General features: G+C 42.7%; 1 protein-coding gene across 1 annotated transcript; it reads left to right on the top strand.

Moving 5' to 3' along the window:
- Positions 1–26,075: 26,075 nt before the first annotated feature.
- On the top strand, positions 26,076–133,508 carry GPC4 (glypican 4). Its single transcript, XM_040266622.1, has 9 exons — positions 26,076–26,605; positions 97,283–97,441; positions 111,468–111,859; positions 123,579–123,744; positions 128,947–129,077; positions 129,162–129,308; positions 130,000–130,136; positions 130,778–130,953; positions 131,058–133,508. The coding sequence occupies exons 1-9, from the start codon at positions 26,446–26,448 to the stop codon at positions 131,258–131,260; spliced, it is 1,671 nt and encodes a 556-aa protein (XP_040122556.1). The 5' UTR covers positions 26,076–26,445; the 3' UTR covers positions 131,261–133,508.
- Positions 133,509–144,179: the final 10,671 nt, after the last annotated feature.

The raw sequence follows: 144,179 nt of genomic DNA, 5'->3' as shown, positions 1-144,179 counted from the left end.
TGGGAGTGGAAGCAAGGTCTTTGACACTCTACTGATTTATTCCATGCACACTTACTTCCCTCTAGCCCATTCTCACCAGTATGTCTTCCAGTGTGTTCCTCTGATCATCATGTCCAAACTCCTAAGGTGCTCAGTGGCCTACCATGACAAGTCCATCACCCAGGTGATGGGTCACCCAACTCCTGCTCACCTCTGCCCTGTGCTGAAGCCACAGCTAACTGCTTTTACTCTTTTCTCCCCTACCCCCACCATCTAAGGCCAGACTTTTCAACACCTCAATGCTTCTCCCTTGAACACCCTACTCTCCACTGTTCTTGGCTGGTGAGTCGCTCCAGTCATGTCCGACTCTGTGCAACCCCATAGATAGCAGCCCACCAGGCTCCCCCGTCCCTGGCATTCTCCAGGCAAGAACAATGGAGTGGGTTGCCATTTCCTTCTCCAATGCAGGAAAGTGAAAGTGAAGTCGCTCAGTTGTATCCAACTCTTCGAGACCCCATGGACTGCAGCCCACCAGGCTCCCCCATCCATGGGATTCTCCAGGCAAGCGGACTGGAGGGGGTGCCATCGCCTTCTCTGAGTGAGCTTCTACTCACCCTTTATTTCTCGTGTCATCTCCAGGAATCTTCTCTTATGTCTGCATTCAGAGTGCAGCGTTCCCTTTCCTGTACTCTCATAGCACCTGCCCACTGACTTGAAATACACTGATTAGATGTCTGTTTCCCCTGTGAAAGTATGATTTTTTGAGGGCAGGGACCAGATCTTGCTCATTTCTGAGTCCTTGGTGCCTAGCACATGAACCTGGTCAGAGTAGCTTGGATCATTTAATGATATCTCAACTTGCCTGAGGAGTTTTAGTGGGTGAGACCTCAGCAAGAGTGCAGTAAGGGTGTTCTCTTTTGGTGTAGGAGGGAAAAGAGTAGCATTTCTGGGGCCTCCCCATCTCCCTATAAGGACAATATTTTTTTTCTTGAAGTGTTAAGATAATAGTCAAATGTCACTGTGCCACTTGGCCCACGGGAACTGAGTTCTCAGACCAAGGATTGAACCTGGGCCACAGCAATGAAAGCCTGGAATCCTAACCATTAGGCCACCGGGGAACTCCCTAAGGCCTAGTTTTCTGTAAGGTGTGAGGGCAATAACTAGCTTTTAAAATCTTATCAGACATTTCAAGATCTGGGATGGGAGACCTCCTCTGTCCTACAAAACCTCTCAGATGGACCAGTTGTCTTATTGAATGATGGGGGAAGCTGGATCTTTCCATGAGTCATGGTCAGTTACTACCTTAAAAGTGGTAAGAGCATAATTTTAGGAAATAAAACCTATTACTTTTGACCAAGTAGTAACAGTAAGAAAGTGTTCCCCAAAGAGGTTAGGTTCCCCTTTTTAAATGAAAAGAAGGACGTAAAGTGAAACAATCAGGTTACCATAAGCAAAGGATACCAAGTAGGTGCTTTCAAGACATTTGGTCTCTTTAGTAGGGCTGGGTACCATTAGCACACATTGGATATGACTTTGACTTTCAACCATATTTTCATAGATGTTCCAAAGCAGCACTATCCAGTAGAACTTTCAGAAATGATGGAAATATTCTATGTTTGTCCAAAATGGCAGTAACTAGTACAAGTGGCTGCTAGGCACTTGAAACGTGGCTGGTGCAACTAAACTGAATTTTAAATTTTTCTTAATTCTAATTAATTTTATTTCTAAATAACTATGCTTCCAGAAAAAAAAAAAAAAAAGAATCTGAGGGAGAGGGAGACGGTGGGATGACTTGGGAGAATGGCATTGAAACATGTATACTATCATGTAAGAAACGAAGTGACCAAAAAAAAAAAACAAAACAAAACTATGCTTAACTAGTGGGTAGCATATTGGACAGTACAATTCCAAAGTAAATCTCAGCCCAATGAAGGCCCCAATCACCTTGCCACCTGTAGATCAAGATCAGTTTGCTTCTGGCAAACTTACTTTTAACAAAGCAATTTTTATTTATTTTTATTGTTTTTGGCTGTGCCACACAGCTTGTGGGATCTTAGTTCCCACAAGGGGTTTAACCTGGGCCCAGGCAGTGAAAGCACTGAGTCCTAACCACTGGACACCAGGGAATTTCCGTAACAAAGCAATTTTTAGAACCATTAATATAAACGCTTTCCTGAAAATTCGGAAAATAAGGAAAAGGGGAAAACTTCTTATCCCTAATCTCAGCATTGTTACAACCACTGATACCTTTTGGTACATATTTTTCCCACTTTGCCCAGCTTGCTCATTAGCACCTTGGGCCTTTTGGTAGTCAGAAGGTGTGCTCTGCAGTGGAACCTAGGGACCCTTGGGGGCAGCCATGACTGGTAGCCTCACACAAGTACTTCAGGAGGGGTGAGCAGAGGGGCCACGGCTGTTGCCTGTGGCAGCAGCAACCATCATGGTGTCCTAGTTTTCACTCTTCAGGTGGAAAGGTCTTCTGTGTGTTCCAGACTCATGTTCTGTCCTATCCAGGTAAACACTGGAATATTGGAGCTTCAAGGTCCCTAGCTAGTCCAATCTACTTGCTGCTGCTGCTAAGTCACTTCAGTCATGTCCGACTCTGGGCGACCCCATAGACGGCAGCCCACCAGGCTCCCCTGTCCCTGGGATTCTCCAGGCAAGAGTACTGGAGTGGGTTGCCATTTCCTTCTCCAATGCATGAAAGTGAAAAGTGGAAGTGAAGTCGCTCAGTCGTGTCTGACCCTCAGCGACCCCATGGACTGCAGCCTTCCAGGCTCCTCCGTCCAGGGGTTTTCCAGGCAACAGTACTGGAGTGGGGTGCCATTGCCTTCTCCGGTTCAACCTATTTAGAGTGTAGATAAAAAAGACACAAGACAGAGACTGAAAGAGATTGGACCCCTGACTCTTGATTCCAGTCCAGTGCTCCTTCCTCTCAATCACCAGTCTTTACAGCAGCTTCCCAAGTCCAGTGACCAGGGCCTCCTCCTCCTCCTCCTGGTACTGCCTTACCACAGCTGCTGAGGAGAAGCAGGAGAAAAACTGAAGTGAGGCACTTGTCTTCTCCCAGATCTCCTCTGTTTTCATTTGCTCAGCAAAGTAGGAGCAAGTGCCTGTAACTACACCTGGCCTCTGTCCTTTGGGTAGCCCCAATCAGATAGCAAGGCCGCCATCACATCTCCAGGTCTGCCGTCATTGCCATCATGAAAAAAAGCCTTGGTCGCCTGTTCCCACCATCCTCTTCTCTCCGGGCCTTCTCAGAATGGCCTGCTTGAAACCTGAGCTCAGTTCGTTCCCACACAGGAAAGAAAGGTTCCCACGATGGAGGCCATATTTTCCAAGACTTCCCTAGCACACCAGAGGGAGGGCCACATTCCTCCAGAAGGCCAGTCCTGGCCTGGGGCGGGTGGGGGGGCGGGGGGGGCGGTGATTTGTCCACACAACTCCTGCCCCTTAGGGGGAGTCCCTGAAGCTAAGGCACACATTCACCACTCTCTCTATGCCCTCAGAGTTTCTCCACGAGCCCTGGCCATCATGCGGCCTCTAGTAGCTTGGAAGTCGGGACCCCATTGCTACCTTCCAAATCCCCTAGCCCCATTTGCTCCCAGTAAATTTAAACAACTGCATGAGTGGGTCTAAACTCCCCTTTGTGCTATAATTAGGCTGGAACAAGGCTCACCCCAGGACAGAAATACTGTATGGGGCAGGTTATAGACTGCTGCTGGTCCCCGCAGTAGGGAAGGAGCGACCTTCTGAATAGGAGGATTAACACATTAGCACATAGATTCCTGCTTCCGGGGAGGGTTGAATTCTAGGATAAGAGCTCCAGTTTGTAGAAAGGGGGAGGGGAAGGGGAAGACAGCACACTACAGACTGTGTGTTTCCTTCTCGGGGTACCTGGGGAGTCGGCTCAGGAATAGGCCGACAGGCACCAGTCAGAGGAGCACAGCCTCCCCATTTCCTCCCCAGTTCGGGGTTGTGCCTGGAAAATGCAGAAACCCAGGAGAGAAAAGTTTCTTCTGCCAGCGAGCCTTTCTCCTTCCCTGTCAGGTAGCGTTGTGGAAGCCGGAAGGCTGCAGAGAAGCTCAGAAAACAGAAGCGCTGAAGCTAGCCACACAGGAGTACCCGGAGGAGCAGCTGTGTGGTCTCCGGCAGGTGCGGCACCCATCTGGGCATCGTTTCTTCATCCACACAAAAGGGGATATTAACATTCATCTCACAAGGTTGTTAGGAAGATTACATGAGATAACATAAGAAAGCACCTAGAAATGAATAAGTAACACCTAGCAGGCCTTCAACAAATGATAAGGGCTCCCTCTCCAACATCCTCTCTGCCACCCACGTGGGCAAGAATTTCCTCAGCAGGTTCCCCACTGAGTCTTCTGTTTGACTCAGTTTTCAGCTATGCCCCAAGACAGTCGTCCCATGCCCGTCCCCTCTCCTTGCCCATGAGTGCACAGGGCAGAGTAGAGGTGGGCGTGTCGACCCTCCTAGCTCTCTTTCAAAGGGCTCAGCCCTGGAACACGGTCAGCCCAAGTTGGTGATAAGCTCTGCCTTGCTTCTCTTCACAAGAACTCATAGAAAGGAAGCTCTTGATGTCTTCAAGGGCCGTAAGGGAGGTGATGGTGGCTGGGAGTGCCCACAGAGTGTCTACAGCCACTCATGACAATACATTGAAGTGGGCTCCAAGCCAGCAACAGACAAAACCAACAATCAAGGAGCCTTAAGAAAAGTAAAATAAAAATTTTTTAATTAAAAATTTTTAAAAAATACAAATAATCAAGGGGTCTAGGTAATAGGTTCATTTAAATGAGAGAGAAGTTGGGACATTACCAGCTTTCCACTTGTGCCTCTTAAGAAAGATGGGGGAAAAAAAAGAGAAAAAAACTTTAAAAAAAAAAAAAGCCCTGAAAAACTTTTGAAAACCAAAGAGAACCTGATAATGAAGTTTTTCTCAAATCTAACAAGAACATCAAAGAAACTCAGCAAAGAAACGCTTGGGTTGTTGAGTTACTAAAACAATGAAAAGCTTTTCCTCTACCTCTAGTGTAAGACTTGAAGGGAGCAAAAGACGTTTCTGTCCCCAGACCTGCTGGACAGCCGCGACTTTGCAGCTTAGATGTGAGGTAGGGTGCAGAACAGCATAAAGGTTGGTAACAAAGCACCACTTGCCTGCAGAAGATTTGCCTTCCCCAGAACAGCACAGGGTTAGTACATTTCCATGGCTTCTGCTTGCCCTGTTTAGCTCAAGACTGAGATGGTTGGATGGCACCACTGACTTGATGGACATGAGTTTGAGCAAGCTCTGGGAGTTGGTGATGGACTGGGAAGCCTGGCGTGCTGCAGTCCGTGGGGTTGCAAAGTGTCGCAAAGAGTCAGACATGACTGAAAGAAACTGACTGGCAGATGAGGCCAGAGAATAACCCACCGAATGTCTGTAAGTCTCGGTTTCCTCATCTGTAACTGAGGCTGGATGACCCTAATCTACCTTCACCCCAGCGGAGCTCTGACATCCAAGTTTTCATCTGAGATCTTAACATTCAGTGAGTGCATATGTTCCTGTGGTAGGCTGAGGCTTTGAAGTCCAAGAAATGAAATGCTTTGTAAACTATAAATTAATACCCACACTCCCCTTCCCCCATAAAGTATCATGATTGAAAGTAGTACTCAAGAGTCTTGAATGCTTTCTTTAAATTTAATATTCATGTAAAGGCTGAATACACTTAAAACTTAGATGGAACTCAATACACGGGCTCTAAATCTGCCTCTCCAAGTGTACATCTCCAGGTTGAGTCTATCAGGCCTGAATGGCTGAATTCTGCCTGTGAAAAACCACTCTTTCAGAGAATGATGATTTGTGTAGGATCAAAGGTCAAGAATGCTAATTTCACGTCTTTTACTCTTAGAGTACCTTTAAGGCATTGGCTTATTTAACTTATATGCAGAGTACATCATGAGAAACGCTGGGCTGGAAGAAACACAAGCTGGAATCAAGATTGCCGGGAGAAATATCAATAACCTCAGATATGCAGATGACACCACCCTTATGGCAGAAAGTGAAGAGGAACTAAAAAGCCTCGTGATGAAAGTGAAAGAGGAAAGTGAAAAAGTTGGCTTAAAGCTCAACATTCAGAAAACGAAGATCATGGCATCAGGTCCCATCACTTCATGGGAAATAGATGGGGAAACAGTGGAAACAGTGTCAGACTTTATTTTTGGGTCTCCAAAATCATGGCAGATGGTGACTGCAGCCATGAAATTAAAAGATGCTTATTCCTTGGAAGAAAAGTTATGACCAACCTAGATAGTATATTCAAAAGCAGAGACATTACTTTGCCAACAAAGGTCCATCTAGTCAAGACTATGGTTTTTCCAGTGGTCATGTATGGATGTGAGAGTTGGACTGTGAAGAAAGCTGAGCGCCGTAGAATTGAAGGTTTTGAACTGTGATGTTGGAGAAGACTCTTGAGAGTCCCTTGGACTGCAAGGAGATCCAACCAGTCCATTCTGAAGGAGATCAGCCCTGGGATTTCTTTGGAAGGAATGATGCTAAAGCTGAAACTCCAGTACTTTGGCCACCTCATGTGAAGAGTTGACTCCTTGGAAAAGACTCTGATGCTGGGAGGGATTGGGGGCAGGAGGAGAAGGGGACGACAGAGGATGAGATGGCTGGATGGCATCACTGACTCGATGGACGTGAAGTCTGAGTGAACTCCGGGAGATGGTGATGGACAGGGAGGCCTGGTGTGCTGTGATTCATGGGGTCGCAAAGAGTCGGACACGACTGAGCGACTGAACTGAACTGAACTGAACTGAAGGCATTGGCAAACTGGTGAAAAATGGTTTGGAGTTTTTAAACGTCTTGTATTTACTTGCCAAGCTTGCTTGGTGGTAGCTCTTCACTGGGACAGAAGAATGGACTTGGCTTGGAGAGCGACTGAACAAGTGAGATGCTAGAGCCAGAGGGCCTGCCTGGTGCCCAGAAAGCTCAATAACAGAAGGAAGGTCCAACACCTGGAGGGCCCAACTCCCTGAGGGTCAAAGCAGGAGCATCTCAACTCACTCCAGGAAGTATTAATACTTGGTCTGGAACCATGCCCCCTACAGGAGACAGACTTGGGGGACCCTATTTACATTTCTAAGGGAAGAAATCCTCATTGTACCAGCTGGCACTGGCATTGGCCCTGGACTCAACAGCCACCAAAGTCAGCATGCCAAGATCTCATCTTTAGTCACTTTGAATCATGGGCAGTTAGGGCTTTGGTTTTGCAAATTTGGGCAAAGAAGCAGGATATGTGGTTAGGAGGACTAAATCAGAAACTCAAACACTTACCCACATGGAGAACTCATTACCGTAGCAGGCAACCCATTTAGATTTTAACAGCTCTAGTGGGTTAGAAATCTCTTCCTTATATAGCATTGAAATCTGCATCCTTGTAACTTCCACCCTTTGTTCCCAGTTTCTCATTCAGAAACCACATGGACTAAATCTGTTCTCTTTCCCCAAGAGGCCTTAAGAACATTGTTCCTTGACTCTCAGATTTGGCTGGGCATTGGCTATAGTGATAGGCAGTTGGTTAGATAGATGCCTTTCCATCCTTATGATTCTATGTGGGAAGGAAATAAGGAAATTGATCCTAAAAGGAGACATGACAGTTCCTCAGTTACAAAATTTCTCAGTGGTTTCACTAGGAATCCTTCCTGACTCCAGGTATGCACTCCTCTACACCCACCCCTCCCCACCCACAATAGCAAGGCTCCCCTAAATTTCCTTTATCAACCAGAATGTCCTGCTCTGGCTAGTATGATCAATGACTCCTTAGCCAACAGAAGCAAATATCACACAAATCCTTTTACTGTGGTGGAAATAGTAGCTGCCAGAAGATATCCGAAGTTTACAGTATTAAACATACCTTAAAAAGTCAGGCTTTTCAATATAGACATCCCAGTCTCGCTACCCCCACCTCCCACCCCTCCTTCCTCTTCCCCACTGCCTTTCACTTTATCACTTTAAAAATTTTTTTTAATTTTCTTTTTAATTAGAGGATAATTACAATATTTTGATGGTTTCCATCATACATCAACAAGAATCAGCCTTAGGTATACAGACTTTTAATAGGCAATTTGGAGACTTCCAAACGGAAGTGGTCCACCAGTTTTAAGACTTGGTGCTTCCACTTCAAAGAGGTACATTTTCTATCTTTGGTTGGGGAACCAAGATCCTGCATGCCACACGGTGTGGACAAAAGTCAAAAATAAATAAATAAAACTTAATTTAAAAAAAAATAGGCAGTTTGCTGTCAAAGACTCAATTCCACAGAAGGGAATCTGGGCTCATGTTGGAGAAGTAAGCAGATACAATCTACTGAAGGAGATGGCTGAGCCATCATGCTGTGCCACACACCGACCCCACCCCCCCTTCCCGCCCATCTGCTCACAGGCTGGCTTTCTGAACCAAACTGCCCTTGGCATGCTTGCACTTTGTGGTTCCTTTTTCCTTGTCTGAGCCAGCCAGGGTCACCAGTGAATGCCACTTAACACTACTTTAGCTGGGGCTTCTAACTAGCGTGTTGATCAAGTCCCCAAAGTCAGATAGTCAGTAACTTCTATTGAGCCTCTGCCCTTTGCTGAGTACAGTTCTAGTCGCCTTGAGAGGGAAACAAAAGAAGTAAAAGCCAGGGCCCTTGTCTCAGATGGATTTGCAGGCCCATTAGCGACTCTCTTGAGAAGAGACTTAAGGACACTTAAAAAACAACATACAAATGGGTATAATAGGGGGAAGAGTGAGCCAAGCAGAGATTCTAAGTTCCTTGAGGGAAGGGCTCTGCCTTTGTGTCCCCCCAGGAAGGGCCTCGTCACTTCCTCATTAACCTTTTGTTTGGAGCAATTAAATAGACCTCAAGGCTGGTCAGCCTCCACTTTCTCTCTGGTCTCAGGCTCAATGATCAAGTTGACAACACTGGGGACTTCATTGACTTCAGACGGGGGTATTTCAATATCTTGGTGAGATGGCTGAATAGGCCTTGGTGTCTTGTATATCCATGTGGAACTCGGCATTCCATCGAGGAGAGGAATGATAAAACTTTCCTCTGGAGTATCTTCCCCTATTGGCTCCTGCTTTATAATAATAATAGCAGCTGCTAATTATTGAATACCTACCCTATGCCACTTTACATATGATATTTCATTTAATACAATAGAAAGGATTATTATTAAGTTTAATGAAAGCAGTACTATCAGTATTTCACTTGTTCAGAAATATTAATCTGCAAAAACAAGAAAGCCTGGGTCCAACCTGGAGTTCTTATGTGGAGTGGTGAAAAATAAATCTGAAGAGGACACAGGAAAAAAAAAAAACCCACAGGAATAAAATATGCTGAGTATACAGATAAGATTCTCCTATAAAATAAGTCATCCCAGCCACATTTCCCTGTAGCAAAGTGCTGGTTAAAACTCTAGGCAGTGGTACATTTATTAAAGTAATATTTAGATCAACAGAAATTGACATAGATCTTTCATGTTGTTTTGAAATGGATTTTTAAAAATCGATATGGCACACTGATGTAGAAAATGAAGGGAACTAATATTTGTCAACTGTGTATTATGTTCAAGATACTTTCAAGCTTCACAACCTTTCTTTGAAGAATGCCTCATTTTTATTCCCATTTTTCAGATGAGAAAACTGAAGCCCAAAAGATTAAATATCTTTCCTGAGATCATGTATGAACAAAATGGCAGAGCAAGGATTCAAACACAAGTTTACCTAATTCCAAAAATATCAATAGGATTCTTACCTCTACATCATGTTGCTTCCTAGCAATGAATGAGTTAACCCAGATAATGAGACAACGGAGGAAAAAACTCAGTTGCATCCATCCAGCCCCAGGCTAAGTGCTAAGTGGCTCTCTGCCTCCCTTTGGTCTAAGGAAGTGCCCCTAGCCCTGAACTGCAGCCAGAGGGATGGCCCATCTCTGAGTCTCACCCCACTGAAAGGCAAGTGAGTGACTGTCCAGGCTTGGGTTGGGGCTGAAAAGGAAGCCAGGAAAGCCATCTGGCTCCTTGTGCCCTCTGTGTGGGCCAGGCCCGCCCTTCCTCCAGGCCTCTGCCCCCTGCAGCCCCTGCCACTAGCCACAGACCAGGGCACGGGGACTCCCTCCTCCCTGTTGGGTCTGGGAAGCACTTCCTTCCTGTCAGGCCAGTTCACCTCTGTGCCAGGTGCCCAGCTGTGCTGGTGGCCTCTCTCTGGACACCTGTTGTCACCTGTCAGGGTGGTCCAGTCCCAGACATGCCTGGCAGCAGGCCCTGGTGGACAGGCAGCCTTCCTGGGATGGAATGGATGGATACGAGCCCAGGAGGCGGTGCTGGAGGATTGGTGCAGGCAGAACAGAGGGGCACCATCTATATTGCATCTCTTTATGCCTAATGGATCATAATTATAATACTTGGAATGTATGTGGGGCCTGCTTTCCAGAAGTGCAAAGCCCAATAGGGTACTTTAGTTTCCCAGTCAGTCTCTCACACACAGAGGCAGGCATGCAAGCACACTTTAAAGAGCAGGCCAAAAAGTTTTATAAATAAAATTCTAGAACATGAGTGGGAGGAATAAACAGGAAAATTTCACTGTAAGAGATGAAAATGCACCAACTACTTGTAGGATGGCTTTGCTCCAACAGCCCACAATTGTGCTGTTAACCAGAAAGTGGGAGAGATCTCTCTTGTTGCTTTGCTCAGGTGTTTTCTCCTTCTCCTTGTCAATACACATTAGAGATGGTGTAAATATCATTGTTTTTCAGGGTTAAGCTAACAGTAAGAAAAAGAAGGCAGTCTTCATTGGCACAGTGACAGAACACAACCTGATGGGTCACACTGACATTACAGAGCATCCTTCCCACCCAGCCAGTATGGGCTCCTGGCTGCCAACCCCATGGGCTTAGCTCACTTGCTCCTCTCCACCTGTATCCACTCTTCCTGCAAGCTGAAATGTCCCTTACAGCCTTCCTTCTGCTCATCCCCAAAGCCTCCACATCCCCTTTGTTCAAGATATTCTGATGATGTGACAAGCCTTCCACCATCTTTCCATCCCTTTAGGGGTCTCCGTGGTGTGGATAACTAAATCCAGCCCCGGAAGGCCCAGCCATCTGACCCCTCCTCTGACCATGAGGACCACAAGCTATCCGGATCAAATACATGGCCTGCTTTGTGAGTTAATAGCTCACCAAAAGTGGATGCTCCCAGAGGCCTGGCCAGGGCTGAGGCTTATAATATATGCTTGACTTTTTTCAAAACTTGAAAACCAGAGAAGTTGTCCAGGGCATGGTCCCTATTTTGATCTCTTTCATCGAAGCATAACTTACTAAATGGCTGCATATATGATTCATAACTCTCCTGAAAATTCCTCTATCAGTTCATTCTTCTCTTACTCACACAACCCCTCCTCTGCCCCAACCCTGGCCTTTGGCTCAGTGGTTGTGATGGGCCAGTAATTCATATTTTTCAGGCCAGGGTAGTATTTTCAAAATAACACAAGAGGCAGCTCCATAGCGCTAGAACTTCTTTCAGTTCTTATATTGTACAAGCCCAGGAAATACACATACAGAGGTTGCTAGGAAGTAAGAGAGAATTTTTTTTTCCTTTGGGCCTCCACAAATTAGAATAAAAGAGCCCATGGGGAAAGACGGGTTCTGGAAGGCTCAGAAGAACTTTTAGAAAGTCTGCTAAATAATATTTCTGTCTGCTGTTTGTAGACGTGACTCGCTTTGAAACCATCTGTCATGCAGTCCCTTGGAGAGAGCTGAGAAGTATTTAAATCTGTGAAAATGAGTATATTTTGGTATATACCAAAGCAGTGTTTTAATGGGTCCCTGCTGCACATTGTCCAGTGCATTCTTTCAAATGTGATTTTTATCCAATTGTCAAGTAACATTTAGAAGAGAGTTGAAAGAAGGGAGAGGGCAAGGAACGGCCAGGTCTCGGGGCAGTCTGTAGCTGTGCTTCTTTGCGGAATGGGCGGAGAGGCTGCCATGCAGGTGGGAGAGCCATATTTCCTCAGGGGTCTGGGGTGGAGCTAGAGAGTTCACCACTTTTCCTTCCCCTTAGGAAAGGCGGAGGGCTGTGGCCAGATGCTCCTCTTTCCTAGTAAAGGGTGAGCTTTGTGCAGCCAGAATGGGGCATGCTGACAGCCCAGCACTTCAACTTTTGTAACATTTATGTTTTCACTGCTGTCATTGGTCCCTCTGGGTAATATCCCAACTTAGCAGTGCCCAAGATGTCTAAATTTCTGGCAGCAGCAGCAGCTGTTGCAATTAAAAAAATATTAATAATTGAAAATCATCAAAAAGGGCTTCATGTTGAGTGGAGAAGGTAGATGGAAATAAAACTCCTTTCTCCCAACACCAGGAAGACTAGTTCTTAGTGTTTCACATATGCTGTGGCCTTGTTTGCCCAGTTAAATTGTAAATTTCTTGAGGGTTAGAATCTTGTTTAGAGCAAAAATCAAGCATCAGAACCAGAAGGAACTCCAGAGCTCACATATCAGAGATGAGAAAATTGAAGTAAAGAAAGTGGGCAGTGGATTTCCCTGGTGGTCCAGTGGCTAAGACTCTGCATTCCCAATGCAGGGGCACAGGTGTGATCCCTGATCAGGGAGCTAGACCCTCATGCCACAACTAAAGATCCTACATGCCACAGTGAAGACCAAAGAGCCCATGTGCCACAACGAAGACCCTGAACAGCCAAATAAATAAATAATTTTTAAAAATGGGGCAAAACTGACATAAAAAAAGAAAGTGGAAAGTAGCAAGTTAGGACTTATCAGAGATGTCCAGATTCACAGTCCAATGGCTTCTTACTAGGGCATCCTCCAAGATCTGCCAAATACAGACTCCTCAACTACTGTGCCACAGAGGGCAGCAGGCTAGAAATTTCTCTTATAATAGCTGGATACAATCCATGATAAAGAAAGTATGTCAATACCCCAAAGAATTGGAAATTGGTACTCAAATACATGTGTGTGCATGTTCATAGCAGAGGATGAATGGATTAACAAATTGCAGTATATATGCACAATAAATACCCTTATAAAAATCTCTTTATACATCTCCCTGCTTATTTATTTAGGACAAATTCCTGGGCATGCAAAAAATGGAAAGCCAAATGTTCATCAATTGATAAACGGATAAATAAAATGTGCATATTCATACAATGGAATATTATTCAGCCATAAAAAGGAATGAAGTACTGACACATGCTACAGTATGCATAAACCTCAAAAAAATTATGCTAAATGAAATGAGCCGATAAAAGAACCAATATTGTATGATCCCACTTATATCAACCGTGGGGGTCACAAAGAGTCACATAGGACTTAGGGACTGAACAACAACTTTTATGAAATGTCCAGAATAGGAAAATTAATAGAGAGAGGGAGGAGATGAGAGGTTATTAGGGCCTAGTAGGAGGGAGAGATAAGGAGTTATTACTTAATGGGTAAAGAGTTTTTGTGGGGTGATGAAAAGGATTGAACCTAATTAGAGGTGGTCCTTGTACAACATTGTGAATGCACCCAATGTCACTCAGCTCTTCGCTTTAAAATGGTTAATTTAGGGCTCCCCTGGTGGTCCAGTGGTAAGAATCTGCCTTGCAATTAAGGTCCACTGATTTGATCCCTGGTCTGGGAAGATCCCATATGCAACTAAGCTCATGTGCTACAACTTCTGAGCCCGAGCTCTAAAGACTGCAAGCCTCAACTACTGACCCACTCACTGCAGCTACTGAAGCCCACGTGCCTAGAGCCTGTGCTCTGCAGTAAGAGAAACCACCACAATGAGAAGTCCACGCACCACAACGAAGAGTAGCCCCTGCTTGCTGCAACTAGAAAAAGTCCACACGCAGCAACAGACCCACCACAGTCAAAAAATAATGATAAACTAAGTAATAAATGGATAATTTTATGTTATGTGAATTCCAAGTCAGTTGAAACAAAAAAGGCGGGGAGAAAAAAGCATGTCAGCATCTTAGCTCATAAGTCTAGGCCATATCTGACTGCTGGCTGCCCCCAGCACCGCACATGGTCTCACTGCTATGTAAATAGTGTTGTAAGGATAGCCTGGCAGTCAAGGGCAGGGCTTTACTATCAGAATCAGGCATAGTTCTCAGCTCTGCCACAGGCCATCTGGGTGCCCTCGGGCAAGTGATTTAATTTCCCTGAGCCTTAGTTTGAAAGTGAAAGTGAAGTCGCTCAGTCCTGTCAGACTCTGTGAGTCCATGGACTGTAGCCTACGAGGCTCCTCCCTCCATGGGATTTTCCAGGCAAGAGTACTGGAGTGAGTTGCCATTTCCTTCTCCAGGGGATCTTCCCGACCCAGGGATCGAACCCAGGTATCCCGCATTCCAGGCAGACGCTTTAACCTCTGAGCCACCAGGGAAGCTGTAAAATGAAGATTCAGAACCTACCTCATGGAGTTGCCACAAAGTCTAAATAACACATAGCAGGTGCTCAAAAGGTGGTAAATTATATTTTTATGGAGGCTTTAGAGATGAGAAGAGTTCAATAAAGAGTAGCTGTTAGCTAGGGTAGGACAGTAACCTCTTCCATCAGCCTGAAAGAAACAACAAAGGAGCCAAATGAGTATTGGATCTTAAAAGTGCAACATCTAACAGTATTCAGCTCAGAGAATGTCACCAACCTAATATATGTATAATATTTTTGAGACTGTAAAAGTCACACATATTTACTGTAAAATACAGAGAAGTTTCCAAAGTTTATGTATACATACACACACACCTCAACCCATCCACTGAAAAAAATTATAGTTGTGGCTTGTATTCCCCTCTTGCATAATGTACACACAGTGCATACATCTGCAATGTATATATAGCCTGATGAATTTTTACATGTGTATACACTCATGTAATCAGCGCATGGATCAAGATATAGAACATTCTGGCACTCCCAGGTATTCTTGAAATCCTTTTTTCATAAATACTGCCTGTGATGCCTGCTCAGTTGCTTCAGTTGTGTCCGACTCTTTGGGACCCTATGGATTGCAGTCCACCAGGTTCCTGTGGCATGAGATTCTCCAGGCAAGAATTCTCTTGGAGTGAGTTGGCATACTCTCCTCCAGGGGATCTTCCTGACCCAGGGATTGAACCCATGTTCCCTGCACCTCCCATGTTGCAGGTGGATTCTTTACTGCTGAGCCACTGGGGCAGGGAAGTCCCAAATATTGCCTAACACCAGCAAATTTTAAAAACCATATCATTTGCATATATGTATTAAAAATAAAAACATGTACAAATCCATCTCCTTGTGAACCATATGTCATGTTTACTTGGACCTGAGGGGGAGAAAACTCCACTAAATGCATTCTATTCTTGTATACATTAAAATATAAACACATGCTCGAACATAAATACACACATATAGTATAGACAGAGGTCCATGTATTTTGAAAGCATGTACTGTCCATCGTTTCTGTTTTATAATAAAAAAAACTTTTAAAATATGAAAAAAAAGACAATGAATCTGTACTTCAAAGGAAGTAAAGTTAGGAGTCAGAGACATGAGAGCATTTATTTTTAAGTAAATTATTTCTTTACTCATCTTTGGCTGTGCTGGGTTTTCATTACTGCGTGTGGGCTTTTCTCTAGTTGAGGCAAGCCGGGGCTACTCTCGAGTTGCAAGGCTCAGGCTTCTCATTATAGTGGCTTCTCTTATTGCAGAGCAACGGCTCTGGACCCACGAGCTTCAGTAGCTGCAGCTCCCAGGCTATAGAGCACAGGCTCAATGGTTGTGGTGCACGGGCTTAGCTGGTCCATGACACGTGGGATCTTCTAGGACCAGGGCTTGAACCCATGTCCCGTGCATTGGCAGGCAGATTCTTAACCACTGGATCACCAGGGAAGTCCCACATGAGAGCATTTAAATTGGAGATTTGACATGAAAATAAATTTCTTTTGATACATTGTGTAGCTGCCTCCTTACCTTGACTCTGAAGAATCAAGGGCAGAAAGGAAAGGTTCTCTTGGAGGCAGTGGGAGTGGAAGAGCAGGGTAGAGCCTCTTTATCATTTCTACCAGTTCCTGTGCATCCTCCCCCGACCCCCACCCACCAAGCCGCATGCATGGCCGGTTGAATTCTGGAAAGTCAGTCTGGGTGAGGGAAGATGTCAGCAGAGAGGGACATGGGAAAGGCCAACCCCCTGTGCTGCCTGTGCAGCCTGGATTCAGCGAGGGGCTCGGAATGTCTGTCCAGGTTTAATGGTTTCCTTGCTCATTTGAATGCGTTATTGTTAGAGCAGCAGCAACAGCAGCCATTCTGTAGACTTTACCCATCACTGGTTAGAAAATGACAAATGTCAAACTATGTCTGACCCTGACTCTCTTCAGCTCTTTTTATCTGTGGTATCTCTTTGGAATAAAAATGCCTGCTCCCTGCTGGGTCTTCTTAAAAATGCACATTGTCTCTTCACATAAAAGCAGGGATGATGGTGCTAGGGAAAAAGAAGAAGAGGAGGAGACAAAAAAAAAAAAAAAGAAAGAAAGAAAAGAAAAGGCATTCATTCAGACTTCTCAGGTTTGAAGTGCAAGTCCAAAAACCTGTTGGGCTAAAGTGACACTTCATTAAGAATTTCCTTCTGTCCCTTTAAAACATTCTGCAGCTTTCTAATGGGGCCTTGGCTTGGTCGCTCAGTGTCCTGATCCTCACAGAGAAGGAACTGGTTTTAGAATGTTCAGGGCCAGCGTTGGGGAGAGTGCCTTCAGCACCAGATGCCTTGTCTGTTTTTCCAAACAAGGTGGAGAATGAATATAAAATGCACTAAGCAGTGTCACATGTTCCTGGGTGTCCTTCGCCACGTTGAGCCACAGTGTTCCCTATACCTAGGAGCCTGTGTTCTCAGGTGAATCCTGAGCAGAAGCACGCAGCTTGGACAAACATCATTACGACCACTGTTCTAGTCAGAACCTATGTTTTTGTGTCTGACAGTCTTTTGCTGGCTTGAAACTTCAAACCAAAAAGGAAAGGTCAAGTTTGAGGTGGATTGACTAAACAAATGCCAAGGTCCCTTCCAGATCTCACAGTCTAGAAGCCTCTGCTGGTCTCCTGCCTCCATGCTACCTTTTTGTCTGTGTAATTTTCTCATCAGCTAGGCGAGATATGGAAGTTATAGAAACAATTTTGAAAAACAAATGTTCCAGAATGCTTTCACAATCTAAGTACCAAACACCGAGTTATTAGTATTTTTATTTAATCGAAGCAATATGAAGAAATAATTTTCTTTCCATGTATGAACCATTTATGTCCAGTGGGTAAGTTAGAGATGGAACTCTCCCAATTATATTAAAATACACATTTTATATCTAAAGCTGTAGGTCAAATCATGGTCAACAAGCTAGAGTAATGAATATCTATGGCAACAATTTTGCCATCACATGGAAATGTACCCACTGAAAAATGTACCCACGTTTCCCCCAGTAATTAGAAATCCTCTTTATAAATTAGACTATAAATAAGAGCTTAGGTGTACAGAACACCAATACCAGAGACCAAAGATCTCTTTCCCATACAACCCCTGGTTTTTGTTCTTCTACAAGTATGAGACATTTGTTGGAATTTATACAGAAGCTACAGACTTTATCAAACTTTTACCCCAGTAATAAAGTATGAGAAAATATCAATACCAGTGAATATGTGATTATTGCCTAAAAATGGCCATGTTACTCTCTGGGGCTCAGTTGTCTCATCAGGAAAATGGGGATAATAAGAAACATCTTGCCTATAGTGAGAGAGTACTGTATGAAAGTAGCTCAGATCCCTCTCTGCTCTACAACTTGTATAATTTATAATTCAATGCTGATTATGGACCAGTGCAGTGGTAATTCGTGTATCCCAATACAAAATTATTAGACCAATTTATTGTCATGCTAAACAACATTCAATGTTGATAGGGCTGGATAGCAAACTGTGAAGCAGATGGAATTTATAATAACCATTGGGCTTCCCAGGTGACTCAGTGGTAAAGAATGTGCCTGCCAATGCAGGAGACACGAGTTCGATGCCTGGGTCAGGAAGGTCCCCTGGAGAAGGAAATGGCAACCCACTCCAATATTCTTGCCTGGGAAATCCCATGGACAGAGGAGCCTATAGGGCGATAGTCCATAGGGTCACAAAGAGTCAGACATGACTGAGTGACTGAGCAAACACATAATAACCATAATAACAACAATATTAGCTCATGTTGATTGAGCCCCAACTTTTAGGCTCCGTGAGAGAAGAGATGTTGTTTTATTCAAAAATATATTCCGAAAGACTTAGTGTTAATCTTCTAAAAACGGGTTGAATGAAGGAATGAGTGGATGGACAAATAAATGAATATTTTATACCAGGCTGTATGCTAAGTGCTTTCTGATTACTTCAATATATTTGTATTTTATCCTCCATGCCTGGAGCTGAGGGCACTAAAAGGAATCTGACATGCTCCAGGCCAAGAGGAATGCTTTTCATATGTTTTGGTGTTTTGGTTTTTTTTTTTTGTACTCATATGTTTTACTGGCTTTATTCATAATCACCAAAACCTGGAAACAATCTAAATGTCAACTAGGGAATAGGTTAACAAACTACACACTGCGGTACATCCACACAAAGGAAGAGTACTCAGCTCTACAAAGGAACACATGATGGTTATGGGCAACTGCATGGAGGCATCCCAAATGCAGTTTCCCGTTGTAATCTTCACGGAGTAGGCGTGACACATGAGAAGAGGGAGCCTTGAACACGGTAAGTTACTTATCTAGGGACACACAGACAGGCGATAGCAGAGCCAGGATTTAGCTCTCGGGCTGCCTGAACCTTTAGCCTTGCCTTCTTCACTGGGCAACATTACCTTTCTTCTGTCTTATATTTATTTTCTGCTCTTCATATCGAATACCCAGGTGAGAATTGTTGGGACTTCATCACTTGGTTGAAAAGACTGCCAGGGCCTAACCTGCCTTTTTTCAGTCCCTTCTATGCCTCCTCACTTCCTCATTTCAGTCTTTTGAATGCACTACTTGCACCTTTTGACTCAACTTATATTATCTTTTCCCAGGGTATTGTGCCGCCATTATCTGGCACTGTATTTCCTGCCAGTCATCCAGATGAGCCTGTACTTGGTCAAAATGTTGTCATCACTAGCCTCAAACCCCCCCCTCCTCTCTGCCTAGTGATTCTTCCCCATCCTTCATGGTCTAAAGGGAGACCTACCTTCTCTATTCATTTGCACATCAGCCTTGCACTGTCTTAGAAGTTTTCCTGGGCATATTTTGGGATTGGGGCATAGTGAGAAGTGACTGTGTCATTGAACTTGGACTCAAACCAAGAGGGCCTTGATTTAATACTCAGAACCAGTTTCCTCACCCATAAATTATGGAAAATAATGCAGGCTTCACAGATAATACATGTAGAAGCAATACCTAAACTCTGCTGCACTAAACAAATGTGTTATTAGCATGAGATTGCCTTCCCATGGAATTCTTTTTTCACCAAAGAGTGTGACACTTGGAAATCATGCTATAGGGAGGTTAGATTTTGTGATAGTTCCTGGATGGATGGAGGGAGGAAGAGGCTGGAGATCTCTTAGGCATTGGCTCTACAGTCCAGACAAGATGTAATGGAACTTGGACAAGAGTTTATGGAGGTTGAGTGGAAAGGAAGACTCAGTTTGGGTTTTTAATGAAGAGAGAAGAAGAGTGGCAACTATGGCCCTGGGATAACAGTAGGCAACACTGGCACAAACAGGGAAGTGTGGCAAGGTACCTGGTGCTGGTGATTAAATCTGTAAACACAAATGAGCTCTCAAAGAGAAGAGAAACTAAGGTGAACTTCAGGCGCTAGAGAAAGAATACCGAAGGGAGGTAAGGAAGGGAATTAGGAGACAGGAACAGAGCACATCCATCGGCTTCTTCAAAGTCACTGATCCTTCTATTGCTGGCACTTCTGTAAATTTGCAGAGGGACCAAGAGGAAGAGTGGCATCCATGGAACAAAAAGCAAATTGGGATGAGTGTCCTAAGGGCTGTGCATTGTCTTGTGTTTTTTTTTTTTTTTTTTGCTAGTGTCTTTCTCCACATGGATATGGATCCTACCTCCCCAAGCAGGGTGCCAGCTTCACAAAGGTCTCTGGTCTTTGGAGTTTCTAGGGCCTTTGCAGAACCAACTTTTGCATACAGGAAGTAGTCAGAATACAGCACTTGGTTGGTTGCTTTCTTTTTTTCTTCAAGTTTTCATTCTTTTTTAAAAGTTAATTTATTTATGACTGTGCCAGTTCTTTGCTGCTGAAGGGGCTCTTCTCTAGTTGTAGCACACGGACTCAGCTGCTCCACAGCACGTGGAGTCTTCTCAGATCAGGGATTGAACCTTTGTGTCTCCTGCATTGCAGGCAGATTCTTTACCACTGAGCCACCTGGGAAGTCCACTTGGTTGCTTGAAAAGGGGCAAGGGAGGAAAGTTTCTTGGTGAGATCTAGGCTGAAGACAGGCTTAACTTGTCTAGTCAACTTTTAAGAGTTCTGAAGTAATCACTAACATTTAAGCAACAGGAGATTTCTGGAAATTCCCTAGTGGGAATCCCTAGTGGTCCAGGGGTTAGGACACTTTCACTGCCGTGGCCCAGGTTCAATCCCTGGTCAGGGAACTGAGATACTGCAAGTTGCACTGTGCACCCAAAAACAAAAAATCAGATTTCAGATACAATTCTAGGTCTTTTCCCCCCCTGGAAGACTGCCCATCAGGCAAGAGGCATTCAAATGAAAAGCCTAAAGATCCTTCGGAGGCTGCTGGGGGTGGGGTCAAAGAATCCTGAGAGAAATCAGGACCTCTGCTAAGGCGCAAGTGTGGTAGTCATTTTGTATAGACAGGGCTCTGGAGGCCTAGAAGCAGGAGCCATCAGCTCTTTTGTGTGGGGGGATGCAGATCCATGAAGGTTTTCCAAGAAGAGGTGCTATCTCAGCTGAGTTCTGTTTTTGTTTTTAAATATTTCTTTGGTTGCACCGGGTCTTAGTTGCTGCATGTGGGATCTTTAGCTGTGGCATGCGAACTCTTAGTTTTGGCATGTGGGATCTAGTTCCCCGACCAGGAACTGAACCTGGACTCCCTGCATTGGGAGTGAGGAGTCTTAGCCACTGGTCCATCAGGGAAGTCCCCTCAGCTGAATTTTTTTTCTTAGCTGAATTTTGATGGAAAAGTATGAACGACTTGTCCAAGGAATGGAGGGGAATAAAAAGTATTCCCAGCAGGGGCAGGGTGAGGATGCAGGCATGATGGAGAATGGTGATGCATTCCTGTGAGGCTAAGCACTAGATACAGGGTAGGGAAGGGCCAGTGAGAAAGCTGGTAATGGAGACTCTGTCCCAATAGCAAAAATCCAGAGCTGTCGAGTGACTTGGCAATTGATCTGGAAAGCAATACGGTACAATGAGGGGAAAGGGGCAGGGTTAAGCAGGGAGGGACATTGTTCAAGTGATGTGAAAGGCTCACTGTCATGGCTGTGGGATGGCCGGGTATGGTAGAGGAGAGACTGGAGGGCTGCAAGGCAGACTGGAGGGCTGCAAGGCAATCAAGTATTAAGGAAGGAAACCACATCCTATTCCTCATCCACATATTTGGCAACCAAAGCAGCTCCTCGGCGGGCCATCTCTTGGCCATCTCATCCCAAAGCTGAGACAGTGAACAGGGCTTGAGTAGTTTCTGGCTTGGAAGCCAGCAGCGTGAGTATATACTTTGTTCTCTCCGCCTGCCAGCGAGCGACCCCAGTGCCACCTCAGGAGAAATGCCTCATCTGGAAAAACCAACTCTACCAAATACAAGCCAAATACATTTTGGCTTGTATATCTCTCTTCCCTCTCAGGCTGGGTAGCATCTGGCATGTAGTAGGTGCTCAATGAACATTTATTAATCTGGAATAGGGACATTCATGTGGGATTTGGGCTTCCCAGGTGACGCTAGTGGGAAAAAAACCCATCTGCCAACACAGGGGACATAAGAGATAAGGGTTCAATCCCTGGGTCGAGAAGATACCCTGGAGGAGGGAATGGCACCCCACTCCAGTACCCTTGCCTGGAGAATCCCAAGGACAGAGGAGCCTGGTGGGCTACTGTCCATAGGGTCACAAAGAGTCAGACATGACTGAAGCGACTTAGCACACACGCATGCATATGACTATAAAAGCTGGCTTAAAACTCAACATTAAAAAAACTAAGATCATGGAATCCGGTCCCACCACTTCATGGCAAATAGATGGGGAAACAGTGGAAACAGTGGCAGACTTTATTTTGGGGGGCTCCGAAATCACTGCAGATGGTGACTGCAGCCATGAAATTAAAAGATGCTTGCTCCTTGGAAGAAAAGCTATGAACCACCTGGACAGCATGTTAAAAAGCAGAGACATTACTTTGCTGACAAAAGTCCGTCTAGTCAAAGCTATGGTTTTTCCAGTAGTCATGTATGGATGTGAGAGTTGGACTGTAAAGAAAGCTGAGCACTGAAGAATTGATGTTTTGAACTGTGGTATTGGAGAAGACTCTTGAGTCCCTTGGACAGTGAGGAGATCAAACCAATCAATCCTAAAGAAAATCAGCCCTGAATTTTCATTGGAAGGACTGATGCTGAAGCTCCAATACTTGTGGCCACCTGATGCGAAGAACTGCCTCATTGGAAAAGATCCTGATGCTAGGAAAGACTGAACGCAGGAGAAGGGGACGACAGAGGATGAGATGGCTGGATGGCATCACTGACTTGATGGACATGAGTTTGAGCCAGGAGTTGATGATGATCCGGGAGTTGATGATGGACAGGGAAGCCTGGCATGTTCATGGGGTCGCAAAGAGTCAGACACAGCTGAGCAACTGAACTGAACACATATGGGATTCAGTCAAAGGTCTTACATTTTTTTCAGTCTTGGTTCAGCTACTTAAGAGCTCTGTGGCTGTGGATAAGCCACATAACTTCAGTGAGACTCAGTTTGCTGATCTATTTTCAAAATCACTAAAATTTTCTATTAGAGTGTGCCTAGAAGCACTTTGCAAACTCTAAAGTACTCTATGACCCAACGTGGTATATCCATAAAATGGGATACTATCCATCCACAAAAAGGAAATGCTGACACATGCCCCTACATGGGTGGATCTTTAAAAAAAAAAAAACATGATGCTAGACACAAAAGGCCACATATGATATGATTCCTTTTATGCAAAATGTCCAGAATTGGCAAATCTATAGAGACAGAAAGAAGATGAGTGGTTGTTAGGCGCTAGGGGAAAAAGGGAATGGACTTTAATTGTTTAATGTGTTTTCTTTTGAGATGATGAAAATATTCTGGAACTAGTTAGTGGTGATGGCTGCACACCATGGTGAATGAATTAAATGCCACCAAATTGTACACTTTATTTTTGGCCACACTAGGTGACTTGCAGGATCATATTTGCCTGACCTGGGATGGAACCCAGCCCCATGAGTAAAAGCGAAAGTCCTAATCACTGGACCACCAGGCAATTCCTGGTTAGTGTATTTTATCTCAATTTAAAAACCAAATCCAAAAGGCAATATGAAAGTTGATCATCCTGAGAAGTTGTTGATTCCTGCACTCTACCTGTCAGCCCCCAGTCCAATTTTTTGGCATTCAGAGAACTTACAGAGTTGGTGCATCTCCACTATGGAGTTCAGAAAAACTGGAATGGGAGTGAGGGGGATGGGGAGGAGGAGAGCTACAGGCCATCAGAAAAGGGAAGCTAGATGGTATTTGTTTCGCAGATTGCCAGTTGTTCACCCTGTTTGTATTTAAATGAAAGGAGGCTTTGAAGTGGGAGCTGCCTCTGAGCAGGGTTTGGGGTTCCTACTTCGTGTGGTAAAGTTCAGACTTGTCCAGATTCGTTTCTAGCCAGAGGTTATTGTTTCTGGTGGAAAAGGCTCAGGTTTTGGTTAATAATATATGAACAGGAAGGGCTGGAGTAAAATGGGGGACAAGGAATGAGTTCACCCTGTACTTGATGTGAAAGGAAGTTTTCTATGATTTGGGCTGCATAATTTGGGAGTATCTTTTTCTCATTTAAGGAGGTTGGGTTTCATTTATTATTAACGTTGGTCCCATCTCAGATCGTATTCTCTTTGGGAAAGAACATCTTTAAGCAAATGCATCAGTGAATGAAAGTTACAATTGTTGGGCTAAGTTCTAGAAATGCGTTAAGGACCTGATGATTATCAGTTTAAGGAAAACCTGGACCATTTGAAAGTCCCTCGAAAATGGGAGAAAATTCATTTGTACTGGAGTTTGCATGTTTAGAAAGAGTCCTCTCACAGTTGCAGAGTTAACCATTCTGCCAACCCACAGAAACTGGAAGTCCCACTTACAGATGGGTCACAATCTGTCTGTTTATGCTGATGATCTCCAAGAGTTAATAAAATATAGAAGAGTCTATAGTGAGCTTTCAAAACAACAGCAAGCTACTTTCTACAGCTCCTCACAGCCAACCACATCAACCAGGTTTACAAACAACAGTGTGTGTGTGTGTGTGGCGGGGGGAGTCTCAACAAACCCTACGAGGGTGATAATTGTAATGATGGTTCATATCTTCACCCTATGTAATTTTATGGGAATTGAGAGTCTAGCCAAATAATAAGTTCCAGCCCCTTTTATCTGCCCAGTTCCCAGCACACTCCCGAGGTGTCTGAGGCACTTCTCACCCTAACCTCTTACAGCAGATTGTAACAATAACAAGGGTAATGACAAGTTCCCAATCTGCACAGTTCCCTTCATTAAGGAGCCCTGGGAGCTTCAAAAACATTCATTAATGGAATCTGACGAAGCTTAGAAGGTGGGAAGACTCACCCATTTCCAGTTTTCAGGTGGAGATGGGGTCCTAGAGAGGTCTGAGTTTCTGTCAAGAGGCTTAAGGGCAGAGGGGAACTCGGGGGTCCTTGGCTACTTTTATTCCATGTGACCTGGGAGTCATCTCTGGATCTGGGGGCACCCCCCAGCCGTATGCCAAGTGACTTTCCTTCTCTGGGCCTCAGTTTCCCTTCGTACAGAAGGAGATTTGGGGCCAGAAAGTGAGTTTGGGCCAGAAGGTTTCCAAGGTCAACCCTGAATCTGCCAGCACGGACCCCCCACCCCACCCCGCCCTCGCGGCAGTTGGGGGTGTGGGGGTCCAGAACCTCCCGGTTTAGGGTTTGATTAGACTTGTAGCAGAACCAGCTTGGGGGTGGGGCGGGGGTGTGTGGGTGGGCTGACAATGCCTGCCAGGTTTCCAAACAGGTCGGCACCGTTTGATGGAAAGCAGGTCTGAGGAGGCCAGGTGAGGCTCTAGGGCCAGCTCGTAGTCACAAGTCCCTAGGCTGCCTGCAGCAAACAATGAGATTAATGCCAGCGTTTTCCATTCCCAGCACAGGAGCTGGGTGGTGAGGAGCGTCCTCCTGGCTGCGGGGCGGCAGCGGGGGGGGGGGGGGGGGGGGGAAGGATGGCGGGGGGTAGGTATCGAGACCAGAGGGCTCAGTCCGGCTTTGGCCCGCGGGCAGCGGGTCAGGGGGCCGCGGGCAGAAGGCCTAGGACTCGGACGTGGGTTTCAAGTCCCAGGCCCTCGGCCCGGTCCCCAGGGACTTGGGCCTTTCGACATGGAGAAGTTAGCCAGTCCTCTCCGGCTGGGGGGCGGCGGGCAGGCTCCCCGCCTCCCGGGAGGAGGGGAGGAGGGAGGAGTCCGGCGGGGCGTGTCGCGCGAGGGAGCGCCGCGCGCCCGGTGCGGCCCCCTAGGAAGTGGATTTGGTTGCTCCGGATCCAACCCCGCTTCCAGGTTTTCTGCCATCCCGGCCCTGCGTGCTCCCGCCCGTCTCCGACACCCCCCCCCAACCGCCGCCCGCCCCCTCCCCCTGAGTGCCGCCCGCTGGGCCAAGTTTGTCGAGCGTCGCCGCGCACGCCGGCCAGTCAATCAGCGGTAAAGCTGAAGAGGGCACAGCCGCGCGGCCGAGGGCAGAGCGAGCCGAGCCGAGTCGAGCCAGCGGAGCGGACCAGCGCCGGGCAGCCCGAGCCGCGCGCCGCGAGCGCCCGCCGCCGCCCACGCCCTCCTCGGCCCCCGCGGCGCCTGCCACCTTCCCTTCCTTCCCCGCGCCCCTGTCCCGCCGCCGACCAGCTCGCCCCGGTCGCTGTCCCCGCGGAGCCCGGAGGTCACCGGCCCGCGCCTCCGCTCCCTCTGGGCCGCGCAGCGCCTCCACGAATTCCTCCTCCTCCTGCTCCCCGGGCCGGGCGCCTGGCACCGGGGACCGTTGCCTGACGCGCGAGGCCCAGCTCCACTTTTCGCCCCGCGTCTCCTCCTCCTGCTCTCCTTCTCCAACTCCTCCAACTCCCTCGCCCTTTGACTCCGCTCTCGAACCCCTGTATCCGAGCCCGCCCGCCCGCCACTTTCTGTCCGGTCCCAAAGGTGGGAGCGCGTCCGCCCCAGCCCGCACCATGGCACGGTTCGGCTTCCCCGCGCTGTTCTGCACCCTGGCCGCGCTCAGCGCCGCGCTGCTGGCTGCCGAGCCCAAGTCGAAAAGTTGCTCGGAAGTGCGACGTCTCTACGTGTCCAAAGGCTTCGACAAGAACGATGCCCCCATGCACGAGATCAACGGTAGGTGGGAGCCCCCGGGAGGCGAGCTCCGAGACGGGCACCCCGGTGAAGGGGCCGCGGCAGCCCCCTTGCCCCTCCGGTCTCCGCGCCGCGGGACGCAGGTAGTCGAGACGGAGAAATGGACGGGCGCGCTGGAGCGAGCCCCGGGGCGCGGCGGCTCCCGGTGCGCCGCGGGCGGAGAGGCATCCTGGAGTTGCCCGGTGTCACTCTCCCACTCTGCTTTCATCCCCCAACCCCCTCCCACGGTCTCCCGGGTCCCAGGAAGCCCCAGAGGACTCTGGCCCGCAAAGTGCGTGTCACCGGCTCCCTCGCCTTTTCCGGGTTGAACTCCTTACTGGGCTCCCCGCTTTGTTGTCAGGGTGACTAGAGGTCGGGTGGGGGTGGGGGCCGCCAGTGAGGGGGGTTTCTAGAGCTTGCCAGATTCCCGGGGGCGCGAAACATGGAATTTGAGTTGATGTTTCATTGATTTTCTTTAAAATCTCCCCGCCTCTCTCCACTCCCCGCCTCTCCCACCCCTGACATGGATTAGGACTTTTAGTAGCTCCAGCGGCTTTAGAAGTGGCCTTTAAAAAGAAAAACGACTCTCCAGCCCTCCAAACCCTGACTTTTGGGAACTCTCCTGCTTTCCGGAAGGTGTTGGACGAGAAGGGTATCCCCCTCTTTCTTTTTTTCTCACCTCATTTTAAGGGTTAATTGCACTTTCAATTACAAACCTTTGAAAGGACTGATTACAGGAAACCTGAATCTCAGTTTGGAGATGGTTATGCAAATAGAGACGGGTTAGCCAGTGAAAAAGTTACCCGGATTTCGGCGCTGGGGATGCGTGGGTTGTCTGTGAAAGCCCTTCTCCGAGCGCCGGGGAGACAGGTTTGCGTCGGGTGTCCTTCGGCCCTCCTCTCCAGGCGGGCGGCGGTGGCCGGGCCGGTCCCCTCTGGGTGGCACTCAAGCATTCGCAGAGAGGCCAACTGTTCCACGCAGCCCCGCGGGCTGCGCCGGGGCAGGTAGCCTGTTCGCCCTGAGGGTTCAGAAAGAATCTCGAATCTAGCTGGCCGATGGCCAGCTTAACCTAACGGAGAAGTGAGCGATTCGAGCCCCGGGGGCCAAGCTCCATTCCGAACCTTTCATGGAAGTGAGCAGAGCGCGCCTTTGCCTCGCGGTGTTGGTCACCCGGGTGGGGCGGGCAGGGGGGCGGCAGCTCCAGAGGAAATACTGTAATTTCAACCAGGCGCTTCCAAAGGCTTAGAGGAAGACTTGGGGGTCATTTTTTGGAAAGGGCTATTAATACCCTTGGAGATTAAGTGCAGTCATCAATTACACATAAATTACAAAGGTAATTGAGGGAAGTGGCTGGGCACTTTTAAGAGTGTGACCGGCATCTATCTAGAAATAGAACCCAAGAAATCGGTGGAGCAGCCTAGGATCCCATGGCACCTGGGCAGTTATCAAGTAACTCGCACATTACTGATTAGAGAATGTTTGCCCTTGAGCTGCTTGTCTTTTGGGGAACTCAAGTCTGTCTTCTCAGCGGCACGAGTTTATTGGCTGGAGAGCCCTAAAAAAGCCTTCTTTCTTTCCCCTCTCCCTCCCGCCCCTCCTGAAAAAGTAAAGTTAAGCCAGCAGCCACTGAAGCTTGGAGGCTTCACAGGTCAGACCTAGGGTCTTTGTGCCCTGAACGGTTTGGGCCCCGGGGCCCAGCGGAGATGATTGGCGTGAAGGTTACAGTTGTCATTCCCACGTTTTGAAGGGATAGATGCAGCGATGCACTTAATGGGGATGTGACAAGTTTTCATCTTCTGCCCATGCAAAACAGTATGTGCCTTTGAGGTGCACTGGAGGCGTTGGGGGAGTGGGTGCTGAAATTGCCTTCCCCACCTTCTCCAGCTTTGCTCTGTGCAGCCTTGCCAGGGAGGGACATCTTTCCCAGCCAGCATCTCAGGAAAAAGGAAGTTTGCAGGATGCTCAAGGACAGTGCTAGGTGTTCCCTTCGATTGTCATGGTCCCCAGAAAACACCTGAGGAATACTTTTGCATAGATGTTTCTCTGGACATACCCCCCAAAAGATAGGAGTGTTATTAGTGACCAGGAGCAGGAAATGGAAGCTAATGTGCTCACACCCAAAACATTTTATTCTTTTTGTCTTGTCCTTCATCTCCCTCCCAGGGCTGCTGCTTTTATTTCCCCTTTTGAATGACCTACTGGACTGCATTCTCCCAAGGAACAAAGGAAGTGCCTTTTTAGCTGGAATCCTTGGAAGACCACCAAGGACTTTAGCTCATGCAGTGCAATTTCGCACCACTTTCAACAATAACAAAAATGCATGACTGAATGGCTCAAAAATGTGGAGTGTTAGAGGCATTCATTTGAGTCTAGGACACTGTCACAACACAGACAAACCCAAGTAAATACCTTTAGATGGTCAGTATAGAAACAGGGGTAATCTTTACTATCACCCTGCCCTCTCCAGATGCCTACATTGTCCTTGTCTCCCCTATGGTCCACTCAGATAATTTTGGTCATTTGGGAGACCATAGTCAATGGGGTGATTTGAATGAATTAACTGCCAGGCACTTCCTTGGTTGAGGAGGGAGGTGTGTGTATTTTCTTAAGTGCAAAAAGTCCGCGATTGTTTTCAAGGCAAAGGGTCATGGCGTCTGAGTGCCTAGCCCCAGGCTTAGCCCAAGTTGAAGGTTTGATTCCCAACGGCCTTGCACTTGCCTTCTAGAGGTTTGAACAGGCTTTGAGACTACTCCACGTTCTTAAGGACTCTCAGTCTTTTAAGATCATAATTAAGATAATTTGATGTGCTCTCAAGGGTGTCAGGGAACACATCAGGCTGACAGGGCCTCCAACCTAGGTCTTTCTTGCATTGCCTATCCACTTGACCCCTGTACTTACCAAATAATGGGCAGCTCAGATACCATGATCAAAGGGGATCTTTAACACAAAATATAGATTTTTATTCAGCTTTCAAAGGGCATACCTTCTGGAGCACATACTATGTGCGATTTTCCGTGGAGGCACTCAGCATTGTGGAGGCAGCAAAGAGGACAGGAGGGCTCTGCCACTAGGACCTTCAGAGGTAATAGGGAGATAAGCTGTGTATACACATGATGAGAATACAACATGGTGTGTACCATATGAGTGGTGCAGGTGAGGAGAAAGGAGGATCTGGGGAGTTCAATAGTTAAAGAAAATTATGGTGAAAAATTGTAAAATCTTAGCATTCTCATTGTGCCTCCCCTCTATACGGACAAGATAAAGGATATGAAACAGTTGACATTTTATTACTCATCTAATCTTTGCTTGAAATTATCTTGAGGAGTGAGCCAGTTTGGTTAGAAACCTTAAGCTTGCCAAGTTGAGATCGAAGGCTACCAAGGAGAACTTGGCATCATAGTTGTGATTTGGGAGTTTTTGTTTCCCTGTTCCCATTTTCGTTTATGACCAGTGCACCTGTGAGTGCTCGCACGCTCATGTGTATATCTCCAAGGGAATCGCATAAGCTATGCTAGGATTGTGTGGGAGAATGTGTGTTGGAGAAGTAGGAATACTTTCTGCTATTGCATTGATTATTACATGTAAGACACACAGCATGTCTTCAAGGTTGTAATACCTCTTAAATACTTAAACTCTGTGGGTTAGATTTTGTTGAGAACTTGTGATTTTTCTCACCTGTCAGTACAGAAATTATCCCAAGTTTCTTGGACATGCTCAGAAAAGAATTTAGGAAAAGTTCTAGCTTACACGTTAGAACGTACAAATATAAAATGTTTGATTCAGCATAATTACTATTTTCCTTTTTGATTTGACTCACATTGGGTTGCATGCAATTTCAGGATTAGCTGGAGACTAGACTGAGGAATGAAAAAGGCAGTTTTCTTTTGTTGTCTCAACAAGGGAAACAGCATCAGTGTTCATCTAAGTCAGTTGGCTCCTGAATAACATCATCTGTTTTAGCACTGAGTTGGTTGCAATATATGTTTTCCAAAAATGCATTTTGGTCTCAGTGAAAAGATGGGTGGCTATTAAGTGCTTTCTCTGGGCCTGGTCCTAAACATGATCGTCCCAACTCCCATAGAGGGCTGGTTTTGAAAACATAGGCTATGAGAGAACCTATACTTGTGCACTCTCTGCGACCCCATGGGCTATAGCCCACTAGGCTCCTCTGTCCATGGGATTATCCCAGCAAGAATACTGAAGTGGGTTGCCATGCCCCCCTCCAGGAGATCTCCCTGATCCAGGGATCAAACCTGTGTCTTCTGAATTGGCAGGCAGATTCTTTACCACTGAACCACCTGGGAAGCCCATGAAAGAACCAGTAACTAACTAGTTAAAGATCATCATCACAGCACTATGCTGATGCTGTACCCTAATGGAGACAATCTAATGTTAACTGTAAATTGTATTTCCTGGGCCATGGGGAGCCAAAGATAGCTTCTGAGGAGGGGAATGTTATTAGTCACACTGTTTCTGGAAGATAACTAGTGGCACTGGGAGTTCAGGGTTGGTGAGGCAAGGGGGATAAAGGTAGGGAGGCTGTTTTAAATAGTTCTTAACTGGTCTACCTGCCTCTTGTCTGTCCCCCTCCCCCATTCCATCCTTAGTATCACCAGCTTCCTTTGCCTTCAGCAGTGCTGTGAGTGGAGTCATTCCTCTGCTTTGAGCTTCCCTGGCTTCAAGCATCTCAAATGATTGTTTCATTGAGTCACTCCTGAACCCCCCCCAGGGTTATGTGCCTTCTTCTGAAACCCTGGCTTGAATCGGATCCATGGTCTTTGCACCCCAGCTGTCTTGTATCCTAGTTCATCGTGTGCGCAGGCACATGTGTGTCTTCTTGCCTCAGCTGTAAGTAAACCGAGGGCACATGGCAGCTCCTGGTGTTTTGTGTGCCCAGCGGTCCCAGGTACAGGAGTGCAGAGAAGTATTTGTTAAACAGGTGTGTGTATGGTGGGAGCGGGGAGGGAGTCACATAGACAATTAGATCGTGTGGTCTGGCAGGACACCAGGGCTATCATCAGATTATGCTGCCTTGATAATAGATCGTCATCCCATGTTCTCTTGCTCTCCTGGGAAACTTTTAGGTCTAAACATTCTGAAAAGCAGTAAATTTAGAGTAAACCTCCTAGAAATGTTATTATAACTTGGAGACTGTTTTTATTTTTTGATGGGACTACTCATCTTTACCACTTCATTAATAACTGAGTGTCATACGGATTTTTCAGAAGGATTCAGAATTCTGATTTTCTTCCTGGCTTCTTTAAGAAACAGTTGAGACTTGTGATTAGACAATTTAAAGCAAATGGAGAAGAGTAATTAAACACCTTAGATTCAGCATATATAGCTGTTTGATGCACATCAGTGACCTTTTAAAAAAATCTTGTTTGTTGTCTTTACCAAGGTGAACAACACAGGCTTCAGAATATCGATAGTTTATATAAGCAGGGACTTCCCTGGCGGGCCAGTGGTTAGGACTCCATGTTTTCATTGCCAAGGGCCTGGGTTCAATCCCTGGTCAGGGCACTAAGATCCCACAAGCAATGCAGTGTGACCAAAAAAAAAAAAAAAAAAGTTTTTTAATACAAGCAGACACACTAAAATGTGAACAGGTAAAAACTAGCATTTTCAATTCCACTTGGTTAAACATCTGTTTCTTACTATAGAGAACATGAAAGTGCAGAAAATTCATGAAGTGATTCCATGCTGGAGGTAATTTGAAATATTATATTTAATTTCTGATGCATTTAATTCAGCAATCTGGTGGGAGAGAAAAATCAAAGAGATCCATCAGCCAGGTATTCAACTTTTGAAAAAGAAACTCTAACAAATGTTAGAAATTAGGGAAAAAATTGAATGGAAGAGTTAAAAAAAAAAAAAGTCAATAACCTCCAGGAAGCCTGGAAACTATGTAAAAACATCTTATTGGAAGCCCAGATAAATGTGTGCCAAACATCAAAAAGACCAGCTGCTTAGGGGAAGAAAAAAAGAACCCGGCATGACTAACTGGCAGAGTAAAAGAGGCTGCTTCAGGGAAAAAGGCATCTTTCACAAAATGGGAAGAGTTTAGGAAGTCCATGAGGTATAGCAGGGCAGGTACAAACTAGAAATTAAGTGAGCCGAAAGAGAATCAGAGGTGAGCCTTGCCAGGGACTTGAAAGAGGGCCCAGGTGATGATAATGGTGAAAAGGGTGGGCTAAGTGAGTCCAGCCTCTCAGAGGAAAAGCAATATGGCTTCTTTAAGGACAGCCATGCCTGATTAACCTCCCAGAGTTCTTTGAGAGGAAAGAACCAAGTGCATACAGGGAAACAGACCTAGTTTAGACTGTCAAGAATTAAGCAATGGGATTCCAAGGCAGAGTATATTCAGGGAATTCATTTACTTTGGGATAGGTGAGAATGTTTGTTTCTTGAAAAAAGGAAAAGGGAAGGGAGGGGGAGAGGGAAGAAACCCCACTGTCCTAGGTAGAGTAGTTTACATGGAAAGACCATGGTTTCTTAGAAAGAGCAGGTCTAGTCCAGCTCTGTGTCAAATTAGTTATTTGATCCCTTTGGTCAGGTTCTTTCACCTCCATTTGAAAAATTGATGTGGGGTTGTTAGAAGAATGGATTACATCAGGGATTCTCAACCCTGGCCATGCTTTAGAACCACTTGGAGAGCTTTTAAAGTCTACTAGTGCCTGGGCACTACCCCCAGGCCAATTAAATCATACTTTTTGGCAGTAGGGCTAGGTAAGTTTTCAATTTTTCCTTTCTTTTTTTCTTTTGGCCATGCTGCCCAGCACGTGGGATCTTAGTTCCCCTAGCAGGGCTTGAACCCTCACCCCCTGCATTTGAAGCTCCTTGTAATTTTTTCAAAGCTCCTCAGTGGTTCTCATGAGCAGCCATGGTTGAGAAACAGTGCCCTAGATGATCTGAGGTCCCTTTCACCTCAGATTCTGTGATTTTGAATAAATAAATTCCATCACAAACTTTGAAGAGCGCTTTGATTGAGATCCAATGCATGCTTGTTTTGATTTTGGTTAACTTGGTTTTAAGAGAAGGATCTGTTAAACTTGGGAAAAATATTTTGTAGTCAAGATGCAAGTACATGCCATCACCAGTGATGCTTTGCTGATGGTTGAGAAATAAAGACTAGGACATTGAAAGTACTTGGGAGAGATTTAGACAAGAATCCAGCCTTGCTGTTGTTTATTGGTTAAGTGTCAGTGTGCTGGGTGATACTTCTTCCCTTTATCTTTATTGGTAAAATAAAAAAAATCTCTTTATCCCTTACTTTAATGTCCTCTTTGCCATGTGTTTATTCTCTTCAAGTATCTTATCAAGAAATAGAAGTACAGTAAATCCCTAGGCTTCTGGCCTGCATAGTCATCCAGAACGCAGCTGGGAATGTGGAAGTAAGCAGAAAAGCTAAATGATGGAAACAGCTGTCATAAAGCCCATGCATTCTACTTGGAGAAAAGGCCTTCGGAAATTTATCATCCCCAATCATTGATTGAATGCCTTTTGTATCGAGCAGAATGCTAGGTGCTGGGGATTCAAAGATTTTGTTTAAAACCAGAATCCAGCTTTTTGGAGGCACTTATATTCAAATTTGGTAGATAGGGTTTATAGGTAAGATAAAAAGCTTAAGTTACCTTGTTTCCCAGTCCAAAACTGATTAAGAGTAGGTATAGGAGAAGCCAGTAGTGCCGGTTGGAGAGTGGATGGGTCAGAGGAACGGGTAGGTTTAGAGGCTTGACATCTGGGAGGACTGAGAGATGACAGTGTGAAACAGGTTGGGTGGCCAGAGGCTGAATAGTAGACCCAGAAATTGCTGATCCTTGGCAGTTGGAGCCCTGTTAGGATGGGTGAATACTCAGAGACACCTCTCTAACCATTGAGTGCACTGGTATATTTCAGGGCAGTATTAAATAATTGTGTTTGGAATATTCTGATTTAAAACTTAAGAAAGTGTGTATGTGTGTGTGTATGTTTGACTATACCGCATAGCTTATGGAATCTTAGTTCCCTGACCAGGGATTGAACCCACATCTCCCTGCAATAGAAGCACAGTCTTAATCACTGGACTGCCAGGAAAGTCCCAGAAATTATATTTTAGAAAAAGTGGATGCCTTCAAAATACAGAAATTGCCCTTGAAAGCATATTGCCTTTTTAGAGCACCTTGTTTCCCCACAGTGCTGGGTCAATAAGGAGTCAATTCTGTGTGTCACTTTGTCATTTTCTAGGGGAAAAAAAAAAGTTCAAGGCTGTGTATCTTTCTGACCCAGGAATCAAACCTGGGTCTCCTGCATTGCACACAGATTCTTTGCCATCTCAGCCACCAGGGAAGCCCATTAATAATTCAGGGTTTACTCACGGTCAGAACTTTTGGTTGGTGATTTTGTTGTTCTGAACTTTGTCTTCTAAGCCCCCTAGAACGTCCCAGGTAGATTTTGTTCTTATACTCTCTCCACCTGCTAAACTCACCTTGGGACACTGACATTCTGACCTGAAGTCATCAAAGGCAAGGGTTGGTTTTGAGTTAGAGGTGACAGGTATTTTTTTTTTTTTTAGTTTAATTGAGTGTAGATATTCCTTTTTCATCAGCCAGCTTTTCCTTCTTTCTTTTTAAAAATTTATTCTTATTTATTTATTTTTGGCTGCGCTGGGTCTTCACTGCTGCACAGACTTTCTGTAGTTGGGGCGATCGGGGGCTCCTCTCTAGTTGTGCTGTTTAGGCTCTAGGGCACATAGGCTTCACTAGTGGTGACACACCAGGTTAGTTGCCCCATGGTATATAAGATCTTCCCAGACCGGGGATTGAACTCATGTCCCCTGCATTGGCAGGTGGATTCTTAACCACTGGACCACCAAGGAAACCCATGACAGGTTTAAATATGTGTATGTTGGTTTCCCTTGTAAACATTTACCAAGCTAAGTAAATAGATAATCATATATAAAGAAACAGTAGAAATTAAGGACAGGGGTACTATATTAAAGGTGAGGACACATTGGAGGGTTCCCATCTCTGATGAGGTGGCTGTTTGAACCTTTAAAGAAAAAGAAGCCATTCCTGATGGATCACACATGCTCTGAGAGGCTGTGTAGCTCCAGGTTCTGTCACACTGCCTGGCACATGATAGGTGTTACAGAAATGTTTGTGGTTGATGAATAAGTTCAAGCATGATTTGTGACTTTGGTAAATTCCTTCGAGGAATGAATATTTCTATTCATCCATCCCTTTTAATTCAATTAATTTTAACTATTTTAAAATTTCGAATACATTCAGTACTAGATGCCTAAGTGAGAAAAAGAAATAACCTTTTTTTAAAAAAACAAAAACCAACTTGTAGTGTTTATTTTTCAGTTTGTCCAGAGATGGGAGCTAAGTATTTCATGTGCTTTGTTTTCATCCTGGTGGACAAATGGTTGCTGCTTTTTACATTGTCTTTTCCAGACATTAACAGGAGCTCCACGGTACCTGTCGAGGTGCTTCTAGAGAAAAAGAACCATTGCTCCTGTTCCTTGCTTTGGCTTCTCAGCCTGGTGTTCATGTCCTTCCCCTTCTTCAGGCAGCTCAGGTTGGGCCCCAGGCAGGATTGCCTGTCTTTGTCTAGTCTAGCTCAAGGTCACCTGGTTCCCGCCAACCCCCAGGCCATTGTCTTCATGCCAGTCCTTTCTCCTCCCAGCTACTTTGTCCGTTGGCTTTTGCAAGCCTCTTTAAGCCTGGCTGCTTCTTGATGTTGGGCTTCTGTCTACAGGAGAAGCCTGGGAAGTGGTTTCTCTTGGACTGCAGAGGTTTCCTTAGTTCTCCAAACCCTTGACGTCGGCATCCCAGCAAGCATCAAGCCACAGGAAAAATTTTTTCCCTTTAGTTATTGTTTCTATTCCACCACCCGGGTTTGTCTCCATTGAGTTTTCAGTCTGGTGTTTGGTTAGAGATGAAAACAAAGCACTGTGTCCTTGCAAACTGCAGTGTGAAGCATGTGGTTAACAGTTACTACTTGCAATGGTCCAGCCTGAGTGGGAGTATCATTTTTCTTGGCAGTCACTTCACAGAAAGTCCTGCCTCTTTGGTGCCAGAATAAGCAGTCATTACATTCCTGACAATTTATAGTCAAATTATTATCTACTATTGTTAAAATTGCCTTAATTATAGAATATTTCCCCATGCGAAGATTTTAAAAAGCAATGCAAGACAACTTTTCACTGGTGTACTTCAGAAATGGTCCTTAAAAATCGCTTGCTGACTAGAATGTCAGAAGCTATGATGAGGAATAGTTTTTTTGTGTGTGTTTATGGGGAGACTTTCTTTTTTTAAGGGGATGTGTTTGGTGGGTTCACTTTAAACTGAATCTGAGCTAAATGCCCCCAGCTGGCTGGTTCGTTAATATTCTGCCTTGTTTATCCTCAGTGTGGAACTAATTTTTTTTTCCCCTGCCCCTTCAGGTCCCATGGACCTGGATACATTCTGGGAAGAAGGCTCTGCTAGTGGGAGGTGGATTGATCATTAAGCCGTGTGGCGATGGGAGAAGATGGTCTTGTAACTTTCAGTTCGGAGGGCAAATGAAGAAACCAGAACCTTCCAAAATAAGAGAGTGTCCATTTCCTTGTGATCAGCACACAGATTGAGATGACTGTGGGAAATGTTTCTGTTTAGATTCTTTCAGAATCTCTGCCTTTGGGCTCTGCTTTCAAGATGTATCCAAGAATCTGTCTTCCTCTTTACCACCCCGATAACTACAGTCCTGATCTCATCCCCCATCACTTCTTCCCTGGATTATCACAGTTGGCTCTGACACATCTCTGCTCTGGCTCTCACTCCCTCCTCCTCCCCATCAGTCTATTCCCAGCACATCAGCCAGTGTGATACTATTCTGTTAAACCTCACTGGGATCTTATCACTTTTGCTCAAAGAGCTCCAGTGACTCCCCTTGCCACCCACACGGAAAGCCAGAGCTTAGGGAGCCTTACAGGGTCTGCCTCTTGCCCCCTCCCATGCCAGATGGTACTGTCTTCTTTGTGTTTTTTATTATTGTCTCCACATGCTGGTCTATCTTCCTTCTGGGTTTTGCTTACCTGTGACCTTCATGGGGAAGTCTTTCCTGACTTCTGTCAGGAACTAGAATGCCCACCTCCACATAAACTTTGTCTCTCTCCCTCACTGCTCTATTCAGATCTCACAATCTGACCCGAGGGCAGGGACTTTGCCTCTTTAGTCACTGTCCTATCTACACCTGGTGTCTAGCACATTGCCTGGTACTCGGGTATTCACTGAATGAATGAATGCATGAGTGAGTACTCTGGCAAGTAGCATGCGGTTTACCCTCCAAAAGCCTTTTCCTAAGAACATCCTACTTGTGAGTGTGAGGCTACTACATACCTTACCCTCCCTCTGGAACCTAGGCTGAAGGTTTATTTAACAACTGTTTACCAAGTGCCTCTGAGTTGAGGGGCATCATTCTGGGCACTGGAGGTAAGGCAGCCACTAGTGCCTTATACAGGCCTGGCCTCACACGCATGGGGCTCACGGTCTCAATGAGGAGACTGATATTGACTTGACAAATTTCCAAATCAGTATCTAGTGACAGCTGTGATAACTTCTTCCAAGGAGAAGCCCTCGGGCTTGGGTGAATGATGATCAGAGTGAAGCAGAGTGTTTTGGGACTTTAGAACCTGCACTTAGGCCCATAGGGCTCTTCTCACTTCCTGGGAGGTGTGTGTTTTACACCATCACCCCCCCGACACACACACACACATACACTTGAATGGCAGGGTCTTGAAATGTAAGTCTGCAGCACTTGGGACAGCACGGAGGAGATGGGCCTGCATTAGCACTCTTCTCTGGTTTTGTCCCTTGGCCATCACTTGAGAGTCAGGGTTTCCGTGGCACCGGGAAATGCAGAGAACTCTGTGTCACTTTGCACCATTGTCTTCTGTCCTCAGCGTGCTCTGCAGAGGAACCACTAGACACTCTTGAGTACTGAACCCTCCAGGTTTCTGTGAAAGCTCAATGTCCATTCTTAATCCTGTAGAGACCACAGAAGTGCAAGTTAAAAACATTTATCGAAGTATAGTTGATTTACAATGTTGTATTTAATTTCTGTTGTGCAGCAAAGTGACTCAGCTATACATATTCTTTTCCAGTATGGATTATCACAGGATGTTGAATATAGTTCCCTGTGCTATACAGTAGGACCTTGTTGTTTATCCATCCTATATATAATAGTTTGCATTCTTGTTTTTGTTGTTCAGTCTCTCAGTTGTGTCTGACTCTGTGACTCCATGGACTGCTGCACACCAGGCTTCCCTGTCCTTCACCATCACTCAGAGTTTGCTCAAACTCATGTCCATTTAGTCAGTGATGGTATCTAACCACCTCATCCTCTGTCGTCCCTTTCTCCTCCTGCCTTCAATCTTTCCCAGCATCAGGGTCTTTCCCAATAAGTCAGCTCTTCGCATCAGGTGGCCAAAGTATTGGAGCTTCAGCCTCAGTCTTTCTAATGAATATTCAGGGTTGGCTTCTTTTAAGATTGACTGGTTTGATATTATCTAAGCTTTTTTGACATTATCTGTGTCTCATTGTGCCTCCGTCACGTCTGACTCTTTGCGACCCTGTGGACTGCAGCTTGCCAGGCTTCCCTGTCCTTCACTATCTCTCAGTTTTCTCAGATTCATGTCCATTGAGTCAATGATGCCATCCAACCATCTGCCAATCCCAAAGTCCCAATTCTTCCCTCAGAAACCCCTCCCCCTTGACAAGTCCATTTTCTATATTTGTGTTTGTTTTTGTTTTGTATATATGTTTGTTTATGTTGTATTTTAGATTCAAATACAAGTGATAGCTTATGGTATTTGTCTGGCTTATCTCAGTATGATAACCTCTAGGTCCATCCATGTTGCTCCCAATGGCATTATTTCATTCTTTTTAATGGTTGAGTAATATTCTGTGTGTGTGTGTGTGTGTGTGGGTGGAGGCGGGGGCTTCCCTGGTGGTTCAGTTGGTAAAGAATCCATCTGCCAAGCAGGAGATGTAGGTTTGATCCCTGGGTCAGGAAGATCCCCTGGAGAAAGAAATGGCAATCCACTCCAGTATTCTTGCCTGGGAAATTCCATGGACAGAGGAGCCTGGTGGGCTACAGTCCATGGGGTTGCAAAAGAGTTGGACATGACTTAACAACTAAAGCAACAACAAGTGTGTGTGTGTGTGTGTGTGTGTGCGTGCACATACATGTATGTGTATACAGCACATCTTCTTTATCCATTCATCTGTTGATGGACGTTTAGGTTGGTTAGATATCTTGGCTATTGTAAATGGTGCTGCAGTGAATATAGGGGTGCATGTATCTTTTCAAATTAGTATACTGTTGTCTGGGTATATGCCCAGGCATGGCATTATAGGGTTATATGGCAACTCTGGGGCTTCCCTGGTAGCTTAGATGGTAAAGAACCTGCCTACAGTGTGAGAGACCCAGGTTTCGATCCCTGGGTCGGGAAGATCTCCTGGAGAAGAAAATGGCAGCCCACTCCAGTATTCTCACCTGAAGAATCCCATGGACTGACCATGGGATCGCAAAGTTAGACACCACTGAGCGACTAACACTTTTCACCTTTTCATGTCAACTACTAGTTTAAGGAACCTCCAGACTGTTTTTCCATAGGGGCTGCACCAGTTTACATTCTAATTTACATTCCAGTCAACAGTGTATGTGGGTTCCCTTTTTTGCACACCCTCTCTAGTATTTATTATTTGTAGACTTTGAAATGATGGCCATTCTAACTGGTGTGAGGTGGTGCCTCATTTTAGTTTTGAATTGCCTTTCTGTAATAATTGAAATGCTAGGGGTTTTTTTGACCAAGTGGCTCAGAACAAAGCCCCCTGGCCCCATGGTGACCGTTCCAGTAGAATTCTGGTTCAGCAGAAATGGATCTGATGCTCCTGCCAGTCGGCAGCAGGATTCCTTACCTCTCCAGGCCTTTATGAATGGCAACCAAGTGTGCGTGTCTCCCTGGCTGTGTGTGTGCGTGTGGGGGGGTGGTGAGTGTGGAGGCTGGCCAGGAAGATAGGATTGTAAGCAAATGCAGTCTGAGTGATAAGTGTTCCCCGCAGTTATCAAGGGAACAGAATGGGAAAGAGCCTTTCCTGCCATACACTGTGCCCCTCAGAACAGGGTTGACTCCATTTCAGAGTTTGATACTATTTTATTTTTTTTTTAATTGAAATAGGATTGATAGTTTTCAGAATTTTGGATGAGTGCTCTGGATAAAAATAGGGCCTTATTTTTGTTAGTATGTTCAGAAATTCCAGGTTCTGATGAGGGACCCTGAGGCTGAATTATGCATAGGCACCACCTTGCATGCTTGGCAGTCTCATGTACTGGTATACAAGTAGTCATGAGATCCCAGTATTACCAGTGTTTTGCAGTGTTGAAGGCTGAAGTCCCAAGTTCTTGATTTAATGCAGTGAACTGACTGATCTCTAGTAAATAGGTTGTATGCAAGGACCAAATCTTGTTTAGATATGCAGATTTACGTGTACCCTATTTTATATATGGATTAAAATATGAAGCTTTTGGTATATGTCCTATTCTAAATAATATAGGCTTGCACTGTCACTATATAAGGATAAGTTGCCTGATTAAAAATAGACATAAGCATTCTGTTTCTTGTTGTCCAAGCAAGAAGATGGTTCAAATGCTATGAAGTACTCATGGTGTGGACTAAGATACGTAGGTTCATGCTGAGGCAAACCAATCATTAGCTCTCTAAGCATAGCTTTACCTTTAGGGAGAAGTGATTAATTGTCTCTGCTTTTATTTTAAAACAGACACAGCATGGACCGTTTTCGCCAATAACCTAGTGTTTCTCTTGGAGCCCGGAGATTTTCTCTTGGTTCCTTCTAAGTTTTAGAATGAGAGATTCTGGGATGAAGGAAGCTGAGGCTGAGCTTGTTTATCTCTGCTGGGTCTGTAATAAAAGGGTTTGCTAAGTTAATGAATAAGAACATTAGGAGATGTTTGACACCTGCATAGGGGAAGGGAGTTATCACCAAACACCTCAAGGACAGCCATTTTCATTGAGATCATTGTGTTCATTACAAATATGTCTCTTTATTGAAGTAGGTCTCTAAGTTGCTTTAAAACTTTGGCAGGGTTGGGGTGGAGAGAAGTCACTTTGTGTTTAAAAAGTGATAAGTCTGTGTTTCTTTAAGATATTGTATAATTCAACCCATATTCCCTCCAATTAGTCAAACTTATAGAAGGCATTTCTATAATTGACCATAGCAACATGAGTGACTAATGGCAGTTCTGCTGTTAGGGTAGGATATTTGTTTTCTTTCTTGAAATCCCAGCAGCTGTTGTATCCTCAGAGTTTGCAGAAGGGAAAAACAGCCCCCCAAATTGAGATGTGTTTTTCATGTGAGAGGAATGCAAGCTGATCACTAAGAATAAAGGGAAATGATTGCATTGGCATAGTTATTAATTTCAGAAATGTCTTTGAATCTGTGCTATATGCTGGAGTGTTATGCCAGTGCTTTGTGGCTTCCTGGGGTGACATTTAAGAAGTGTAAGACTTAGATTGTGTATTTTGCCAAATATAAATTGCCTCTAATATTAAGTGTTTTTCTTAACAAAAATTGGTTGTAAAGGAATTTTTCACCATTTTCAATTTATTTGATGTGTGATCAAACCCTCAATTTTTATCATAGTGTATATTTAGTAGTGGACACTCTTGTGGGAGAAAGAATGCCAACTGTAGACAGCTTCCTTAAGGTATGTCACTTATGATAGTCATTCTTGGAAATGAGGGACAATCTTGATCGTTAATTTTAAAAAGGAAGAATAGGGACTGCCCTGGTGGTCCAGTGATTAGGACTTTGCTTCTGCTGCAGGGGGCGTGGATTCAATCCCTGGTTGGAAAACTAAGATCCTGCAATGCTGCACAGAGTGGCCAAATCAATAAATAAAAACTTTAAAAAAAGGAAGTATAGGGCATTTTACTCCAGCTAAATGTAAAATGCTGGCAATTTCTTTAAATAGCACATCACTCTAGTATGTTTCTTGGTTATATTGAATTCTGTCCACTGAAGCAGTTGACTTTGTGCTTTTGTTCCTTTTTAAACAATTTATTGTAACCTTGATGGGACCTTTCTGACCTCCTTTCTCTTCTCTTCCTTTCCTAATATTTGTTTTGTTTAATCAGTCAATATTGATATATTTTTCCCATTAAAAAAAAGAAAACAGCCGAGAAGAGGCTAACATGATTTCATCAGCTTTCTAATTGCTTTACTAATGGGAATCTGTTGGTCCCTTCAACATCAAGGGTGCAATTTTAAAAGGAGCTGGTGACCGATTTTTCAGCCATATGCCTTTAATTTTTAAAAATCTGGCAGGGCCTGAAATTTTGAGAAGTCATGTCATTTTCTTCCAAGGCTTTAAAATTTTAATTGTAAAATAAATCCTACCTACTTAAGATCATTTAATCTATATTCAGTAAGATTCCTACAAGCATAGTGATCATTATTATTTTAGTTACAATAGATAGCATATACAGAGTACTCGCCTTGGGTCTTTTTAGAAAGCATTATGTAGATTAACCCATTTTATATAAATAAAATAAAAAGACACATGATGGAAGGAGAGGGGAATGAGGAATTCTAAAAGAGAGGCTTATGCCAGTGAATGGGCAAGCTGGTAGGCTTTCTAGGTAGCTTTTTTTTTTCTTAAATTTTTATTTTTACTTTATTTTACTTTACAATACTGTCTAGATAGCTTTTATCAGCCAGTGGGAATTTGCTGTATGACTCAGGGAGCTGAAATCGGGGCTCTGTGACAACTTAGAGGAGTGGGATGGGGTGGGAGGTGGGCAGGAGATTCAAGAGGGAGGGGACAGATGTATACCTATGTTGATGTATGGCAGAAACCAACACAATATTGTAAAGCGATTGTCCTTCAATTAAAAATAAAGACAAGAAAAAAAAATCACATTGGAAAAAAGAAACCTGACAGTTCTTAAGGAAGACATTTCCTTGTTACTAAACCTAGAAAGAATTTATTATATAGGTTCTTAAGTAAAAAGACATCAAACAGTGTCATCAACATGATTTCATTTCTTGCACTGATCTCCCATAAAACCCCAAGAAACAACATTTGAGAAATTCAGTCTGGCTTTTGATCCATGGGATTATCTTTAGTCGAAAGAATTCAACTCTTCTATCATTCTAGATAACTGCTTCCTTTTCGTGTATGAATTCATATCTCTTGGTTTCTGAGTCAGAGCCCTCCTGTAATGGCCCCCTGATAGCAGCCATTACAACCACCTGAAATGTTCAGAAAACCAGGAAGAGTTACACACCAAGGGAAGTGAGAGCCTGTGGGCTGAAGCCACTTTAGATCTAGGGATTGAAACCATTTGAGGGAAGGTGGACAGCATCTTTGATTCTTCAGCCATTTTCCTTCTCCCTGTCCTGATTGACTCTGCTCTCAGGACTTTGTACCTGGCCCTCAGAATTGTCACAGTGTCATTTGATCTCCAGAAGTGAAAGTGTTAGTCACTCAGACATGACTGACTCTTTGTGACACCATGGACTGTAGCCCGCCAGGCTTCCCCTGTCCATAGGCTTCTCCAGGCAAGAATATTGGAGTGGGTTGCCATGCCCTCCTCCTCCAGGGAATCTTCCCAACCCAGAGATCGAACCCAGGTCTCCCTCATTGCGGGCAGATTCTTTACTGTCTGAACCACCATGGAAGCCCATTGGTCTCCAGAGATACTGTTTATAGTAGGCTAAATTTTTTCCAATTGAAAAGATGATATGACAATAAAGAGTAACTTTTATGTCCTTTTCACATCATAGTTCAAACCCTATTCACATGAACACGTTTTTATGTGATTGAAATTATAGTGCTTGGTGTATCTGCTGTTTTTCTTCCAGTTTTATTGAGGTATCGTTGACATACAGCATAATGATGTTATTTACATATACCATGAAGTGATTATCACAAGTTTAGTGAACATTCATCATCTCATGTAGATATAACATTAAAGAAATAGAAAAGAACTTTTTCTTATAATGAGAACACTTAGGATTTAGTCTTTTAACAACTTTTATATATAACATACAGCTATCATGCTGTACATTACATCTTTAGTACTTACCTTATAACTGGACATTTGTACATTTTGACCACCTTCATCCAATTCGTCCTGTATCTGCTACTTGAAACAGAACATGGAAAGTGCTTCTGTAGCTCTATACAGTGCAGATTTGCTAATGGCCACGTAGATGTCTGTGGAGTTGATGCACCTGAATCTATTTTACCTACGCCATACAACTGTGTAGTTATTTTTGGTGGTTTGTAGATGCACGTGTTTATGTATGTTGGGTATTACATTGAACGCAACAGTGATCATCTACATACCTATGTGTTTGGCTTCTGTTGAAGAACTTTCTTCAGTTAAATTTTATGTAAATCTGTTTTTTTAAAAAAACTTTCAGAAAGCTTGGAGGAAAAAACCCCAACACATTCCTCTGGTGTTTAAAGCCTGTTGGCGGCACACACCAGACTCCTCTGTTTCAGGTGTGCAGGGAAGAGAGGAGAGAGGAAATCTGAGGTTTAACCTAGGGACTTGGTCATTACTGACACTTGGTCAGCTCTAAGAGTTCAGTTTATTCCAGCATTTCCCAGATGCGCTTTCTCTCAGCTCTTGTCAGGAACCTACATGTACTTTGCTTCCTAAAAACGTAGTTCAGCAATATTTCGAGAAACAGCTCAAATGTTGGCTGGTCGGGGGATGGCGATTAAACCTGAAGGAGAGTATGGATGTTTTGCTTGCAGGGCATTTTTCTGTGGTTCTTACGCTCTTTGGAGGAAAGTTTCCCACATGTTTGTGCGTGATATTTTTTAAAAAAAGGTGTTTGGGGGGGAACCCAAACAAAACCCGTCCTAAAAACATTTGTCATCTAAACAGAACTTCCTAGAAAGCAGTGCCATTGTTTCTCAAAAGAGGGGCTCGTAATAACCCTCCTTCTCACTCCTCTCCCAGTTTTTGACAATGAAAAGATTTTATGACTATTAGTTGTGAAATGGCTTAATTCAGCTTCTTATTCTTTATGGAAAATAACTTTGCTATGCCTAGTGTCTGTCTCTGGTCAAAGGGCGTTTCCTCTGTCATTGGCTTCCACGGTTTGTCTGCTTTCAGCTTTGTGATTGGGAGGGTACAGTCTCGCCTTTTAAATTGTCCGCTTCATCTTTTATCTTTCAGCAGGTCCTGGAAGAAAAGTCATCCAACGGCTTCTTTCCAGGGTCAGTTTTTGAAAGATCCAGGGCTTGCTTTATTTTGACAGGTGGCTGGTGAAAGAGGCACTTATAGGGTGGGGTAAAGAAGAAGGGACATCTAAGTGCAGGAAGAGAATGGTTGGCTGTTGCTTCTGAGGCTTTCTGGCACAACGGCGAGTAATTATGATGCTCTTTCTCCTCAATGGGGCGTTGAAGGAGGAGTTTGCCAACAAGTCCTCCAGTTGGAAGACAGCTGTACCCTTTTCAGAACCATTTTGGGGTCTTTGGGAACAGAATTAGGATCTGTAGAAGATGCAACTGTGTAGATTAATTGGCTGCAATGATGCACAGGAGTGATGAATCATTCAAAAGGTGTCCTTCTCCCGAGGACCCGTCACTTACGATCAGTCCCAGAGGCCAGGCCAGCATGGTATCTCAGGTGGTCTCAACGACCCTGGTGTTTGGGGATATCTTCCAGTAGTCCTGACTTGCTTTAGCCACGCTTGCTTTAGTTTATAGCACCCCTGGGGATGGCTAATTACTGACTGCCTACTGGATAAGGTAGTGCCTCTCTGTTACAACTGAAGCAACTCCCCAGGTCATTTAAATTTGGGTTATTTGTAGCTTCCAGAGATTGCCACTTATAGGGTTCATGGGTCTTTGTGATGTTTGAGATGTTAGAACAACATGTGGATTCCTTACATCTTCTCTCCTGTACCAGACTGCCCTCACCCCTCTTCCCACTCTACATCCGACTCTTATCACTTCAGCTTCTCTTTCCTGAGCCATCAGTTTAGTTTATGTTTTGTTTCATTTGCACAACTCAGAATTATACAATAATATTTCAGGTGGTTGGAGGAAAAGGAGGAGAGTATTTTCTTTTTTGATTCCTACAGCCTCCTTAGGTTCAGGAACAGTTTTATTTTTGGTGTTTTCGACTACATTTAACAGATTAAGTCCTGTTAATAATTAAGAACAAGATGTAAGATGTAAACTGGTCTAAAAAATTAACTAGTAAAACAAGTGAAGCTCAGACAGTTCAGAACTGAAAGGATTCGAGATCCAGGAGGTGCTTTTTCAGACCCTCTTTTCTTGCTCTAGGCCAGTTCAGGCTTCGAAGTGACTTCGTGGGAGGATACAGAGTGATCAGTTAGGGTGAAAGCAGGGAGCAGAAGATGGTCCATGTTGCCTTTTTGTACTAGAATACTGTGATAACAAAGGCCTCTTGGAAAGAGGGCCATCTGCTGAGGCAGCATAAGCCTTCTATCATGAAGGAGGAAGCTTGTTACCTGGGGTTTTAGGAATTCACTGTAAAGAGTCTTGATATTAAAGAAGATGGCTCAGTTTCCTAAGTGAAGGCAGGTGCTGGCAACAACAGTAATAATAAATTTTTTTATGGAGGGGTTTCAAGAAACTTGACAGTATGCTTTTAATGGCTTTTAATTCCTTTGCTGACCTTTCTGGAAGTTCTAAGTTATTATGCTATTCGATTTCAATATTTACATTAGACTTTAAGCCAATTTGTTTGGTTTGGTTTTTCCCCTAAGTGGGCACAAACTATAACATAAGCACAGAAATATAGCACTGCCAGGCAGGAGACAGCCTTCCTTGGACCATGTGTGACTCAGGAAGCCTGGGTCCTGTGCCCTGTTTGGCCCCTGACCAGCAAGGTGATGGACATTCAATAACTCATCATATCAGGGCCTTGTTTGTCCCTGGGGTTCATTAAAGGAGGGCATTTAACTAGATGATCCCTAAGATCCTTTCCAGCTCTGATACTCTATATTTCACTGCAAATGTGTTGAGAGCTGATGAGATGATCTGGAAAGATGAGAGGAATATGAGGAAAGCCCTTTCCTCATTGCATATGTATTCTTGAGTACAATAAAACCTTGAAATGAGCAGTTCTGGGTAACTGAGCTTTCTGAATGGTTTTTGTCTCCTTGCTCGCTGTCAGCTGTCATTCTGTACCGCTGTCAGCATGGCCGCTTTTAGCAACTCCTGTCCGTCCGCCACCCCCCCACCCCGCCCCAACCCCCGTCTTGGCTGCTTCCCTTGTGGTCTTAGGAACCGTAGCATTACGCTCATCAGGACTCTGTGCCAAGTAAGCATACAGAAACCATGGGGGGAGGGCCTCTCCTATGACCCTAGCCCACGGACTTTGGCCGATCAGAGCCTTTGGAGGCTTATTTTTAGGTTCCAGATAGGCTGTGTGTCACTCTATCCCTGTTTGTCTCAGGCTAGACATTAGTGTAGTTAATAATCACATTTCTTCTCTAAGCTAACTAGTAAGAGTAGGTGGATGAGAGGAGGCTAGGATGCACTGAGACTGGAAAGGGGCTGGGAAGGCATTGTGTATCCCAGGGCCTAGCCAGACGGCTCATCTTGTAAAAGATCAAAAAAGTGGTTTGGAGAGTGAAGTAAGTCACAAAGAGAAAAACAAATTGTGTATATAAACATATATGGAATCTAGAAAAATAGTACTGATAAACCTGTTTACAGGGCAGGAATAGAGACGCAGACGTCAAGAACTGACTTGTGGCAAGACACACAGCAGGGAAAGGAGAGGGTGGGACGAACTGAGAGATTAGCAGTGATATATATACACTACCATGTGTAAAATAGGTAGCTGGTTGGAAGCTGCTGTACAGTGCTCTGATGACCTGGGGTGGGGTGCGATGGAGAGGTAGGAAGGAGGCTCAAGAGGGAGGATATATATGTATGCATGAGTGCGTGCTAAGTTGCTTCAGTCGTGTCTACCTCTGTGACCCTATGGACTGTAGCCCGCCAGGCTCCACTGTCCATGGATATTCGCCAGGCAAGAATACTGGAGTGGGTTGCCGTACTCTCCTCCAGGGGACCTTCCTGACCCAGGGATCGAACACTGTGTCTCTTGTAGCTCCTGCATTGCAGGCAGATTCTTTACTGCTGATTCACTGGGAAGCCCTGTAAAGTAATTACCCTCCAATTAAAACCTTAAAAAAATTTTTTTTTAAAGACAAAGTGGTTTGGGGTGAAGAGCTAGGCTAAGGAGCTATTTGAGAAACTTGGAGTCACGTAGCTTGGATGCTTGGATTCTAAAGAGAAACGTGCCCCAGGCGTGCCTCTCTGCTTGAAGCAGGATGCTGGCAAGCGCAGGCTGCCCCAGCAAATGTGTGTATGTTCAGGGTTTGCTTGTCTGGCTGGTGCCTGGAATGTTTCATGCGAGCTTCTGAAAGGCCACAGACATCTTGCTCCCTGTGACTCAGGGCGGAGTCCCAGAGTGGGAGTTTGAATCAAGTTAACCCTTCAGCAAGTTCAGCGACTAGGCATTAACATCCTGATATGCTTCCTTATTCTGAAGTCAAGGATTCATTATTATGGCACAGTAGCATACATAACCCACAGTCGAGGGCGCTAGCCACACAGTGTATTTTGTGGTCACTGTTTCTGCCCAATGAAGTCTCTGCATCTCTCTCAGACCTTTGCATCCTTTTTCTCTGATACCCACAGTTGGACAGCTCTTGTGCTTACCCATAGCATTTTGCGAGGAAGGAATAGAAGGACGAATGAGTGGATATTAGAATAATGAATATTCACTTATTCTGTAAGTGTTTATGGAACATCGTCTATGTGCCCAACTAAGTGGCAGTTACTAGGAATATAAAAAGACCGCATCTCAGTCCTCAAGGAAATAATCCTCACCTATTAAAAGTGGCTATCAGTTTTATTACTTCTTCAGGTCTGGAAGCTCCTTGAAGTCAGGCACCCTGTCTTGCTCAGTTCTATAATCCCCCCATCTTGCCTTGCACACAGTACTGGGGCTCCATAAGTGTTTATTAGCTTGATCTGAAAAACACCCAACTTTTTGCCCATGAAAAAAAAAAAAAAACAAAAAAACGGGCTTACATTCCCAGAAGCTTTTTCCAGACCATCGTCTTTGGCTTGATGCTTTCTTTGATCTAACAACAGCAGGCATGTTAGTCTTTGAAGCACACACTGCCCTCGACATCAAGTGGACTGAAAACACTGGTCACTGTCAGCCAGGTACCGAAAGGGTCTTCTTTTTATTGTGAAGCCTTCAAAGTAAGGACTTCTGCCCATTCGTACTCCTGGATAAGTGCACATTCCAGCCCACCACCAATCTTGTTATGCCCAGAGTTCCTAAAGTGCTTTAGCTACAAACATGTGCATCTATTGAAAAGATTTGATGCCATCTACTCAGCTGTAGGAAAGCCCAGCAGAAGAATTGTCCCAGGAAGAATAAGGCTTTTAGACCACACAGCAGTGTTGGAAAAAACGTCTAATCATCTAGTTCTTGAGCTTAAGTCTAGCGTGAAAATAATATAGCTAGGGATAATTTACGCTGAGGGTAAATGGGTGTTCAGAGTTAGCAACTGAAGAACTTACTGGGGGAATTCAGTTCAAGCATTGGAGCCCTTTAATTCAAGCATAAGTGCTGCATGGAACTTGAAGGGCTGCTACCTCGCAGGTCACATGATTAATAATCAGCAAGCCTTTCGAAGTACAATGATAAAATTAAATCCAGCTCTCATTTACAGGAAACGCTGCCTCTAGTACAGATTATAGACTTATTAGGTTTATCTGGCAAGGCCTGTCCTTTAAGTGCTATATAATTATTCCTAAACCTTTCAGGAAAGAATTTGAGAAATAATATTTGAAACCCATAAGCTATAATTTACTAACAAGGTGGAAATTTCATTTAGTCGTCTGTGCTTGCTTGCTTATTTATTTATTTTATTGTTCAAAAATTAACCTTTACTCACCAGAATTGCTTCCAGTTCTCTGCTGTTTCCATTCTGGCAGACAACTATAAATAACACAGAATTAATATCACTACAAAATGGTTATTCGCAGCATATAATTGAAACCCACTGCTGTTTGCACAGGGCATGACTGCAATAACAGGAAATGCTGGGAGACCAAAGGAGACACTCTCAGCCCACCCCAAGGATAACTGGAGGCCTTCTCCCATAAAACTGCTCGTCCCTCGTGAATGGAGGCCGGTGTGTTTTGGCCAAGGATGATTTAGCGGACATCTGTGCAAACAGGCTCCTGTCAGGACACAGTTGGTCAGAAGTCACACAGCAGACTTGAACAGCCCTTTGGCCAGCCGCACAGGTATCTGCCTTTATGGGCTGCAGGTCCCAACCTCTGCTACCACTAGCAGGCCGGGGTGCATGAAATTTCTTGATTGAGCCCTCAGAGGGAGGTGCTGGGGGCTTCTGGCTGCTGTCCCCCTTCAAGGCTTACAATAGAATCTGCTGTCTAATCGCCATGAGAATTAGCTTGGGGTCCAGAAGCACCGGGTGTGAGTTCTTTCTTCCTAAAATCAAATTTCTGCATAAAACGAGCCGTCTCTGAAACACATAAACTAAACGGAGTAGAAACTGGGCGAGGGATGGGGGATGTCCTTTGTACTCAGAGAATAGGTACTTTTACTTCAAATGTGTCAGCGTGAATTAGCACTATTAATGCTTTCACAACTCAGCTAGTTATTGAGCCGGCCCTTAAAACAAGGGAGGCGAGGGGGATTTGAATAGACAGATCTCTGACTTAATAGCCACTTCTCAGGTTGTTCTTTAGGCTCTGAGCATGTGCACCTGCCTCCCATTTCCATTAACGTCATTAAGAGCTGCGTATCGTGTGTAATACAGGACCATCAGGGTTCTTTATGGCTGTTCTTTGAAAGGGAATAAAATCATGTTCTTTTCATTCTCCCTAAAACATGACGTGTTAAAATTAAGAGCCGTGGTGCTTTTGCCCAATTACTTTTGCAGATAAAGTTTCTTGATAATTGGCTAGAAGTGAATTTTAATTTAAACAAGCAAATTGTGTATTCTTTGTTTAAACATTTTCCAGTTCCATTTGTGTCCCTGGTAGAATCCTCTGAAAGAACTGCTGAGATTTAGAAAAAAAAAAAAAATTAAAGAACACCCCTCCACCACCAAACACAAGTAAAATGGATGCCAGTGCCCTTACTGCTATTTCACAGCCCACTACCTCCCCACGGGGCCCCAATATCAAAAATCTGCTGCACAAAGCTGAAACCCCCATCCTATCCGCTCTGCCCAACTATTATTTTAGAAATTGCCCTTAATTTTAGCATTAGCTTAATAAAATAAGCCATCCACAAATCAAACATGAGGGAGTTTTGGCTCCCTCACTTTTGGAGATGTAGGTCAGAGCAGCAGAAGGACCTCAGCAGTTAAATGACCTGCACTGTGACTAGTACTGAGCACCTATTCTGGGATAAGCTTCAGGGAATCTTTCATCAACTTCATAAGCATCTTAGAAGATGATTATTTTTTCCTTCATTTTTCTGATCAGAAACTGAGCCTCAGTTTTTCTAACTGTAAAATAGGATACTACTTTCAGGGCTTCTGGTGATGACAGAATAAAACAATATATGGAAAAATGCTTCAAGAACCATATGAACCATACCAGGCGCCATTATTGAGACAGCTACTTCTGATTACGCACAGGTGCTTGGAGTAAAAAAATGAAGCAGAGCAAAGGCTAACAGTTTTTTTGCAAGAGAACACACTGGTCATAGCAAAACCCTCTTCCAACAACACAAGAGATGACTCTATACATGGACATCTCCAGATGGTCAATACCAAAGTCAGATTGATTATATTCTTTGCAGCCAAAGATGGAGAAGCTCTATATAGTCAGCAAAAACAAGACCAGGAGCTGACTGTGACTCAGATCATGAGCTCTTTATTGCCAAATTCAGACTTAAATTGAAGAAAGTAGGGAAAACCACTAGGCCATTCAGGATATGACCTTAGGATTATACAGTAGAGGTGACAAATTGATTCAAGGGATTATATCTGGTAGATAGAGTGCCTGAAGAACTATGGATGGAGGTTTGTAGCACTGTACAGAAGACAGGGACCAAAACTATCCCAAAGAAAAAGGCAAGATGGCAAAGTGGTTGTCTGAAGAGGAAAATAGCTGAGGAAAGAGGAAAGGCAAGGGAGGAAGGAAAGATACACCTAACTGAATGCAGAGTTCCAGAGATTAGCAAGGAGAGATGTGGTTGAGTTGCTGAGTTATGTATGACTCTTGCAACCCCATGGACCATAGCCTGCCAGGCTCCTCTGTCCCTGGGATTTCCCAGACAAGAATATTGGAGTGAGTTGCCATTTCCTCAAGGAGAGATAAGAAAACCTTATTAATTGAACAATACAAAGAAATAGAGGAAAACAATAGAATGGGAAAGACTAGAGATCTCTTTAAGAAAATTTGAGATACCAAGGAAACATTTCATGTAAGGATGAGCATGATAAAGGACAGAAATGGTAAGGACAGAAGCTGAAGAGATTAAGGAAGAGGTGGCAAGAATACACAGAAGAACTATACAGAAAAGATCTTAATGTCTTGGAGAACCATGATGGTGTCCCATCACTTTATGGCAATAGAAAGGGACAAAAGTGGAAGCAGTGACAGATTTTGTTTTCTAGGGCTCCAAAATTACTGGGGACGGTTAGTGACAGCAGCCATGAAATTAAAAGACGCTTGCTCCTTGGAAGGAAAGCTATGACAAACCTAGACAGCATATTAAAAAGCAGTGACATCACTTTGCCAACAAAGGTCCATATAGTCAAAGCTATGGTTTTTCCAGTAGTCATGTAGGGATGTGAGAATTGGACCTTAAAGAAGACTGAGCGCTGAAGAATTGGTGGTTTTGAAGTGTGGTGCTTGAGAAGACTTTCTGAGTCCCTTGGACTGCAAAGAGATCAAACCAGTCAATCCTAAAGGAAATCAACCCTGAATATTCATTGGAAGGGCTGATGCTGAAGCTCCAATACTTTGGCCAACTGATGTGAAGAGCCGACTCATTGGAAAAGACCCTGATGCTGGGAAAGATTGTGGGCAGGAGAAGGGGACGACAGAGGATGAGATGGTTAGATAGCATCACTGACTCAGTGGAGATGAACCTGAGCAAACTGTGGGAGGTAGGGAGGGACAGAGGGGCCTGGCGTGCTACAGTTCATGGGGTCACAAAGAGTCGAACATGACTTAGCAGCTGAATAGCAAATTTCAAGTAAAGATCACAACCAAATGAGCCCAATCTTTTGACTGTTTCTGATGTTTAACAACAGAATTAAAATTTTTAAATCATTTCTGACATTTCTCCTAAGACTACCTCGATTACATTTTTAGACTCCTTTTCCCCAACCTGCCACCCCATAAAAATTGACTTGTAAATATCACTGTGGGTCACCCTATTTGTGAGCAATATTGAGTCCTTAAGGACATATTCCTGTGAGGCAGAGGTTGTGTCACCCCTAAATACAAAGGTGCAGGGACTTGGTAAGGAAGTAATCCTAGGCTCTTGGAGGCATCAATTACCTGTATTAAGGTACATTCTGATACTCTTTTGCACACAGATGTGCATTTGTTATGAGTCCTGGCTTAGGGTTCTCTGGCCCTGATCTGGGTTCAGAAGGGCTGCTGAGGGGATCCTCAAGGGCAGTGCCTCCCAAGAGGCTCTTAGAGACTAGAGAGAGAGGGACTTAGTCTTTTCAAGTTGGATCCAGTTAGTCTTCCTGTTTTTCAGGGGTTGGGGTTATACCCCTGTGCCCAAGATCTGACATCTGTGCTAGGAGCTTCTTAAAGTGAAAGTGAAACTCAGTCACGTCCAACTCTGTGACCTCATGGACTATACAGTCCATGGAATTTTCCAGGCCAGAATACTGGAGTGAGTAGCCTGTGCCTTCTCCAGCTGATCTTCTGACCCAGGAATCGAACCAGGGTCTCTCCTGCATTGTAGGTGGATTCTTTCCCAGCTGAGCTACCAGGGAATCCCAGGATCTTCTTAGGGCTCCTGGTTACTGGTAAGGTCTTTGATGACACCCCCGGGGAGTGATGTCTGACCTAGGACCTTTCAAGGTTCCTGCTTGTACATATAGCCCAAGGTCTGAAGCCTTCCAGAAACGCTTTACATGTGCCAAAGACAAGGGCCAGAGTCTGCTTTTGGCTTGGGCTCTCCCTCCCACTCAGGTAATTGTGCATCCTTAAGTAACCTTTCAAACTGAACACTGAGACATTTATAGCAACCCTAAAGTTCCTCTCATCTCATCCTCTGTCTTTCCCCTTTCAAAGTTTGAACTTTGTGATCCAGGGTGGGGGTAGGGGTGGGGTTGTGTGTGTGTGTTTTTTTTTTTTTTAAAGAAATGAGTTTAATTCACTGAAGATTTAACAACAGGGTATGGTGCTGCTCCCATCTTCAGCTGAAGGACATGGCCTTTGTTTGACAAAGATCCTTAAGACTTATTAACTTGTAAAAAACTGATAGCATGATCCCTTCCAGGAAAAAAGGAGAAAGAAAGATTGTATGGGTCCTTCTCATAAAGGAGTCAAAATTGTCCCAATCAGGGCTTTTTTATTTTGTGCATGGCCATTTGCTGTAGGTGGTGGGTTCCTATGGACACATTAAAGTGCAGTTCTTTGTGCATTTTTAGTTCTCTGAAGAAAATTCTCATGTTGCATGATCACGATAATAAGCTACATGTTTTTGAAAGGGCTTTTTAACTTTAAGAGCACCTCGTAATATTTTTAATGGACTTTAGTTTTTAGAGCAAGTTTAGGCTCAGCAAATTTGAGCACAGAGTACAAAGAGTTCCCATATAGCTCCTGCCTGCCCACATGCACAGCCTCCCCCACTATCAACATCTTGCACCAGGGTCGTACATCTGTTGCAGTCTGAACCTACGTTGCTATATCAGTGAGCCTGCATTATCAGCCAAAGCCCATCCTTTCTTTACATTAGGGTTCTCTGGTACATTCTGTGGGTTTTTGACAAATGTATAATGACAGGGATCCACCATTACAATATCACATGGAATAGTGTCACTGTCCTAAAAATCCTCTTTGCTCTGCGTTTTCATCCTTCCCTCCTCCCTGCCACCCACCTATCCCACCCCCAACCCCTGGCAATCCCTGATCTTCCAGTTGTCTCCATAGTTTTGCTTTTTCCAGAATGTCCTATAATTGATATCAGATAGTATGTGGTCTTTTCAGATTGGCTTCTTTCAGTTAGTAACGCGCATTTAAACTTCCTTCATGTCTTTTCATGGCTTGATAGCTCATTTCTTTTTAGCACTGAGTAATATTTCATTGTCTGGATGGACCACAGTTTGCTTATTCATCCACCTACCGAAGGATGTGTTGGCTACTTCTAGATTTTGGTAATTATGAATAAATCTATAAACATCCTGTGCAGGCTTTTGAGTGGACAGTTTCCAGCTAACGGATAAATACCATTTAGCATGTTTAGTTTGTGTGTGTGTGTGTAATAAAGTTTTATTAAAGTATAAAGGAGATAGAGAAAGCTTCTGACATAGGCATCAGAAGGGGGCAGAAAGAGTTACCCCCCTGCTAGTCTTCAGCTGGATGTTACATAGTCACTAAGTAAGTAAGTAAGTGTTAGTGGCTCAGTTGTGTGACTGCATGGACTGCAGCCCACCAGGCTCCTCTGTCCATGAGATTTTCCAGGCAAGGATACTGGAGTGGGTTGCCATTTCCTTCTCCATAGCATGTTTAGTTTTATAGGATACTTCCAAACTGTTCCAGAGTGACTGTGCTGTTTTGTATTCTTATCGGCAATGAATGAGAGTTATTTCTGTTCCACATTCTCACCAGCATTTGGTGTTGTTCGTGTTTTGGATTTTAGCCATTCTGTTAGGTGTGTAGTGGTATCTCATTGTTGCTTTAGTTTGGAACATTTTTTCAAATGTGTTTTTGCCATCTGTGTGCCTTTGGTGAAGTGTCTTCTTAGGTCTCATGTTTTTAATCAGGTTGTTCATTTTCTTTTTTTGTGTGTGTGTGTGTTTTTTTTTTTTTGTTCATTTTCTCTTTAATATTTTTTCATCCTCTGATGTTCATTTGTTCTCTTCTAACTGGCAGCTGGACATTTTGATTTTGGTTACATATCTCACCTAAGATATGTAGGTTTTAAGGCAGATCATGCCTGGTAAATGTTCCCCCTGGATTTGCTGAAGGATTCACTTTTATTACCACGATTCTGGTGAAAGGGCAAGTAAAAAGTTAGTGATCAACTCAGTGTGCAGCTGCCAGTTAACCTGTTGAATGTATAAATCTGTTGAATGTATAAACTTGTTGAATGTATAAGCCCAGTTGGTTTTGCCACTTTGTGGTAAAGTGGTGAATGGAAGGTTATCTGAAATCAGATGGTAAATGAATATGAATGGGTGTGACTCAGCACAGTGAACTGAGGGAACTGGTCGATGTTTGTGTGTTTATGTGTGTGCTTGCATACACGTTTTGTGGATTCCTACATGATTTGTTTCAGCTGGTAGAATTGTTTGCTTTCTTTTGTTTTTTTTTTTTACCTAGGGTTTCTTGATGAAATCACCAGTGAAGGAACCATGCGGGAGCTGTGAAATTCACATTATGCCCAAATTGTTTCCTAATATAACAATTGCAGTAGAAAAAATTTACATTTTCAAAATAAGCATTGTACCCTATTAGACTAGTCAGTTTCTTGAACAGGGTGGGGGGTGGTTAATTTCATCCTCAGAGTAACTGCTCACATATGACCTCCTTTGTCCAGCTGCTCTTGAAGGCCCACCGACCAAGGCTCTTATCACCAGTCAGTCCCTCCACGAGGGGCCTCTTGTGCTGCCTGGGGAAGCTGATTAGCATGCAAACAGTGATTTCTGGTTTTATATTGATGGGAGAATGCTGGGTTGTTTTAAGACCTCTAGCTTACTCAAATTGCTGGTGTGGATGAGGCATTGGCCAGCACCGAGTGGTGAACAGGCTTCGCTGGAGCTGGTCTAAGTAAGGCTGGCTGCATGTTTGAGCCCTCAAATGGACTGTCTTCCTAGAGTAATTAAAAGCACATTAAAAGTTGGTCTTCTTTGCAGTCTCTGGCATGGATTGTAACAGGACTGGATTGCAAGTGTCTTTTCTGTGTACTTTTCCCCTTATGGATTACAGAAACCATCTCTTGCTAAGGAGAACTTTCAATCATGTCAAGACCTCGTTTTCCAAGGGAAAACAACACCTTAGAGAGGAATTTATTTTCAAAAATAGACATTCACTTTGCATATAGACAAGTGCTCTAACAACACCATGTTGCCCTTCTGTTCTGAGGAATAAATACATTATTGTTAGTTTGGAGGGAGGGATTCTTCGTAAAAGACAGATGCTCTGCTCTATGTGTATTTCCAATGATCCCCCTCACTAAAGATGCCATGGCTCTATCATTCTTGGGGAGTTTTGGGGTTTCCTGTAGATTGGCTGAGACAGATAGGTCCGTAGCCTTAAAACTTCTTGCTACCTGGGAGCTACATCAAAGGTATGGCACTGCTCTGCTTGATTGGGAATGGGTCCTTGGAATTAGGAGCTAACATTTTAAAAAGGTTTTGTGAACAAAATTCAGGACCATCCTATCTCCAGGTCAAAGCTATGTAGTTCTCCTGGAGCCCCATGTTTCTCTGTTATTACTCGCTCTTTAGAACCACTCTCTTCTCTACAGAAACTCCATTTCAGCACTGCTTTTCATGTGTTTCTCCTTTCATCCTCACAAAACATTGTAAAGTTACTCTTCTCTCCACAATTTTCCACTTTCGGGACTTAGCTCCAGGTCCCTTGCACTGGATCAAGCCACATGCAGTTTGAACCCAAAACTTTTGTTTTTAACTCTTTGTTGTTAGGTGTTAGATTTCATATAATAGAGAATGCACCATTTTTCACCCATTTCCTTCTTTTTTTCTTTTTTGGCCATACCACGCGGCTTGTGGGACTTTAGTTCCCTAACCAGGGATCAAACCCACGCCCTCAGCAATAAAAATGCAGTTCTAACCACTGGACCACCAGACAGGTTGACATTTTCACCATTTTAAAATGTCACAGTTCAGTGACATTTAGTACATTCCACAATATTGTGCAACAGTCAACACTCTAATTCTTTTCTCACGTCAAAAATTCATCTGCGGCCCCCCACCCCCACCCCGCCACCCTTGGCAGTCATTAATCTTTCTGTCTGTAAGCATATTGTCTAATCTGGATATTTCCTATAAATGAAGTCATACAATGTTGGAACTTTTGTGTCCAACTAATTCACTTAGCAAAGTTTATCCACACAGTTGCATCTATTGGTATTTTGTTCTTTATATGGCCAAATAATAGTCCGTTGTACGGACATACCACATTTGTAATCCATTCCTCTTTTGATGGATGACCTGGATGGTTTGTACCTTTTGGCAATTTCAATAGTGGTACTGTGAACATTCATCTACATGTTTCTGTCTGAACACCTGTTTTCATTTTTCTTGAGTCTATATGGAGGAGTGGAGTTTCGGGTCATATGGTAATTCTATGTTTCACTTTTTGTGGAGCTGCCAAACTGTTTTCCACAGTGGCTGTGTTGTTTCACACTCCCATCAGCAGGTGTGAGGTGTGCACAGGTCTTTTTGAAGCCAGAGGCTGTGTTCATTTTCTTAGGCCATACCATCTCATAATAAGTCCCCAAAGGTTCCAGCAGCCCCTTGCCAGGTGTCCCCTTCAGCTAACAACAGAAGCAGTTTTCAGGGGGTCTTGTGTTGTGAGGGGAAGTTGTTGGTAATTACAACTTGGGCTTGGGGTAAAGAACAGGTGTTTGCCATCCTCCTCTTCCTCTGTGTCAGTGAAGAGTGTAGGTGCTGGAACCACACACTGTGTGAGCTGCCAGGGAAGCCCAAGAAATACCCAGAATGGGCAAATCAGTTACTACCTAGGATTTAGGGAGTGATAACTGTGGTATCTTCCCTGGTGGCTTAGATAGTAAAGAATCTGCCTTGTAATGTGGGATACCCGAGTTCAATCCCTGGATAGGGAAGATCCCCTGGAGAAGAAAATAGCAATCCACTCCAGTATTCTTACCTGGAGAACTCCATGGACCGAGGAGCCTGGTGTGGGCTACAGTCCAGAGGATCACAAAGAGTCAGACACGACTGAGTGACTAACACACAACTGTTGTATGGAGTTTTGAGGAGTCACAAAAATATTTTAATCTTGGCTGTGCTGATGGTTGCAGTAATTATACTGAAAACCATTGTGTGGTATATATTTTTTTGCTACACTATTCAGCTTGGTTCCCTGAGGAGGGATTGAACCTGCATTCACAGCAGTGAAAGCACTGGACCACCAGTGAATTCCCTGTGTTTTACTTTAAATGGATACATATTATATTAACATCTCATCAAAACATTAAAAACCAGAGCTGGCTCTGGAGCCTTACTGCTGCTTATTAGCTCTGGCCTGGGACAAGTTCATTAGTGCCTCTGTTCCAGGGTTCATATGTGTAAAAGGTGGTAAAATAATAGTTGTACCTACCTCATAGAGTTGTGAAGATCAAAGAGGCTAATATATATAATATAGTGCTTGGCATGGTGCCTGACACATAACCAGTGCTCGGTGCATGCTGGTAACTATTAATATTAGCATCATAAAATAGTTTCTGAAGATCCAACTGATAGATGGTGTTCATGATGGGCCAATGAGGACAGGAATTAGGTAGAATTCCTCTTAAAATTTGAATTCTTAGTTCAACCCTACTGCTAAGGGCAATCAGCAACACAGGACCGTGTAATGAGGCAATAATTTGGATAGTAATGGGAGATGAGGTCATGTGGCAGGGGGTGTTGGGTAGACCTAAGGGCTAGAAAAAGAATATTGGTACTGATGTGGGAGAGGAAATTGTATTAAAAAGGCTGCTCTGCCTTCACTGACAACAGATGTTGGGATGTCTCAGGCTCTGGGCTCCAGGGCCTTCTGACCCCCTTGGAATTCTCTCCAGTTCCTTTGGAGGTCATGATCCGATAGTTGCAGGAGTCCTCGTGTGGAGGAGTCGTGGTATAGAGTAGCTCCCTTGGATAGGTTTTCCTCTCGCTTCGCCTAATGTATCCCATCCCCAGGAACCTGGGAGGTGGTAGGTGCTCGTGCTAGCAAAGAAAGCAGCCACTTTTCAAGAGCAACGGAGGAAAAGGCTGGAATGGGATGGAAGGCAGGCACCTAAAGGACAGAGAAGGACCTGTGAGTGAAAAAGAAAGCTGAACAAAATGCCGAGCTGCTCCTGCCAGTTGCTCTCAGGCTGGAGGGCCTTCAGAGAGAGCCGAGCCATCGTCTGTGTTCACACTTGCAGACTCCAGGCATGGGACAGCCTCCCGTAGGAGGGACACACAAGAGCCAAGACAGCCACCCTCCCCCCAGTACTTGAGAGAGACTCAGAGTAAACACATAAAGGGACTGAAGATCGTGTCCAGAGAACAAGCTTGCAAGTGCCACAGGCTGGCCATAAACTGAGTGTATCAAGTGCCCAGAGAGTCAATATGGTTGCGTTTAGGTTCACCGGGTGCTTTCCTTCTATCTCTGTGCCTCCTTTCCATAACCCGGCGTCCTACATGGACTGATCATGTTTTACAGCTGGGAACACCCTGGGTTCCCGACCCGCCAAGTGATTTGTCACCAAGAGATGGTTCAGCATTGCTGTCTGCTTCTGCGAGGGTATTTGTGTTGGATTCCATCATCGGGGTAGATTGCCTCTGCCAGCTGAAGCCACACACGCACACGCCGTGCCCGAGCCCAGGCCCTGGGCCGTCACGGCAGATACATTGCCAGGATGCCGGCAAGTGTGAAATGCCATTGGCAAGGACCAGGGGCTGGAGCGTGCAGCCCTGTTCCCCTGGGGAAGGTGGTTGTGGGCTCAGATGTACAGCTTCTTCCTGCCTGCTCGCCAGCCCCTCCCCAGCCTGCTGTCTGTCCGTCAGCTGCAGGACCGCTGGCTGGTGCCCGTGGGCTGCTCCTTGGCACCAAGCCAGTGGCGAGCTAGGAGCCTGTGACTTTGAGACTTGGCCCTTTTCAGTTCTCTTTGTTCCGAAAGAAGTTTCATCCTGGCTCTCTTCAGTGGCTGCGGAGGATTAGGAGAACCCCGGGGAGACTTGGCTATAGGACAGCTCTCAATGCTGTGCTGGGAAATTTGAAGAGGGGCCATCTCTCTCTGTCTTAGTTCAAGTGACATTCTTCTCTACTTTCCTAAATGGGTTTTTACTGTTGCAAACCCTACAGCATAATCCCCGCATGTACTTTTGTGATTTTGCAGCTATGGAGGGGATTAGACCAGTATCTGGACCAATAAAATATGGTAAGGACTGTTGAAATGGACAATATGAAGGAAAGTTCAAATCTCAGTGCTTGTTTTTAATACCTGGACTAGTTAGAATCAGTGCTAACTTTTCCAGGTTAGGATTTCCAGGTTAGGATAAAGAAAACGAGAAGTCTGCTTTTCAGTGCCTTGATAAAAGAAGGGATGCTTTGCTCCCCTGAACAGAGCTTGACAATCGGATCACTAAATGGCCAAAGGCTATGGTATCCCCAAGTACAAGTGGGCCATTTTCCAGAATGTGTAACTACTTGTACTTTTCCCGGTTTAATATTCTTAAGAAATGGAAATCGCCTCCGTTGTAAAGTGGTTTCGTATTAAGCTTTTTTACTAGTGTTAATGGCTTTTAGCTTTTTAAAAAAATGCTATTTACTCCATGACTACGAATAACTTGTTTTCTGAGCATCTGATTATTAAAATAGATGGACAGATCTTTCCATTTTCCATAAACTGCCCTTTGGTGTAAATATGAGATAAATGCCTCTATCCATCTTGTTAACCATGTTTCTTTTGGTATCTTGTGGAGAACTTAACTGTGAGCTGCTTTTGTTAGATTTATTACCTTGAGGACACATTAACAAATCAAAAAGCTATAACCGACTGCATGTATACATACCAGAGGTGTGGAGTTCAGTTTCTGTAATCCCACAATACACAAATGTTGGCAGAATTTCCATGCTTGTGTTAATCCTGTGAGCTACTCCATCATGCATGGTAGCTGATATTTACAAATTGAGGTCTGGAATGGTCAGAAGCTTTGAAGATGTTTTATTATACAGTATGTGAAAATGGAACTGTTTTAGACTCTATTGGCTAACCGGGCAGCAAAAAATACAGTCTCCTAATAGGCTGCAGCAATCTCCTAACAAACCTGAAGGCTCCTGGAGAGTTTTTATAGCCTAAACCAACAGTGTTTTGTCAAAGGTTTCACCAAGGTCTTACTCCCTGTGGATGGGTTTTTGATATCTGCTGTGGAATGTTAGAGTCTTCCCTGGTGGCTCAGATGGTAAAGCGTCTGCCCGCAATGCGGGAGACCCGGGTTCGATCCCTGGGTTGGGAAGATCTCCTGGAGAAGGAAACGGCAACCCACTCCAGTACTCTTGCCTGGAGAATCAAAATGTTCATTTCTGTCATCCACCTACCTGTTGACTGACTTGCTTAGTCAATTTCTGTATTGTGGAATAGGATAGCCCTGCTACAAAGAGCTCCTGGGTCTTTAAGGGCTCCTCTTGATTAATGGGTGGAGAAGGCAATGGCAACCCACTCCAGTATTCTTGCCTGGAAACTCCCATGGATGGAGGAGCCTGGTGGGCTGCAGTCCATGGGGTCGCTAAGAGTCGGACATGACTGAGCGACTTCACTTTCACTTTTCACTTTCATGCATTGGAGAAGGAAATGGCAACCCACTCCAGCGTTCTTGCTTGGAGAATCCCAAGGACGGAGGAGCCTGGTAGGCTGCCGTCTATGGGGTTGCACAGAGTTGGACACGACTGAAGCGACTTAGCAGCAGCAGCAGCTTGATTAATGGGAGAGGATTTGAGCATAATTAGGAATCACATTGTTTGAAGACTGGAAGTGGAAGCCCAAGAAGGGTCACTGATTTGTCCTCAAGGTCATAGAGTTAGATTGAGTCAGCCTTGCTTCCTTGCAACATATGTAACAGTCTGTATAGAGGTTGCTTTTGCTTGCCCACCCACCTCCCCCACCTTGGATACTTTCACCCTTTTGAAGGTTTCTATGATCAAAGAAAGCCTTGGCTCACCCTGGCCATGTTCTTTGTGACTTTCCACATTTCTCTTTCCTCCATTCACCTTCCACCAGTTGTCTTTTTCTCCTATCTGCCTTCTCCCTTCTTGTTCCTTTCATTTTGTTGTTGTTGCCCTTCTCTAGAAAGTCTCTAGGTAGTGTTCAGTAGTTTCAGAACAGCAGATGATATTCCAGGAACAAATGAATTACCCTTTGGTTTGTCTAAAGAGTAGGACTTTCTTTTTCCTTTGGTGGCTATGAGGGGAGTGTGTGTTCTGGTCTCTCAAAGCCTTCCCCAACGACATACTATGAAAGTCACCATGTTAAAGTGTACAATTCAGTGGTTTTTTAATATAGTCACAGAGTTGTGCGACCATCACTAACTATTTTAGAACATTTTTGTCACCTTCCCCAAAGAAACCCCTTTAGCAATCAGTCTCCCTTTAGCCCCTGCTTAGTCCTAGGTAACCACACATCTGCCTTCTGTGGACAGAGGGGTGTCCTGAGGGCCCTGTCTCCAGTCCCTTCCCTGTGATAAGAGAAGTCGTGGACAGTGGCCTTCCTGATTTTTGCCCATTTTGCCTCAGTAACTTGGAGATGAGTGTGCCCTGTATTCCAATTCCTATTCTGTAGGCTCCACAGTCGGACTTTGCAGAGCCTCCCTTTCTGATGTCTGACTTCCTGCAACCTTGTTGTCAGATGATGGCATCCCCTTTGCCTCGGAGCCCTGGTAATGGGAAAGCCCAAGACTGGAAGCTTCCTTAAGGCAGGGACTTGGAGATCCCAGCTCTGAGCCCAGTGCATGCCTGCCACATGGGAGATGCTCAGTGTTGACTGAATAAGTGAACTTATACACTGATATTAACAAAGAAGAATGCCATTGTGTGTGTGTGTGTGTGTGTGTGTTTTCTTTAAATAACCCAACTTTGGAATCAGTTTTAAAATAGCATGTAAAGCTATTGTCCAGACAAATTTGAAATGTATGTCACTCTGTGTACTAGTGAGACATGGGTGCTTTTCTCTCAGCCGTTTTGTGTATTGTCTTGTGAGTCTGGCGCTTTGTCTGTTTGAAGGGGGAAAAACAGAAGGATTAGAGGATACAGTTAGACTAATGCTATAGACATACTCCATGTAGCTAGTGCTATACTCCATGTAGCTGCTTTGGTTCTTTTTAGCATTGTTCTCCTTTATCTGAGGATGAGCATCTGGTAAGGAATGCTTTTACTTGCCATTGAGGACATGCATGTTGTGCATTCAGAAAATAAGTGGTATTGAGAGATTCTATCTCAAACTCCTCTGAGTACCGTAACAGGGGGCCTGGCGTCCAAGTTGGTGTCGATAAAACATTAATGGGGAGAGTGCAGGAGTTCAGGGCATTTTGAAGCTCAGCACATGTTTGCATCTCTCTAAAATTGGTGAAGACTCCAAAGTGAAACCTGTAGGATCATGTGGTTTTAATGTTGTCCTGCTATAAGATATGAAAAGCCACACACTAAGGAGCACAATATTGAAAATTCCTTTGAACTTGCAAACCCCACTATCTCAGCTGTCCCGGCAACTTTCAAAACGTGATAAGCAGGAATGCAGCAGTTCCAAAGACATGTGCTTGCTCTTAAGCAAACGCCTCAAATGCTCCTAATTTGTACCAGAGACCTTATCAAAGGCCTTGGCAAAACTTCCAGTTTGGCAATTATGAGTATTAGTTGAGCTTAACCTCTGAGGCGTGGGGTAGTGGTGGGGAATGAGCATTTCATGGAACTCTCATCAAGTCAGGTGGACAGAGAGTGGAAAAGGAACTGGGCAGCAAAGGGGCAGGAATTTGAGAGGACCCTCTTTTTTAAGCCACCAGAACTTCCCTCCAAGAGCACTGTCCCCACCAGGCAGGCTGTGAGAGCTCATAATTTATGAATAACAACATTAACCCCATCGGTGAACACTTGGCTTCGTGTTAAGCTTTGGATTGTCGCTGCTCCCACCCTTAGGCTCCATTTAGGAGCCCGATAACGCTAGGAATCAAGCCTTTCTAAAGAAATTGCTTTCATTGTTCATTCTTATTAAAGACTTTTTAACAGTCCAGAAGACAAATTTTGTCTTAGGAAAATAAGTGACAGATATCTGGGTGTCTGTGACCTTGAAGTAATGACTGTTTTTCCTAGAATTAGGATCTGTATTTCTTGAGAAGCTTTTAAGTAGATTGTAAAAGAGCAGGTCAGAGGAATGTTTTCAGAGATACAAAGTATCTATAACTTTGCAAATACAATGGTCAGCAACAAGAATTTTGAAATAACTCCATCTTCCTCAGGAAGGCTGAACAAATAGTGTTTATCAGTAAATGGAGGCCACAGCTGTTTTTCTCTAACATGTGACAGGGGAATAAAAATCTTTCACTATATTTTGGCATTTAGGAAAATGTTGTAATTTGCTTTTTGGGGGAGTGGGGAGTGTGTGTGTGTGCATGTGTATGTGAGGAGGGGGAACACATTTTCCTTTATACCATGTGTTTCAATCTTTATTCATTTTCAGAAAATGCAAGAAACGGGAAGAATTTTGAAGGAACTAGTAAGTTAGGTGTTACTATTGAACCAGAAACCACATTTGCTGATATTTTCTCCATGAGCATCTGAGAGTTTTGGTTGTCAGGAGCAGTCCTGAAGCTGACTGACTGTGGGGGTAGGGGTCGTTGGTCACAGGTAGGGGTAGATGACCCGGAAGAGAGGGGCCCGAGTGTTAAGCTTGAGAGTGGTTCAGGAGGTTTCTTTCCAGAAAATGAACCACCAGCATGTTATGATTGCCCTTAATTTATACCCTTAGGGCCTCCTTAAAAAACAAAAAGACATAAATTGAAAAGCAAAAGTTGGGCTTTGTGGAGACTCCTCAAACTGTTGAGCCAGAGTCTGGGTAGAGTGGCTTGGTATTGGCCTTGGGTGTTGAGGGAATGGAGGTGCTTATTTAGGGTAGGTGGCGTCATTCATTGCTTTGAAAGCACCTGCAGCCCTTGGCTCAATCTTAGAACGACTTTTAGAATGTCCTGGAAAGCAAATTATCTTGGGGCCTCAATTTCTGTTGGGTCAGTGAATTGTCTCTCCCTGTGAGAAACCTTGTAATGGCCTAAGGGTTTTCTTATATTTATATGAACCAATTTGGAAAAAGAGAAATCAACTCAAGCTTGTTTTTTTTCTGTCAAAGAAAGGGTAGGCCCATTAAAGACAAACTTTGTGTATGAAGATGGCTTTATTTATATTTAGAAATGATGGCTGCAGGCTTCTGTTTGAGTTTATTTAGATTCCAAAACCTGAGCATGTTTCAGCACTGGGGTTGGGAGGACACTGACACTTCCCCGCAAAAGACAGTAGTGATTTGAGTAAAGCAGAAGTTTCGGGGGGGGGGGGGTGTGTGGGGGGGTGGGGGTTTTTAGTCCTGCAACTGAAAGTTATTTAAGATAATGATCACCGTGATTGAAAGGACTACATATTTGCCTTAAGAATATCAATGAGAATGAGTTGCTTCTTAGCAATTTTTGTAGTTCTGCCCTATCTTGTTTGTTGTGGGGGTCATGACAGACTCTGAGAGAAGAGATACTGAGGCTAGTTTAGGCCTGAAAGTCAAGAATAAAGTACGCTTTTAATGAACAGTTTCAAAATTTGCCATAGTTTCCAATTACATTTATTATTTGAACACGAAGATGGCTTAGGACTTTTAAGAAAAATGATGTTCATAAAACATACTGAAGGGGAACTTGCTGAAAGATTAATTTCATATATGTGTGTACACACACACACAGCAGCTAAATTGGGATGCCACAGCTTGATGAATTTTTCAAATATTTTAGCAAAGGTTTCAGAGCACTCATGAAACAAGCTAAGGATTGCTTGTCATACCTAATAAAGTTTGCTTGGATCTCACTTAATTTTTCTGCTTCACTTCACAAAGTAATTGAAACTTCCTTTTTGCTTCGAACCCCCCGCCCCAAGAGCTAGTCTTAAAAGAACCTCTCTTTTGGTTAGCAATTCTATGGAATTTTTCTGAATGTAGGACTAGGTCCTTAAATAGTTACTGAGCTAGTGGTCATTCAGTCCTCGAAAGGGCAATTAGTTAAATCTGTAAGTGGCTTCTGGAGGCTGAAGAACATCCAAGGAGGAAAAAATGGCTTATTACAACTGGAGCATTTAAAGCATCTCTTGGGTAAGACTGGAAGTATGACCCAAGTCGAAAAGTAGAGAAGGAACTGTCCACCTGGAACAATGAAGGTATGAAAAAAGGATCTCCAAGCAACCTGAAGAACTTAGGTATGGGAACTCTGAATTGATGGAGATGAGTCCAAATGACGAGCTTGCCCAGTGTTCCAGCGTCTGCTGGTTGGCTTCTTTATTTCAAGTGGTTCTCTAGAAAATTGCTTTTTTCCATCAAATAAACCAACCCAGAACCCTTAACCAATTCTTGCAAAATAGCCTCTCCCTGCCTCCCTTCCACCCATGGTTTGTTTTGGGTTGACAGTAAAAGACAAGACAGATTGTTAACTTTACCAGAAAATTTGTGGGGTGGCTGGGCGGGGGGCAGCGCTGCGGACAGGTTTTGCTGCTGTAGCTGTGAGGTGAACAAAAACCTCAGATTGCATGTCCCATATTCTCAGGGCGAAAACACTTATTTTGGGAGCAATGTGGGTGGGTTTTGAGGCGCTTTTCTGTTTTTGTTTTAAAGCATTTGGTAAGAAGACACTTGACTTTGAAATTTTATTTTCATATGTACTGGCTTGAGAACTCTGACCTCCCACCTCTGCTCAATCCACCTTGTCAGCTTTCATTTTTAACTAAGTAATCAACTGGTTGACATAACTTGCTTATTTTAAAAGCAATCATATGGGAGTAATTTGGCCTTTTTTTTTTTATCAAGTCGAGTGTTAATTATTTTGATCTGCCTCTTGAATGGTGGGTTGTTAATAGTAATATTAGTCACAGCTGGGCTGTGAGTGCTTGATTCCAGATTCCTTGGTTGAATGTTTCATAGGTCACTAAACAATTTTATGATGAAAATGATTTATTTAAAGCCTAATTCTTGACCTCTCTTTTCCCCCAGTGCCTTAGGATAATTAAATGCTTAGTACTGTACCTCTAGTTACTTGCTGTTCAAGAATTCCTCATTTCAGTGTTCATATCATATGCAGAAAGAATTATGTATCCCAGAAGGAAAGCTTTGTAAATACTGAGGTGTTTAATTCAATTTAAATTCATTTAGGAGAGACTAGTACCATGGATGGAGTGACTGCATTATAATTCACTATGCAAACGAAGCATTTGAAAAAAAATTGACATTCTTGACTAGGTTTCTTGTCATTCATAATAGTATATTAGGTTTCTTAGCTCAAATGGTCTAATGTGTATACATTTAATATCATTTAAGACAGACTCTGGTTATCTCATGTAAGTGACAGTGGCTCTGTGAGAACTATAACTTCACAGAAATATAAGAAAAAACAGGAACTAGGGTCAAAAGCCCCACAGGGTATAAAAAGGTCATAACCTTTGTCAGAGGAGGCAAACTTAACTGATAAACTAGTTTTTGAAGAGCACTTGATTACATGAAGGAATGTAGTGACAGGACTGAAAGCAAACATATAGCAGTAGTAAAGGTTAAATCAGTTGTATGTCCTGCTTTGGGGGAAGATTAAAGGATGCAGTTTTATGTAAAATTATTTAATTATAAGTAGGCCAAAAATGTCCTATTTTTGCATATCAAAAAGGTACAGATCTTCCTCAACTTAACAATAAGTTGAAAATGGATTTAATGCACCTAACCTACAGAGCATCATAGCTTAGCCTAGTCTACCTTAAACATGCTCAGAACACTTAAAAATAACCTACAGCTAGGCAGAATCATCTAGCACAAAGCCTATTTTATGATAGTGCTGGAAAAATCATGTAGTTTATTAAATACTGTCCCCAAAGTGGAAAACAGAATGGTGGTCTGGGTATAGTGGTTTATGGATGGTTTCCCTCGTGAATGCCTGGCTGACAAGAGCTTCAGTGGCAGCCGCTGCCCAGCATCACCTACCACATATCCCTAGCCCAGGGAAAGATCAACATTCAAAGTTTGAAGTGTGGTTTCAAGTAGAAGAATGGTAAGTTGAACCACTGTAAGTTGGGGACGGTCTTTACTGTATTTTATGACATCTTGCATGTATACATCTATGTATAAGTAGGATTTGGGCTTCCCTGGTAGCTCAGATGGTAAAGAATCTGCCTACAATGCAGGAGACCCTGGTTGATCCCTGGGTCGGCAAGATCCCCTGGAGAAGGGAATGGCTACTCACTCCAGTATTCTTGCCTGGAGAATTCCATGGACAGAGGAGCCTGGTGGGCTGCAGTCCCTGGGTCGCAAAGAGTCGGACACGACTGAGCGACTAAGCACACATAAGTAGGATTTACACTTGGATATGTGAGCAAAACCAAGAAGCCATGTCAAAGTCTAAAGATCCAATATTTTTTTTTCTTGCCACACCAGTTTCCCAGACCAGAGCTCGAACCCCTGCCCCCTGCATTGGAAGCACACAGTCTTAACCACTAGCTTGCCATGGAAGTTTGCTCTTATATCCCTTAATATTGAAATAATGTTGTCAATATTTTCTTAGATTGCAAAATTACCATCTTGAAGATCTTGAGAATGAAGCTCTAAGTGAATCAATAAAGTCTTATAGATGATAAGTAATGAGAGGATAAAAGATGTTGAAACGTGAATACTTTTCTTAACAGTGCTTTTGTGAAATGAAGACATTCTGTTAGACTTTGGTGTGGTGGCTGGAAAGAATGTGATGTATTCAGCATGGATGTTGGAAGTTCTGTAAAATATGCTACATCACTGGCCCCGGGGCTTCCAGGTGGCCCAGTGGTAAAGAACGCCTGCAATGCAGAAGGTGCCGGTTCGATCCCTGAGTCAGGAAGATGTCCTGGAGAAGGAAATGGCAACCCGTTCCAGTATTCTTGCCTGGAAAATCCCATGGACAGAGGAGCCTGGTGGGCTACAGGGGTGGTAAAGAGTCAGACATGACTTAGTGACTGAGCACGCACACATCCTTATCAAAGCGTTTGGTTTGACCATTCAGATAATTGAGATTGAAGGATGGTTTGGCCATCCAGATAATTGAGATAATTGAGATTAAATTAAGACTTCAGATGCTGCCAGGAAAAGTAATAGCATATACATTTCATCCCCAGTTCCATTTCAAGGTGATTCACAGTTGGAAGATAGATAGCATAGAGTTTAACCACTAGGCATTTTTTTTTTACCCCTTTTATTTGAAAATCTCAGCAAATACTTTACTTGAAATATTATAGGTGAGAGAGGGGCTCATTTTTCCGGTTTGCCCAGCATAGTCCAGCCAGGTTCACACCTGTTGCCAGCATGATTGTTAATAGTACCTCTTTTCACTCTCTTAATGTGTCCTGGTGTGGACTGTAATTTACGGTCACCTTAAGAACAGGAAATGGTATATTCACAAAAAGAACTCGATAATTTAAAATGATTTAAAAGAGTCTTGCTCCCCAAAAAAAAAAAGTGGGTAAGTGAACTTGCAAATCTTTTCGAGACGTGAGTTAGCGTAAGGTTGAGGAATGAAGCAGGAGCAGATTGATGTCCTGGCAGGTTCTGTGTATGTGGGAAGAGCACTAGAGGCAAGAAAGCCATCTAGACGATGTCTAGAAAGAATCTCTCAGAATTGATTCTGATGACATTCCAAGGCCACCGTTATGAATAGCACTTCTGTCGCTGGTTGCGCACGCAGGTGCAGTAGGCGCAGAACAGTCAGGGCTTCTGTCCTGGGAGGGGTTTTGTGGACTCTCAAGTGTCTTCCTCCCTCCATAGTGCTTCTGCCTGAGAGTTGAATATGCAACTGCCTTCCTCCAGGGCTTGCCACTGTTTTTGTTTTTGAAATGACCAATAAAGGGAGTCTTTTCTTCTTTGTGAACCTCTTTCCAGGGAACAACAAAGAACAGCAAAGAAATGCTCTTTGTGTTTTATTTGTACATTAAAAAAAAAACTGGTTAAGATAGTATAGGGCGAAACTATGAATTATGGTTTTGTGCCCAGTGATCAAATATCCTCAGCCTAGCAAACACCATAATACCCAAGTTGTACAGAAATATCCAAACAGTGCAGAGGAGGTGTTTTTTGGATCAGATTTATGTGTTTATTATTATGATGGCACGTAGTTTAGTGGACTTTGAGCTGGGAGACTGATTTCCCGGCTACATTGGATGACCTTGGATAAGTCACTTAATCCCTCTGTGCTTTAGGTCCCTTTTCTATTTCTTGAGGCTTAACAAGGCTACAGAAATCCTCTTCTGGGGTTGGAGGAGTGAACTGCTGGCTTCCAGGAGATGTATTCACTCACTCAGCCTTGTGTCTCACTTGCTAAAACAGGAGAGGTCGTGGAGGGCTTTGTAAGTGCCTTCAGCTCTAACCCTTGCCCCAAGCAGAATGAGATTCCGAATGCGGAAAGTTCCCCGGACAGGAATGTGCAACCTAAGTGCAGTGGGAGGTAAGAGGGCCTGGAACTGGCCTGCCTGCAGGACTATTTTTAGTTCTGGGGCACTAGGGTGGGTCAGCTCCTTTTCCAGGGCAGTGTTTTAAACTAGAGCCTTGAGTGGCAGGCCCCTCTGGGGAAGCTTTAAATTGGGCCAGGATGGGGTCCCAGTCCAGCCCTGGCTGACGATAGGAAAACAGTTTGGTCGGCAGTGGTAGGGCAGTTACAAGTTATTTACAAGTAGAGTATCTCAGTTGAGAAACCTGGATTACCTTGGAGCAGTCGGAAAGTGCTTCTTAAGCAGTGTGGTTCAGAGAGACATGACAGAGAGAATAGGGCAAGGAGTAAGGACAGACCCACAGATCCCCATGTTTTAAAAGCACCTTCGTTCATTAAGTCCAGATTCGGACCATCTCAGTCTGCTTTCTGTGGAGCCCTGTCCCCTTGGAGTTCATTGTCAGAGAGCTTCACCTGTGGACCTTTATGGTCATGGGCACAGGTTATGTTCATCCTGCTGACTGTCAGTGGTGATTAGAACATTTTTAAGGCTTTTCTTACCTTAATCAATTGCAAGCGATTTGGCCTCGATTCTTTTCAATATTAAATAGAGAAAGACCATAGTATATTAGACCTGGAGCTAGCCCAAAACTTAAAGTTTGTTGCTTGGACAGTTTATGAAGTTTGTCCTAGGGACTTACCACTGTCCTGCTAGGCTGGCAGTGAGAGTAGATTAGTCTGGCAGTGGTCCTGGGAAGAATGTTTTGCTTTAGTTTACTACCGTTTAACTCATCACTGCTTTTCAGTCCTCTGCCCTTTGATAGAATGGGAATCATTTTCTGTTTGTCTGTGGTAGAAGTTTAAAATTCGTTTCCAAAGCACAAGTCTGCAAAGGGGCTCCATTTATTTGTCTAGAAATGTCCCCCCATTAGCCTTGGCAGGCCTCCAGCCTTGCAGACGTAATGGACCAAAAAACTGCTAGTTCCCAGATTTTGGCATTCATACATTGGAATGTACAAACTGAACCACCCCCACAGAGGTAGACAAAACTGTAGTCTCATAATTTACAAAAATACAGCTACTCTGTTTGGCCTGCTACTATATGCAGAATGTAGAAGTTGCCTTTGAACTCAGAGAAGTGGGCTTGGAGAAGAGAAAGTACACTGCAGAAGGAATTCAAAGTGATCAGATCTACCTAAGAACCTCCAAGGACTTCCGTTGACTAAGAAATCAGAGGTTTAGTCTGAAGGCTGTTTCCAGCCCTCCTATTCATTCACACATTGAGAACTCAGCCAGGTACTGCGGCCCTAAGGACACTCAGGAGAATAAAAGAAACTGTTGACTGCGAGGGGAGCATTAAGTCTAGGAGCTCATTTGGGGGCCGATGTTCTGGAAGTCCCCGGGTGCCCCGGAGAAGCAGAATCGTGGGAACAGAAGATCTTAGAGCTCTTTTGAATGTTAGAGCCAGAGGGGAGGTCAAAAGTCATTTAACATACGAGGTCATTGAGACTAAGACAGCCAGTTACTTGCCACACTTCACCCAGCTGCCTTGTTGCAGAGCCAGTTCGAGGACCAAGGCTGCTCATCTTTATTGCTCTTTAAATGATACTGTGCTACTGGTGCTCTCTTTTTGGCCTCAATAGAACTTGGGAGACTTATAAATCCATAGATGTTTGGGAGTGTCTCTTAAGACCAACAGGTTGGGAACCACTGAACTGAACCATTGAAAACATGTGTGTGCTTTAATGTAATGATAACGTTTGGCGCTTTGGTCTTGGAACTTCATGTTATGATCTGAAATGCTTTTAAACTTGAGTCACCTCAGTGCATACCTGAGCCATGCATGCCTTCATTACATACTTTTGACCTGAAATACATAAAGCTGATAAGGACTTGAGAAGGCTGCTCTGATAGCATGTAAACACTTGGAGGGCTGATGAATGTCCTGCTGTATCCTTGCTGTCCAGCTCTTGAGGGATTGCTTCTTAACATTTCATCAGCCAGTCATTTGCCATTTCTGATCTTACTGTCTAAAAAGCACACCCTCTAACCTAACATCCAGTACAGGATGTTGCTCCATCTTTTTGCAGGGAAAAAGCATGTGAAACAGCTGCAACTATTTAGGAAAGATGAGTAATGCAGAAAATAGTGCATATTTGCAGGTTTTAACAGACTCGTTCCCTTTTCTAACAAAAAATAAAGGAAAATAATCAGTCTATAGGTTTGGAAGACTTTAGAAAATAAAATCACTCTAACTTTGGTTTATTAAATGATGGAAATTCTCAAGACTTTCATGTTCTGAAGAGATTTACCACTCAGTGTTTCTATTGAACATCAGAATAAAAATGGAGTAATTTGAGTATGAGAGATCAGTAAGTCAGAGGATATTCTGGCAAAAAACCTCAAATTCAACAGGCTTTCCAACAGATGGTTTTGACATGGAAGCTTGGTAGGATATTGTTATAAGTGCAATGGAAATGGAAATGGGTGGGTTGGGTTGGTGGAATAATCCATACTAGACTCTGAGCTCCTTTAGGGCAGAGAGTATGCTCATTTTTTTTTCTCACCATCTGGCACCATGCCTGACGTATACTGGGTCCCCAATAAATGTTCATTGAGTGACTAGAGAAAGAAAACTGGTGGAGATAGGTACAGCAGGCAAGGTAGTGGTGAATGACTAATGATAACCGGGATAAAAAGGGGAAGTTTTAAAAATTAGGTGGAAGCCACAGGTTGTATCTATAGGCAGTCACCAAAACTACAGTTGAAATAGAATGAAAGATTAAGAAAAAACAAATTGGGGGTGTTGAAAAAATAACTTGTCTTTGGGGCTAAAATTCTGCAGCTGTGATCAGAAAAAAAGCTCAGCCCAGCAGCCTGAGTAATGAATAAAAAGAATTTTTCAGAATGAAAATAAATCAACAAGCTCTGTGACTCTCCACTGCAAGGCCAATTGTTGCCTCCCAGCATCTTTAAGAATGACATTCTACCCACCCAAGCCATTCTCCTCTAAAATGAATTGATAGTGTTTGCCTTAGTAGTATCTCTTGTTAGAGAATGAGACTGCCTTAAATTTCTTACTCAGGTTTTAGCTGTGTCAGAAGCAGTGGATATTCTTAGATTTTCAACAGCATTCATATCTGGATATCTTCGGGATAATTTGTTGTGTTCTGATCCAGAAAGTTGATTATGTGTTCCTTTTACCATTTCTGAAAGATGTGATTCACATGAGAGTTATTAAAAAACGAGGAGAGTGTTATCTGATTCTTCTTGACTATTTATTTCATTCCAGTTTTACAAGTGTGTGTGTGTGTGTGTGTGTGTGTGTGTGTAAGTTCAGAATGCTCTGGCTAAATTCTAGGATGAAAACAGGAAGTAGTGACTATATTTAAGTGTTTTCTTATTTGAGGGATTAAAACCCATGTTTTGGAGTTTGTTTTGGTCATCACTCCCAATTTAAATGGCATTGTTGTTTTCTGGTGGCCAGAGCAGCTTGTGGAGACCAATAACTTGTGTTAAACTTGTATGTGAGGCCATTTCAGATGGTCTTCTTAACTCTTAAGGTGTCTCTGGGTGGCATCCAGCATACTCTTTGGCCTATCTGACTGACTTGGTAATTCCTCTCCTAGATCTACTTAAGAGAAATGAAGTCTTTCGGGCAGAAAAAAGAAAAACAAAACATGGAAATTTGGGGATTACTGAGATTTTTAATCTTTGTATCCAGTATCAAAAGAAAAACCTAATATAATGTTTGTGGCAACATTATCCACAGTTGGTTGTCAGCAGGTGGAAGCAACCTGAATGTCCACCAACTGATGAATGCAGAAACAAAACACAGGCCTGCCTCAGTTTATTGTGCTCTGCTTTATTACACTTCACTGATACTTGCGTGTGGGGTTTTTTTTTTTTAATACAAATTGAAGGTTTGTTGCAATCCCGCATGTTGATTAGTCTGTCAGTGCCATTCTCTTGACATTAGTTGCTCACTCCATGTCTCTGTATCACATTTTGGTAATTCTCACAATATTTCAGACTTTATATTTGTTATGGTCGGTAGTCTTTGTTACTATTGTAATTGGTTCTCTCATTTTTTAGCAGTAAAGTATTTTAAAATTAAGAAAAGAAAGAAAGAATTACACTAGTGTACTACTAGTGTATTACTAGTGTACTAAAGAAAGAATGTAAAATTAAGGCATAGTACAATGTAAACATGGGGTTCCTGGTGGCTCAGGCGGTAATTCAGTTCATTGTGGTGGTCTGGCACCAAACCTGCAGTATTTCTGAGATATTCTTCTTTGCTATATCCATACAGTGAAATACTATACAGCCACAAAGAGGATTGAAGCACTGATACATGTTACAGCACAGATGAGCCTTGAAATCTTCATGCTTTGTGATAAAAGCCAGCACAGAAAGACTGTAAATCGTATGATTCCTTCCATATGAAATGTCCAGAATAGGTAGATCCATAGAGTCAGAAAACAGATGACTGTTTGCCGGGGGCTGATGTGTGTAGGCAGTTGGCGGGGGGGAGAGTGATGGTGACTGCTAATAGGCATGAGATTTCTCTTGGGGGTGAGGGAAATGTTTTAGAATTAGATAGTTGTGATGGTTGCAAAACTCTATGAACATACCAGAACCCAGTGAATTGTACGCTTTAAATGGGCAAAGTGTATAAAGTTGGTGGGGTGGGTGTGGGAAGAAGCATGTTAGTGTCATTTCTGATGTCTAGTTCTCAAATGGCTGATGTCAGGGTTCACCTGACTGATGGGATTCAAGAATTACAACCTGGACCACAGGAGACCAGAGTTCTACTGCTGCTGCTAAGTCGCTTCAGTCGTGTCCGACTTTGTGCGACCCCAGAGATGGCAGCCCACCAGGCTCCCCCATAACCAAATAACTTGTGCCACCTTGCACAGTTCATCCACATTGGCAGGGAACTTCATTTCCTCTTCTATAGACCGAGGAAATGCGATCTCAAGATCATTAAGTCCCTTCTAGGTTTTAGTGCTTGGAAACTTTGATGGCATTATTAACATACAAGCTTATTTCACCGTTTTCCATTCCCAGAGAATGAAGGGTGATGTTGGGAAATGAGCAGTGGGAAAAACAGCATATCCTTTTTCATAACAAAAGGATTGAGGATGTCTGGAGAAGGGTGAAAGAAAGAAAAAGAACTTGGCTTAGTCTCTTTGAGCTGCTATAACAAAAATACCTTAGATTCGGTGACTTAACGGAATTTTTTTCTCACAGTTCTGGAGTCCAAGACCATGGTGCCAGCAGAGTCTAGTGAGTGTCTAGAGTCAGTGTCTTGGAGAAGGAAATGGTAGCCCACTCCAGTATTCTTGCCTGGAGAATCCTATGGATGGAGGAGCCTGGTGGGCTGCGGTCCATAGGGTTGCACAGAGTTGGACACGACTGAGGCGACTTAGCATGCATGCATGCATTGGAGAAGGAAATGGCAACCCACTCCAGTATTTTTGCCTGGAGAATCCCATGGACAGAGGACCCTGGTGGGCTGCCATCTCTGGGGTCACACGGAGTGAGACGTGACTGAAGCGACTTAGCAGCATTAGAGTCACTGTCTAGTGAGAGCCCCTGGAGTATTTTTATAAAGTCCCTCATCCCATTAATGAGGGCTCCACCCTCATGACCTAATTACCTCCCAAAGGCCCCACCTCCAGATACCATCACATTGGGGGGTTAGGTTTCAACATAGGAGTTTGGGAGGTGGAGGTACACAAACATTCAGCCGATAGCAGAGCTATAGGTTTGAAAAAACAAATGTGGTTTTTCAGACTGGTAGGCAAGGGCACGAATGTCAGGGTAATTCATATTAGTGATCCAGGCCAGGAACTGACAATAATTTACCCATGCACCCCTTGGCCTCTCTGCCATGGCATTCCCAGCTCTCAGTCATTCCTCAGTTTTCTGTCCCTCATCACCATTTGTTTTTACCAGTAGGAGCATTGTCTCTGGGGACACCCCCCGCCAAACTCCTTCTGCCCTTAGGCTGGCTTGCCTGACTTGACTTACCTGTTATTTGTTTTAATTTATTTATTTTTGGCCAAGGGGCCTGTGCAGTCTTAGTTCCCCCATCAGGGATGGAACCTGCACCCCCTGCAGTGGAAGCACAGAGTCTTAACCACTGGACTGCCAGGGAAGTCCCTGACTTACCTGTTCTGTGTAGTGGGAGACAGCTGTGCAGATCCACAGCAGCACCCATTCATCACGCTGAGAGGAAGCAAGGAGTGTACAAGCTTTTTCTGAAGAGTCGTCATCGTGGAGGTTTTCAGGAAGTAAAGCTTGTGTGCGCGAGCCATCCCAGAGGACTGTTTCAGGACATCTCTCATCGAGGAGGCTCGTTCCCCTTAGAAATGCTGGCAGCATGTAGGCTTTCCATCCCTTCCTTAGCAAGGCATTACTCAGCATCCAAATCAGGGTCCTTTAAAATTGTAAAACCGTTCTCAACTTGTTCTTACCAGTGTAGAGCATTTGTATTGTGTTTGTGTTACATGTAGGGTACATGTATGGCAAGTGACATTTGGTCCTGGCAGTTTTAGAATGAGAAATAGTGAGTTACTGTTTGCTCCAGCTTCTCCCCTTCTCTGTCCGTTTTCTTCATGGTTTTGGTTTCTGTTTTGTTTCCTTTGTGGTTCAGCTGGTAAAGAATCCACCTGCAATGCGGGAGACCTGGGTTCGATCCCTGGGTTGGGAAGATCCCCTGGAGAAGGGAAAGGCTACCCACTCCAGTATTCTGGCCTGGAGAATTCCATGGACTGTATGGTTGACTGAGCGACTTTCAAATTGTATTTAATTTGTTTAGGGGTCTTTTCCTTGCTGAGTCCTGCCTTGTCGCTTGTTCTCTTTTGGGAGAGATGAGCAACTTTTGTATGGGCACTATAAAATGATTGAATGAGAAAACTTACGCAATTTTGTTTTCCAGAAACTTTGGCTAGTTTGGTCTTTGATATTACCCAGGTTTTCTTCCAATTTCATCTCCCTGGAGTACTTCAGACAGCAGTGGTGTTTTTCCTGGTGTGTGCTGCTTCTAAAGGCATGTGGTTTGAGAGATTACTCCACTTTAGGATCTTATTTTTGCTTTCTTCTTGGATGTTTCAGATCAATTTCCTTCACTAAGATCGGGTTGCCTTGAGAGAAATAAAGAACGATCTGAAGTGCAGATAGCAGAGTGTCTCTCCCCAAATGAGAAAGTAGGTGTTTGAAGAAATAAGCCCACTTTGAGAAATAAACCTTATTTTCATGTTTACTTAACTCTTCTCTCTTAAATCTTCTGGGATTAATATTTTTGGTAATATGAATCAGCCATTTGATGTCCTTTGAAAGGAAAAAACAGCACTCTGGTCAGTTGCATCCCTGGTATGGACACCACACTCAGGTGAAAGGAAGAGGAATGTTTTGTTGAAACAAAAAAATCTAAGGATTTAAATGTGTACAAAATAAGCCAGTTTTCCCTAATAAATTGCCCCATTGATCTCTTTCTGAACACATTTAGAACTTTTCGTGAAGCTCTTGAGATGTACGCTCAGACAGCTGTTGACCTTACCCTTGTGACATTAAAATGTTATATGTTGGTTGTGTTGCTTCCTCTGAAAAGGAAATATTTGGGGTAACAGATTTTTCTAGATAATTATTCTTTTATACATCAAACAAACTTATAAAATGTTCTAAACATCTCTGTGAAAATATCTTGGAAATATTTATTCTCTTGCCTAATTAAATAGAATGATAAAAAAAATCATAATTAAAGAAGACCCAGGGCCATCATGAAAATCATTTAATAAATGATACTCTAACGTGGTCATGTCCTTAGGGCTTTTTGAGGGACGGGAACTCTTTGCCCCTAAGCTAAATGGCCCCATACTGTTCTGCCTCTGTCGCTTCTGCCTCCCTTTTCAGCCGTCACTTGAGCTGTCATTGATTTGGGTTCACTCTTTGTCCTTTTTCACCCAAGGCAGAGCTGAATGTCTAGAAATCAGACAGCAGCAGCAGAGTGGGTTAAATAGGCAACTGGAATATTTGTGTGCAAAATAAAGGCTACGTCCCAGAGGGTGGCTCCAATATTCTACAGTAAATTTCACAGACTTTGTCCCTGCACCCCACCTCCACCCCCTGTTGTTGTTGTTGTTAAAGTCAGGCTTCTCTTGCTCATTGGGTTGTCTCAAAAGTTGAAGCAGTGTGTAAGTGAGAAATTGCTATGCTTCTGGGGTTGTTTATTGAATGGGTTTAATATATGAGGAGTCAATAAAAAGAATACTCTTAAAGCCTCTTTTAAAACTTTGGAATTCTGCTTATCTCTTTTGTATCTTTTAAGGTTCAGTGGTAGTATACGGGAGCACGGGTACACAATAATGCTTTCACCCTCCATAAATTGTATATGCAGGGTCCCATTTATTCAAATGCGTATTCTCCTTGCCTCACCAACCCGGCAAGCTCTGGTTTGTTAGATGAACAGGAGTTTTCTCCTTTGCCAAAATATTTGGTGTTCTGTCTCCTCCATAGGGTTTATTTTTGTAAATATGCAGTGATTTCACCTTTATCATAAAATTGGCCAGCCTACTTGATTTGGGAATGAGCCCTACTGGTTTCTACTTCCCAGAGTCCCCTTCGGAACCCTTCTTATGAATAGGAATTGCATTGATAAGCACCAGTTTCTCGGGCAGTGGCTGTTTGTAAAGATGGCCTACACATGTTGGCCAAAACAGTAGTGACTTCAAAACTGACTGGTGGATACCATCTGGTCCCAGTGATTTATCTACTCCTGGTTTGTGATTAGATGCATAGCATCGTGTTTACCACTATTTGATCTAGTACCTCTGACCTGCCGAGTTCAGTGTTCTGGTTTGGTAATGCGAACCTCCAAGACAAAGAATTCATTCAGTCTCTCGACCCGTCTCCTTTTTAGCTCTGTGACTGTGATTAAGTGAGTCCTTGGATGCTCTAAATGGCTTCTTCCCTTTGATAGAGAGAAAGAGCCTCTTACTCTGTTGATTTGGCAATCTCTTGCAAGTTGCTCCTGCCTAATTTTGATTTTGTGTCTAACCTCCATGCCTTTTGGGCTTTTCTCTCTACCCAGTCTGGGATTAGCTTTTTATTTCATCAAAGATACCTTCACTTCTTTTTCACTCTGGCCTTTTAGCTGTGCTGAAGTTTCTCTCTTCTCTCTCTCTCTCCAGCCCTCTTTCAAAATATAAGTGCTTGGGAGCACTTATTTCTGAAGTAACAGGTAAAGGACTCTTCCCCTCACCCCCGATTTTCAAACTAGTCTCCAGATACCTTGCATGTTGCTTACTTATTGAGCTCTTTTTTTCCTCCCTAAATAATGCCTGGTTTTGTCATAGCTTCTTACTCTAAAATGGGGGGGGGGGGGGTGGAAATCCATGCATTGTGTTTTGCACTTTTCTTTCCTCTTCCGATGAGTTGTTGAGTTGCGCAGGGCTATGATCCCCATTACATACTCTTTATCCTGTTCTCAGCGCCTGAGTTCTGTATACTACTCAGGATCAAGGCCAGGATATCTCAGGCCCTTGCCCTCCCTTCCCTCCCTGCAACCCCCCTCCCCACTCCATAAAAACACTTGTTCAGGAAGCATTTTTTATCTCTAAACCTTGCCTACACATCCTGGCAAGTAAGTATTATGGTGATGAATTTTCCTTTTCTTACTCATGTCTCTAAATCTTAGGCACAATTGTGAGGTGTTATGGAGGGAAATCTATGGTCCCAGTTAAAACCTAGTAGACGAAGACCTGTTTGACAGAAATAGCAAAGAAATAAAGCGAGTAGAAGGAGGTGATCAGGTAATAAACTGACAGATGCTCTGAGGTCAGTATACTCTCATCAGCAACATCAAAAAATCAGCACTTAAATGCACCACAATTGTGCAGGGAGCTGTCATTTCCATCTTTGTTCTCCCTTCCTTTGATGTGATAGGGAACGAATTCCCTTCATCTCAGGGTGAGTGGTTTTTTTTTTTTTTTTCTGGTTTTTATTTGACACACATTTATCCTTAGATATTCTAAATTTCTGAATCATCCACCTTTATCTTATAGAGCAGAGTGTTCTTTCAACAGAATGATTGGCTAGTAAGAAAGAACTGATCTGTCAGCATAGTGCAGTTAACATGGTATGTACTGCAGGCATGTGTATTCTTTTTTTAAAGTAAGATGCTTATTTAAGTAAGTAAATAGGAGTGTCTTATTTCAACCTTTTGATTTGTATTTGTGAGTGCAGGAGTCTTAGAATACAAATGCTTCATACTTTACATGTAAGAATACTTAGATATTGATGCAGAGTTGATTCCTCAAAATATTAGGCTAGGCTGTTGCTGGTTTTTCACCCTTTTGACCTGAAATAATGGCAGCTTCATATGAATCAACATTTATTATTTTTTTTAATCCCCCAGCAGTATAACAGAGTCATTTTAAAACTAAAGAAAAGGTTGTCTAATCTGTCATCCCAAAGTGATATTGCTATAGACTGAATTTTTACCAAGGGACAGTCTGTGTTTTGGCTAAATAAAGCTAAATTGCTGTTTTTTTTTTCCTGTAATTTTTAGAAATAATGGTTCCTAAGCCTAATAATAGTAGCTGTAGTAGTAGTAGTAGTAGTAGCAGCAGTAATAATCACAACAGGAAAATAGTCTTCCTTTAGTTAAATATAGTTGAACCCCAAGGCATAGAAAGGATCCCCCTTCTGAGAAATATACAGCCATTCCTTGGGATGAGGGGTTTATGGTTACAAGATCCCCCAGGAAACCAAAATCCACAACACATCCTAGCACATCGTTCCATATGCTTTACCTCATCTGTAGATTATTTATAATACAATTTACACAATGTAAATATTATGTAAATAGTTGCTGGACATTGAGTGGGCTTCAGCTTTTGAAATGTCCTTTCCTCACTACATTGAAATCGATTCCAGAATATGATTGAAAATCTTAAACTGAAGCTCCAATACTTTGGCCACCTGATGTGAAGAGCTGACCCATTGGCAAAGACCCTGATGCTGGGAAAGATTGTGGGCAGGAGAGGGCAACAGAGTATGAGATGGTTGGATGGCATCACCGACTCAATGGACATGAGTTTGAGCAAGCTCTGGGAGATGGTGAAGGACAGGGAAGCCTGGCGTGCTGCAGGCCATGGGGTCACAAAGAGTCGGCACGATAGAGCGAATGAACAACAACAATGCGTGTGCTCCTGTAACATTGGCTGTAGTTTGGGATCATGGTGCCTTGACTCAGAGTTAGAATGTAAGATTAAGTAGATTTTATTTTTCAAGTGAAAAGTAAAAATAAAATCTTTCAAGTGCACAATTTATGGTTCAATGAAAAGGGACAAAGAAAGCTATTTTCTGTTCATTATTTCTAGTTACCAATACTCATTTAAGTACACTAAAATGTTTTCTAATTCAAACAGATAAGCATGGTGTTATCTTTAAAAGAGGTGGACATTTAATGTCACTTGGCATTTGTTTTCACCCTCTAAGACAGTTTTAAAAATTGCCTCTCTTGGGTTACTGTGGGATCCAGAAAAACTACGAACTTGCACAAATATATGTGTGTCTGCAAGGAGAAGGTTACTTTAGTTTTATTTTCCTTTGAAGTACCTTTAAGTATATTCTTAAAATATATCCTGAACCACATACCATTGTTCGTTTTTCACATAGGATAAAACATCTTCAAGGAGAGGAGCCAAAAACAAGTATATTAAAGTGACATACTCTTTTCTGGCAGAAAGTCCCAGTATGAAACTGGGTCCTTGAATTTTCCAAAGGAGACTGTATTTATTGCCCTTCTTTTCTAAGAGGGGCCATTTTAATAATTTTGCTATCACTTCAAAGACCTTTCACAATAATTATAGTCAATAATTGCAGTAGTAATGCAGTATGCCATCTGCAGACTCTGTGTAATGGAAACTAAAGAGAAAAACATGTCCCTCTGCTTGATGGGAGTTGCCGTGAACTTGAGGCCCTGATGCCAGATTGCCACTAGCGTCAGCTTTAGGTGGCCCTCCCAGTCCTCAGCCCTGGGTCCTCTACCAGTTTCCTTTTCTTTGTCTTTCCCTGGACCCATTTCTCTTTAGTTCTTGCTGTCCCCCTCTCTCTCTACCCCTGCCACCAGCACCCCTCCCATCCCCCATAGCTGATAGGTCACCTTCTCAGACTGGAGGAGTAATTGGAACTTCTTTGGGATCAGATATTTGACCAGATCAATTGCTTTATGAGTGAGTTGGCCCATGGCCCCAAAGATTTATGGAAAACAAGTTGGATATTGAAAGAATGAAACAGATGCTTACTCTCCCATTGCTCCAGGCCGTGGAAAGCTGTTTGATGCTTTGAATTTGTGAGCATCAGGCCTCCAGACTGTGTCCTGGCCAGATTCAGATTCTGATGCTCTGGTGGTTCTCTTAGGTCCTGTGACAGTGGCTCCAATGGCAGCTCTAGGGCAGGAACCTTCTGTCTTCTTTGAGGCTCAAACCAGAACGGCCTCTCTCCTTTCATCCCCACCCAAAGCAAAAACTGGGAACAGGAAACCCCTTTATAGCTAGTTTTCTGACAGTTCTACAGGAAACAGGGCCAGGCCACCTCCAATATACTAGTTGCTTTCTGGAACATTCATATCTATCTCTGTGGCCTTGGATCTAGCAGGCCTATATCTGAGGATGGTCAGGAATTGAATAGGCCTGTGGGGACTTGAACACAGAGCAAACGACTGGTTTTTCTCTTTTCTTTGTCACTTGCTGGCAAGGCAATCACTTTTCCATCTTCTTCTGTAAGGAAGTAAATTTTTGTTTGTGTCATAAATAAGTAATCACGTTAATCTGTTAATTTAGTGCCCAAGATCTGCCCTTATTTTTCCCTTCTCTGTGATACTTAAACCAGCGGAAAATGGTAGGTAACTGGCATGGCAGCCCAGCCGAAGAATTTCCTAATTGATACCTTACATTTAAGTACCTTTTTGTTGGAGTTTCAGAGCCCAGAACAAACAGAGATTTTTCCTAGCATGGTAGAAAGAAATTGTGTACTATCTCAGTTCCTTTGCTGTTTGGTATGTTAGTCACTTGAGGGCATAGAAGCTCCTCTCCTGAGACCACAGCAGCAAAAATTGAATGGGGTGTCACACCAGTGATTTATTGACTACTGGATCTTAAGATTAGGGAAGTTCATCATCAAGGGATCAGGTTTAGATTCACAGACTTTTCAAAAATCAAAGCATGAACACTGTCTGAAAGATGGGGTTTTAAAATTAATTTGAGTGGTTAGTGACCTGATTTGGCAAGCTGAATAGCTAAAGCATTTGTGTGAAGCTTTTCCTTGTGGATTTTGCTTTATTGACCCAGAAAGGCAGCAGAACTAGATCCTTAAGGAATTTACTCATTGCAAGGTTTTGCTTTGAGTCTAAACTAATGTCTTCTGTTACTGTTGAGGACTCAAAAAGTGGCCACAGCATATCTGGCAATGTATTATATCATGAGTATGTAACTTTCTCCCCCAGCTCGTCCAAAGGACCTACTATAAGGCACATCTCTTGAAGCCTCAGTGTAAGATGCATGAGTTGTGGTAGATTTACCTGGTATAGAATCACCTCTTCTCCTGTCTTTTGAACTTGAGTTGTTTCTAGATAAGATCAGAAGACTACAGAGATCTTTTGGGGAGTGGATGGAGAAGTGGAGTAATTCAGAATATACAGTAAGAAGGAGAGAGAAAAAGCCTATAGAACAGCAATAAAGTCCACATCAGATTCTCCTGTCATTTTCAAGAGGGTGGAGCCCAAGCATTTTGCCTTCTCTGCACTGAGGAGTGGCATCTGGCATGTAAGACACGCTGGGTAAAAATACTAGATTCCGGGAGTTGGTGATGGACAGGGACCCTGGCGTGCTGCGATTCATGGGGTCGCAAGGAGTCGGACACAACTGAGCAACTGAACTGAAAGCACCCCCAATTTTTTGTGTTGCCAAATTGGGCCAAAGGTTAGTTTTGGAGAAGTGAATCAATATTTTGATATAGACTTGGGAAAAATTTTAGGACAGGGTTTCATCTCTTGAGGTGGACTGGTTGAAGTAGTAAATATACTGAATTTTCTAATTTTAATGAACAAACAAAATAAAATTAATCAACAGGTCTGAGCCTAAAGGAGAGATTCTGAAAAGTGAGATTGGGGAATTGGATGGTGTCAAGGAGACAGTCATTAGAATAAATAGGGAGATGGCCATTAAAATAAATCTCAGTTAGACCTGGGATGCCTCACTTATAAAGACAGGCAGGTAGAAGATATAATAAAGAATGGGACCATGGAAAGTTAAGCAAATTTAATCTTCTAGGAAGGCCAAGATCATTTCTGTAAGTGGAGTCTCTGCTTCACTAATGACCTTGTGTTTTACCAGAGACTAAAGCATATGTGGATGAAGGGAAACCAGTGAACTTCATCTATCTAGGCTTTCAAAAAGATTCTCCTGGGATTGCACGGCAAGCCAAGGCAATGTAAAATTACTGGCATCACCATAGAATTGTGGGACTGTTTCACCAAGTACTACGATTGGCTTAGAGGCAGGATGCAGAGGGTTAGGGATGATAAGTCTCTGTATAGCTACATTAAAGTGGCATTCTCTCCAAAATTAGGATGGAGAAAATTTTGCTTAAACCTCTAGTAAATGGCCTAGGAAAGGAAGTGTACTTTACTTTTGGCAACAAAATGGGAATGAATTCTAGGGGTCTGTCCCAAGGGTGGCAGGCCCAGGTGTTATGATACTAGATAATGGTGAAGAGGAGTTTTCTTGAGGGTTGAGGAAAACCCTCAAAACGAGGGCTCTGCCTTTCTTCCATCTGCCTGTGCTAAGATGTGCTAAGGCTGAGTTTTTCTCTCATGTTATAAAAATGAACCCCTATTGAACTGTGGTCCATGCCCATGTCCATGGGAACGGAGACCAAGAGTCCTTACATGCAGATCTGTAGTGTTATTCAGTCGCTCAGTCATGTCTGACTCTTTGCAACCCCATGGACTGCAGCATGCCAGGCTTCCCTGTCCATCACCATCTCCTGGAGCTTGCTCAAACTCATGTCCATTGAGTCGGTGATGCCATCCAACCATCTCATCGTCTGTCAACCCCTTCTCCTCCTGCCCTCAATCTTTTCCAGCATCAGGGTCTTTTCCAGTGAGTTGGCTCTTCATACCAGGTAGCCAAAGTATTGGAGCTTCAGCATCAGTCTTTCCAATGAATATTCAGGGTTGATTTCCTTTAGCATTGATGGGTTTGATCTCCTTGCTGTCCAAGAGACTCTCAAGAGTCTTCTCCAGTATCACAGTTTGAAAGCATCAATTCTGTATTAGGGTAACCTGTAACTTACTGTGAAAGTGGATTTTAAGGGTTGTAATGAAGTGCAAACTAATCAATTTCATTGATATCTGGCTAGAATTTTTAATGTATTTATTTATTTATTTGCCTGCATCAGGTCTTAGTTGTGGCATGTGGGATCAATTTTCCTGCCCAGGGATTGAACCTGGCCCCCCTTCACTGGGGAAAGTCTCCTGGCTAGAATTTTAAAGACTGGTTCATGTGGTTTGAAATCTGTCGTTAGAGAATCATTTTTCTTTATGTGAGTCAGTGAACTTTGTTATCATTCAAAGTAAAAGCATTCTAAATAGCCATTTGGAGAAATATCTTTGGGAGAATTCCTAATGAATGACTGTGTTGTTCTTTAGGTATATTTTCACTAGAAAGTAGCTTTACTGAAAACCTATTCTCACACTATTCCGGAGAGAGGAATTTTAGGTATGTCTTGAAAAGGGGTGAGTAAAGAGAAGCTTAGGAGGGTTTTTATTTTTCTAGTTAACCAAGCTGAAAAGAAGCATGGAAAAAGAGAGAAAATAATGTTAAAAATATTCATGACCCACACGACCTGTGACATGTCTATAAAACAAAAGGTATTAATATTTGTATTAGATCAAGTGTCTGGTATTGATAAGCCTCCCCACTGACTACATTTTTTAAAATAAACTTTTAATTTTGTATCGGGGTATAGCTGATCAGGGTTTCCCAGGTGGCTCTAGTGGTAAAGAATCCACCTGCCAGTGCAGGAGACAAAAGAGACATGGGTTCAATCCTGGGTCCAGAAGATCCCTGGAGGAGAACATGGCAACCCACTCCAGTCTTCTTGCCTGGAGAATCCCATGGACAGAGGAGCCTGGCGGGCTACAGTCCAGAGTGTCACACAGAGTCATATATGACTGAAGCGACTTAACCCCCCCCCCCCCACACACACACGTAGCTGATCAACAAACAATGTTATGATAGTTTCAGGTGAACAGTGAAGGGACTCAGCCATATATATACATGTATCCATTCTCCCCCAAACCCCCTTCCCATCCAGGCTGCCACATAACATTGAGCAGAGTTCCATGTGCTATGCAGTAGGTAATTGTTGGTTATCCATTTTACAGTGTGTACCTCTCCATCCCAAACTGCCTAACTATCCATTCCCCCCATCTTTCCCACCAGCAACCATAAGTTCAGTCTCTAAGTCTGAGTCTCTTTCTGTTTTGTAAGTAAGTTCATTTGTATCATTTCTTTTTAGATCCTACTATATAAGGGATGTCCACCAACTGCATTTTTCTCCTACACATGGAATAAAGTTGGTATCCAGATGTTGACCCTTTCTCATCTTGCTGTGAAACCTCAATGGCTGTGGCAGATTATCTTAGAATGAGGCTCTTGGGGGTTTCTTTAGAGATGAGTGGGAAATAATAAGGAAAATCGTTCCCTATTAGAAGTGTGGTGTTCAATCAGCCCCTGGGAGGAGGGGGAAAGGAACATAGCCAGTGTTTTTTCTGAGGATGCCTTCTTGCTTGCCTTTCTCTGAGGTCTGATGTGCTTGCCTGCAGGAGACTGCTCACAGAGACCATCTTAAGACTTACACTAGACTTACATTAGGGGTGCAGAGAAAGGACAAGATGCTGGTGGCCAGCATCGCCCCATCCTGAGAATCCCATCCTGAGAGTCCTCTGAGCCTGGTCTTAGAGATGTCTGAGACCTTTGAACTGTCTTAGAAATGGCCCTCCTGAGGCCTTGGTCTACCAGGAATTCGGACACATGGCGTGGGTACATAGGTTCCAGAAAGAAGTACCATTGGGCACCAAAGGAAAAAAAAAATGTTCTAGCTAGTAATGTTTCCTCTCTAGGCCACTTTTTATTTGTAGTTGAATATGAAATAGACATATTTGGTCTCAGGCATTCTGTTAAATGAGCCCAGTGGAAATCATAGATTAGTATTTTGCAAGAAACTCTGAAATGATGCTGCCCTAGGTATGTGCACCTGACTCATTGACATGAAAGTTCTTTGTTACTTACAAAATGAGTAAGAGACGTTCTTTTCCTGCCTCCTGCTCCCCCTCCCCTGATCCAAGATCCCCAATACATTTCAGTGAGCCTTTTATTAGAAACGACTGCTTATGTGGTATTTACTGGATCCTCAGAATTGTTGAAGAGATTTGGGTTAATTGCCAGTATTATTATTCCTGTTGAGTCCTAGATCTGGATGAAGTGGTTGGAAATGTGCAAAATAGATGCATTCACTCTGGCTGCTCTAAAGTAATGGTAACATAAGGTCAAAGTATGCATTTCAGGCCATTCACTCATTTTGGTTGATTTGCCTTTCTTTAGTAAACCTTTGGTACAGTTAAAATGGGGTTTTAAGATTGTCGGATAAAAACTTAGGTTCATAAGTTGCTTATCAGTATAAAGCAATAAAAAGCTCTGCTTGATTTCAGTCTGGAGTGGGTTTTAAAGCTGTTGCAAGCTCCCTGAAATGAAGTATGGAGTTTGAAAGTAGCAACCCTAACTCTTCCAACTACACTTACATGAAGTATTCTTAGAAAAATATAATAAAACTGACGTTTGAAATGTATGTTTCTGATTGGCCTTCTAGAGTACCTTGCAGGATTAGTGGACCTAAAAATAATTGGCAGCTAAGCCATCCAGAGCTATATTTTGGCAAGGTTTTGCAAAATGCTCACTAGCTGTATTTCTCCTACTGATTGGTAGGTGATCTCAAATCATACATCTCCATAATGACTATAATTTATGTGCTTTATTATTAAGGTTTAGGCCAAGTGACTTCAGGCTTTGGATGTGCACAGCACTTTACTTGCAGTCATTTCACTGCTGCTTTGCAAGGGAGGAAGGATGGATTGATATATACATTCCCCACCCCCCCTGGGATTATTAAAACCTTTAGAGATTTTGTTTCTTTGTTCCCATGAAGCAGAGCATTGTATATTCCTCCTGGGGTTCTTAGGTAGCCTGGAGGGGCTGGAGTTATACAGCAACCTGTGTTTTAGCTCACTTTGTGGCTCCATGAATTTAGATAGAGAAAGTGAACAGAAACTATTTTGGTAACCCTTGAGACCAATGGCTAGGAATTGTTTATTTCAGAACAAATAAAAATTAGGAAAAGAGTAAAGTAGCAATTGAGAGATTAGGAAAATTACCCCAGCAAATAATAGCTTGATATGATTCCCCAATATTAGGATTAAATCTAGTGTTTGATGTAATACTGATGAAAGGCAACTCCCCCACGTATTTATCCTTTTTACTTTGAAAACTGAAGCTTGCTTTTTTTTTTTTTAAAAAAAAAAAAGAAAACTTTATCCTAGAAGTGTTAGGTTTACAGAATTTGGGAAGATAGAGCCCAGAATTTTCCTGTACCCCACATCCAGTTTCTCCCGTTATTAACATCGTATGTTTCTGTGGTACCTTGACACAATTGATAAACCAATATTGATGCATTATTAACAACCAGTACATTTTTTAAAATTAATGGTTTCACTGAGATATGATTTATTACCCAAACAATTCACACATTTAAAGTATACAATGGCTTTTTAATATACTCACAGAGTTGTGTTTATCGCCAACATCAATTAGAACATTTTCATTATCCCAGAGATAAATCATACCTTTAAGCTTTAACCCCTTCCTTACTTCTCACCCTTGACCGCCACCCTCCCACCTCAGCTCCATGCAACCACTTTTTGTCTCTATAGATTGACCTAGGCTGGACATTTCACATAAATGGCATCATACAATATATGGACCTTTGCAAGTGGCTCATTCACTTAATATAGTATTTTCAAGAGTTCACCATATTGAAACACATTTCAGAACTTCTTTCCTTCTTATGGCTGAATAATATTTCATGGTTCAAATACATCCCATTGTGTTTATACATCCATTGTTGGATATTTGGCTATTATGAATAATGCTGCTATTAACATTTGCATGTAAGTCTTTGTATTATTGTACCATATTCATAATGCTTCCTTCTTTACAAAGGGTTCATCCTCCAGGGGGTAAGTGATTTTTCTTAGAGCTTACAGTGAATCATATAGGTCTGAGATTCAAACCCATATTTCCAACTCCCTGTAACAGTCTTATCCCCAGACTACCATTAGACCTGCAGAATGAAAGACTCAGATAGTATCAAGTATTTGGAAGTTTTTAAAATTAACTTCTTTAAAACTGCTTGTCAAGAGCTAAGTTTTCATAAGCCTCATCAAGGATGTGAAAGAATTATACACTGAGAAATATAAAACATTAGTCAAGGAAATTGAAGATGATTCAAAGAATTGGAAAGATATTCCATGCTCTTGGATTGAAAAATTAATGTTGTTAAATTGACCAAAGAGCAATCTATAGATTTAATGCAATCACTATCAAATTACCCTTGAAATTTTTCACAGAACTAGAACAAATAATCTTAAAATTTATATGGAAGCACAAAAGATCTAGAGTTGCCAGTGGAATTCTGAGGAAAATGCACAAAGCAGGAGGCATAACCCTTTCAGACTTCAGACAGTTCTGCAAAGCTACACCTATCAAAACAGAGTGGTATTGGCACAAAGGCAGACAGTGGAACAGAATAGAGAGCCCAGAAATAAACCTCCACACTTAAAGAGACAATTAATCTTCAACAAGGGAGGCAAGAATACACAATGGGGAAAAGATTCTCTTCAAGTGGTGTTGGGAAAGTTGGGCAGTACATGTAAATCAGTGAAGCTAGAATACACTCTTACAACATACACAAAAATGACAAGATACCATAAAACTCCTATAAGAAAATATAGGCAAAAGATTGTCTGTCATAAATTGTGCCATTGTTAGGTCACTCTACCAAGGCAATAGAAATAAAGAAAAAATAAACAAATGGGACCTAATCAAATTTACAAGCTTTTGCACAGCAAAAGAAACCATAAACAAATCAAAAAGACAACCTACAGACTAGGATGTAATATTTTCAAATGATGCAACCTACATGGGCCTAATTTTCAAAATATACAAATAGCTCCCACAGTTCAATAAGAAAACCCCCCAAACAACCAAATTTTTTTAAAAATGGACACAATACCTAAATGGACATTTCTTCAAAGAAGATACACAGATGGCCAATATGCACATGAAAAGGTAGTCCACATTGCTAATTATTGGGTAAATGCAAATCAGAATTACAATGAAGTCTCACCCCACATCAGTCAGAATGGCCATCATCAAAAAATCTACAAACAATAGATGCTGGAGAGGGTGTGGAGAAAAGGGAACCCTCCTACACTGTTAGTGGGAATGCAAATTGTTATAGCTACTATGGAGAATAGTATGAGGGTTCCTCAAAAAAAACCGGGGGAAAAATACCATATGACCCAGCACACCTACTCCTGGGCATATATTCAGAAAAGATAAAAACTCCTAAAAAGATATGTGTACCCCAATGTTTATTGCACCATTATTTACAATAGCCAAGACATGGAAGCAAAGTGAGCGTCAATAGACTGTTGGTTTAAGAAGTTGTGGTATTTATATATAATGAAATATTACTCAGCCGTTAAAAAGAATGAAGCAATGCCATTAGCCACAAATGGACCTAGAGATTAACACACTAAGCCAGAAAGAGAAAGATAAATACCATATGATATCACTTATATGTGGAGTCTTAATACAGTACAAATGAACATATCTATGAAACAAGAGACACCGATGGAGAACAAACTTGTTGTATTCAAGGGGGAAGGAAGGACTGGGAATTTGGGATTAGCAGATGTGAACTATTATATGTAAGATGGATAAACAACAAGGTTGTTCCCTATATTGCACAGGGAACTATATTCAGTGTCCTGTGATAAATTATAATGGAAAAGAATATACATGTATGTTTGAGTGTGTGTGTGTGTGTGTGTGTGTGTGTAACTGAGTCACTTTGCTCAATAGCAGAAATTAAATACATTGTAAATTAACCATACTTCAATAAAATTAATAAAGCAAAAACCCAGAAATAAAAAGCTGAGTTTTCTCCAAATTCCTTTTTGCTTGAAAGGCTTTTGCAAAATCAGAACCCCTTACATTGGCAGTTTTTCTAAGGACTTTCCAGTTAGTTCTTCTCAAATGCCTCTCACTGCAGTGTTCACCCTTAGGGTGCAGTTTGTATATTTGTTATTTACCAAAGGCATTTGGTTTGCGTTTTGAGTAAAATCAGTTGGGCATCAGAGAATGTCTGCCTTCCAAATTGTGCTGGCGTGGGCAAGCCTGAGTTTTCTGCATTGTGTCCGGTACACTGGCTGCTGTTTCCTCCATTTAGGACTCTGGCAGAGTAATCCTGAATAGACTTATTCTTATTGTCTCTTACCAGTACAGAAAGCTGACACCCTAGTAGTAATTCCTGTATAACCATCTCCATCCAAATGTGTGAGAATCTGAGAGACATTTTCTTGCCTTCTAGTTGGAGTTCAAAATGAAATTACAATTAGAAGTAGTTAGGTTTATAGTAAATAGGCTGGGAGCTGGCTAAGAACCTAACCACCATTTTTAACATTTTCTATAGGTAGGTGGGTTATGAATAATTAGAAGTAAATGGACGTTAGCTGCACCTCATCTGTACATCAGAGCCAGCTTTGGTGGGAGGAGTAAAAAAGGATGGACTGGATTCCTCATACTCAATGCCTGATTCTATCACCATTGATTTGAAGGGCTACAGAGGAAAAAAAAAGAGCCAATCCACACTCGGCAGGATTGAGTAGTAATTTATTGTGATTGTCTTTGTTCAGCTTTGAAAAACGAAGGCATTGATATTAGGACTAAGGAGAAATTACATCGAGCTGGTGTGATTGAAAAAAGTTTGGCTCTTTCGAGTGATTTTTTTGTTTTTAATGCCACAGAGTTAGGCTTTAAAAGCACGCTTCATTGACTCTCATCCAAGCCTCTGAGGACAAGGGTAAGGGACCTTTTTTCTTTTGAGGGCCACTGACCCACAAAGAAAAAAAACCTAATCAAGGGCCATGTACAAAAAGCAACTTAATTTAGGTGCTTCCTTAGAAATCCATAAAGCCTTCAATATACCTGCTTTTGAACTTAAGAACAGGGAACTCTCAACAAGTATAACAAATATAAAAAGTCCTTCAGTTTCTCATTATGTGCTGTTAAAGGAGGCAGAATGGGTTAAGAGAGAATAGGATGAGAAGAGTGAAAAGGGGTGAAAAGGTAAGGGACCCGAAGAAGGCTATGAAGAATGCAGCCAGGGTCCCAGAAGCAGGAGGTTGAGTTAGGGATGTAGAGGAGGCAAATGACGGTTGTAGAGCATAACCCTGTTTACTTGTACTGTTGGATGAACTGACTCCCAAGGCTTCTGTGGCTCTAATGCTTCAGGCTTTGAAGCTAGAATTCTTCAGAAAGGGCGTGTGTCCGAAGCTCCTCTCATACCCTCACCCCCGGCCCCAGCAGTGGCTGTCATCTGCCTGTCCCACATTGGATCCTGTTATGCCTGTACTCTGCTCTTTCAGCCTAAAGACCAAATTGTGACATGCTTCTTAAATGAGAAGCACATAGGATCACCAAGTTTAGAGGAGATCTCCAGAAACAAAAGACATTTCTCATTCAGACCCAGCATTTTAGAAGCAGTCTCCAACAAAGTGGAGTGTCTTTCCGTCAATATGTATGGCCTGGCTTTGAATCATAGAAATCATTTTTTGGTGTTAAAGTAGAACTGTTAATGTTTTAAAAAGCAAACGAGTTGCTTGAGTTCTTACCAGTGTGCAGGGCTCTAAATTCTTCAGATGCACCAAGACTTCTCTTTTCCTCCCTTTGAACTTCTCATCAGCCAAAACTGGTTATGGCACCAAATCCCTAGTAGCCCAAGTATGGTTTGGTATTTAATTCACAAGTGTGTCTTGGACAGGGCTTCTGGTAAGAATGTCACATTACATTTTCAAGTAACACTTTTTAGAAATGCAGACAGATTACATGGTGTGGTCAAGGCTCAAATGAGCAGAAGTGGCTCTGTGATGATTTTTAGCCTGTGAAAATCTTAAAAAGTAGCTACTTTTATTATAATTCATTTATGTAGTTTTGTACACCCTAAGTTCTCATTGTATTTCAATTCATTTTCTATGTGGGGCATGAATGTGATATGGATTTTTTTTTTAAACACAGTTATAGCAAGTACTGTAACTTGTACTTGCTGTAGTAGTTGGGGACCTTTGCATTATTTTTTGTGTGAAGATTGTGTTGGGGAAGGAATCCTCCACCCTGAAACCAGGAGACAACTGGGTATCTTCTTTGCTAATTAGATGTCTCAGTACCAAAGACCTGCTGTGAACTTGATAAGCCAGTGAGGAGGCAGTTTTGTTTTTGGTTATAACAAGGTGTTTCCAGATTTGGTTATAACAAGGTGTTTCCAGAAAACTGGGCTTCTTCCACTAATGAGATCTAAGATGTATGGCAGCCTCACAGCTCTAAACTCTTCCATCCTTCCTTAGCTCCCACCCCCCCCCCAACCCCCCCCCAAAGGTTTGAAAATGGCAAAAGAAGCATTTTGTAGTTTCTGGATGAGGAAGTTATTTGAAGATTGTTTCCCTTCTCCTCTTCTTTAAATAGCCCTTTACTGCTGCAAACCCATTTTTGTCTGGCAGTAACACTCTCCCTACTTTTTAATTGCCAGGAAGGAAGAATGATCAGGAATATATCTGACTATGTAATTATTTGCATCTGTGCAGTTGACAACACTAGTGTTAGTCAAATAAATTGCCAACATCATGTTATCTGAAGTCTGCCCCTGCCACAAGGCTACTTTGCTATCTGTCCGAGGTGAAGACTTATTTCCTCTAAGCACCCACAGCCAAGAAGCAGCAGAGGTCGGCTCTGGCCCAGTTCATGTCCACGATTAGTGTTGTTACATAGATTTTACTCTTCATTCCTCATCCCTTGATTTATTATTCACACTTAACCATTGAAAGGTTAAGTGTGAGTTCCTGAGACCTTAGGTCTTTTCAGAACCCTTTTGTCTATCATGGAACATGAACTGCAACAACAGGAGGAACAGTGAAGGTAGATCCTTGTAAACATCAGTAGAAAATTATACAAGGATACCTATACCACAAAGTTAATATTGGCATAACTAATGTGATGGTACCTGGTGGGATTATTTTTGAGTGGTGCCATATCTCTTGGTCATTATATGAGAAAGGCATGGTCTGTTCGAAGGGTAAATTTTGGTCTGTGACAGAGGAAGAACAAGGTAGGAGTGAAGTTTGGGGTTTACAAAAAAGAAGCTTTCTAGACTCTGATGTCAAAATCACAAACAGAATGCTGTTGGTGTAGGGGAGGCAGATGGTTTGTGCATTGAGCTACTATGGAGTGAATATGTCTTAGACATTTTCCTTGACTCTGAGCTACCTGAAGATTACATTTATTGAAAACCATTAGTCTATTTGGATGAATGAGTGACTACACCACACACAGTTATAAGGTCAATCTTCTAGTGTCTTAACGCCTGTACAGAAGATGCTGGACAAGAAAATCTTGACAGCTGGGCTTTTGCAGGAATATCACAGACAGAGATAAAGCCAAGCATGGGCACCTAAATCAACCTCTTCCCTCTTGAACCTGATGACTTATGGTGGAGATTGATTGTCATTCATTTTATCTTCCAGGTGATCATTTGAAAATCTGTCTCCGGGGTTATACCTGCTGCTCTCAAGAGATGGAGGAGAAGTACAGCCTACAAAGTAAGGAGGATTTCAAAAGTGTGGTCAGTGAACAGTGCAATCATTTACAAGCCGTCTTTGCCTCCCGCTACAAGAAGTTTGATGGTATGTATTAGAACTTTGGTCTCAGTAAGCGTAGCCATTTGCTTATTTATTTATTTATTTTTCGCCATGTTGCTTGTAGGATCTTATTTCCCTGACCAGGCATTGAACCTGGACCACGGCAGTGAAGTGCTGAGTCCTAACCACTGGATGGCCAGGGAACTCCCTTGAATTCATGTTATACCTTTTAGTCAAGTCACATCCATGAGCTGCCAGTGAAATTTGTACAGTTGCTTCTCCCTGAGCACCCTTCTCCTCTCAGTGCTCGTTTTCTCTCAAGATGCTCTCTTTCCTGGATCCCAGGGGCAAGTGAGCCTTACAGCTTTAGTGCTAGAATCCTTCCAGATACACTAGGATCTGTATGGTCTGGTAGCCATTATGGAAATATGGTCACAAGACGCCAAGGAAGAGATTAAAGTAGTTTAAATGCTTTCGTTTATTTTCTTGGGTGAACACACAATAGTGTTGTTGACGCAAGTCACTTAAAAAAAAGCTTTCTAATAAAAAACAGGCATCTGAAAACTTAGCCAAAATAACCATAGATATTCTGCAGATGCTGGACTTCAAATTTAATTTCAAAATGGCTCCCCCAAAGCCAACCAGAATTCCTAGAAACCCTGTAGAACACAGGACTAAAGCTCAGCTTTCGAGTGTCCATGCAGCGGCGACCCAGAGATAGCTCCTGGGCTCTAGTCTTCAGTATACTGGGCTCCATCCACAGCCTCATTTTAGCTGGAGCTTCAGTAGCTCACTCAGATGGTAAAGAATCTGCCTGCAGTGCAGGAGACCTGGGTTTGATCCCTGGGTTGGGAAATCCCCTGGAATAGGACATAGCAGCCCACTCCAGTGTTCTGCCTGGAGAATCCCCATAGACAGAGGAGCCTGGTGGGCTGTAGTCCATGGGTCACAAAGAGTTGGACACGACTGAGTGACTAACACTTTCAATTTCACACTTGGTCTATCTATATGACACTTGATCTTATGGTCTATCCACGTTAAAGCCATGAACAAACCCATTTCATAATGTCCCCTGTGCCAAATACGGATTCTCAGATGCACACTTCATCTTTTCAGAGTGAAGAAATAGCCAATCTGAGTTAGATGAGAGGGACTTCAACATATCTGAAGCAATGTAATAGATAACAGACTTTCAAAACTAGAGTTATGTGGTCCCAAACACCTCAGGATTCCTTTCTCTGGTGCTGTTCACTCAGTCTGAAGATTGTTGTGAAGTAGATTTAATTTTAATAGAAATAATTTCCTTTGTGCCTGTTGTAAAGGCCATTCTAATTACATAGTACCTTTGAAGCATGCTTTTCCTGACATTCTGTGTGGTGAAGAAGTATAAGGCAAATTTTCAAGATGTGAAATGTCTTTGAGCATTTCTGCAAAGGGCTCATTACCATGGTGAGAAGTGGGACTAAATTAGATTTGATCTAGCTGATAAGGCAGTCCCCAGTTAAAGAACAGGTTGTATTTCAAATGTTGGCTTTGAGATTAGTTATTTGAAACTGATAACTGATTTAATAAGTGTTAGTAGGTTCCCAGGCTACATGACAAATGGATAATTAAACTGTAATGTAGGTGAACTAAATTTTTCTATGTACCAATTTTTGTGCCCACTTTCCCCAACACTTTGTGTGAAGAATTATGCTTAGTCTGTATCTCCTTTCCCTAAATAGATGGAAATAATTTACATATTTCTGTATCCTGTTGACACCATGTGAAGATGAGTGTTATTGGCAAAAGACATCATTAGACTACCTGTGACTCCTGGTCACTAAATTTATCAGTATGGTCATTGAAAAGAATGGTATTCTCTTGACTATGGCATTTCCCATTCAAGACAATAACTGAGAAAAACTTAGGAAGATAGACGGTCATCTTTCAAAACATGAGATGATGATAATTAAAAATTACTACTTGGGGGTTTACTAATGGGACTTAAAAGGGAAAATTCCAGCTCTTTAGAAGTGGCTAGCCTGTTTGTAGCCTGCTGGAATGGAGATGAGGCTGTTAACTTCTAAGGTCACCACCTCCAGATCACCCCATTTCTTATTAGACATGTGTCCTCCTGGTGTGGAGCACAGACATTTAGTGATTTCTCTTGCTGATGGGCCTGCTGGTTTTCCTATTCTTTCACCTTCACATTTCCCATGGTTTTATAGCATAATTCGTATGACTCCAGTGTGTAGTTTTTAAAAAGCCATACAAAGAAACTTTATCAGTAAGTGTTAACATATGTTTTTTAAAAACATAGAGAAAAACAGTTTCTCTTGGCCATCCCTACCAGGCTTCACCTTCAATATATGTGTTTGATTATCAGTTTCAAACTGGCCATGAAAAATTATTATGAAACTCCAGCTTGTTTCTTCTGAATTCACATTAGACTATGGCATAGACAATAAAGGTAGGCAGCATAGATTTAAAATTATTTTGAAGGTGTAGTAGCTAAAATGTGTTTGACCTGCAGATCAGAACAGAGCTTGGATATTTTGCCACCCCCCTCCCCCAACCAAGTTAGGTTTTCTGAGACAATTAACTGCTTCTATATGGTAAAAATTGAATGGTAGCCAAGAAACCATCATCCTCTGGTGGGTGCTGCATTTACTGATTGATTTTTAAGGTTGGCAATTACGACCTGCCAGTACTCCACAAGGCCTAAAGATGCTGTTGAGTGAAGTTGTGCAGGGGCTGTTCTGACTCTCAGAAATCCAAGGGTGGGGTGATTTGGTCACCACCTTTGTAAAAGCCAAACCAAGGGTTATTGATGTGAATGGAAGGCAGGAAGTTGAGCAGAGTAACAAGATGGCAACTGGAAAGACAAAATGGGGCAGCAAGGTGGCACAAAGAAGGCTAGCAATAAGTACTAAGTAAATAGTGAAGGACACATGGGAACAGAGGAGGTCAGACTACTTCAAAGAAGCATCTTTGGCCATCTCCAAGCTTATAGTATAAATTCAAAGTGGCTATCCTGAACTCAGGCAACTTCCTCTGTCATCAAAACCTCAGTCATGTTTATGAGATACCATTTTTTCTAAGGCAGGAATAAGTATTTTTTAAAATAAAATTTCAAATAAAAATGAGGTTTTTTTGAGGCTTTTCAGGAACTCACCCTTTTTAACCAGAAAGCATCCCATTATCATACTGCTTCAATGAGCTCTGGACAGAGTCCAAGCACCAGCCCTGGCGTTTTGGAAACAGTTAGTCCCCTTATCTCTAAGGTCCATTGTTCTACACATTTAATTTTCTGTTCTTTGCACCTGTACAGTGTATAAACCAGTTTTTAAGTTGTAAAACACGTATGTGTTTTGAGACCTGGCTGAAATATAGAACTTCCTTAGGCATCAGTCCTCCCACCCACTCTCTAAAGAACCCCTCCCCCATTCTCAGATATCCCATATATTAAAGCCATACCTCTGAATTTAGGACTCACCTTTGTATTCTCCTATACTTTAATCTACTCTTGGACTTAGAATGTTCAATACCAGAAATCTACTATCCTGGGCTAGAGACATGGAGCCAGACAGAGTTAGCTGCTCCCCCTCTTGGTCAGTTCTGGGAATTTTTCTTTCTTTCTTTCTTTGAAGTATAGAACTGCTAATTAACATAGCTGAATCAGTTGTCTCATAAATATGCTAATCAGATACTCTGTTCAGGGGGCTTTGAAAGAATTGCTTGGCAAAAGGAATAGAAATAATAGAAGTAGGGCATAATCCGTGTTTGGGGACCACAACATAAAGACCCGCCCCCAAATGTCACATTTTGTGAGGCTAGTTGTTTTTAAAAGAATCAGAGCTAACTCAAACAACCCAAATAGATTAAGAAGATTAGAGCTGCCATGTTAAATGTATTTCCAAATGGCATAGTAAAAATGATGGTAACAACCACAAAGATCAATTCTTGATTACAGACTCCTCAAATCAAATTATTTGCACGTTGTTTTGCAGGTTCAAAAAGACTTTTTAAGGAAATTGCAATGTTGTCTGATGGTAGTCCATTGGGGAAACTGCTTTCATTTGCCTTTGTGGGAGCAAATGTAGCAACTTTGGGCAGGAGGTGGAGCCTACCGAGTTATCAGCCTGGTTCTGCTGTGAACCCACTGTGACCTGGGGCAATTAACTGGTCTCAGTTTTCCCATCCATAAAATGAAGGGGTTGAGTTGGATGCTCTCTAAAGACCCTTTCAATTCTACAAATTCTGTGAATCTTCTAAACATGTGACCAGACCAGCTGCTTCAGTGAAAGGTCTTACAAGATGTTAATTAGGCGTCTGCATGGTCCCCTCTATTTTCCTCCTATCATTTCTTAACCCTCCGCTACTTTCACCAGGTCTTTGAAAACCCTCTCATGGGCCTGAAGCTTGTTAACTCGAATAATAGTAGAAATGTTCTGAATTAGCTTAAAACGCACATAAAAGAAATAATTGTCTGTCCCATCTATCTGAAGAGTGCTTCATGTCCTGCTTTTGTGACATGATAGAAAACAAGAGGGCTGGAGAGCTTAAGTGAAGGGTGGCCACTCTTCAGATGGAGCCAAATTTGTGTTTTAATCACTGACTAAAAATTTTCCATGGTTCATCCTGGCCATTACTTCATTAGGCCAATAGGCAAAGCAGTATGGAGATTCAGTGAGTTGAAGGCATTCGAATTCACATGCCCATGAAAAACAAATATATAGCCAACTAAACCTCATGGCCATTAGCTAAGCTGAATTTTCTGGAATTTTCCTGACCCCTGACCATAAGTATTTTTCAACTGCATAGTTCTCTTACTGTCCTTTGCAAGGCCATACCAACTTACTAAGGGCTTCCTGGGTCTTTAGTTTAAGTCTTAGACATTCTTAAAATAGATGTGTCATAGAAATGTGTAACATACACAAAACATAGTGTTTTTAAGCCTTACCTCGGGTCTCATTCATTAAGATGTCTTTTTTAAATTTGTTGCTTCTTAAAACTTCTATTAAAGCACAGGAGGCAAGATGAGTAGCCACAAAAAGTATAGAAAAAGACATGAGGCCTCTAGCCTTCCTGCAAATTCAGTGTTCCTTTCAGATCATACTGTGCTTGGAAAGCACGCTACTCTGTTTTACAATTCTATTTTCCTTCTTTTGTTTTTTTCCTCCATACAAAAGAGACTAAAAAGCTGCGTACTTTTTCTAATTCTTTGATAATCTCTCTGTGAAACGTGACTAGAACGAGCCACTACCAGTGTACTGTAATCAAATCAAGAGCTCAGACAAAACACACACGTTTCTGTATTGACAAAGGTTTTCTGCCTTTTGAGTTGTTACCTCAGGTGTGACCAATTGTGACTGTGGCGTTGGCTGTCTCATTGAAAATGCCTGTGCAGCTTTCATCGTGCCCTGAGCACTCTCTTTGGGCCTCTGCTATTAGCTGTGGCTTCAAGAAGCAGCTGATCTGTTTGGAGGCGAGTAAATACATAGAAGAGCTTGAGCCAAACTGCTTTTATCTGTTTTTGTTGGTTCATTGTGCTTTGAGCCTGGGAGTTGAGAATCTTGTTGATGATCTCTGCTCACCCTTTTTTTCCATGCGTCTGTCTGTCCTGTCAAAGAAAAGGGCTTATTTGATGTAGCAGTTATTCTGATTGAGAGAATTCCCAAGCCATTCAGGCCTTTTTTGTTCATTGTCCTGGCCCATCTCCACCTCTCTCTCTCTCTCTCATAATAAAGGGGACTCAAGCAGGGAGTGCTACATGGGCACACCTTTTCTGTAGATCACTTTGGCAGTGTGTCAGACGTGTCACATAGGTTCATTTATACCCTTTGAGTCAATAATTCTGCTTCTAGGTATTGATCACAAGGAAAGAAAAATCTGCATACAGGTTTATGTACAGGAATGTTCATCACAGTGTTGCTGCTGCTGCTAAGTCGCTTCAGTCATGTCCGACTCTGTGCGATCCCATAGATGGAAGCCAACCAAGCTCCCCCATTCCTGGGATTCTCCAGGCAAGAGTACTGGAGTGGGTTGCCATTTCCTTCTCCAATGCGTGAAAGTGAAGTCGCTCAGCCGTGTCCAACTCTTAGCGACCCCATGGACTGCAGCCTACCAGGCTCCACTGCCCATGGGATTTTCCAGGCAAGAGTACTGGAGTGGGGTGCCATCGCCTTTTCCAAATCTGTAACTAATGAAAAATAGGAAATCAGTCTAAACATCCCATAGTGATTACATTATGATTTGGCCATATAGTGTCATAGTATGCAGTTGCTAAAAATTATATTTCTGGAAGCTTTTTAATCACATCAGAAGTGCTACATGAGAACAGGGTATAAATACAGTATGACTTCAACCGTGTGACAACACATTCCTTCATAGAAAAGGCAGGAAAGAAATTCAATAAACCATTGTTGTTCTCTCTTAATGGTGGGATTATGGGTAATTTTTATTTTCTTCATACCTTGCCATATTTTCCACATTGCTGTGACTTCAAAGGAATAGTTTGTAGGAAAAAACAGTATTTTTTAACAAAAAATGTAAGAACTGCTTTGGTGTTTTGCCACTTTGGGGTTATTTTCAGCATCATGATACTCACTGTAGACAATTAGGAAAAAGTAGAAAAAAATGCATTGAAGCATTTAAGTTGGATGAATATGATAAGGGAAAAAGTCATTTTTGAAAGCATGAGGTGGATTACTTTTCTGATTATGTCACTGCAAAATTGGAGTGAACAAAATTGAGAATCATTGAAAAACATCACACTGATTCCCCAATACCCTACCATCACCTCTGTACACCTCATCTTTTTTTGCTCAGGGAGATCATGTATATATGTACATAGCAATCAGAATCATAACTCATTATGCTACTGTGCATCCTCATTTTTCATTTCATATTAGATCAGATAGACTGTATATGAGGTTTGTGTATAAGGTCATATCATACAATAGACTTGGAGGTTAGTATATGGAGCACTTGAACACTACTCCAGCCTCTTTCTTTCTTTCTTTTTTTATTTTTTGTTGGAGGGTTCTTAAACCTGCCCCCATGGGCCCTTCTCAGCGAGAAGGGATACAGCTGTGCTAAGGTGACTTGGCTATCTGGTGCTGGGAGGATCATTACTAGAAATGGAACAAGGTCCAGGGGAAGGGCTTACAGCACTGAGCCTTGTGTCCTGGGCCAAGTTACCCGGGAGAGAAAAAGGAAAGGAGCTTTAGCATTCAACATGCATTAACTACTGAAAGCAGCCTTGGGAAGAAAGGGCTGCTCCTACTGTGGCTGGATCCCCCAGCCCCTTTCATATGTTAACAGCCCCTAATAAGGGCCGCAGCTGGCAATGGCCTTGTCATCCTGGGAGAGGTCCATTGTTGGGCGATAGCTGAGGAACATTAGTCAAGTATAAGTCCTTTTAGTGCACCATGCCCTCCCTAGCAGGCACTCCTGAGGAGGGACCTTATACCAAGCTGGAGGACAGTGCCTGTTAGAAACTTAACATGGATTTGGCCAGAAAAGCAAGACAGAGGAGATAGTCAGAAGCCAAAGTTTCAGTTTGGTTTGGTCAGTAAAATGCTTGTTTAATTTCCTTCCCCCGCCTCCATTTGTAGATACCTATGTTAGCTGTTCTTCATCAAATACTTAAGACCTTGGGTGGAAAGCATGGCTAGCTATAATTCTCTGAGTTTTCTTAACTGTGAGAAGTATGATTTGTAGCATTTACCAGGAGGTTTCTTTCTCAGGAATTTTGTGGATGTGGTAACTTACTGTTTACACACCACACCAGGACTGTGAAATAAGGCCTTTAGAGCAAAGAGGAAATTAATCCTTATATGTAAAAGGCAGCTTCCCAATAACATAAATACAGGGCGTAATTTATAGCACCAAGCAAATGGATTGAATAGAGAGGGCTCCCAGTCTCTTCAGGTCACGGGTTAATTCTAGAATGCATTCTAGCTCATTAATCAATAGCCGGTCGATTGTTTATAAAGTAGTAACTAATGGCATTTAATAGCAGAACTGAAGGCCTTTTGACCCATTTCAAGAATTTTGAATGTTTATTTGATGCAAGACAAGTGGCAGTGGATAGAAGTTCCAAAAGCACACGATGTTCTTTTTGTAAAAGACAGGATATTTACATAGAAAACTTTTATATGGAAAAGTTTTGCCTTTTCACTCTGGTAGTTTTTCCCATCTTGAATGGCTACTACTGACAAGAAGAATAATCACCTTTATAAAAAGGAATAATCACTCGTTAAAGGTGGAAAATAGTCCCAGTCTCTTAGCTCAACCCTTGCATTGAGCTGCTTCTGGCAAAGAACATAGGTGAAATACGTGGGAGTGGGGCATTGACCTACTGTTTCTGAATTCCTAATTTTCCTTCACCTAGTTCTTTGCCTTGATCTTTTTGTATTGGGTTAACCAAAAAATTTATTCAGGTCTCTCTATATTGTCTTATAGGAAAACTTGAATGACCTTTTTGGCCTATACAATATATATATGTGTGTGTGCTATATATGATATTCTGTTGTAATATCACATGTAATCTCTTCCCTGGATTTCTCCATCCCATGTTTTTCACTCAGGAGTTGCTCCACCCTTGTGGATGTCTGGGACATTTTACAGCGTTGGAAGCTACAGCCATTAAGCATCTTTATCTTTGGCTAAATTGCTCCCAGTTTTATAAAGTCTTGGGTCTTAACTGTTCTCCAGCAGCTTTGGCTTAATTTATGTTCACCCAAGAGCGATAATATTTGACTCTGCCAAGAAAGATAAAAACCAGCCTTGAAATTTTTTTTTTAATGATTGTATATATAAAGAAACTCTAAAGGTGACAGAATCATTTCATATATCACGTATGGTGTCCATTTATTGAGCAGCTATTATGTGTGAGACATGATCCATAATGAGGGGAGCAGTGATAGTCCTATTTAATGGAGGAAGAAGCAACAGAGGCTCACTGAGGTTTAGATCTTCTGTCCCATCAAGGTCACATAGCTCATAAATGAGAGGTCTCATGCCTTTCCCACTGTGTGATGCTGCTTTAGATCCTGGCATGTTACACTCTTTATTTCCATTGCTATGTTAAGTGGTCATTCATGAGCCCTAGGTGTAGCAGCTGTTTGATCCTTAGAACATAAACCCTTAAGCCACCAAGCTGAAAATTGAAGGAGAAATAAACCCTGATCAGAGACACCGTATTGCAAATGCTTAATAACTGTCTCCTCTCTGATTCTTCTTTCAGGCACCAATAGCATCACTTAAAACTGACTCCCTGAGCAGCATTTTTCATGAACACAAGCAGTTCCTACAAGGGAGATCTGATTTCCAATTAATTCAGCTTCTGATTGTGGTGGAACTCTGGTTGACACTGCCCCTGACTGGTTCTGTTTTAGGCACCAACTGTCTTCTAATTGGCTTTAGGCAAAATGTTTATGAAGGAGTGATTGCAATCTCAGGCCCACACGGTTTTCCTTCGGGAGTTAAGATCTGATTTTGAATAATGGGGTAGAAAGTGGAGCTTTGCAGCAATGAATGAAGTTGCTATTGATGGCTGGGGACCATGTCCTGAATGTCTAGTTTGTGTTCTGCACCCCACTGTAGAAGGAAATGTAGGAAGAGGGGGGGATGGGGATGTGAAGGAATCTACAATAACATTTGAGAGCTGCCAGTTTGGTAAGAGGAACAGATGCAAAAGCTTTCCTCCCCCCTTTTTTCCTTACAGCAAATTGTTATGCTTTAACTGGTATTGTACCCAATTGGTATGGATTTTAGAATCTAAATTATGTCTGCCATATCCTTAAAAGATCTCTTTGAGAAAAAAAACATAGGTGGAATAGTCCTATTTACCAGGCTGATAAGAACATGTCTGGGGCTTCCCAGGTGGTGCTAGTGATAAAGAACTCACCTGCCAATGCAGGAGACATAAGAGGTGCAAGTTCGATCCCTGGGTCAGGAAGATTCCCTGGAGGAGGACACCGCAACCCACTCCAGTATTCTTGCCTGACGAATCCCTTGGCCAGAGGAGCCTGGTGGGGCTCCTCCAAGAGGTTGCAAAGAGTCAGACACGACTGAAACGACTGATCAAGAACATATCTAAGGAAGGACCCCTGGTGGTCCAGTGGCTAAGACTCCATACTAACAAGCCTGCATTTGATCCCTGGTCAGGGCACCCGATCCCACATGTTCCATCTAAAGAGCCCACATGCCACGGCTAAGACCAAACATGGCCAGATAAAAAACTAAATATTTTTCAGAAAAGAACATGTCTAAGGAGAAATGAGATTGAGTCTCTTGGATCACTTGACTTTTGTTCTGTTGACTTTGTAGGTGAGAAATAGATGAACATTAAAAAAAAACTTGCTATATGAAATGAAAGATTAAAGGATTTTATAGATGCTTTAAAAATCTGGTGCCTCCATAAAAGCATGTGCGGAAAGTAGCAGGATAGTAAAGGTGAATTGGATGGAGAAAATTCATCTTCCTAGAAATTTTCATTACAGTCTGCTTGGGCAGGAATGTTAAGATGCATGGCAAAACCATGTGCTTTGATTTGAGCACATAGCAACCACTTGGTACATTCTTGTGAAATTGCATAGTTTAGAGAGAGAAAATTATCAGATTGCTAACTCCTTATATCAGTGCTTTAGAATTTCTGTATATAATCCATTCAGCCTTTATATTTGCAAGTTATGGCCACACTAAAGAATCTTTTAAAATGTGAAGAAAAGGAAATCAATTTTCTGAACGGTTAAATGAATTAGAGCTTAATATGTAGCACCAAACTAAACTCTGAAAAATATAAGCTAACATCACACACACACACACACACACCACCACCCCCTTCTGGGAGATAAAGTCCATTGCGGTATTAGGCAGAGAACATGCTGTGTTAAAATCAGATCTGTTCTTCATTGGATCATTGATCTTGTACCTCAGTGTAGCTATATAAATATATCTATACCGACCCATGGGCTTTTGACACAAATGATGAAGTCCTGAGAATGTTTTATTCTTACCATAAAATTTGCAGTGTCTTAGTGATTCTTTGACCTCAAAACTTTTAAGCCTAAAAAAAAAACTCTGACTTTTCATAGTAGTATTCACTTAAAACCAAGCTATCCATATCATTCCGCCCCCACCTTTAAAAACCAAGGTTTTAAAACCATTAAAAACCATTCATTAGAAATACGAATATTCAGAATTATTTAATGAGTTGTGAAAACACAAGTCAAATCATTCTCAACTTCCCATTTCTACAGTAAATGATGTGTGCCAATTTTATGAGCAATATAGTAAAAATCCAGCATAGGGAAGGACCTATGCTTGTCTTTGCCATCCGCTCTTCTGGATGGTGAAATATTAGTACCACTGGGTTGACACAAGTTTTCCATATTGATATCAGTGACCAGGCTTTATTTTTCCAGTATGTGAGAGCCAGCACCACTTGGCAAGGATGCTAGTGACTCAAGGACGGTATGGCAAGTGGACCAGCTGACGTTTAACGTCTTTTCTCACCCCAACTTTCCCCAGCTTTGAAGTCTTAGAAAAATGCTACCTCTATCCTGACTCTTGGTTTCGAGATACTTCACATGAGGAAATTCACCCCCAACCACCTTCAAGAAATGACCCCCAAGAATGCAACAAAAAAAAGCTAAAACCCAATTTATTGGAAATGTATTTTCTTCTAATTAAAGCATTAACCCTTACCCTGAATGCTTCACATTTAGCACAGTTCCTGAACTGGTAGTGACTGCTAGTGAGAGGCAAAATGGGACAAGTTTCATTGAGAGTCTTTTTTTTTTTTTAATTGAAGGATAATTGCTCTACAGAATTTTGTTGTTCTCTGTCAAACTTCAACATGAATCAGCCATAGGTATACATATGTCCCCTCCCTCTTGAACCCCCCTCCTATCTTCCTCCCCATCCCACCCCTCATTGAGAGTCTTGATTCTCAAACTGTAGGGTGTAGCAGAGTCCCGAATGGCTGCCCCCTTCCCCCAGGGTTTCTGATCCAGTAGGTTTAAGGTGGGATCCAGGAACTTGTTGACCCAGTGGTGTCGATGCATGTCTATACCATGGGACCACAGTTGAGAACCACTTGGGATCTTGCTGAGAATGAGAGCCCTTCCCAAGTACCTGATAACTGTAACTCTTTTCATATGGTTCCCCTAGCTCCTTCTGTACTTTATGTCCTTTCAGGGAGATAATTTTGGTAAAAATGCCAGGCTGTACAGTATAATGGGGGTTTCCCTTTCTCTCACTGAAGAAAACTCGGGAAATAAAAGGCAAACAGTAGAGAAGGGTTTTGTAGTGCTATTCCATTTTGATAAGCTCACTAATGTTCTTCTGGCTTTGAAGGAGTTGTCTTATTTTTCTTTCTGCTCCACGTTCACTTGGAGGCAGCTTCTTTCTTGATGCAGTCTTATATTTTGCTTTGGTATTTATTACATTTCCTGCTTATAAAAGTGATACCATGAGGTGTTTATTTTTATACCAGACATAGATTCTTTAAGAATGATTAATGTTGCAGAAGACTGTTAACTCCTCTTTTCAGTTAACTTTCTGAGAAAAGATTCAGGAGAAACTAATTTACTGTTTATATTTAAGAGATTAAGTCTTTAACATTTAGGCTGTGGGAGTATGTGATTCCACTCCAGTACTCTTGCCTGGAAAATCCCATGGACGGAGGAGCCTGCAGTCCATGGGGTCATGAAGAGTCGGACACAACTGAGCAACTTCACTTTCACTTTTCACTTCATGCATTGGAGAAGGAAATGGCAACCCACTCCAGGGTTCTTGCCTGGAGAATCCCAGGGACGGGGGAGGCTGGTGGGCTGCCGTCTCTGGGGTCGCACAGAGTCGGACACGACTGAAGCAGTTTAGCGGCAGCAGCAGTATGTGATGGCCAAAAAGTAAATCTGGGAGGCAGGGGAAACAGGTATTCTTTTTTCCCTATTTATTTTCCCATGTTATCTTATAAATATACCAGATCTATGGTTGAATCTGTTACGCATTTCATTTCTGTCTTTCTGGACTGAAAAGAATCTCATGGTGTTACTGTATGAATCCTTTAGGAACCCAAGGCCACCTTCGGTTCGGTTCGGTTCGGTTCAGTCAGTCAGTCAGTCATGTCTGACTCTTTGCGACCCCATGAATCACAGCACGCCAGGCCTCCCTGTCCATCACCAACTCCCAGAGTTCACTCAGACTCACGTCCATCGAGTCGGTGATGCCATCCAGCCATCTCATCCTCGGTCGTCCCCTTCTCCTGCCCCCAGTCCCTCCCAGCATCAGAGTCTTTTCCAATGAGTCAACTCTTCGCATGAGGTGGCCAAAGTACTGGAGTTTCAGCTTTAGCATCAGTCCTTCCAAAGAAATCCCAGGACTGATCTCCTTTAGAATGGACTGGTTGGATCTCCTTGCAGTCCAAGGGACTCTCAAGAGTCTTCTCCAACACCACAGTTCAAAAGCATCAATTATTCGGCGCTCAGCCACCTTGGTTACCCCAATTTTTACTGATGTCACAAGGAATACCCGAGAACTTCTTTTCTTGCTTATGTGGGGTGTTTCATTACGTTTCTTGGCCTCAAGCATTTCCCAGGCAGTTATCTTATATGTCATGTAGATGTAAGGAGGAGAAAGGCATGCCTAAGTAAACAGCACATCTTGACAACACCTGTCTTGGTGTCAGGTTACAATGAGGAGGCATTATTCACCTCAGTTTAGATTCTTACAGTAAAAAATTCAGGGAAACTTTATGTATTCATTTTTGTCCAGTTCTTTATTTACCTTGTGACTGACTGAGAAAAGGAGGGAGGGAGACAGTTTTAATTTTATATTGAGTCCTGAGAAATTGTTGGTTTAAAGTTTCTTTTTTTATGTAAGTGTCTTGTGACATAGGTTTCCTTTCAGTGACAAACTATCAGAGATGCCAAATTCCCCCAAAGAAATCCACCCTATATACAAGCATGTTTTCCAATTTAATATCAGAAATTTTTTTTCAGTGTTCAAATTTACCTGAAAAGCACTCCCATTATTTAATTATTGAGAACCCTTTCCGTTTTGGTTTTGTGTTTAGAATTCTTCAAAGAACTACTTGAAAATGCAGAAAAGTCCCTGAATGACATGTTTGTGAAGACATACGGCCACTTGTACATGCAGAATTCTGAGCTGTTTAAAGATCTCTTCGAAGAGTTGAAGCGCTACTATGTGGCAGGGAACGTGAACCTGGAGGAAATGCTGAATGACTTCTGGGCCCGCCTCCTGGAGCGCATGTTCCGCCTGGTGAACTCCCAGTACCACTTCACAGACGAGTATCTAGAGTGCGTGAGCAAGTACACGGAGCAGCTGAAGCCCTTTGGAGACGTCCCTCGGAAACTGAAGCTCCAGGTCACTCGTGCATTTGTGGCAGCCCGCACTTTTGCTCAGGGCTTAGCAGTTGCAAGAGATGTGGTGAACAAAGTCTCAGTGGTAAGTACTGTTTACATTCTATGTTGTTTTGTTTCATGTTAAAAGAAAGTTTGGGAGGTATGGGAAAATAAATGACTAGAATTCCATTGTCATCTTTTCTATCTCTCCCCTCTTGTCACCTACACTTTGTCCTGATATATGAGCACTGTATTGCTATAAACAATACAGTGATGACCATCTTCATGTATCGTTGTCATTCTTTTCATGGTTTCCTTGGTAGCCGTTTTTAGAAATGTGCACTACCTGCTCTTGACGTAATGGGTTTGCAGAATTATCAGGAAAGAGAATGAAATTGTAGTATGCAGGAAAGAACAGATGCAATGAACCATATTTTCCTCATTTGTAAATTACAAGAATCAGATGAGACCAGTATTTTTCAGACTGTTCTTTGGAGCCAGCTAAGGGGGTACCTCAGGGGCCTCCTTGATAGGAGACAAGGGAGACGCAGACTTAGTGGGCAAGACTCTGCATCTGTGCCTTTACCTCCTGGCTGCCCTAGGAAACCTTTGCAGTTTTATGTAGTAGGGTTTTTTGTTTGGTTGGATTTTGTTTTTGTTTTTTTTTTTTTTTTTTTTTTTTAATTTATTTATTTATTTTTAATTTTTACTTTACAATTCTGTATTGGTTTTGGCATAGATTGACATGAATCCACCACAGGTGTTTATTTATTTATTTTTTTGGCTGCACCAGGTGAGTCTTCGTTCCCCAAACAGGGATCAGATCCATGACCCCTGCAATTGGAAGCATGGAGGCTTAACCTCTGGACCACCAGGAAAATCCCTGTAGTAGGATTTTGAGCAAGATTTCAAGGAGGGAAAAATTCTATGCCTCCTTCACCCATCCTCTCCCCACGGTGAAATCTGAAAACATTTTAAAGGCCTTTCTGCCTCTACCTTTCCATGACTCAGTGCCGGTGAAGTCGGACAATTCCAGAGCAAAGTTATCTGTGCAGGACTGATCTTAGTGCTATTACCATTAGACCCTCAAAGGGTCATAACCCAGACAACATGGGCAGACCAGGATTCATGCCCCCCCTGATTATAGAGGAAACTTAATTTAACAGAATGAAGATATAGAATTATGTATTGTGAAAATTAGGTGCTTATCAGATGTTTTGTTTTAGCATTGCATGGTGTGTTAGTTGATTGGTTGCATTCATTTTTACAGTTGTGTGTGTTCACATTTCCTAGCCATAAAATGACAGGAAACAATTCTTTATAGCACATTTTGTTCACTCCTTTTTCTCCTGATATTTTCATCATAAATTGCAAAAAAAAAAAAAAAAAGAAATCTTGAGGCATAGGAGAGTTCGGTGGGAGCAGGTAGGGAGATGATGGTTATAATTAAAGGAATAGCCTGATTCCTGAACTTTGGCCCACCTCAGCACCCATTATTAATTTTGGAGATGCTCATGTCAGAGTCCCTAAACAATGCATAGTGAGTCCAGATCAAAGTTATTGACATCATAGTTCCCCTCACACATCTACCCTCTTTCAGCAATTCCTTGCATTTATCCTAAGCTGAGTAGCCAGTAAGGCACTGCTGTGTGATTTTGAATGTCTGTGTGCATGTGCATGCCAGAGAGAAAAGCAAGGACTAGAAAACCCTTTGCAAGTGTTTTAAAGTGGTTTCTTTACATTAATCTCCCCCTTCCCTTTGACTTTATTCCTGGGAAGAAGGACCAAGCTGACACAATCCTGCTGTGGTGTTAGCCTCACTTAGCAAGGTTGGGGCCCCTTTAGAGAACTGAGATTCCAGAACCCCTAACTGGAGGAGGAAGGTGGTGGTCGGAACAAGGAAGCAGGTTGGAAGCTTGAGGGCTAGAAGGCTAGTCTTCGTCATGCCACCTACCAGAGGAGAGAGAAATGAACACTTGCAGCTTCCCTGTGTTGCATTCGTCTTGACATAGTTTTCAGAATTAACTGTGGGCAATCAGTAAGATTGACCATTCACCCTTACTTACCTATGCAGTAAAGAGTATGTGACCCAAAAGGAAAGAATCACAATTTCCAATGTTGCTTTTGATAAGAATTTCTTTTAAGCAAGAAAGAAATTTCTGTGTACCTTAGTTTTGACAAGCTGTATAAGAAAGTTACTTTCCAAATACGACCCTAGATTTTTTCAGAATTGATCCCTCTTCTGTATTCTCATGTCTGCCTAAGAGATATTTGCATCATTATGTGAGAATGCAATGAATACAAGCTATAGAGCTCAGTTTACTTTGAGTAAAACATTACTTGCCGATTGTTTAGTGGAAAATACTGATATGACTTAAAACATTTTTATTAAAATATAGTTTATTTCCAATGTTAGTTTCTAATGTACAACCAAGTGATTCAGTTATGTATATATATATACACACACACATATTTTTCATATTCTTTTCCATTATGATTTATCCCAGGATTTGAATATAGTTCCTTATGCTATACAGTAAGACCTTGTTGTTTATGTATTATATATAGTAGTGTGTGATCCCAAACTCTTAATTTCTCCCTCCCCCATTCCCTTTTCCCTTTGCTAAGCATAATTTTGTTTTCTATGAATCTGTTTCTGTTTTGTAGATACGTTCATTTGCATAATCTTTTAGATTCTATGTATAAATACTACCATATGGTATTTGTCTTACTGTCTGACATACTTTACTTAACATGACACTCTCTAGCTCCATCCATGTTGCTGTAAATGGCATTGTTTCTATCTTTTTTGTAACAGAATAGTATTCCATTGAACAGGTACCACGTGTTCTTTATCCATTTGTCTGCTGATGGGCATTTAGGTTGCTGCCATGTCATGGCTATTGTAAGTAATGCTGCTATGAACATTGGAGTGCCTGTATTTTTTCAAATTAGAGTTTCTGCCATAAATAAGCCAAGGAATGAGATTGCAAGATCATGTGGTAACTGTTTTTAGTTTTGTAAGGAACCTCCATATGGGGCTTCCCTGATAGCTCAGTTGGTAAAGAATCTGCCTGCAATGCAGGAGACCCTGGTTCGATTTTTGGGTCAGGAAGATCCGTTGGAGAAGGGAGTGGCTCCCCACCCCAGTATTCTGGCCTGGAGAATTCCGTGGACTGTATAGTCCCTGGGGTCTTAAAGAGTCGGACACAGCTGAGCGACTTTCACCTGCCATATGGTTCTTCATAGTGGCTGTACCAATTTACACTCATGCCAGCAATGTAGTAGGGTTCCTTTTTCTCCACATCCTCTCCAGCATTTATTATTTGTAGACTTTTTAATGATGGCCAATCTGACTGGACTGAGGTGGTACCTTATTATAGTTTTGATTTGCATTTCTCTTAACAATTATTGAAGGTGAGCATCTTTTCGTGTGCTTATTGGCCATCTGTATGTCTTGCTTAGAGAAATGGGATTATTCTAAATGTTATGTTTATAATTAGAAACCTTAAAAAATAATATTTTGCTTCACTACTGAGCATCTTCTCAACCTAAGGACTGACTTGAAATCAAACTCTTCAACTAGGTTGAGTTGTATCTAAATTACATAATAATAAGACACTCAAGTATGAAATTAATTTCTGAAACTGCCAAAACACAAATTATGTAAAAACCTATCATCTATGTAATGTTTCTTTTTAGAAGGTTGTAAATTCATTACATTTGTTTTTGGATTATGACTACCAGTTCAACAGAGATTTTAATTTAAGATGTAGTGTATATTTAAAATTGAAGATGTTGAAGAAACTACATTTGATTAATACAGTAAGTAAGCTCTAACAGTTTGGGGACTCAGGGAATGTTTTTTCATATAGATTCCCACCCCTGCCAACTGTTATCCAATTGTACTTTACAGGTGGACTAGAACAACCCAAGAAATAAATATTTCCTTCTTTTAGTATCCAGTAGAATTAATTACCTTTTTAAAGAGACCCACCTCACCCACTTCATCTAACAAGAGGTCAGTAAAGTCAAATATGAAGACCCTTGCGGTCTTGGGGCTAGTTATTGCTTACTTAACTCAGAGATGTTCCCACTTTCTCTTCATGAGCATATGCCCTGCTTTTCCAGTTTACTTGTGCAACAAAAGGGTTGTGGTTACGTGTTGAGCAATGATTTGATTGTCACTAAGCCTTTTAAAGGCCATTAGCACCAGCAGGCTTAACTGACGGCAAGAGAAGTCACTTCTTAAAGTATACTTGCCTTGCTTCAGTTTTTCTGGGCACAGACATCCAGAGATTTCAGCTTACTCCATTGAGCTTTGCAATTCAAACTGCAGAAAAGTTCCTTTAATTAGGAACAGATGGTTAAAGAATACCCCGGTGCTCCACATCTTTGTATTACTTATTCCATCTTTACTTGTCATGGTTCATGATACATTTCTTATTTACCTGCTTGCAGCAGCAGTTTTGCCTGGAAGGGTGAAGTCTGTTGTGGTCTTTCAAAAATGCACAAGTGGTTACATGCACCATGAAAATCAATAGCTCCTATGCCAAAGAGAGTTGCATTCTCATGGTTTCAATTAACACTGACATAATGGGGCTATGTCTACACTCCCACCCCAAACCACGGGGACTATAATTAGAAATCATTGCCTTAGCATTGTGATGTCTAAATGACTATCCTGCCTTGAAAACGAGATCCATTGATCTCTCTTAATTTCTGTCTATTTGCAATGTACCAACACCTACAAGAGTACTATACAAATTATTTTTCCATTTTCCCAAATTGTTATGTCTATTTTAAAAATGAGCAATACAAAAAAGCTTTTAAGCGTACATATATATTCAGCCCTTAAGATTCTTTTTCAGTCACAAAGACTAGAATTGCAAAGAGGAAGGAGGGAGGTATATATATTCTCTACACTATAATATATACAGAGGTAGAGATGAGGAAGGTAGGGATATGGGAAGTGTCACGGAGTGAAGATTCTCAAAACAGTAATAGAGCCCTCTACAAGGGGGGAATACAAGGATGCTTCAATTTAATCACAAAGTCGTGTCTGACTCTTTGTGACCCCATGGGCTATAGCCTGCCAGGCTCCTCTGTCCATGGGATTCTCCAGGCAAGATTCCTGGAGTGGGTTACCATTTCCTTATCCAAGGGATCTTCTGGACCCCAGAATTGAACCTGCCTGGCAGGCGGATTCTTTAACCACTAAGCCACCTGGGAAGCCCCTTGACTTATTATTAACAAGTCTACTCAAAACCACAACAACATTTATTTTCAAGCATTTATGTAGTTTCAGTTTTACCTACCATGTGGCCCTACATACTCCTGCATGAATCTTAGCTTATTTCATGTTTTTTGTTACATCTTTGAAATTCTATTATTAGGGAAATAGGAGCATCTTCGCCTTCTTTTTTTGCACGTGTGCGTATTGAATCCAAAACTAGTTGGGAAATTGTTGAATAAACCCTTCACATCTCACAGCGTGTTTGGGTTCCCTATCTTTTTCTTTAACCATAATTTGGAAAATGATTTCCTGTTATTTTTATTGGGTGCTTATGTTACCAAGCAACAGATAAAAATCTAGAGCCTTTCTGTTTGTTCAGTACTATTGGCAGCACAGGGGAAAAAAATGTTGTAGTGAGTGTATGGTAGGAACTGGAAGAAACTAGGAGGAAATGTGTTTTTAACTTGAGTGCCACATGTCGACTGCCATCACTGTGTAATGTGGCTGAAGGCTCATTCTGAATTACTGAAATGAAATCCAGGCTGTGTGAAGAGCCTTGGCTCAAGCATTTCTCTTTTTTCAGGCGGCTTGCAGTAGTTTTTAATGTGGTGTTTTGAAAATGCAGGTTATTTGGTAGAAAGTCCTGATCTATATTAAGAGAATCTTTGCAGAGAAAAGGACATTTCTGCAAAAGCTTTTTATAGCAGAAATGGCATGCAGCTGTCAGTGTATATTCTGAGGAAGGTAGGAACGAGTATTTTCAAGAGTCTTTACTAAGTTAAAGAGTCTTTACTAGTTAAAAAGGGAAAAGAGGATTTCCCTCCAACCCTGACAGACTTTACCATAAAACATACTAGCAGCTAAGATCTAAATGCTTGTTTATCTTACCATTTAGAAATACCTTAGTCAGTCTTGAGGGGCTTCCCTGGTAGCTCAGCTGGTAAAGAATCCACCTGCAATGCAGGAGACCCTGGTTCAATTCCTAGGTTGGGAAGATCCCCTGGAGAAGGGCTAGGCCACCCACTCCCATATTCCTGGGCTTCCCTGGTGGCTCAGACAGTAAAGAATCTGCCTGCAATGTGGGAGACCTGGGTTTGATCCCTGGGTTGGGAAGATCCCCTGGAGAAGGACATGACACCCCACTCCCATGGACAGAGGAGGCGAGTGGGCTGCAGTCTGTGGGGTCACAGAGTCAGACACGACTGAGCGACTAAGCACAGCATAGTCAGTCTTGAGGATTTCATAAGGCTTGTAATTTGGCTATTAATGTATTATCATTATGCTCAGTAGCTCAAATTGATTTTGATTTGCATTAATAAAGAAATATTGAGTCCAGATGATGTTCCCTTTCTATCTTTTAGGTCCCCCAAAGTAAACAAACTAAGCCATCCCATTCTTCTATAAATAATGTCCACAACTTCTTCTTATGCTCAGCCAGTAAAGAATCCACCTGCAATGTGGGAGACCTGGGTTCAATCCCAGGGTTGGGAAGATCCCCTGGAGGAGGGCATGGCAACCCACTCCAGTATTCTTGCCTGGAGAATCCCCATGGACAGAGGAGTTTGATGGGCTTCAGCCCATGGGGTCACAAAGAGTTGGACACGACTGAGCGACTAAGCACATGTAAAAGATATGTCATGTTCTACTAGAGATTGATCATCTCTGCTACATTTAGCTGCAAGTTTTTAAAAATGTGAAAAGTTCAGCAAAATATATATTGTTTTTGGTTTTGTTCAAGTAACCTCTTCTCTCTCCATGTCTACCAGTGTTTACTTGAGCTTTTGAGTTTTTGTATCTCTACTGCTGGTGAATATTTTCTTTCTTACCCTGTAGCACCTTGAAGCATTTTAAGAATATAGCATTGAGTGCACGAGTCATTAATCTTTGCTAAAAACTGTGTCATCTCATCCATAGTTATCCAGTCATATACTGTTCCATGTAGAGCAGTTGCATCCTAACTTGCTCTCCCACCTTAAAAACTGGTGAATAAATTTGAAGCCTGAAAATTCTCATTAGAAAATATCCAGCCCCAGAGCTGAGATAGTCACTGCGTGTGCATACCCTATGCTAGATGATGGAGCTGTGGAGAAGGGCCAGCCCCGTGGGCTTCCCTCAAGGTTCCTATGTAATCTGTTACTCAAAGCTACACATTAAGGAAATTCAGTGTACCTGCTCCCAGCCAAAACTGCCCGAGTTCAAATCTTGGCCATTTACCGGAAGATCTTGTGTCTGTTCCTTAATTTCTTTGGGTCTCTGCTTCCTCATCTGTGAAATGAAATGATAATATTCATCTCCTACAATTATTTTGAAGCTTAAATGAGTTAATACGCATAAAGTACTTTGAACAGAATCTGGCACACATAGTAAATACTTAATATCATATAAATATATGAAATCCAATAAAAGGTATCAGAAAATGAATTCTGACATTGAAGAGAATATTTTTCTCTTGAATGTTTACATCTCAACCTTCATAATCATGGTGGTTTAGTCGCTAAGTGCTGTCCGACTCTTGCCACCCCATGAACTGTAGCCTGTCAGGCTCCTCTGTCTATGGGATTCTCCAGGCAAGAATGCTGGAGTGGGTTACCATTTCCTCCTCCAGAGGATCTTTCTGACCCAGGGATCGAACCCAGGTCTTCCTGCATTGCAAGCAGATTCTTTACCAACTAAGCTACGAGGGAAGCCCAACATAGAAATTGAATTAAGCATTCTTTCTGAGACCTTTAACCCATTCTTTATGTAAGTGGTTCAGAGCAGGAAGAGAGGAGTGTATACTTTTCCTGTTCCTTCCAAATATCATGTTGAGAAATAACTATTAACTACTAAGAGAAGTCTGAAATATCTGACTTTTATAAAAGCCATCATAACTAACCCCCACCCAAATCCAGCTCCAAGGATTCTGGAAGTCACCAGTGGACTCAAGAGACCTTTCTAAATAAAAATAAAACATATCAAATGTTAGTCAAGAGCTGTGACCCAAAGGAATAATCAGATTGATCATTTTAAGTGGCATGGCATACCATAAAGAATCAGTACATAAGTGAGGATTAAAGAAAGATCTTAGAGTATGGTTACCCCTTTTGTTAATCCCCACGTGGCATGATCTACCACTCAGCCTTGGATCTTCTGGAGTAAATTACTTCAGTAAGTAAGTTCTTTGAGGACTTCAGAGGAGTAATTGATTTTGAGTGTTACAAGGGAGTAGAATGTGAATGAAGTTGATTCCAAATTAATAAATCCCCAGAACAAAGTATGACTTAGTCCACTATTATATCTGCCTATGGGTGAAAGGTTTGCCCTTGAAATCTTGGCAAGACCATTGAGAGCTTGTAAGGGAGCATGGTAGTCTAGAGTCAAAAAGTAGAGCTTGTCCGTGGTACTCTGGATTCACCATCCTGAGCTTGGTCCGGTCAGTGAAAGTGGGGACCCAACACCTGAGGTGGGGTAGTTTCGTCACTTCTTCTTGGGGAATGAGCATTGAAGGGGATCCCTATTTCTGTAGTTCTCATGAATGTTTTAAAAGCCTTTGTCTTTTACTGTTGCCTCATTGCACACAAGGGGTTTATTTCCCAGGTTCTGAATTCCCTTCATGTAGAATACTGCATGGCGGTCTGAGTAGTGGTTGGGAGACTAAAGACAGATTTTCTCTAACTTTGGTGTTCCCAATGTCCTTTCTCATCCTAGCTTTCTTATAATTTCCCCGTCTCTCTTCTCAGTCTGGTATTTAGTGTTTCCCATAGCATATTATAGCTGAGTTACTTGTGATCATTTTTAGTAGTTACACAACAAAGCATGTGCAGAACATGAGCCAATACTTAGCCAAAGTATGAAATGGAAAAGCTCTGCCAAACCCAGTTTCATAATCTTCCTTTCATAAAACTCGACTGTGTTGCTTGGTTTGATCTCTCTTTTTAAAACTTCAGCCTCCATCAACCTATTTAAGGAAAGGATAGTACTACAAGGCCTACTGCCTAAATGATTTAGCTTATAGTTGAACCAAGGATACAGTGAACCCATCCTAGAGTTATCTTTGACCAAAGTGTTTCTTGAGCACGGTTATGGAGTTTAAGTTTTTGCCTATTTCCTAATGGTCTGTACCATTTTGAAATGTCTTTTGTGTTTTCCAGAACAAGTCTCATAGTCTAGAAATTCCTGCTTGCCTTGCTACCTAATCAGAAATGCATTCCAGAAAAATCTCTGGCCCATAGTAGGTACCCAGTAACTACTTGTTGACATTTTAACTCTTCCTACCTTGTTTTCTGTTACAAGTCCTTTTTGTCCCTAATAAACATTGTAATGAAAAAAATGTCATGCACTAGCCTGCTTTTCACAGACATTTTTTTATAATAGCTCTTTACCTCTCCAAAATCCAGCCATTTTAGCAGTCTCAACCAGTGTGGAACCCAATTAAAGATCAGAAAACAAGCAATGTTCAACATTTAAGTCTCATATTATTCTCTTTAAAGAAGCAGCGACACATGACAGATGTAGGAAATGATTTCAGTGTTTGCTAAGGTACAGTGCTAGAGTCAGATGCAGCGAAGTGGCAAGTCCGCAAGTCAGTTGTTCTCTCTGGCTTTGGTTTTTTCATCTCTTAAATGTGAGAGCTATACTCGGTGATCTCTAGGGTCTCTTCCAACTCTTAAGACTTCTGTTATTCTCTGACCACCTTCTCTCCTCCCTCCAGGCCTGTTTGTTCCTCTGTCAAATGAGAGGGTGAAAAAGTATCAAAGTCCTAAGTCTCTGTAAGTTTAAAGGCGTGCTCTTGTTTTTTTTTTTTTTTTTGTCCAGAAAACCTAGCTTTCTAGCATGGCTATTCCTTAAGGGTATTGGTTAGCCAAGATTTTACTGTATATTAATACGTGGTTAAAAGGACCAATTTAGTGCCTAGGAAAACATTTGGCACTGGTTAAAACTGTGGAAAAGTCCTAATTCTTCCTAGGGAACCTTGACTTCAGTGTATACAATTACATCCTGTTGGACAGTCATCCCCCTTTACACTTGAGTTCTGTTTGAGATAAGAGAGGGTGTGTGTACATCAGACAGGAGCCTAACAGTGTGAAGTTTTTCTCCTGACAGTGTTAATCCCCCATTCCTGTTCCTAAGGCTACTGTTGATAAGTGGTATCCAAAGTTACACTCCAGAGCAGGTGAAGCACACTGCTGCACTGCCCTGTGTCCCAGCATCTGTTCCCTGCGGTGGTATCTGCTCTCACAAGCCTGTTTGCAGAACTGGTTGGTACTGATAGAGAGGAATGCAGTAATCCTCTGATACTGACTCCAAAAGGGGAGGGTGGGGCCGAGAGACTGAGAAGACAGGACCTCTTGGGGAGCTGCCAGCTCGTGATCCTGGCCGTGATCCTTTCTAAGCATTGATGGAAATGAATGACAGGATGGGATCAGCTCTTCTCTGCCCAAGACAATTGCATCCTATAGAAGTAGAAAGATGAAACTAAGTCTCATTTATCTGCAGAGGCCATCGAGCCGCATCTGACTTCAGTGCCACCTTCATCCTTGCTGCTTCCCTTGCTCATGAACTTTTAGTAGGTCTCTGTGTCCTGCCATATGGTGTCTTGGTTTCTGCCTACTGTCTAAGCCCCTTAATAGCCTGGTCACATACGCAGTCCATCCTATACGCAGGCAACTTTATTTCCCAGAATTCCTCAATCCCATCCACAGTCTGCTCCGTACCATGTATGCTTTTGTTGATTTCATTCTCCCTTAACTGCAGTGTTCTCCCTTCATTTGATCATTTCAATCTAAACCACTTGTGAACAGCAGATGCAAACTATTGTATATAGAATGGATAAACAACAAGGTCCTACTGTATGGCATAGGGAACTATATTCAACACCCTGTTATAAAACATAATGGAAAAGAATCTAAAAAATATAAATATATGCACAACTGAGTCCCGCTGCTGTACAACAGAAATGAAGCACAACATGGTAAATCAACTATACGTTAATAAAATTTAAGACATAAATAAATCAACCCCTTCTTCAGAATGTAACTAAGTCCCATGTCTTCTATCATGTGGACCCTGAGCACTCCATGCTTTGCTGCTCTCAAGCTTCAGACAGCCTTCACATAACCCCAAGTTCAAATTTATTCATATTCTTCCATGTAGGATACATCCATTTTGCCTTCTGTGCAGCTATGGGCACAGAAAGGAGTACACACGAGCTACCCTTCTAAACCTTGACTGGGGGGCTTACATTTGAAAGGGCGGTCTAGCAGTTTGAAAAGAAGACGTGCTCAGATTACAGTCTGGCATGGCACACACAGTGATGACCATCTAAAATGAGTGGGAGTAGCTGAGTGTGTGTGTCATATGCAGCTGAGTTGCTGAATGTTCATTCCTACCTCCCCATGCCTTCCTCGCATACCCTTTTTCTTCATCTAATCTTGCTGTAATTCACCTCTTCAGTAAGCATGCCAGGCTGTGCTACATGTGATCCGTTGTGACTCATATGTGAAATTCATGGCCAAGCCTTCAAAGTCAAGTTGATAGAATTGCAATAGATATGCAGTTGCTGTCTCTATCTTGGTCCCACCATTGTCTATTTCTTCTCCCAAATTAGGTGAATCCCACCACCCAGTGTACCCATGCCCTGGTGAAGATGATGTACTGCTCCCACTGCCAAGGTCTCGTGACCGTGAAGCCCTGTTACAACTATTGCTCCAACATCATGAGAGGCTGTTTGGCCAACCAAGGGGATCTTGATCTCGAGTGGAACAATTTCATAGGTGAGCAGGCGATTAATGTGTTTATGTCATTCCTGGGCTTCCCAGGTGGCCCCCTGGTAAAGAACTCACCTGCCAATGCAGCAGACATGGATTCGACCCCTGGGTTGGGAAGATTCCCTGGGGGAGAGCATGGTAACCCACTTCAGTATTCTTGCCTGGAGAATCCCATGGACAGAGGAGCCTTGTGGGCTGCAGTCCACGGGGTTGCAGAGTCAGACACGACTGAGTGACTAAGCACCCACGCATGCACATGACTCATTAGGGATAGCTCACCTTCCAGCCACAAGAAATGTTTTATTTTTTAATTAAAAAAATTTTTTTTGGCTGTGCTGCATGGCTTGTGGGATCTTAGTTCCCTGACCAGGGATTGAACCCCTAGCCCAAGTAGTGGAAGTGCCGAGTCCTACCCACTGGACCAGCAGGGAATTCCCCAAGGGATGTTTTAATTGTCAGCGATGGAATTTCTGTTCATTATATAGTGATTCCCGGAGTTCTGATGGTACTCAAAGTTCATACCGCTCTACAAGTAAATGTTCCCTTGAACTAATGGTGGCATTTCTGAAGACAGTGGACACCAAGCAAATACCAAGTTTCAATAATGAGAAAGTGCCTTTTTGACATTTTCCCCCAAAGGTTAGTTTTAGTTCTACATCGTAGGCTTGTATCCATGTAAATGCTGGAGTACAGCTATCACTGACCTGTGGAAGGAGCTTTTCAAATGGTACATTTGTGACATTGCAACTGAATCTTCTGCATACCTGCCAGATACCACTTAGATATTTGGATCAAGTACAATCTGACTGTGGAAATTTAGCAGTTATATTTCTATAGAGGATTTAACGATCACAGACTGTTCTGGTGAGAGTGGAAGGACTTTTGCCCTGAGAATTTCAGAGGTCAGTGTTCTCACCTACAACCTGAAACCTAGAAAACCTATTACTAGAAGCCAGACAGCGATGAAAGTGACCTAGCCTGTTTCCAAGAGGGTTAAGTATGATTTGTGGGAAATGACAAATTAGGGATAATTGAAATATCCAGTCATCAACTCCCTGGATGCCTGCTTAATGCGTATGGGAATCCTGGAATGTAGTGGCAGGTGTTAAAGCTGTTATCAGTGTGGCTGCACACACAGACTGTCAGTACCCCAAAACAAACTCTCTCCCACCCTGCAGTTGCATTTGCATAATTGCAGATTTTAAGTGTCTTTGTAAGCACCTATTTTTCACTTATTTGTCCACATCCTGGGAACATGTACGCAATTTGCTGTGGGGAGGGGAATGGGGGGATTGGAGCTGGGGAATGCTTTTTAGTCTGCATGAGATCTAATTATATTAACTCTGAAAGTGCATCAATAAATTGGCTCTAACAGATTCTTGAGAATACTGACACAAGGAAAAAAAGATGTGAGTATTAAACACCGCAGCACAATTGTAGGCTAAATAGTTCAAAGCTAGAAGACCTGAAAAACAGTCCACACACAGAAAAGCAGAATCCCATGAAAGAGAAGGCCTAAGACCAGACACACACACACCAGTGGCACATCATGCCCAGAAGGAAGCCATGGGAGAAATTGTTACTTGAAGATAATTTCCAGATCTAAATTAAAGTTGATATACTTTTTCTTTTCTATCTTTTTTACTCGCCTTCTCACCTCCACCTGCAAATGTCATGTTTGCAATTCACTGTTGCTTAATTCATTTTTAAGAAACAAGATGGTTTGCCTTTTCACGTTTCCCTGTGGCATCGAATGCATTAGTTCTCTGGGCAAAGCAGTAACACCTGCACACAGGGTTCTAGGTTGGCTAACTTTTCTACAGGCACATCATGAATAATGTAAACCATTCTGTTATTCTGACATGTCTGGGAGAAAGTGTAACTCATAAATTTGTCTTAAAATAGAAATTCTAGGGACTCCCCTGGTGGTCCAGTGGCTAAGACTCTGAGCTTTCAATGCTGGGGCCCTGGGTTTGATCCCTGGTTGGGGAACTAGACCCCACATGTCACAACTGAGACCCTGTGCAGCCAAATAAATTAGTAAAAATAAACATTTACAAAAGCAAATTCTATATATTTTTCCAAGAGCTTGCAGGTGCATATCAAAACCATACTCTGGCTTCCTTAATTTACGTCTTCAGCCACGTACTCTAAATCAAGGAGGACGTCCATGGCTGCTGTTCTTCCTGTGTGTTTTACAAATTACATTTGTTATCTTTAGAAACAAAATTAAACTCAAGTGGAAATTGGTAGGATTTCAGAATCAATTTTCCTCATTTATTTTAAATATTTTTTTGGAGGGAGGAGGAATATAATTCTATCTAAACTGAATTTTTAATGGGTATTTTATTCTTTATTTCTAATAAGCTGATATAAAAGGCCAGGAGTAACAGACATTGTTAATCTCCAGTGCTTTTTCATGGATTTTCACAAGGGTTTAATTAATTTGCTCAGTGGTTGTCGAATTCAGTCTCAATTTACATGCCTGTGCCATAAGTTCAGTTTGTTTTTTTTTTTTTTCCCCTTCACAAGGAATTTTTCCTCTTTTGAATGACTGCAGTTAATGAATGGTCAAGGAGGGCTTTTCCCCCCTGCTTCTTTAAATCCGATCATGGGGTTAAGTCGGAAAACTGCCTTTTGTTCATCCAGTCTGGTCTTGAGGCTAAAGATGTGGGTTTGTGATTATCAGCAGCACAGAGCAAAAGGAATGACTTTCTTGTGAGAAGGGGCTGGTTTGTTGCAGGGTGGGAGGGAGCTGTCATGAACACTGAAATGCTGCAGTCAGACTAGAACCTTTAAAGAGACTAAGGATGAGTTTTTCAATCTGCCTTACCATTGTGCCCTCCTCTCTCTCTTGAACTGCACCTATTAAACTGTCACCCACCTTGATAAAGGTGGATCCAAATAGTTAAAACACCTTGGACTTGGTTTATAAGTGGTTATAGGAAACCGTCTTTTTGAATGACTCCCAGCCAACCTTTTTCATATCATGTGTCGCTGCCATTGGGGATTTAGTATGAGGGGGTTGGGATTGCTGGCTAGGCCATCAGCCAGTTCCTGGCAGGAGGCAGGAGCTGGTCAGCTGTCCTGCAAAGGGAGACCTGCAGCCTAGAGTCATCAGAAGCACTGACACTGGATCTGACATCAGATCATGGAGGCGCCCAGTGGATGGCTTAGTAGGACCTGTCCCAGGACTGAGCAGGGACTTTGGCTCCCGGGCTGCAGGCTCTGGGCAAAACACAGCCTCACTCACATTCTTCAGCAGCACCACACGCAACGCTGGTATGACAGTTTTAGCCCCACTCCCTTCTTAGGCCCTTGTGCATGGCCAGCCTGCCTGGAGTTGACAGACACCAAATGATGCTGGGAGGGATTGGGGGCAGGAGGAGAAGGGGACGATAGAGGATGAGATGGCTGGGTGGCATCACGGACTCGATGGACGTGAGTCTGAGTGAACTCCGGGAGTTGGTGATGGACAGGGAGGCCTGGCGTGCTGTGATTCATGGGGTCGCAAAGAGCCAGACACGATTGAGCGACTGAACTGAACTGAAAGAGCCAGAAGAATCGGGATTTGTGTTCCCTTTCACAAGCATGTTCGTGATCTGGCCTTTCTTCACCCCTAGGGAAATAAGTAGTGAGGGGGATGCACTGTTTCCTTCCTATGTAAACCTCTGTATTTGGGATTTTTCTCTGGAGCTGGCGACTTCTTGGCTCTGAAGGTCTGTGCTCTGCAGACATGGTGGTGCTGATGCTTTGACAGTGATGAACACGTTTAGGTTTTGCTCCACTTGTTTACAGAGCTCCCCTTTGACTAGCACATCAAACACATTTTTCCTCTCCTGGAAAAATGGTATATTCATGCTGGCAGGCTTTCCTTAGAGGTTGGGAGCATCAGGTTTTGGTGATTACCACAATGTGACCTGAAACTTCATTCATTATGACTTTCCCCCCAAATTTGCATTGCTTGGAAGTCTACTCATGGTTTGTGACATTGGAATTCTGGTTGAGAGAAACGAGCTCGAGCTTTAAAATGTTGGGCCACATTTGTTCTTGGGGGAGGTGAAAGGTTGCTGACCACCTGTGAGCTTAGGTAGACGTTCAGCTGTGACCTATGCTTTGAGAGGGACTCACTATGTTCTAGAACCTTGCCCTTCTTTCCAGCAGCCGTCCTTGGACTACCTGAAGGCTGTGGAGTCTGTGGACCTAACTCTCCTTTAAGGGGCAAGAGCACATGGAAAAGTTCACTGCTTGTCATAAATGAGGCATCCTTTTTCTCATTTGGATATGACCTTTCCAGTTTCTTATAATTTTGCACAATAAGTATCAGGGAAAACTACTAACTAAATCCCAAGAACCATGGATGACAAGAAAACCAGTACAGGGGGTGGTTTTCTTTAAGAGATTCTCCGTGTCCTAAAAATTTCTAGACTTTCCAAAATGTAGAAATGATTTGCTGAGTAATTAGTGAAGGATACACATTGTAAACACAGATTTTGTGCCCTGTCTCTGTTTTTTTCATTTGAATAAAAAGTGGCACAGGTTTTTTGCTTTAAAATAACTCTGGACCCTTGTATTTGAAATTGGAAGTTTATCTTAATACAAAAATGCATTTTACAAAATGCCATTATTTGTGAAGTCCTTAGAATTCCTAAGGAGGTGCCTAGGAACACTTTCATTTCTATTTTCTAACTGCGTACCCAAGGATCTGAAAGGGTTTCATTTAAAAAATGAAAGAAAAGAATTGGTATGCCAGGATTTGAGCTGATTTATGTTTTTGACTCTTAAAAATCGAACATGAAATGGGAAGAGCCGTGGAAGTCCCTGGGCGAGCCGGCATGTTATTCTGCTCCCAGCCTTAGGTGTGTCAGGCAGGAGCTAGGTCAAAGCTATGCAGTGACAGCTACTGACACGTGGAGGGATGAATTATCAGTGTAATAGAAGGTTCCCGATTGTGTTTTCTTGCTGGGGGAGTAAAGTCTTCATCTGGCCACTTCCCACTCTAGAGAGCTGGTGGTACATAGTGACTGAATGCAGTTTTGTGTCATAGAAAAAGATACGAAAGTATGAATTAATGATGATCATGCCTCCCCCTCCAACACCCCCCGTACAAGGGAAACAAAGACAGTAAAATAATCAGACTGATCACTCAAGGCCAAGCTAATGATTGACTTTGTATGCTGTATTGTTCTGCCCCAAACCTCATGTTAGATGCTATGCTGATGGTGGCTGAGAGGCTGGAGGGTCCTTTCAACATTGAGTCAGTCATGGATCCCATCGACGTGAAGATATCAGATGCTATTATGAACATGCAGGAGAACAGTGTGCAGGTATCTCAGAAGGTAAGGAAGGCAGGTTCTGGATTGGAGAGGTGGGGCCCACTCTAGCCTGCTATGCCTCATGTGGCCACATTTATGCCCATGCAGGTTTTCCAGGGATGTGGACCCCCCAAGCCCCTCCCAGCTGGTCGGATTTCCCGTTCCATCTCAGAAGGCACCTTCAGTGCCCGCTTCAGGCCCTTCCATCCTGAGGAGCGCCCCACTACAGCAGCTGGCACCAGTTTGGACCGATTGGTGAGTCCTGGGGCAGGAATGGCCATGTTTAATGGCAAAAAACTGAAAACATTTTTTGCTCAAAATGCAGTTTGATTTGGAGGATTCCAAGCATAGGGTGTTTTCAGGTGAAACTTTTCCAGCAAATTGCACAGAGATGTCAGTGAACCTGCTTCTGTGATTTCCTCGCTCAGAAAGTTCATCCATAGAGCTAGGAAGTGGGGTGCTCTGAGGCTTATCTGGACACCTACCTTTTATGTCACAGTGCAGGTAACTCATAGGCTGGATCCTGAGTCATCAAAGCCGTGCCAGAAGATACTGTGTTTTTCCAGTGTATCTCTGTGGCGTGGGACCTGGTAGGCCTCAGATGATAGTTCTAATGAAGAACAGGAATGGACAGTGGGTGTAGGCACTAGGCAGCTTTTTTTTTTTTTAATGGCAACTTAATTCAGAGCTTGCATTTCATCTGTTAATTCTTGTGGTGATTTTATACATTTTACATAGAAGTATTGGGGTGACCAGAAAGGTTGTTCAGGTTTTCCCATGATGTGGGAAAACCTGAATGAATTTTTGGCCAAGCCAAAATCTGCATTTTTCTCTTCAGACTACAGAGAGGCTCTGGCAATCCTTTAGACATGATCTGAAGGCACATGTGTAGGTAGTTTGGGGTTTTTACAGAGGTTTTTGTGTTCTCTCTCTTTCTCTTAATGAGGTTACTGATGTCAAGGAGAAACTGAAGCAGGCCAAGAAGTTCTGGTCCTCTCTTCCTAGCAGTGTCTGCAACGATGAGAGGATGGCTGCAGGGAGCGGCAATGAGGATGATTGCTGGAACGGGAAAGGCCAAAGCAGGTGAGCCGCTGTTGGCCAAGTGTGCAGTTTCTCCCTACATGATGGGGAACTTTCAGAGAAGGTTTGCTCGGTTGTTTCATCGAGGCATTGTGAAGCCTTTCACAAGCAGGTGGCGACAACGTGGAAGATTTCTAAGCATTCTTAGGAATTGGCGTAGAAGTGTTGGGAAGGCCCCCAGCTACTTGCAGAGAGTCTCGGGGCAAAGGTTTATGCCCGTGGTTATATGATAGTGTTACTGCTGCAACCAAGGATTGAGTTTTTCTGACAGTGTCATTATTTTTCATATTTAATACCTGTGATCCTGGGCCTGATGGCATGGCCGCATCAAGTACCAGTTCTCAAAAGATCTCATTGTCTTCCTTGATGATGCTCTGTGTCCCTCCCCTACATACCCAGTAACTTAGACAAGTGTCCACTTAACTCTGCCCCACCAACCTCCACAACATGGGTAGTTTTCAAAAAGGTCCCAGAGTGGAGGAACATGTGTATCCCCAGGAAGAGGAGAGATTCTGAGTTATTCAAAAGGCAAGCACTTGCAGTTCACTGCAAGTGGCAAATACTAGAACCTAGCAAGAATCTTTGCCAATCTTCGGCAGCTTTTGTTTTACTGATCCTCTTAACGAGGTCCTTTCTCATTGCAGGTACTTGTTTGCTGTGACAGGAAATGGTCTAGCCAACCAGGGCAATAATCCAGAGGTGCAGGTTGATACCAGCAAACCGGACATACTGATCCTTCGTCAAGTCATGGCTCTTCGAGTTATGACCAGTAAGATGAAGAATGCTTACAATGGGAACGATGTGGACTTCTTTGATATCAGTAAGCATGTGTGCTTCTAAAGAACAAATTGTTATATGTTTGTATACCTTGAGATGAGAAAGAACAGAATAAACATTCCTCTTCCCTCCCCCCCTCCAAAATAGGTGACGAAAGCAGCGGAGAAGGAAGTGGTAGCGGATGTGAGTCTCAGCAGTGTCCTTCGGAGTTTGAGTATAATGCAACTGACCACTCTGGGAAGAGCGCCAATGATAAAGCCAGCAGCGCTGGGGTCCCCACTGGGGCCTGGCCCTACCTCCTCACCATCTTCTGCATCTTTCCCCTGGTTATGCAGAGAGAGTGGAGATAATTCTCAACCTTAGAGAACAAGTGTTCATCGTCAGTTACAAAGGCACTGGTTATCACTTTTATACCATCCTAGTGACTTTGCTTTTTAAATGAATGGACAACAATGTACAGTTTTTACTATGTGGCCACTGGTTTAAAAGATGCTGACTTTGTTTTTTCATTCAGTTTTGTGGGAGAAGGGGACTTGTACGTAAGGTCAGTCCGGCCTCCTCAGAGTCATGTTAAATGTGGCTAACAGTGTAGGTACAGAACTGTAGTTAGTTGTGCATTTGTGATTTTTATCACTCTGTTTGTTTTCTTTCTGTTTGTGGGGTTTTTTTTCCTTTCAATATGATCTCACCTTGTTTCTTACAAGAAAACCAGGGTCCTTTCTTGGCATGTAACATGTACGTATTTCTGAAATATTAAATAGCTGTACAGAAGCAGGTTTTATTTATCACGTTATCTTATTAAAAGAAAAAGCCCAACAAGCAGTAAAATTGCCATCTATCCCTGTTGTTTGAGTTGCCTTATCTGGAGAGAAGAGGTGTTGTATCTTTTTTTCTGCAATGTGAAGGCACAAGGGGGCTTCTGAGCCACTTGTCAGATTGTGTTCAGGCATCAATACAAGAAGAAGGTTATACTTCATTTATAGCTGGTGACTGGAAGAGGCTGCAGACTACCCAGTTTGGTTGAGCTGGGTTGTATAAACTTCAATCACAGACCAGTCCATTTCCGGAAGCCGCTTATCCATCTAGAAGATTCTTAATCTCCCTTGAAAGATATAAGGCATTCAGGGTATCCCAGGGTATCACACTTAATTTGGGGGTGGGTTTGGTTTGGTGGTGTTTGTTTTTTTTTTTTTTTTAATACAGGCAAGTTAGCAAGCCACTGTGCTGGTCTTTGTGTCCATACTTGACCCTCTTTGACAAGATCAGGTGTGTTCAGGGTCGTATGGCCATAGACCACCCTCTTTGAAGTGATATCCCACCAGCAGAAGTAAGTGTCTAGCAATCTCACTTGGTCCCTCTTGTTCCAGATTCCAAACCCAGTCATAGCCATCTAGGGGGCTAGCCAGAATTGAGGTACAGCCTGGGCTCAGGCAGTAAGTATCAATACTCAAGCAAAGTTTTTGTCCATGCATGTGTATTTGCATTTATTTGGTTTTGGATCCCAGTGTTTTGTTTTTAAAAAAAGAGATTCTAAAGTGTCTTATTGAGTCTTTTTCTTGCCCAGCCCTGCCCCATCTGAAAGCCAAAGGGCTTGCCATGGTTCACAGCTGTGTGCTACCCTATCAGCCAAGCACACCAGTAGGGGAGCTCTGAGTGTCCAGATTTTTCTTCTCATGTTGGGCGTTTGAGTGGGGGGCAGGGAGGAATGGGAGTAGGTAAAACTGAGAAGAACACATCTTCAGGGTGACCTTTAACCACGCAGGTGAACTGACAAAGGCCATTAACTCTTGTCCCAGACCAAAGAGTAACCACTGCCTTGGCCCCTTTGGGGCTGTTTCCTTGTGTCTTTACCAAATGACAGCTCATAAAACTGTGAGAATGTAACAAATCATGTTAAAAGGAGTTCCAGAAGTCTTCAGAAAGAATCACACTCTGCAAAGTCTCTTCTTGCTTTAGACAGCCATTCAGATCCCAACCAATTCCCCAAAAGCTGAAACCCACAGAGAGGTTGTTTGTGTTATTGTTCAATCTTCAGTTATAAGAGTAATTCTCTATTTTTATATTGAAACATAATTACTTGATAGCTCAGGGTCTACATTTCATTCAGCTTTTTACACCAAATTCTGCAGAATGGACAAATGGAATATTGGGGCTGTTATAAACAGAGGCTTAATTTTATTAGAAGTAGCCAGTTATTTATTGAAGCATGATGTTAATAAAATAGGCATATTCTGGCTCATGTGTATAAGTTTTGTTTCTTTTAAACAAATCACAGAAGAGGTAAAATTGAGAAGGCGCTCCATTTATGTATGAGGAAAAATTGATTGTAAATAGCTAAGCTGCCTTGTGAGAACTTGGAAAATGTGCTGATACTTAGTAACTACCTCAGTTGTGAGGAATTTCCTTTTTAGCTTAGACTCCTATTACTTTTACTTGGTAGAAATGAATCTGGTCTCCAAAATGTGGCTCAGAGAGTTATCCCCATAGACCTTGTTAGATTGTTTTTAATTTAAAACCTTGATCTCTGCCCAGCTGTTTTCTTTCAGTCAAGTTCTCGAAACCAATAACATTTTCCGAATTAAATATTCTTGAAGGTTCTTCTGGAGTCTAAATGATTTGTTTTCTTTCTTTGCAATTTTTCCTGTTACTCTTTTATTATTTAAATTGTCTCTTGCCTTTGAACTTGAACTATGAAATAAACAAATCATAGATTTTTCCATTCAGGTCTGACTGGATAACTGTTGGCTTCCAACCAGCTGGCAGGCTCACACCCCCACTCTCCCCAAAACAGAAATAAAGGCAAGTTGAATATTTTAAAAATCTTAAAGAGTTCAGTATATGAGGTAGAAGGAAGGCTTTGTGAGGAGACCTTACTTTTCCAAAGCTTCAGTTAACAGCATGTGAAGAGTTTGTGCTTTACAAAGTCATTAATTAATTACTGGTTATTTTCAAACACTTCATCCACTCTGTACCTTAAGAAACATGTCACGACTCTTAGATTGTATTTTATTTCAAAACTAGTAATTAGCACCTGTTATTTTGCTAAAACTGTACAAACAATGGACTTAGATTTTTGAACTTTAGTTTCCTGGGTGTTAGAAACCTAACAGTATACAAATAATTTTTTACGAAAATTAACAGTTACATCCTTAAAGTAAAACTTACTGTATGTGATTACAAAACCACAATAAAAATAGGTATAGATGGTGCTACACAAAATTCTACTTCCCCTTTTGTGTTGGCAGAATATGTCTATTTGCATAGCTAAAAGCTATATGTTAATAACAGTATCTACTACAGGAAGCCTCTCTGTGTGTGTGTGCACTTGCTCTCAAGCAAATACACACTATCAAATACAACTTTCTTTTTGAAATAAAAAAAAGCACTGAGAAGAATCTTCTAAGTAGAACTTAGTGGGAAAAATATAATTTGGCATTCTGTGATATACTTTAAAAATTCAGTTTCTACCTTTAAACTCCTGATTGTTTTCTTTTAAAAATCCTTTTTGTATATGTGAAAAATACCTGAAAGATAACATGGTAATATAGCAATTCAAGCCCATCAGTAAGGCTAACGGCCATGTAATAATTGCTTGTCTAATTGAAGTTTTAAGTAGGTCGTATATTGACGGGGTTTAAAAACAAAAACCTGTACTACAAAATACAGAGTGAAAGTTTCTATACTGTTCTTGCATTCATCTGCTCAGTTATCCCTACACCCTAAATAAACTTATTAGTTATTTCTATATGTCTTCTTCCAAAGTTCCTTTATACAAATACAAGCAAATATGAATAGAGGCTTTTCTTTTTTGTCTCTTTACCTGAAAGGTAGAATCATCTCATATTTGTTTAGGTTTCTCATAATGTTAAAAAGTATTGAGAGGAAGAGGAGACCCTAAAGGACTCCTGTTCAAAAGGCATGGCTTCTCTGTGCTACCACAATTTGCATTTTTACTGCATTTTGGCCCAGATTAATCTGAGTAATTTTTCAAGAAATAAACATGGAATTGATGAGCAGTTTGGCATTGTAGTACTATAATCCCAGAGTGCACAATTAGGATGCTCTCTGTGCTTCATTAAGGTTCATCTTTGGCACTTTGTTTCTGTATCATCACCAGCAAAGAAGACCTTGGGCAACGCGATTGGATAGATCCTCGTAGAGCACAGCACATTAATACCACTGTTAGTGCTTGGAAATGGTTCAAGAAGGAAATGTCATGCCCTAGAGTAGACTCATATTCTATTAAAGTACTCTTAATGTTTCCTCAAGCTCAAATGCCTTGAAATAGCATCAGCCACCGCACAGGAAGGAGATGAGAGTGTTAGGAAAATGTGTAACTAGATTGTCTGGGATACCACATGAATTATCTGTCTAGTGGTCAAGGAATCATTAGGATATGCACGTGTCCAAGTTCAGTTTTCATGTAAAATTAAGTTTTTACTCATCAGGGCATGAAGTGACTTCTAAATTCAGAAGTAATCAGAAAAATTCTGAAATTCATTTTTCAGCTTGAGGGTCCATGTGTGGAATTAAATGCCTAATTTTACTCTACTTTTGATATTTCTTAAACATTAGGAGTTCTGTGGGGAAAAATATAGGATCATTGGAAAGAAAAAGATTTTCATGCATCAATCCTGCCAGGTTCATGCTGATAAAAGGTGAAAGGTATGGTTAAAGAATTGAAGAAACAACACAAGTGTGATGACACAAGATGCTTTTCTAAAGGGTTCGTGGTCTGGGACTTACCTGGCGGTCCAGTGGTTGGGACTCCACACAGGAGGCATGGGTTCAGTCCCTAGTCAGGGAACTAAGATCCCATATGCCTCTTTGACACAGGCTGAAAAAATACAAATCATTAAAGAAAATAAAGAGCTTGTGGTCTTATAGACTTTAATCAAAGTTCCCTGCACTTTGGGGAAGTTTTGCAACAACTTTCTTGCCCTACTATGTGTTACTGTGTTTCTTACCAGAGAGAGTTGGAAGTCCTGTGTGTTTGTGAGTGTGTATCTACACAGGTGTATTTGTGTATTTTCAAACAATCCCAGTTAGACTTTACCCTGTCACTTAGGGCTGCCTTCTCCCTGCTGGCAGTGGTGTATGCTTGGGGAACGCAGACAAATTTTAATAATAGCCTAAGGGAAACATAATTAGAAAGGTAAGTCTCCTGCCAAGGGGGGGAAAAATGCACGCACATATAAAATGCATTCCAGATAGAATTTCTTAGATTAACCACTGCCTGGGATTTGCTTTTCTGCCTCACCATCGAGAGCCTCAAGTTGCCCATAACCCTCTCTTCTTGGTGACTTGCTGCATCGGGCGGTTTGTGCCAAGTTGGCCAGAAAGAAAGAATCATGGTTGGCAGGTGGTTTTCTGAACACACCCTAGGATCTCAACTCTGACTACAGTTGACTTTAAAAGTCTTTAGTGGCCCTGCTCTCACTTCCCTTGTTGTTGTTATTGTTCAGTCACTAAGTTGTGTCTGACTCTTTATGACCCCATGGACTGCAGCACACCAGGCTTCTCTGTTCTTCCATATCTCCCAGAGCTTGCTCATACTCATGTCCATTGAGTCAGGTGGCCAAAGTATTGGAGCATCAGCTTCAGTGTTGTTCCTCCCCATGAATATTAAGAGTTGATTTCCTTTAGGATTGACTGGGTTGATCTCCTTGCAGTCCAAGGGACTCAAGAGTCTTCTACAACACCACAGTTCAAAAGCATCAGTTCTTCGGTGCTCAGCTTTCTTTATGGTCCTACTCACATCCATACGTGACTACTTAAAAAACCATAGCATTTACTATATGGACCTTTGTCGGCAAAGTAATGTCTTTGCTTTCTAATATGCTGTCTAGGTTTGTCAGAGCTTTCCTTCCAAGGAGCAAGTATTCATGGCTGAAGTCACTATCCATGGTGATTTTGGAGTCCCAGAAAATCTCACTGCTTCTACTTTCCCCCTTTCTATTTGCCATGAAGTGATGGGACCAGATGCTGTGATCTTAGTTTTTTGAATGCTGAGTTTTCAGCCAGTATTTTCACTTCTCATTTAAGTATAAGGAAAAATTGTTGTTACTCTTGTTGTTGGAGTTCTGAATACTTTGCAACAAGTTTTGGCAGCAGCAATGAACAAAAAACAGCACATTGACTGTAAAAAACAAAGTCATTTGTACTTCTGTTAATTCACCTGCAGTGAGGCAGGATGAACCTCCATGCCTGGTACTAAAGCTGGGCCATGGCCATGATCTCACAGGGTCTTGCAGAGTAGAAACCCTTCCATTTTGCAGATGTGTCAAAGGGATAAGTTGGGTGACTTGTCCAAGGGGTGACAGGTAATAAATGCAAAAACAAGAGCTTGGTGTGCCACAAGGGCCTGTTTACCTCGGGCGCTATTTTTTCTTCTATTACCCTTTCCCCTTTATTTCACGTCTGAATCAGCAGGAAGGGATGGTGCTTGTCAGGCTTACTGCATGAAGAGCTCTCCTGGTCCTGTGGAAGGACCAGGGTAAGGGTCATGGCAGACCTTGGCTGCAGACTTTGGCTGGCCTGAGTAGAAGGCGAGAAGTCAAGAACCACCTAGAGACAATTCTCGAAGTGAACATTTTTCTAACCACACACAATGGCTCCTTGCTCAGCTGACTTCAAATCAGAAAGAGCTTTGACGATAGTGCAAGGGGACCATGTGTTCTCTGCCTTTTGGTTGTAAGGAACCGGCATTAAGTCATGTGACCATGTATGAACTGGGGGTGCTGGGCAGCTGCCTTGCTGAGAAAGGGGAGTCACTGAATACCATGGTAGTGAAAAGAATACCATGATTTATGTTGGAAAAATTCACACCTGTTTAAACTGGAGTTTTGTGAGGAGGTAAATACATCTTGCAGTAAATAAGGCACAGTGAATATTATCTGGGCTTCTTGAAGAGCCCTTGAGAAGATTTGAAAGTCATACCCAGGTTAGAGAGAGGATACAACCGAGCTTACAGGCACTTTTCCAGCCTGGGGAGTGTAACAAGCTTCCTCATGCTGTACTAGTCTTCATGCTGCTTAGAAATGATAACATCTGAAGACAAAATCTGTGCTTTAGAGTCCAGAGATTTTGACTCACCTTTTGCTACCTAGGGCAAGGTGGGGTGGGGAGGGGAGAGAACCTGGGAGCTTGGGTTGGTTTCCTGAATACATGTCTAAGTGTGCCCATCAAGCAGTATGTGCTATAAAGCTTCAGAAGGGTCCTGCTCTAGAGGTATTCTGGCTCTGGTGTTTGTTCTCAACCTTGACACAAGGTCCAGAGAGATGTTATTGAAAACCAGCAGGGACCAAGGGCTCTGCCTCTAAAAGAAAGGCAAGTGAAGTCCTCACTCATCTATGGAGAGAGGTGCTGAGAGGCCATGTGACCCCCACCCCCAGATGTTGTGGGAAGAGCAAATTCCTAGGACTCAAGACAAACCGTCTTCTTAGAATGTGTAAATGGTCCATTTTGAAGAAAGAGTTCTTTACTCAATGAATAGTGACTTATGTAATTGGTTAAACCAAAGGTGCTGTAGGCTGATGATGAACAAAATGGTGGATAGGAGTGGTGTAGAGGCAGCGACTGTGGGGGCTCCCAGAGGTTGGTGTTCACCTTGCCCCTTGGGCCACTGGCCCACACACAAGTCAGAGCTGGATGGATCCTTATGTGCCCCACATTATGTAATTTGTCCTCTAAGTTCCCTTTTGGAGAACTATAACTTATGTGCAACCAAAGTATTTGAAATTCCTTGTAATATTGAAACAGACTCCAAAGATGAAATACCTAGAGATGTTCGCCTTTGGTGAGCAGAGGTCTCTAATGGCTCTGGGTATATGGGCCCCCCAAATTACATGGGATTTGAGGCAATAATCTGATCTCTGACACGTCTGGCCTTGCTCTGTGTTGGAGGACAAGAGGGCGGATGTCAGGAAGATGGAGTCCTCATCAGGAAGCCCCTGGGGAGACACAGGGATGTAGTACTAACTGTTCTGAGCATGGTAGTGTGATAGGTATAGGTAGTGAGCAGGTGGAAAGGAAAGGTGTGTAAAGCGCAGAGGTGACAGTTTTGCTAGTACAGGGTGGGGCAAGAGTGGGGTCAGTAGGAAGCTCTCAGGAGCCAGGCAAGGCAATTTTCAATTCAAGGGGGTGGGGACTTCCCTGATGGTCCCGCGGCTAAGACTCAAGCTCCCAGTGCAGAGGGTCCAGGCTCAATTCCTGGTCAGGGAGCTGCAAGGAACCACATGCTGCAAGGAAGATCAAAGACTGCATGTGCCACAATCAAGACCCAGTGCAGCTAAAGAAATAAATATTTGCATAAAATTCAAGGAGGGCACAATCTAATGCAAATTATTGAAAGGACTTGACCTGTTGCCCAGTGTATAAATAAGATAAACTAAGTATGAGGTCGCCCTTGGGTTTGACCACATTCTCAGCACTATATAGCCTGAAAGGGCTATAGTATGAAAGGGCTCTTTTCCCTTCATAATTCATACACTCTGGCCTCCCTCAAATGATCTTGATTTGGAACTCTCTGGTAATGACAACCCAGTTCCACTCAAGGAGTACTTTTTGGACGTCCAGGCTCAGAATGCAGTCAGACACATTCAAAGTGCTCCTCCCAGTCCATCAGATATTTGCATTCTGGCCACCCACCTGCACAGGTCTTCTCCATTTCTTTGAGCACTGCCTCCAGCTCACCTGCACGGCCCTGCCCCCCCCCAGGCCCTCCAGAGCTTCCAGGTACATTTGGCTACACCCTTCTGCTCTGGCCTCCTGGCTCTGGAGAAAAACACAGAGAAAGATCCCAGGAGTCTGGTTTCCCAGACAGCATCCTGTGCAGACCTGGGATTGCAAGGGAGTGAGGAAACATCCTGAAACATTAGACAGCCAGCGAGGGGGATGAATGGGCCAAATATCTCTCAGGTCAAAGGAGGAGCCCCGCCTGCTTGCCTCCTGCCATCCCAGGTGGCTTATGTCACTTTACCACTGGGGTAGTCAATCACAGTTTGAAGACTATGAAGCCTCCACTTCACTTCTTTCTGGGCTTTTTGCATCTAGACTTCGGGTGCTGGAAACAGTTATGTTCAAGGGTAAGGAGTGCTCCTTTAAGGGATGAGGAATCAGGAGCTGCTTCATCCATCACAGGCCTTTGCCTAGAATAGTGGCGATTTTACAAAACCTTGCTCACCAGGTTCTACGGCCCCTAAGGCCCCTGGACCTTCCTTCCTTCCCAAGGCCTACACAGAGCCCCACCTCTGGCAGGAGACCCAGGTTAGAGCCTGTACAGGAAGGAGCCCCAGCTGCAGGACCTCTGAGATCCTGGCTCCGTCTGCCCTCTTGGCACCCTCGTTGTGGGCTGCACGCTATCCACATTTAGAATGGAGCTGGCCTGGACACCGACCATTGCTGAGTGATAGCAGGAAAGCTGCATTTAGATCAAAGCCTTAGGCTGAGGTTTTCTGGAAAATGAGCAAGGAGAATGAAGCCTGGTTCTTGCAGGCAAGAAAAGATTCTAACTTTCTAGTAATTTTCTTGTTCAGTCACTAAGTCTGACTCTGCGACCCCATGGACTGCTGAATGCCAGGTTCCTCTGTCTTCCACAATCTCCCAGAGTTTGCTCAGATTCATGTCCACTGAGTCAGTGATGCCATCCAGCCATCTCATCCTCTGTCTCCCCCTTCTCCTTTTGCCTTCATATTCTGATTTGAGGGTTCAAAACAGAGGAAGATCCAAAGTGTCCCTTGACCTCCCATCACCCTGACCTTTTACTGTTCTTCATCCCCAAAACATGCCTCATCTCTACTCTTTTCTACCAGGACCCCTAGAGGAGAATTCCACACACTAAGCCTTCTATCTAAAAGGCAGGTGGACAGAAAACTTAGGCGAGTACCTGTCCAGCCTCTTAATTACCCATCCCCACCTGACTTCTCTCCACCTTTCTCCCCAGTTTCCCACCAAACTGAGTTCCTTGAGTTGCCATCTCCTTTGTAAAGGGCTTCCCTGGTGGCTCAGCGGTAAAGAATCTGCCTGCCAATGTAGGAGATGCAGCTTCAAACCCTGGGTTGGGAAGATTCCCTGGAGAAAAACCCACTCCAGTAGTCTTGCCTGGAGAATCCCACGGACAAAGGAGCCTGGCGGACTACAGTCCATAGGGTCGCACAGAGTCAGACGCGACTGAACAACAGCAATCCTGTTGTAAATAAGCGCTTTTCTCTCCTGGTCACATAATGAAGCTTCCCCAGCTTCTCTGATTCCAGAATTGACAGGGAGAAAGGAAAAAGCTGTGCAGAAGTGTTTTCCAGCATCAAAGTCTCATCTGTATCTCCCTGAAGAATCCAAGCTGCTCTTGGAAGACCAGTATGGGAGGGAACGGGTGATGCTGAGTAATCCCCTGTTCTGTCTTTCCTGTAATCTTCTGGCCCAGACCATGTGGATTAAAGAGTGGTTTCGCCATATCTCTATAAGATGTTAAGAGGACAAGATCCCATCAAAGACTGTGGTATTAGTTAAGCCCATCCTGGCTTAGGTAAGGATAAATCCAACTCAAAATGATCTAAACAACAAGGGATTTATCATCTCATGTAACAAGAAGCCATGATGTAGGGAAGCTCCAGGAATGCTTATTTCTCAACATTATTATCAAGGATCCAGAGCCTTTTCATCTTTTAACTTTGAGCTGTTGAGTAAGAAAGCTAAGCTAATCAAGATTCGTGCCCTGGGCAGAGTCCAGTCTTATCTGAAAGACATGTCCACAGGGAAGAGGATGAACACTAAACTACCCTGAACAAATTACGGGCTGATCAGCAAGGAAGAACAGAGGAATGGCTATTGGGTAGGCAGATAACTGGGTTGGTGACACCAGTAGGCACGTAGGGCGCTCTTGCTGCATCCAGGATGGCGAAGTGCATGGTTGTTGTTTGGTTGCCAAGTTGTGTCCGACTCTGCGATCCCGTGGATTGCAAGCCAGGCTCCCCTGTCCTCCACTCTCAGACTCATGTCCATTGAGTTGGTGATGCCATCCAACCATCTCACCCTCTGTCATCCCTTTCTCCTCCTGCCTTCAATCTTTTCCAGCATCAGGGTCTTTTCCAATGAGTTGGCTCTTCTCATCAGGTGGCCAAAGTATTGGAGCTTCAGATTCAAAAGGGCATTAGGCATCAGCAACTTTGACAGGGATAGAAAACTTCACGGAGCTTCAGGGATTCCAGAATGCAGAGCTACACAGACATAAATTCACCTTCTAGACATACCAGCTCAACTCAATTCCCAGGGTCTCTTCAAGGAGTTCCAGGTCAATCTTGAATCCTTAGTGATTGGTTGTCCTCTACAACAGTCCTGCCAAGCGGTTGCCCAACCTCTGCTTGAACAGCTCCAGTGACAGGGATCTCACCGCTTCACAAATGGTGTTATCTCTAGGCAACTCTAAGTATTAGAAAGGGTTTTCTGCCGACTCCAGAGTGTCCACATATGTACTGTTTGCTCAGTGATTAGGTGGCAAAGCCTTTGAAGTTGCTGTCAGTGTTTACTGGAAATGGAAGTTTTCAGATGTTTCTAACTAAAATTTCCTTGCAGATTCATAAGTGTTGCCAAGAGATATTTTAAAAAATAAACAATTGAGTAACTCTGGGAAAATTTTGGCTTGTCTGCATTAAGATCTGTAGATATTTTTCATAATTCAAACCCATTTTTGGCTTGACTGGTTTAAATTTTAACAAGAGATTAGACCATAGCATAACCTAATAACTAACATTTTGGGGGGAAATGTTTTAAGGAAATGCCTTGTGGTATTAGCTTTGAAAGTAGTCATTGTATGTGAGTCCCACATAGCTCCTGCCCCAGTTAGACTGGAGGAGCCTAGTTGAACTCCTGGTTGTCCCTGGGGGAAGAGGAGGTCATTTCCCCTGGTACCATCTCTTGCTGTGAGAGTAAGATAGTGTATTTGGTGTGTTCACATGAATTCAGATGAATGGAAAATAGCAATGGCTTCTGCCTTGGCCATGACCACTCAACGACTTGCTAGCATCGATGGCTGTGCTGCAGAGGGTGGAAGCTGGGGACAGTGTCTCAAGGGGATTCTAGGGTAGAGATTAAGGTATGTTTTGTCCCCTAATAACTGTTATTCTCTGACTACATGGATCACCATTCCCTGATCAAACCAAAGGAAGTTGCCCAGGCTCACCAGAGTCATAAATTCTAGTCAATTATTTTTAAATCTCAATATGATGTTATGGAAAGATTTTCTCTATGTCCAGCTGGGAAGATTGCCCATAAGTGTGCCTGCATTGTCAGAGACATGATATTACTTTTGAAAAAAACTGAAGTGTAGTCAATGTACAGTACATTATATAAGTTACAGGTGTACAATAGAGTGATTTATAATTTTTAAAGGTTGTACTTCATTTATAGTTGTTATGAAATATTGGCTATATTCCCTGTGTTGCACAATATATCCATATAGCTTATTTTATACTTCATTCCCTACCCCTTCATTGCCCCTACCCCTCCCCTCACCCCACTGGTCACCACTAACTTGCTTTCTATATCCTTGAGTCTGCATCTTTTTTTTTTATTATATTCACTAGCTTGTATTTTTTCAGATCTACATTTAAGTGATAATCATACAGTATTTGTCTTTCTCTGACTTATTTCACTTAACATAATGCCTTTCCAATCTATCCATGTTGTTGCAAAATTTCGTTCTTTTTTCATGGCTGAGTAGTAGTCCACCCTATATATGTACCATATATTCTTTATCCATTCATCTGTTTATGAGCACTTAGGTTGTTCCCATATCTTAGCTATGAACATTGGGGTGCATGTATCTCTTCAAATTAGAGGTTTTACTATGAAATAAAAGTAATATTTCAAGGTTGATTCCCCAGTGAGTCACAGGGGCAGTGAGGGGCTAACCTCTTGAGGGAGCAGCCTGAACAGACACCATTGGAAAAATGAGGACATGTCCGTTAAAGGAGAATGGCCATCTGTGACTACTGGGAATTGGGAGCAATCTTCTGAAGGTTGGCTCCACAGGCTATGTCAAGCTCTAATGTTACCTCCTCTTTTCACCACTCTCCAGATTCTTGTTCATTCCCTCCACCACCAATTCTGAAGCCACTATCCTTGCAGCAACCCTACTTCCTTCCACCTCCCTTCTTTGGGACTGGCCACCCCATGTTCAGATATGGGATTTGGGTTTGGTTTCAGCTTTGTAGAAATATGATGAAGGCAGAGTCATACTTCTCTAAAAGTGACCAAGAGCTTGACATAGCCTGT

Source organism: Oryx dammah, unplaced genomic scaffold, assembly GCF_014754425.2.
Source record: "Oryx dammah isolate SB20612 unplaced genomic scaffold, SCBI_Odam_1.1 HiC_scaffold_23, whole genome shotgun sequence".
NCBI classification, from domain to species: Eukaryota; Metazoa; Chordata; class Mammalia; order Artiodactyla; family Bovidae; genus Oryx; species Oryx dammah.
Note: the sequence above shows the minus strand (reverse complement) of the source record. Positions and strands in the feature narration are given on the sequence as shown.

What these genes read in the sequence shown, in the direction of transcription:
- GPC4 (XM_040266622.1), top strand. Translation starts at nt 26,446, where the DNA reads ATGGCACGGTTCGGCTTCCCCGCGCTGTTCTGCACCCTGGCCGCGCTC. An exon ending in CGAGTGGAACAATTTCATAG is followed by an intron (nt 123,745 to 128,946) that starts GTGAGCAGGCGA and finishes ACCTCATGTTAG; the next exon opens with ATGCTATGCTGATGGTGGCT. An exon ending in GCACCAGTTTGGACCGATTG is followed by an intron (nt 129,309 to 129,999) that starts GTGAGTCCTGGG and finishes TCTCTTAATGAG; the next exon opens with GTTACTGATGTCAAGGAGAA.